Here is a 142,280-nt window from a genome sequence, read left to right as displayed (position 1 = left end):
TAACTTAAATCTCATGGGGAAGCCATGTGCTTATGTTTCCAACTGGCGCTAATGGGCCAATTGAGTAGATCACATTAAGGTCATCTCAAATGTAACCTTTCTGTCTCCATTCGATCCATCTCTCCAGCAACACAATGTGGAGTGTTTCCCGCAAATTTTCTTTTTCTTTCCCTACATTCCACACCTGTATTTTGCAGCACTTTCTAGCCATAAAATTTGGGTAGTTTGTGAAGGGATTATCTATCTCATTCACAATCTTAATGCACAAACATGCATAATCACATAAAACCCAACCAAAATCCTAAAAAATCAGGGATGTTATTGTTTGGCTGCTAGGATGGTTTGCAAACTTGGGGGTTTAATTAGATTATGGGCAACTCAAGGGTAGCTCTACTCGTGGAAAGAAAATGCAGGCAGAAGATCGAGGGAGAGACTACATGCATGCGTGCTCACATTGAGAAAGACTTTGCTAGCTGTCACAATGTTCATGTAACCCTGATCACATAAGTTATCAGAGCAACTCCACCCATGGAGCCCTTCCCCCTGGCAATCCACTATTCAATCCACCCTATTGAACGGTAACTGCGATTAATGAACAGTAAATTGCCATTTGCATCTCCATCTTTGGAGCCCTCCCCCCTGGCAATAGGCAATAAAATATTAGTTTTTTTTTTGTTTGTTTAAATAATACAAAATAAAATTATTTGTAATTTCGGATAAGAATTTTTAAATTGTTCTCGTTGCGCCACGTGTCATTGTGGTGTAAGGTAGATGAAGAATAAGTGGTATTTATAGAAAAGTAAAAAGAATTTTTTACAAAATTTTTCAGATTTTTTACAATTTTTTTCGGATTTTTTACAATTTTTTAAAATTTTTATTCAAATAATTAATCTCTACCGTTGGATTTAAAAAAATTTGAATTCCAATACTCCAGATTGTGCCACGTGTCACAACGGTAACTTTTCTTAATTTTAAAACTATTTTTTCTTTTTATTACCCTTGCATCGGACGGCTGGTATTTAAACCTTTTGGGATCGAACGGACCGTGGGAAGCCACGTGGCTTCCCATCGGTCACTGGGCATCTCTGCGCGGGCCCTGGCACCTGATTTCCGGTCGGGCGACGCGCTCCCACTCGCGAGTGAGGGGCACGCGCCTGACACAAAAAAAATTAAATAAGGCTTGGCCCTCGGGCTGCAGGCCCGTCGATTCCCCACCCCCCACCCCCCCCCCCCCCCCCCCGGCCCTCGGGCTCCCACCCTCACTCGGGCTCTCTAAGGCTGGAGCATTGTCCACCGGGCCTCGGGCCCTTTCCTCTCCCCTGTCCCCCGAGCAATGTCCATGGGTGGACTTGCTCTCAGGTCACCCGATGAGTGCTATAGGTCACATGATGTGTGCTATAGGAACACAAGGACATATTTCGATTGTTCGTGAATCTCCCCTCTCATATTTGAGTGATTTTAATATATAACCAGTTGTATCGAGTGATGAGATGAATTTTTCCTGCTTTTTGTCTTAATTTCAGTGGATTGAAATAACTGTTTGCAATTTAAAGGAATTTTAGTTAGCAAAAGAAGTGTCATTTCTTTGATTTTGGAGTAATAGTTATTTTTCTTTTCAATTAGTTGTCTCTTTTTTTGAATTAGCTTATGAAAAGATGGCTTTAAGGATAATGCAAATGAGGCATCTTTCAAGGGGCATATGGAGTGTGTCTCCCTCTATTTCAATGACTTTTTTTAATTACTATGACCTTCTACAACTCTCCTTTCGCTTCATGAATTTCATTTACAAATTTCTCATCAACTAAGGCCTTTAGCATCGTGCCTTTTCCTTAGTAATTAGATGTTGTAATTTTACACTTGCTTAAATGATGAGTTTTTTTTAAAAGTAGTACTAATAGTTATCTGAACCTGCCGCTTGATGACTCACACTTTGCCTAAAATCTGATAAGACTGCCTTGTTTCCACAGAATACGTAAACCTGAGTGGAAGATTTCTGTAAAGTGAACTCACACATTTATCTTTTGTAGATGAAGGAATGAACCGAAGAAGATAACCAAGTTCTGCATGCAATGCATGTATGATTTGTTCATGTGACTGGTCATGGGTAGTTTGGCTAGATCACAATATTCGATCCATCGGAGTGCTACCAGATTAGGGTTTATCCTCCTCTTACACCTTCTGTCACAAGCCGGACGCTTACTGATACTTATCTCCGACGCAGTTGTAACCCTAGCTAAGATCAGACCCATTAATTCTTATCTGCTGCAAAACATGCTGTGTGACACGATATGCTGATGTATAATAAACTCTTCATTGATCTTTTTACTTGGTCGACATTTTGACTGGAATGCTAATGACTTCAAATCAATAGCGAAACCATGACACAGTTAAAGAGGCAGTTTAATTATATAGAAGCAGAAACATGCAAAAAGAAGAAAAAGGAAAAGGAAAAATGCACGGCCTTGATTTTAAGGGAAAGCCCCCAGCACAATGATGGTGTTGTGATGACTGTTTGAATTGAAAATTTCAGTCTCCCCTTAAAGAAAAATTTACACTATTTTACATGAGAAGTAATTTTCACACAGTTTTTTTTAGTTTCTCACATACTTTCTTTATTTTTAATTGTTGGATTGAATAAATCAAACGTTAAGATTAAACATGGTTGTGTAAGAAGCTAAAAAAAGTGTTTATCATTTCCCTTTTACATATCTGAGACTCGACTACAAAAGAAACAAGTAATTCAAAGTAGTAGAAAGGTACTTATCTGGCATGGGTTCAAATTACCGTGTTGTCTCGTAGACTCTCTCTATATGACCTTTTATTGGTGACCAAGGACACTATGGTGACGGTAAACTCTTCCAATAAAAGTTTCTCTCCCATATTTTTTTTTTGAACAAACGATATTACTTACATTAAAGGATAGTGGGTCGACTTAGCCTCACAATGGGCTAGCAATAATGTAGTTCAAATTCACATTGGCGAGAATTGAACCTAAGATCTCTCACTTACAAGTGAAAAAATATACCACTAGACCATAGTATTAAGTGGCAATTTCTCTCTCATATTTGGTCTTCTTCTAGAGAGATATTCGGATGTCACCAATTTAATACATCTATATGTCGATATTTTTCATTCCAAAATTATTATGTTATCATAGGATAGATATATGATTGTATACAATTGGTGGTACAAATATTAAATGTTATCCTCCTCCTATTCAAACGGTTATAATCTCTCCATTATGGCAACGAGCATTGTGGACCATTATAATAAGCTAAGTTAATAATTAAGGCAATATATGGGCCTAAATATTTTGCTAATTGGTGATTAACAAAACCCCACTAACCCTTTTTGTATGCAATTTCAATTCGAAGTGTTCTTCCTTGAAGCTGATAACTTGGGGGACCAATATTTTTGCCTTCATATATTGTATGTTCTCGAGTATGGAATTGGATCCTCTCCGAGGTAAAGCCTTGGGATCCTCCTAATCCACTAACAAGAGCCGTTGGATTTTGATCAAACGGTTAAAATTATTATAAATTTAGAGGGACCCCTCTATTTGTAGCCGTTGGATCAAAATCCAACGGCTCGTGTTATTAGGTGAGGAGGATCCTGAGGATTTGCCTAGGAGAGGATCCAATTCCCGTTGATCCAACGGCTCGTGTTATTAGGTGAGGAGGATCCTGAGGATTTGCCTAGGAGAGGATCCAATTCCCTCAAGTATATATTCATTCATTCAATTCAACCTTTTTCTGTAGCTAAAGTCCAGCTCAGCAATTCGTACTATACAAATACACATTAATTTCAAGAAGTGATTATGGATTAGATCTGTCCCAAGCTTTGTCTGGCCATGATTACTCAAGTGTTTAAGAGCTACGACCTTTTGCACTTGTCCTTGTGACGGTTGTACAGTAATCTAAACATTATCTTCACTAATATCAACATTAACAACCTGTTTATGTGTTTCTTGAGGCTTAATTTAGACTAAATGCATGCACCAAGAATCTGCAGGTAATTGCAGTTACTAATTTACCATGCCTAAGGGAAATGAACATTGAGTGAAGAATACTAGCTACCTTCTCTTATCTCGTTTTCATCTGCCAATAGTTTAATGATCAAAATGGTCTACCTTCAAGGCCACCCTTCAAAGATCTTCTAAGCAAAATCCAACCAAATTGTAAAACGTTTAATCATCTAACTGTTGTGATAATAAATATAAGAACCCCATGTTTTGTTTAAGCATTGAATATCACACTAGTATTAATCAAACATTTAATGGATTTATAATGGATTTTCCATTGTTGATTAAGCAATGAATATCAAACTATTAGTCAAACAACTAACAAATTTCAATTTAATTAATTTGATTGATTTTTTTCATGAATTATGTGGATGTAATAGTCTTGAGAATGAACGATTTCAATCTTTATGAAACATTAGACAACATACATTACAGATGAATGGAGAAGATAAAAGAGAAGACAGATAGTATTTCCTCGAAAATAGGAGTAATGCTAGGTAGATTACATTTTCATATCAAATTTTTACAAATCATGTGGTGTGTCATAAAAAATGAATAAGCACGTTAATCAACACTTAAATAATAATCCAATCATTAATCACCACATCACATAGTTTATAAATTTTAGTCTAAATAATTGATTTCCTTAACATTATCCTAAAATAATTGAAATTACATGTGATGGACTACGAATTTTTTTAAACATTTCAATCATTTGATGGCAGAAGACAGAGATTCATTCCCCCGAATGGCGGGTCAAAAAGATAAAACAAACCGACCAAAATATTATATTATATAAACACAGAAGTAAACATAGTTAAAAACGGATTTGAATTCCATCCGGATCCAAATTGTGAGAATTTTAAGGATTTTCATATCTTAGTAATTCATGCATCGTGCAGTTGAAAATTATTTGACTTTTTTTAGTTAAAATTAGACAAAAATAGTACCTGATGAAAACTGACTGTACAATATACGATGAACGGTTAGAATGTTGGGATCCTTAGGATCCCACAAAGTGAACCCGGAGAAAATCATCTTCCGTTAAAAACCTGTTTCAATACGCAGAAATATTGATTAAACGAAAGTGAAAATACAAAAATGACAGCAAAGCCGACAGATTATTATTATTAAACATATGATTTTATCAAGCAAAAAAGAACAAGAGAAAAAGCATGCAACAATAGTTGACTTCATAAGAACAGCTCATCTGGTTCGTATATATGATTGAGGCAGGGAGATTTCAAGCATCTTCTCCAAGGGTTTTAATATTCAATTTCCCAGCAGGATGTTCTGAATTCAGACATTGGTAAGGTCAAGGGAAGCTTTCATAATACAAGAACAAGTTGACAGGGTATCACAGAAAAAAAAAATCATAATTATAAATTTTAAAATGTGATTAATTAAGGAAATTATTTATTTATTTGTTTGTAAACTATAAACATTCTCCAGTTTTGGATGTGCATGGACTCTGCAATATAGAATAACAGAAAAATCTCCCATCCAGAACTATAAAGGAGATGATATATTGTGTTTGAAACTGTTTTTCAAATGACTGCAAGCCTTTTAAGGAAAATGATTTTGGAATCAATTCATAGTAAAAATATAAGTAAATCTTGGAAAAGTAATCCAAATGCTTTCTGCAAGAAGCACATAAAAAAAAAAACACTTCAAGTGTTTTTGAAACCTAAAACTATTTTCACCAAAAGCGTTTAAGTCATTTTAAAGGCACTTTCCTAATTTTTATTAGCTTATCAAATTACTATTATAAATAAGAACATTAATTTATTCATACCATATATTGTCACATCCTGGCCTGGGACAGACCAGTTTCCGGGCCCGTTCCACCATCGTAGCACGATATTGTCCATATCACGATATTATCCGCTTTGAGCCCTGACCACGCCCTCACGGTTTTATTTTTGGGAACTCACAATCAACTTTCTAGTGGGTCACCCATCCTGAGAGTGCTCTGGCCTCATTCTCGCTTAACTTCGGAGTTCCTACGGAACCCGAAACTAGTGAGCTCTCAAAATGCCTCGTGCTAGGTAGGGATGAGAATATACATTTAAGGATCACTCCACTGGGCGATGTGGGATGTCACAATCCACCCCCCTTAGGGGCCCGACGTTCTCGTCGGCACACTTCCGACCAGGGATTGGCTCTGATACCATTTCGTCGCATCTTGACCTGGGGTGGACCACTTCCCGAGCCCGTTCCACCATCGTAGCACGATATTGTCTGCTTTGGGCCTCGACCACGCCCTCAAGGTTTTATTTTTGGGAACTCACAAGCAACTTCCCATTGGGTCACCCATCCTGGGAGTGCTCTGGCCTCCTTCTCGCTTAACTTCAGAGTTTCTACGGAACCCGAAGCTAGTGAGCTCCCAAAAGGTCTCATGCTAGGTAGAGATGAGAATATATATATAAGAATCACTCCCTTGGACGATGTGGGATGTCACATATATTAAGAGTAATACTAGAAAGACTAAATTTGTAGACTAAATTAGCAAAGGAAATGAGGTGTTACCAATGGAAAATGAGCACGTTTATCAACGATTAAGTAATAATCTAATCACCAACTTTCATGTCATTTAGTTTATAAAATTTAGTCTCCCTAGCATTATTCATATATCAAGTCCTTTGCTTGTAACATTTGCCACTGCATATTTTGATAAACAGCCATTAGGACTCCATTAATGATAAAATAACGAGTTAGATAAGTTAGAGTATAATTGGCCTCTTTAAAATCTTGGTCAGAAGAATAAAATTACCACCCGAACATTACATATTACCAAGAAGAGTACCATGATTAAATCCGATCGTTCCTAAAGCAAGTAACCGGCCCTCTATACCAATATCCAATAAAAATTGCGCAAAGTGTTGATCAGCACAGTTAGCTTGACAACAGAGATGGGTTCGCAACCACTAATTACCTCTTTGCGTCCTCAATCACTAATAACCCTTTTGGAGAGGTGTGTCTAAGACTTGGACGAAGAATAACTGAAACGATCTGGAGGGATTCACTCTCAAACCTCCATAACCTCAACCTGTAGAGCTGTGATGGCCCCTTTAAAACCGTTAACCATGGCAACCAAATGCCCTTGTATATGAACTCGTTTGGAACTGCTTTTAAAATGACTGAAAGCAACAAATATGTGCTTCTCGCAATAAGCACTTCAAGTACTTTTCCAATATCGACTTGGATTTTTACTAAGGATCATTTCCAAACTAGCCATATTTTGCTTCAATTCAATAATTAAACTTTATCATGATATCAACACTGTCCAATTAGTAGACGCTTCTGCCAACAAAAGTTTAGGGTCTTTTTCTTAATTATGTTTTTTCCATATAGACAAACTAATACAGAATGGTGAAAACACATTGTCCTTATTGAACTCATCTTGCAATTAATTTCAATAATTCATTCCATTTGTCCTTATTAAGCTTTCAACATACATAATCAACTAAGAAAAGGATAGCTATGCGAATTGTCAAATTTATATTAAAGAAATTTGCCTTTAATTAGTGATTACTTCTTTCATTTTTCATACCTTTAATTAGCATTTCATACAGTAATACAACTTGCTGCATGCAGCAAGAAGATCAAATGAAATGGAAAAATATTAAGGCAGACCTTAGCCATGAGCAGTGTGCTATGCCATCTGCACCCGAGTTTGAATCTTCCTCCTCATAGGTTAGATAAATTTTCAAAGTGGAATATCGCTTATATTGAAGAAAAAATGGGGAAAAAGGAGGCATGACAGAGGAGTTGGCAGTATTTGAGTTATTTTTCTTTGAAATTTCTCAGCTATCTTGGAAATATTTCATTCTTTTGCAATCAATTATGAAACTTTTCAAAGTAAACATGATTTGGGAAAAGAGAAATTGTCACATCCCGGCCCGGTCCTCCACCACATCCAGGGCTTGACTCCACCGTAGCATGATATTGTCCGTTTTGGACCCTGACCACGCCCTTATGGTTTTGGTTCTGGGAACTTGTGGCTTGACTCCACCGTAGTACGATATTGTTTGCTTTGGGCCCCGACCACGCCCTCACAGTTTTGTTTCTGGGAACTCACACGAGAACTTCTCAATGGGTCACCCATCATGGGATTGCTCTCGTGCGAACTCGCTTAACTTCAGAATTCTGATGGAACCCAAAGCCAGTGAGCTCCCAAAAAGCCTCATGCTAGGTAGAGATGAGAATATACATATAAGGCTTAGATGATCCATTCCCCTGGACGATGTGGGATGTTACAATCCACCCCCCTTAAGGGCCTGACGTCTTCGTCGGCACACTTTCGGCCAGGGATTGGTTCTGATACCAAGTTGTCACATCCCGGTCCGGGCCCCCACCACATCTCGGGCTTGACTTTATCGTAGCACGATATTGTCCGCTTTGGGCCTCGACCACGCCCTCACGGTTTTGTTTCTGGGAACTCACACGAGAACTTCCTAGATGGAACCCGAAGTCAGTGAGCTCCCAAAGGTCTCGTGTTAGGTAAAGATGAGAATATATATATATAAGGCTTAAATGATCCATTTCCCTGGGCGATGTGGGATGTTACAGAAATGTTAAGGATATTTTTTCAAAGTGAGACTCTTTATGGACTCTCTGTCATCACATACTTTAACGCTAATTTTTGTGCCAACATTATAAAATATTATGCAAAAAATATGAAATGATAGAGAGTTCTAATTTTGAGAGAGTCTTCTTGACATTTCTCAGAAAGAAAGATTTCCCAAAAAGCAAATAGAAAATAAAGGGGTGTGATATTCACACACATTTTTTTACTTCTTTCACACATTTTTAGTTTTCGGCCGTCAGATCGGATAAATTGAAGAAGATTAACGGACATAAATTAATAAGGGGTGTGTGAGAAATAAAAATGTGAAATGATAGAGAGTTCTATTTTTGAGAGAGTCTCCTTGGCATTTCTTAGAAAGAAAGATTACCCAAAAAGCAAATAGAAAATAAAGGGGTGTGATATCCACACACCCATTTTTACTTCTCTCACACATTTTTAGTTTTCGGCCGTCAGATCGGATAAATTGAAGAAGATTAACGAACAGAAATTAATAAGGGGTATGTGAGAAGTAAAAAAAAGTGTGTGGATAACACATCTCAAAATAAAAGGGGTCCCCCAATATAATACCAGAAGTATGTGGCAGAAAAGTTAGTCAATAAAGGAGTGTATCAAAGGAGTATTCATTATTTAAACATTTATATAATTAGAAAAAATTTAATCAACATAATTATTTCGATAAATACTAATTTAGTAGTTAGCTCGCAATTTAAACAATATATTTTATCTAGAATTTGATTAATTTTTTTGATAAACGGTGTGATTACATAATATATCAGACTGCGAAAACTAGAACAATTTGAACTAACGAATACGTAAAGCTTATTTATCAATAATTTATTACAAAATCCTATATGAGCAAGCATTACTAGTCCTAGGGATTTATTTTCATCAGAAATTTTCCCTTTTCCAATACACGTGGCTGCCTCAGAGTTTAGAATCTTAGGATAAGAGTTTGATGAAATAGGGTATTACTTAAAACTCAATACAAACTTCAAAGTTGTCATTTTTCATTTTCACAAATGTGTTTATGGGCTGATATGCATTTACATCACCAAAATCCTTAATTAGCACGCGTTTCTCTTTTCTTATTGAAAACGATAGTGGTCAAATACATCTGAACTTGAATGTAGAGTCCATTTTCATTACACCCAAATTTTACAAGTAACACGCGCTTGCTTTCTGAAACTGAATTTTCTCCGAAAAATGGTTATATTTCTCGAGAAATGCTGAACAAGTAGTGCTGCCAAATTCTGATATACTCTCAACATTGACGAGACATATCAAAGTCAAGTAATTGGAGCTCCGTCTCCCTGAGTTAGTAGTACTCCTCCTGCTATGATCCTATCCATCGACCAGGGTTTATCCGAACGTATCTGGACCGTCGGATAGCGTCGGACCCCCGTATGAAGGGTCAAGAGGCTGAGTTGAACCCTGCAGTGGAAAGTAGAGGAACCAAACTCAGGAAAATGAAATAGTAATTCAAAAGAACAATCTCCAATCACCCTCAAGAATGTGACTTTTCTCTTTGAACCTCCTATTAATTTGATTCCCTACCAGGCTGCCATTTCATTTTCTTAACCCCCTTATCTCTCTCTCTCTCTCTCTCTCTCTCTCTCTCTCTCTCTCTCCTCAAATTCCACCACTTCCTCACTTCCTAGAAAGAATACATATCAGAGGCTTCCTCTCTTCCTGTTGCTGACAATTCACATCAAAACAGCCACTTTTTTTTTGGTGAAGTTTTGTGCCAGCATTGCAGGTGTAGTGTTGGACTCAACATGGGGAGGCACTCTTGTTGCTACAAGCAGAAGCTAAGGAAAGGCCTCTGGTCTCCTGAAGAGGATGAGAAGCTTCTCAATTACATCACCAAGCATGGCCATGGCTGCTGGAGCTCAGTCCCTAAATTAGCAGGTATTTCCCTAATTCTCCAATCAAATTGTTCATCACTTTCCAAAAGAGGGAGAAAAAACCAGAGGACTAAAGTACTGACGGTCGGCCATCTTTGAGAGTAGTTTAGAATATCGTCTTGTTCAGAAAGAGTCGTGTCCTTCTTCATGTGACATATAGTGTGATGTATTGGCAGGTTTGCAGAGGTGTGGGAAGAGCTGCAGGTTAAGGTGGATAAATTACCTGAGGCCTGATTTGAAGAGAGGACCATTCTCACAGCAAGAAGAGAATTTGATAGTAGAACTCCATGCAGTTCTTGGCAACAGGTAATATATATTTATAGTTTTTATAACTTGGGTTTTTATTTCCTTAAAAATTAAGATTATAATTTCTTATGGGCATTAATTAATAAAAATGATATCTTTTTGCTGCTGCAATACCAGATGGTCTCAGATTGCAGCCCAGTTACCAGGAAGAACAGACAATGAGATTAAAAATCTATGGAATTCCTGCATTAAGAAGAAGCTGAGGCAAAGAGGCATTGACCCCAACACTCACAAACTACTCTCAGAAGTGCTTAATCAAAATATTGACACAGAAACTAACAACAATAATAATATTAATCTCTCCCCAACTTACAAGAGTAATGAGAAGGCCTCTGAGGGATCCAATGAGCTGAGCTTGGTTGAGGCAGTGAGTTCAAAGCACCCGCCTTCAGCGTCCGAAAACCGATTCAACCCTGTTGAAGTTTCCTCCACCTCCAAACTCATCAGCAGCAAAAGTTTGACACATGAAGGCTCCATCAGTAGTTGCAGGCCTTGTGATTTTGTGGGGTACTTTTCTTTTCCTCATCACAATAACCAGAACAATTATGGGTCGTCGTCAGATATGGGGCTGCAGGCGGTAAATCAAAACACCACTTTCAGCTTCCTCAATCAAAATCCAGAGTTCCTGCAACCGTCCATGTCATCAAGCTCCGCCATTTTCACCGCCCCTCCTCCTCCCACACGTGTGAAGCCTTCCATCAGCCTCCCATCTAATAACTCCTCCACCTGGGACTCCAATGCCAACAACAGCAACAGCAGCGGCGGCGGCTATTTCGACAACTCTGCAACCTTTTCTTGGTGGCCTCCGGAGGCGGTAAAATCCGACGACCCAGAAGAGATCAAATGGTCTGAACATCTCCACAACACCTCATTTCTGATGGGAACCCACCAAGCCTCTCAGCCTGCTAATTACTCAGAAATGAAACCAGAATCCCATTCACACATTTTATCAAACAGTTTGAGTGCAACGTATTGGCACCACCAAAACCACCACCACCACCACCACCACCAGCAGCACCAGCAAGCTTTACAAGCTTCAGAGATGTACACAAAGGATCTTCAGAGACTTGCCGTAGCTTTTGGACAAACCCTTTAGAACCAAAAACAAAAATACAAAAAAATCAGGTGCAGGACAACCCACTCTAAGCTAACTTTTCAGAAAAGCATTTCAAACTTTTATCAGAAGAGTTGTTAGTTTGTGAGAGAGAAGGGTTTGCAAGTTGAAAGAGTTCTTCTGCGTTTTACAATTTACCGGTGTGTGAGGGTTTTTTCTCCTTCTGATTTTTCATTTTTATTTTTATTTTTTGTAAATTTCCAATACCAAATTTTAATTTTTCAGCCTTTATTTTTTAATTATTGTTGTTAGTAATATATTTGTGCATGAATTAATACGGTTTAAGAATTACAGAAATAAGGGCTTTTGTTACATTTTAATTCTCTAGCTTATGTATCATGTTGTTGTTCTTGATTCAATTATTGTAGATTTAATTGCAAAATATCAAAATACATTAGTGATTCGCCCATGTACACGAGTTGTGTGGCCGGTTCGTGTGGTTGTATTCGCTTCTTTCCCCTCTTGTGTATATTATCCTCGGAATTTCTCGAGAGCAAAGTAACAGGGGATGATTTATTCTCGATATTAAAATAACAAAAAATTATGGTGTTTTTATAAATTTTTAGAAAAATGTTCTAGTGACGTGGAATCACACGTGACTCTTGCCGCACCAAGATACGTCAGATGGTAAAAAAACTATACACATATACATGTATATATATTTGTGTGTGTCTAAATATGATCAAGTTTCCATAAATATGAACTATTTGTAACTGATTTTAAAATGACTGTAAACGTTTTCAGAGAAAATGTTTCGAGTAAACACTTAAACTTGCATTTTTACTAATAATTGATTCTAAAAACATTTTTATGAAAAGTGTTTTTAACCATTTTAAAAATACATCCAAACGAGCAACAAGATCATCACTTTGTTTTGCCTTTACCTTTTTCAAATCTGGAGTCGAGAGTGATTGTGTGACTCCATCTGCAAGATATCCAAAAATATATTTGATTTCATGGGATCCATTTTTATTTTTATATTTGATATACATCACTTTCTGTCTTGATCCTTTTCACATTGAAAAAAAAAAAGAAAAACAGAAAATTATATTTTTTCTAAAGTTCAAAAATTCAAGAGGCCATTTTTCCCAAATGAGTGTCTGTCACTGTCTCCTGGAGATGGAGATGTTTTCACCTTTAAGTTTTTAACAGTCTCTATGTCCCTTCCTCTCCTTTCCAAACTCATAACAAAACTTAGGTAGGGATGGATGTCCAACAATTCGTCTCTTTAACACTTCTCACAAAAGTTAATAATTTTTGTATTGCAAATTTCAATGCGTTTTTATGTGGGTCATATTCAATGTGAGAGTTGACTTAATCAGATAGTCCTATCAAAATTTTCTTGCCAAGGGTCTTATTTTTATTTTTTTTGTCGAAAGACTCAATGGTTAAAGACATGAAATGAAATTACGGTCTTTCTTTTATGCTAGTCATACTCATAGCGAGAGTTGCTGTAATCAAACAGCCGTAATGAAGTTTCCCTCCTCTTCTAAGAGTCGATGTTTGAAAACATGAATTTCCGGCCTTTCTTTTACTACATCAATATCATATAGAAAACAACAAAAAGATAAGAAATAATTAGACGAATTAAAATGAAAAATAGATAAGAAGGGAGGCAGGATTCCAACACTATATTGATGAGAATCCAGCTGCTAGCTAGAACAAGTCAGAAAATAAGAAATGACTTGTAATACAATTAAAGCTTTAAGTTCTTGTTTTCTTGGTGGCAATAGGCAAAAGACTACGTAGCGTAGAGAGGAGGGTGACATTATGAGAAATCTATCTAATTTCGTATTATATATATTATAAGCTTTTTAGTCACAATAATTTGTAAGATTGACATAATTTATTATTTTGGTCATTCATAATGAAAATCGATAGAAGTAGTTCATGAGTTTGTCTACCGTAAATTATTTTGGTCATTCTAGAAAAAATCAGTTAATATTCTTGTTAAGTAGAGGGGTTAAATTGACAAAAATACCCTTAAAATGTGGTCACGTGGTTGTTCACGTAACAATTTAACGAAGATATTGACATATTTTCACGAAAAAATCAAAATGATTTAAGCGAACAAACTCAGTGGCCACTTATATTAATTTTTCTTATCAAAATCAAAATAAAAAGTTATATCAAATTCAAAAATTATTTTAAATAAAAACCCGATATTATCTTCCAAAAACTAACACACCGTGTCCCATGGGTGGGCCTAAACGTTTTACTACTTCTGTGAGGAATCGAGAATTGGGTCCCTGCAAGATGCTGAAACTTCATGAAAAAAGGGATAGACTTTACATGAAACATTTTAACGTGATATCTTGTGTCAATAAAATAAAAATATATAAATAAAACTTACGCGTTTTATTTTATTGACATGTGTAGAAGAGTACAATTGACTTTGCAGAGTCATAGAGAAAAATTCTATGAGAGTATAATTTTCTTCCCTTCAAATCTTCTGCCTTCCTATCCCTACCTTCATTTTAGGCCGTTGAAAACACTTTGCATACTCAAGATTATGCCACGGAAGCATGAGATGAATTGCTTGCAAGCATCTTTACCTTACGCTGCAAGACATAGGGTAAATCTTTGCTATAGGAAATGAAAAGCAATAAAGTAAATATAGTACAATTATATGTGCATCAATATTACCTTTTTACATGGCTAAAACTAGCAGTAGGATTCTATGTGGGATAACCTCATTTATGTTGTTGCTGACGTGGCATAATTGTGAGAGTGCAAAATGTTTTCAACGACTTAAAATAAAGTAGGGTGTAGGAGGGCAGAGAGATTTAGAAGGAAGAGAATCATACTTCTTAAATCTAGCATGAAACCGGGATACACTTAGTCTATGATTTGTCTCTCTCCTCACGTGATGTACTTGGTAAGGAGAGAGACAGATACATAAGAATATACACAACTAAAAGGAGTAACGCATAAAAGAAAAAAAAAAGATGTCGATTGTTATTGATATATTATTAGGACTCTTTATCGCACATTACGTGACATTTAATTATATACAATCTATGACATAAAAAAATCTCTCATGTAGAAAATAAAAGAACTGACTCTGCCAGTCTGCCCTATGCAAACTCATAAAACGAAAATTCACAAGAGGCATGGGTATATTTCAAGGAAAACCTTATTCAAGGGCAAAGGGCCACGTCTTTCCTCCTCTCAAATACACGAAAGACTCCATTTTGTTTGTCCATGCACACAGACATCGTTGTATGGTTTCCCTCGTCGAATCTGCCCAAGAACCAGTTAATGAATCGGGTTGTTATCAGGTCATCCGTTAAAAATCCAATAAGATATGTCAGATCTAGACATTAGGTATGATAATTTGTTGCATGATCCGTTAACCCGACACGAAATGACACGACCCGTTAACAAATCAGGTCGTTATCGAGTCACTTGTTAAGAACCCATTAAGATAATATGTTTCACACGACACGACCCATTAAAATAAAAAGTATGACATGAAAACGACACAGGCACGCCAAACACAACTCGTTTGCCAGACTTATTTGTTTATATAATATATGGAGATGCATGTGAACCAAATTATTGGGTCTTACCTGTTGGGGACCTACAATTTAAAGGGTGCTGGTGAAGAACAAAAAACATTGCAATATTGGCCAGACTGAGGGAGGAGAAGATGGGATTACAGTAATGCAGTTGCCAAATTTGATTTCTTTGGTATTTTATAATCTTGTGCTTTAGAGAAACTCAAATGTTGTAATTTAATTAGTTGGAATCTTTACTTCTTTTTTTCTTCTAATACATTATATTAATACTTCTATCAACCGCCGAGATGAATGGAATCTGATTAAATGATTAACCTAATCATGATCGTATAAGTACAATATTATAATAGAAGATTTTTTGTGGTGCAAATATACATGAAATATCAAGACGATCAAGAATTTAGATAGAATGAGAAGTTTTTAGTGTGTTTGGAAAAAATTCTGGTACACTAAATATTATAATACAATTAGTTATAAATTTATTTTTAAAATTTTAATTAATTATATTATTACACTATTTGTATCCGATCGTATCTCCAACACACTAAAAAATCCGCGAGATAAAAGTAGGAAATTAATTGTTCAATTTCCAGGTTGACAAAAACAGTTACCTTTCTAGATAGCCACGTTTAAACAGAGTATAATTAAAATAATGTTAATGTTTCTTGTATTAGAATCAATATTCGTAGAACGTTCTTTTTCACCTAAACACTTTGAGGTTTAGAGGAGATTTAAAAAAAATGGAGACTTTGGATGCGGTCTCTAACTATTCATATCGAAGTCCCTGATATTAATATAATAATGTATTTTACGTAGGTTATCATATTTTTTTAAAATTAAAAAATGAAATTGTAGTTGTTTATATTAATGAGATTTAAAATAAAACCCATAATTGTTGGAATAACAAATATTAAATGATAAATTATATTCTCCAATATATTGTATGAATATGTAAACTTGGGTACATTCATCAAAATTAACCAAAAAAATTATTGTACATTTTCCAAAACCACAAAAAAAAAAGCTTGATAACATTATTAAATTTCTTCAATTAAACTTGACATGGTACATTCTCAAATCAATGAAATAGAATGTACCTATATAAGTTTAAAAATAGATTTAAAAATTGAATGGATTTAAATAAAAAAAGGGTTACATTTTTATTAAAAATGATACATTTTACATATAACAAATTGATATATTTACGAATGGGTATATTTAAAATTTAAAAAATTATATGAATGGGTACATTTTGTTATCAAAATATGAACATTTAATATTTAAAAATTAAAAGTTCTTTTATAAAAAAAAATTAATGGGTACAAACTTATTATATTTATTTTTTTATTATAGAAATATTTTGAATTGAAAATTAATTAGGAGTTTAATAAGGGTGTGAGTATTAAAATGCTAAATCAACTACTAATTTTTATTTTGAAATTTTGTAACTTACATATAAATTCATTAACACATTAATACTAGGGAATTTGATCAAAATCTAAAAATTTAATAAGATATCAGTTAATAAACATTAGTAACTAAGAACCGGATACTAATTTTTTCTTAAAAAAAAGATTGGAGTATTATTTATCCTTTGTTGGCAGAGATTCCATCAATGAATCTGCAGCACAGAAAAACCAGCAGTCTCTCATTTGTGATAATATATAAGTGCATGGCCGCCATGCACAATTAGAATTACCCGATGACGTCATTTATAGGGCATCACTTATGAAAATATTTAGTCTCTCTTTCATCTTGTCATACCATCCTTACACGATACCATCAAAATGTGAGAAACTGTCATAATCAAGTAACACGAGTCTTTCCAAATAATTCGGGAGTAAGTCTCATATCTTGCCAGTCATTGAAAGATTGGTAATTTCAACTCTCCCCAAAATGTTAACTGAGGGGAGAGAGAGAGACAGGAAAGTTGATTCCCGCAGACAAACACAAGACCTTTCTGTAGCAAGTATTAAAATATGTTGCAAATTATGAAGAGTAACATGGGGTAGGATCATTAATGGAACATAATACACAAATTAAACTCAACTCTCTTTGTCTGGTTTCGAACTTTGGAGCATATTTTAATCGGAACAGAGACGCAAGTAAAGCAACTAGCAATTAATTAATTAACTAACAAAGCAGAAAAGGGTTTATATATAAAAAAAGATTTAGAGATAGAGGAGAATAAAAAGATACATACAAAGAGAAGTCTCGAAGAACTTGGCTGTCCAGGGAAGACGCCAATCTATCCCTACTTTGTCAACGGATGGAATTAAGATTAAAACTATCATATCGTGATAGTTTACTTCATAGGAATGGATAGCTTTTGCAGGGTTCTACGTGCGATGCTAATGGCAGTAAATTTTGTGTGTGCTTCATTTCTGATGGCGAAAAGGGAAGAATGTTTTTAACACACTCCAACCCGGAATGTCCACTAGGATCCCGAATTGAGCCGTGCTGGCCGACATTTGGAAGGTGATGAAGCCATAAGTGTGTATAAAATGTGAATAAATTAAAATCTAAAAGTGGTTAAGTACACGAGTGTGCGGTGTGCGGGTCTGGACCCATTTCACGCGTGATACATAGCATAAGTATAGTACAGTAAGATAAGATAATTATTATACCATCATAAGAAGACATCTGTACTGAAAAGTGTCACGAATCCTCGTCGATACGGAACTCTGTTGCTAGAACCTGGAGGGGTACAAAAATAGAAAAATGTGAGTGAGTGAAACAAAACTTTTCAAACCAATTTCAATTACCAAAGGCAGTAGCCCCTCGCCGCAACACCTGTATAATTTCCCAGAAAATAGAATACATATCTATCTCAATTCCATACACGACATAACAAAGTCCACATGAATATCATGCCATAGATCTCAATAAACATATATATCTCATCAACATGTTAGCCGGAGTCACCTCACGTGACCTGTACGGCTGAATCAAAATCTCATCAACATGTCTCATCAATCGTTGCTACCATATAAATCGGAGTCACCCGTTGTGACCTGTACGACATATCCATATCTCATCAATCAATGCTAGCTCATAAGTCGGAGTCACCTGTAGTGATATGTACAACATATTCATATCTCATCAATCAATGCTAGCTCATAAGTCAAAATCACCTTTAGTGATCTGTAGGACATATTCATATCTCATCAATTAATGCTAGCTCATAAGTCGGAATCACCTCTATTGATCTGTACGATTGTATTCATATTTCATCACATATGCAAATAATATGTCAGCCGGATCCACCTCTTGTGGCCTGTATGGCGAAGTCTGTAGCTCATATCTCAATCTAGCCGGAGTCACCTCTAGTGACCTGTACGACACTACGCCTGCACACGAGTCGGAACCACTGTAGTGGTTTGTACGACAAGAATGGGTGTAAATGAATACGCTCAAGTGCTACGATCACGTGAAGAGTCACCTACGAGTTAGAACCACTTATAGTGGTCTGTACGACAGACCTGTGCACCTACCTTGAATTCAAGGTGAGCATATGGTGCGGGAGGTGAACATTACGTGATTGATTGTGCCCTGACCACCGGCGGGAGCACTAACATCGGGATGCAGGTTTATGAGCTTTAAATGCATCTAATACCACATGTACAACTCATAAGCAACCTGTACGACAATGCCGGAGTTGCCTACTATTCCAACCTGTACGATCGTGTCGGAGTTACTTAAAACATAAATTTAGTCATACCATAACCCCATCAGTTCAACTAATACTGTATACTTACCTGTGTGTCCTGCGTTCATTCTTACTCTCCAAAGCGTTCACAATAATTATGTACAAGGAATATACATATGGATATACTAGGATGTAAATCTAAATTTCAACCATATCATAATATTTCCAGATATATAAACATATAAACAAATGGCCTAAAATGCAATAACTGTAACGCCCCACTCTCGAACCATTTACTTTTGGGAATAATTATCAGTGACAAGCCCAGCAAAACACTAGTTTAAATTAATTATCACTACTTACGATTCTTTACTTCAATGACTAAATTTCTTACATATCGATTTATGATCAACATTTAACCATCAAATTCATAAGGTTAAACTTCGCTTTTTCCACCAACCTTCTTCACATTGTTCAATTCCCCAAACAAGGTTGTTGTCTCAATTATTTAGTCTCATTTATTGTATAGCTGCATGTAACGTCTCGTTAGACTGCCTATGTACCCTAAACAGGGATCAAGCCATTCGTAGTTCACTATAATTATTTGTAGGTACATACATAAATCACTTTAGAAATGTTTGTGGAACTATCAATTATACACCTATGATAAGGGAAAAAGATCCACTCACCTGGAGCCCACGCTATGATTAACTAGCACGTACATCGAGGCGTCCTGAACAATTGGCGCATATAACAATTATCGAATTACATCTCATAACTCTTATAAATATAATACATAATTCACAAAAAGCACATCCTCAAGGACATTCTAAAATGATTTGAGATCCATTGACCAAAGGTCAACCGTCGATCAAAGATCGACGGTGGGGTCCACAACCCTACATAACTCAATCCAGGAGATCCGCAACTCAGATTTCCGATCCATAACTTCCAAAGATCCACATTGTGCTTCTAAAATAACATACTAAAATTTCATTACGATCCAATGGTCGGATCTCTGCCAATTGCCCAAAACCAAGTGGCGGTTAACATTTATTTTATAAACTTACAAATCCAATTCGGGAAGATCCGTACGTCGGATTCCTGATCCGTAAGTTTCTATGGTTCTCAAATATTACTTACTATAATGTATTAAATTTTGGTGACGATCCGACGGTCGGATTATCGATTACTATTCTAATCAAGTGGTGGACCTCAATGGAACTTCGTCGGATTCTGCAGATTTTCTGGGCAATCTTTGGAACTCCATATCTCACTTGTTTCTCAACCAAATTCAACCCATAATATACCAAATCGAAGCTAGAGAAATGTAGAACAAAATTATACCAGCTTGGAGTCCAAATGGTGGCCGGAGGTGGCCGGAAAATGGTCTGAAAGACAGCTGTCCACGGGAAAACTAGTAACTCACCGGATTGGAAGAATTTCCGTTGAGAATTCCCCACGACGCCGTGTGTCGTTCTCACGTTTTAGGAGCCAAGATGCTCGATTTTGGAAGGGAAAAGAGTTGCATAGAGGTTGGATATTGATATCAAATGAAGGCTGAGCAAAAATCGCCTGAAAAAATGGTGGACATGGTCGGAATTGGAACTGGGTTGGGTGTGATGTGTGTGTCAGGCCAACGGGAATGGGAAGGCAGGTCCTTCCTCTTCTTTTTCTGATTGGTCCACTTAATTTTGCCTAAAATCTAATTGGTTACAATTCCCACATGGTGGGAGTTTATTTTCCTTTAAATATATAATTTAGTGAAACAACTTCAAATGTCCGTAACTATACTGTTATAATCCGGACTCACGAACGGCTTTCGCCTATGCGTTCGTACTAACGAGTATTACACAATTACGCCAAAAAAAGTCATACGTTCCTCTAGACGATGGTCAACAAAAGTCAAAACCCTTGCCTTTAAGGGCATTTTCTTAAAAGCACACTTTTAAAATTTATAAAATTGTAAAATTAGGGACGGGTTGTCACAGTTTTAATCTGTGATTGATTATCCCAAAAAAAAAAAACAAAGTTTTGATTGTTGAAGTGAGTCTTATTCATGCCAATTAAGCAAATTTAACATATATGTAATAGAATAGACGGAATTGGACAAATGGAGTAAATATTAAGTTTTAGGATGTTAAGTGATGGTATTTTTATTTGAAGGAAAAACAATTGAGATTAAGTGTGAGTTCTAGAGGTATAGGTAGGGATGGTCATTTTGATCTTGTTTAATTTTGTATGTTGTTTTCGTTGATTTATTCAATCTAATGGTAAAAAATAAAAATAAGTGTGGGAGAAACTAAAAAAGAGATGTGTTGAAATCATTTTCGTTTCGCATATAATATCAGGCTTTAGCATTTTGACAAATGTCTTGTAAATGGCCACACTGATTTTCCCAATTCCGTTTCGGTATTGTAAGCATCTCCAACAAATTTCACAAAACTTATTTTCAATTGGTTTAATTTTAATTCAAATGACACAAAAAGTTACTTGTAAGTTGTAACTAGCTATTTAAATTATGATACTCCAGCATTGTTCTCTAGCTTTGATTAACATTGAATATTTATTTATCTTTTAATGAGATTAAATCATTTAAGGGAAAAAAAGAAACTAAAAATTTGACTCATGGCTTTTAGGCCTCGGAGAATTTGAGTCAAAGACGTCAGGCTATGTTTGGGTAAGGGATTTGCAATAATGCTCGCGCGGTCTTAACACAGCCACCCTTCTCAGTAGCCATATATTTTACTATCTTACAATCCTTTCTTTTGTATTATGGTGTTTGATGGTAGAATTCTGTTGATTTCAACTGCATCGCAAAGTTATTTCATTAAGCTCAATGGATATTAGTCGTAGTATTATGGTGCAGAACTCAATAGGATGAGCATGTTAATGAGCCAATTGATCAAACAGTAATGCTCATTTGAGAGCCAGACGGCGGCAAGATTCATCGACAACCTTAACTTCCGCTCGATCGAAATACCAATCTCCAACCGCTTCTGCGATTGTCTGCGATAGTCCACACGAGAAACATTAAACATGATCTTGAAACTCTTTCTCTATATGTTAAATGTTTGTGTGTTTCTGTGTTGGAACATGCTCTCACCTTGTTTCCAACAGCTGGAGAATTACGAGCAAACCATGTGCCTTGCAACGTTAGCAAGTGCGTGAAACACGAATTTATGAACATCCCGTTTTGTTTAGACACCGAGAATTGTTTTACTGCATTCAGAAATTGATTCCTAAACCCTGTTTAAAAATAAGATAATGTCATAATATTTTCATGTTAATTTAGTTGCTTTGTTTCCGAAGCAGCTACAAGATTTAACAATTCATCTGATATGTGGGATTTCACCTTGCAGAATTTCCATCTGTGATGCAGAACAACTTGAAAGGTTTAATCTGCAAGTCTTCCATTCACCATGGGGATCTGCTGATGGTGGAGCTAAACTGTATGGGATCTGATTTTAAGTGGGAAAATACAGCTCAATGCATTCTTTCATTTAACTCCATTTAGTAATTGTGAAATTAGACATTAAAAATAATGAACAATTACCTGCCATGAATCATATGCTGAATTGAGTATAAATAGCGGGGTTCTAATGTTCGCAATGAAGTTTTCAGGGAAGAAGCACTGTAAAGCAACAAGTAGTGCGCAACTTAGTTTATGCTATCACTATTTTTAGATCAATTACTACAACAACAACAACAACAACAAAGCCTTTTCCCACTAAGTGGGGTCGGCTATATGAATCCTAGAATGTCATTGCGCTCGGTTTTGTGTCATGTCCTCCGTTAGATCCAAGTACTCTAAGTCTTTTCTTAGGGTCTCTTCCAAAGTTTTCCTAGGTCTTCCTCTACCCCTTCGGCCCTGAATCTCTATCCCGTAGTCACATCTTCGAACCAGAGCGTCAGTAGGCCTTTTTTGCACATGTCCAAACCCATTTTGTGTACGTGTTGATGCTTCACCGCCCAACATTCTGTGCCATACAGCATCGCCGGCCTTATTGCCGTCCTATAAAATTTTCCCTTGACCTTTAGTAGCCTACGACGGTCACACAACACGCCGGATGCACTCTTCCACTTCATCCATCCAGCTTGTATTCTATGGTTGAGATCTCCATCTAATTCTCCGTTCTTTTGCAAGATAGATCCTAGGTAGCGAAAACGGTCGCTCTTTGGTATTTCCTGATCTCCGATCCTCACCCCTTACTCATTTTGGCCTCTATTTGCACTGAACTTGCACTCCATATATTCTGTCTTTGATTGGCTTAGGCGAAGGCCTTTAGATTCCAACACTTCTCTCCAAAGGTTAAGCTTCGCATTTACCCCTCCTGAGTTTCATCTATCAACACTATATCGTTTGCGAAAAGCATACACCAAGGAATATCATCTTGAATATGTCCTGTTAACTTATCCATTACCAATGCAAAAAGGTAAGGACTTAAGGATTGTTGATGCACAAAATCAGTGAGAACTTTGGTACAACAGAAAGTATTAAGTTTGTGATCTTCGCTAGATTGCTCTGGTCATTAGTGTAGATAAGTATGTAAATGGATAGAGACAGGAAAACAAACACAAGATGTACGTGGTTCACCCAGATTGGCTACGTCCACGGAGTAGAGGAGTTCTCATTAATTGTGAAGGGTTTACACAAGTACATAGGTTCAAGCTCTCCTTTAGTGAGTACAAGTGAATGATTTAGTACAAATGACATTAGCAAATATTGTGGGAGAATGATCTCGTAATCACGAAACTTCTAAGTACCAAAGTGTGGTATCGTCTTCACTTGCCTTATCTGTCTCATAGGTAGATGTGGCATCTTCTCTGGAAGTACTCTTCCTCCATCCAGGGGTGGTATCTTTAACTGGTGGAGATGCATAAGGTAATGTATCAATTTCACTTGAAGCTTACTTGTAGTTTCAGGCTTGGTCAAGCGCGATACAAACCATGTAGTAGAAGTCCCCCAAGTCGCCGAGCTAGGGGATCTGCTGAAAAATGTAACAGACAAGGTAAGCAATTAGAGCTCCAAACAATCAGTCCCAGATCAGAAATTTGATTTCGAGTTCCGGCTGATTGTTCTCATTCTCCCTATCTTGCAGGCAACATGAAGGATAAAGAGAAGAAAAGGAGAATAGATTATATGAGATACTTTTGCTTTTGAAGAAGTAACTTTCCACAGGCTTATTCTTGAACTGGGATGGAGGGTTTTCTGGTTTCCTCCAGAGTATAAGGCCGACTGAAGAATTTGAGGGTCAAAACAAGTCCATCAAATCTAGAGTACGTTCGACCCTATTGATATGAGATATTTTTGCTGTTGACAAAGTAGTGGATGTATCGGCACGTGTTTTGTTACGCTTGTCTCTACATGCTTCCTTGTATCATTCTCACTTTCCCTAGCTGTTCCTCAAGCAGATGTGGTATCTTCTCTGGAAGCATAAGATGTTGAAGATGAGTACTCGAGAGCAATGCCAGGTAAGTAATCAGGTAAGGGGTCCCAAGCAGTCAGTTTCTGACTGGAAGCTTGATTCAAAGTGCTGACTGATTGCTTTCTTTCTCATTGTCTTGCAGGTAAGAACAAGGCCAAAGGAAAAGACAGGGAAAAAGCATGATATGGGATACTCTTGCTTTTAACCCTAATGATATGAGATATTCTTGCACTGGTGTAGCTTGTTTGCAGAGGTATTATCGGGGGAAAGAAAGCTGAGTATTTCGAGAGGCTTCGTTGGGAGTGCCCTCTTAGATATGAGGAAGGGTTGAGCATTTTTGCAGGTCTGCTTGTCCGTTGAGGATGAAGGTCGACATATATAGGAGTTTCCCTAACAACAAGTAGTAATGCTATTCCTTTAACCTGCTTGGTCATAGCACGGTAGTGGGAGCTGCCAGCTTCACGTGTGTCAGAGCACTTTGAAAAAGTGGTATGTGGTATCTGGAAAGCTGATGTTGCGTGTGAAGATTACAGACAAGCTTTATCCAAGGAGATCTGGCTCTCGAAGTTGAGAAAGCGGTGCCTCTTCGATTTTCGAACAAGCAATCCTGTCGGGGATCTGGCTCTCGAGATTCGGAGAACGGTGCCTCTTCGATTTTTGAGAGAGCAATCCTGCTGGGAGTCTGGCTATTGAGATTCGGAGAGCAGTGTCTCTTCGATTTTTGAGAAAGTAATCATGTTGGGAGTTTGGCTTTCGAGATTCGGATGACGGTGCCTCTTCGATTTTGGAGCAAGCAATCTTGTTGGAAGTGTTTTCTCGAATGTGAGTAAAGGTTGGGCATGTTTGCTAGTCTACCTTGCCACGAAGCACAGAGGTTGACACACAGAGACTTTCCAATTATCCAGCAGTGGTGCTGTTCCTTTACCCTTGTGGGTAATAATATGGTAGCTAGACATTCAAAATTTATGTGTCTAAACTTTGTTAGTGATGTTTCTTTGCTATTCTTTTACCCTTCTTGGTCATAGCGATGTAGTGGGAGCTGCAAGCTTCACGTGTCCAAACTTTGTCAGAGATCTTTGGCAAAGTTATCTGTGGTACCCATGAGTTGATGGAGCGTGTGGAAAGTGGATGATTGAACAGTAAGATTCACGTGCTTTCTACTTCACCAGAAATCTTCAACAGAATGCCCGTAATTTCAGCAAAGCTGAGTGTGCATGTGACAAGTGCTGACAAGGCTGAAAAAAGTAGGTGCCTCTTCGATTTCTGAGATCGGCCCTCGTGGTTTCTGAGCGGCCCAGCTTTTGAGAAAGCAAGCGCCTCTTCGATTTCTGAGATCGGCCTTCGTGGTCTTTGAGCAGCCCATCTTTTGAGAAAGCAAACGCCTCTTCGATTTCTGAGATCGGCCCTCGTGGTCTCTGAGCAGCCCATCTTTTGAGAAAGCAAACGCCTCTTCGATTTCTGGGCAAACGCCTCTTCGATTTCTGAAGCTCCTTCGAGTGCAGATTTTTATAAAGGCTGACATTAAGTTCCAAAGCACACTTGAATCTTCACCAGTAGAAGTTCCCTTCTTGCACTTCTAAGATCTTTATTTGTCTGACCTCTTCTCTTTTCAACACCTTTGAAAATGTCTGGCCCCTCCGACCGTCGTTTTGACTTGAACCTTGTTGAAGAGGCAGCCACGCCTTCTCCAGACAACATATGGCGCCCATCCTTCTTATCCTCTACTGGTCCTCTTACCGTTAGGGATTCCGTGATGAAGAATGATATGATCGCTGCGGTGGTGGCCATGAACCTTCTCACTCCCAAAGATAACAAACTACTTTCCAAACGGTCTGATGAGTTGGCTGTTAAGGATTATCTGGCTCTAAGTGTTCAGTGTGCAGGTTCTGTGTCTAATATGGCCCAACGCCTATTTGCTCAAACCCGCCAAGTTGAATCATTGGCGGCTGAAGTGATGAGTCTCAAACAGAAGATTAAAGGGCTCAAGCATGAGAATAAACAGTTGCACCGGCTCGCACATAACTATGCTACAAACATGAAGAAGAAGCTTGACCAGATGAAAGAATCTGATGGTCAGGTTTTACTTGATCATCAGCGGTTTGTGAGTTTGTTCCAAAGACATTTATTGCATTCGTCTTCTGGGGCTGTACCGCATAATGAAGCTCCAAATAATCAACCTCTGATGCCTCCTCCTTCTAGGGTTCTGTCCAGTACTGAGGTTCTGAATGATCCCCCTCCGGTGCCTTCTCTTTCTGGGCTCTACGGACTGCTGAGACTTCTCCTAAGCAACCTTTGTGAAGGCTCCCTCTTGTTTGTTTATTTTGACTCATGTATATGTACATATTTGTAACTTATCGGAGATATCAATAAATAAGATTTGCTTCATTTCAACGTATTGTGTTAAATACACCAAAGCCTTCTTCACTGAGTGAGGTCGACTATATGAATCTTAGAACGCCATTGTGCTCGGTCCTGTGTCATGTCCTCCGTTAGATCCAAATACTCTAAGTTTTTTCTTAGAGTCTCTTCCAAAGTTTTCCTAGGTCTTCCTCTACCCCTTCGGCCCTGAACCTCTGTCCCGTAGTCACATCTTCTAACCGGAGCGTTAGTAGGCATTCTTTGCACATGTCCAAACCACCGTAACCGATTTTCTCTTAGCTTTCCTACAATTTCGACTACTCCTACTTTACCTCGGATATCCTCATTCCTAATCTTATCCTTTCTCGTGTGCCCACACATCCAACGAAGCATTCTTATCTCTGCTACACCCATTTTGTGTACGTGTTGATGCTTCACTGCCCAACATTCTGTGCCATACAGCATCGCCGGCCTTATTGCCGTCCTATAAAATTTTCCCTTGAGCTTCAGTGGCATACGACGGTCACACAACACGCCAGATGCGCTCTTCTACTTCATCCATCCAGCTTGTATTCTATGGTTGAGATCTCCATCTAATTCTCCGTTCTTTTGCAAGATAGATCCTAAGTAGCGAAAACGATCTCTCTTTGGTATTTCCTGATCTCCGATCCTAACCCCTAACTCATTTTGGCCTCCATTTGCACTGAACTTGCACTCCATATATTCTGTCTTTGATTGGCTTAGGCGAATACCTTTAGATTCCAACACTTCTCTCCACAGGTTAAGCTTCGCATTTACCCCTTCTTGAGTTTCATCTATCAACACTATATCGTCTGCGAAAAGCATACACCAAGGAATATCATCTTGAATATGTCCTGTTAACTCATCCATTACCAACACAAAAAGGTAAGGACTTAAGGATGAGCCTTGATGTAATCCTACAGTTATGGGGAAGCTTTCGGTTTGTCCTTCATGAGTTCTTACGGCAGTCTTTACTCTTTCATACATATCCTTTATAGCTTGGATATATGCTACTCGTACTCCTTTCTTCTCTAAAATCCTCTAAAGAATATCTATTGGGACCTTATCATACGCTTTTTCCAAATCTATAAAGACCATGTGTAAATCCTTTTTCCCATCTCTATATCTTTCCATCAATCTTCGTAAGAGATAGATTGCCTCCATGGTTGAGCGCCCTGGCATGAACCCGAATTGGTTGTCCGAAACCCGTGTCTCTTGCTTCAATCTATGCTCAATGACTATCTCCCAGAGCTTCATTGTATGACTCATTAGCTTAATACCCCTATAGTTCATACAATTTTGTACGTCGCCCTTATTCTTGTAGATAGGCACCAAAGTGCTCTTTCGCCACTCATTTGATATCTTCTTCGTTTTCAAAATCCTATTGAAAAGGTCAGTGAGCCATGCTATACCTGTCTCTCCCAAGACTTTCCACACTTCGATTGGTATATCGTCTGGGCCCACTGCTTTTCTATGCTTCATCTTCTTCAAAGCTACAATCACTTCTTCCTTCCTGATTCGACGATAAAAGGAGTAGTTTCTACACTCTTCTGAGTTACTCAACTCCCCTAAAGAAGTACTCCTTTCATGTCTTTCATTGAAAAGATTATGAAAATAACCTCTCCATCTGTCTTTGACCGCGTTCTCTGTAGCAAGAACCTTTCCATCCTCATCCTTGATGCACCTCACTTGGTTTAGGTCCCTTGTCTTCTTTTCCCTTGCTCTAGCTAGTTTATAGATATCCAACTCTCATTCTTTGGTATCTAGTCGCTTATACATGTCGTCATAAGCCGCTAACTTAGCTTCTCTCACAGCTTTCTTAGCCTCTTACCTCACTCTTCTATACCTTTCACCATTTTCATCGGTCTTGTCCTTGTATAAGGCTTTACAACATTCCTTCTCAGCCTTCACCTTTATTTGTACCTCCTTATTCCATCACCAAGATTCCTTTTGGTGTGGAGCAAAGCCCTTGGACTTTCCTAATACCTCTTTTGCTACTTTTCGGATACAACTAGCCATGGAATCCCACCTTTGGCTATCTTCCCCCTCTCTATCCCACCCACACTGGGTGATTACTTTATCTTTGAAAATGACCTGTTTTTCTCCTTTTAGAATCCACCATCTAGTCCTTGGGCACTTCCAAGTCTTGTTCTTTTTTCTCACTCTTTTGATATGTACATCCATCACCAACAAGCGATGTTGATTAGCCAAGTTCTCTCCCGGTATAACTTTGCAATCCTTACAAGTTATACGATCCCCTTTCCTCATTAGAAGAAAATCTATTTGTGTTTTTGACGACCCACTCTTGTAGGTGATCGTATGTTCTTCTCTCTTATTAAAGAAGGTGTTGGCTAAGAAGAGATCATATGCCATTGCAAAATCCAAGATAGCTCCCCCATCCTCGTTTCTCTCCCCAAAACCATGGCCACCATGAAAACCTCCATAGTTGTCTGTCTCCCTGCCCACGTGTCCATTTAAATCTCATCCTATAAATAACTTCTCCGTCTGGGCAATTCCTTGCACCAAGTTTCCAAGGTCTTCCCAAAATTTCTCCTTCGAACTCGTATCCAACCCTACTTGAGGTGCGTACGCACTAATCACATTGATGAGTTCTTGTCCTATTACAATCTTGATTGCCATGATTCTATCTCTTACCCTCTTGACATCTACAACATCTTGTGTCAAGGTCTTGTCCACGATGATGCCAACACCGTTTCTCGTTCTATTTGTGCCCGAATACCAAAGTTTAAACCCTGAGTTTTCTAGATCATTTGCCTTAAGACCAACCCACTTAGTTGCTTGTAGGCACATAATATTTATCCTTCTCCTCACCATAACTTCCACTACTTCCATAAATTTTCCCGTTAAGGTTCCTATATTCCACGTTCCTAAACGCATTCTACTCTCTTGAACTCTACCCTTCTATCCTAGCTTCTTCACCCTTCTCCGTCCAATAGGATCAAAGTACTTCTTTTGTGTGTCCTGTGTAAAGTTGATAGGAGCATATGCTCCCAAACAACTTTGAGTGGAGTCGTTCGAAAAGAAGTTTCTATGGCCCCCTTGCTCATTTAACACTGCATCCGGGTGCCGATGGAGATACAGCGACCCTTGCTCACTTATCACTGTGCTCGGGCCACACAGCGCGCCACTTACGGATGACGCCCTAGCTTTAGCGCGATTTCGTTCTGGATTCATTTTCATAAGGATTCGACGTAACTGAGGAGTGCCGGCTGTCGACTACCTGATGCCTTCCCCCTCCTTCTTTACCCAGGCTTGGGACCGGCAATGTAAGATAAACTTACACATGCGGAGTTTTAGATCAATTACTGCAAGAGAAAAAAAAATTTGCAAGCCTACAACACCACTATAGTGATCCCTAAGTGCGCGTTCACCGGAAACATCAAACCTAAAATTTCAAACAGGATATCTTCAATAAGTTTTGAAGTGTTATTAATTATCTAGGAACATTGACAGGAAAAGGAAAAAAACAAGAAGCTAGGAACATGCCTGCATATTGACAATGCTGCTAAAAGAAAGGGCATAACGGAGAGTAGTACTCACTCGTCGAGAAAAAATCCACCATCACTCAGGCACTTCACTTTTGTAGCTGTGAGAAATAAGCCCCGAAACTCATCACAGTGCAAAATGGATAACAGACCGCCGGCAGAGACACCAGAAAGAAGAGCCTAATGTATGATGAAGGAAGATGTTGCAAGAACTGTCATAACATGGGAACAAGAAATGATCTACGATCAAGAAGAAATTTTATACCTCATTTGCATCGCGCATGCCCTTGGACATCAAATCTTCCATTGCAGACAACCATATTCGCTGTCCTCTAAATTGCAGTTTTCTTTCCTACGAGCAGAATCATTATATTTTAGCTTCACATTTACGCATATAAACAGAAAGGTAAGGTACCTTCCTATACAAGTAAGCCAATTAGATTCCGGTAGCTGGATGTGAGATCCTAAGCTTTTATCTTTATTGCTCACCTTTTGTCTTGCAGCAGAACTATAATCACTACCACTATATTATGAAGAAATGTAAATTGCAAGAATCGAATACCCACCTGGTTTTCGCTGTCCCCAAGAAAAGAAGCGCCGTCACAATAGCGAAGCAATACTCTATTCCAGTTGAAAAAATCTGCAATCCCATTCCTAAGCATGATAAGGATCAAGACAGAAAAAAGGAGATGCACGCATCGGTTTAACAACTGAGTATTATGTTTGAGGAGAAAACCTGGGTTCTTTTCTGCTGCGTTGCTTAGTATTCCCGTAAATGATATCTCTGTTTCCATGCGTGTTGATGATCCATACGCTGAATACTTACGGTTAGTGCAACTTCTGATGTCATTACACCGCGCTCCTCCCTGCCACAAAAAGAACTTGAGATGCTTGTTTGGTGATCAATCAACTAAAAGGACTATGCAGTAGAGAGAGAGAGAGAGAGTATAACTAAAAGGAAAGATGAACTTGTTATCTGATCATTTCAGTCACAACATGCTCTGAAGTGTAAGTTTCTTCTCACAAACCTGAAGGTGAATGAGCCAACTATTCGCCCCCAATCCATATCCACGATGCAAATGATAAGCAGGTACTGTTCCATCCAAGCAGACTAAAAGAGCAAAATTCACCAACATAACAATGAGACATTACTCAAAATAACAAGAATTAACTATCATTAAGGAGCAATGACTAAGAACTGTGAAAATTCGATATATATCATTGTATAAGAAAACTCAAAAAAAAAAAAAAAAAAAAAACTGCGAATTTTCTTGAGTGCATCAGTGCATGGCATACCTCCTTTGGCAGCAGCTCCTTCGATGAGGGTTAGCCCTACCATCAGTATGCCATTTGCAGCCTTGGAGGTTCCTCCATAGGTCTTCAACAAAGGCGGTACCACCTCATTGAGACTCTTCTCCGCACACCCTTTGGCCCAAATTATGAAAACAAGTACTGTCACAATGCCTACACACAAGAACTTCACCATGGCTCTCCTCTGCCTCAATCTCTCCGCCACTCAAACCTTCGTAATCATAGCTATAAAAACGAAACTCAAATCCTAAACCGGAAAGGATTAGAATGTACATTAATCCTTGATTGAATCTTACACATCTTTTAATAGGATTCAGTTTTTTTCACTCAGCACCGGACGCCCCAACAACAAAATTATACTAAATCAGAGTTTTTTCAATTTGTTACTCCATTCTACTTAACTTATCATAACATGGAAATAAACTTTAAAAGAGGAAATGAATTGTTGTGGGAGTAAATCAACTAAAGCTGGCCATAAATGGGAAAAGTAAGATGAAATGGCAGCATGGATTGATTTCTTAAATCTAACAAAAGCTTGAAGTTTTCGGAACGAACAATTCAAGGCCTTTCCAATCCACACAACTAAGGGTGTTAGTAGTTTATAAGGGACACAGTGTTTTCCAAGTCGTGTATGTAACAATCACACTGATTTTGATAAACAAGACAATCAAATTCCTATCGATCTTCAGATATTTTTCGGAGTTAATTTTCTCAATGATGGGATCCCGCTGCATTGTAGCTGGATTGGTATCAACATGGACAACATATCGTCAACGATATGCATAGTAATACAGTAGTTGTGGAGATGTTATCGACATGGATCCAGCTTAATTATGAAGAGACACTTAATTGGGACAATGAAGATTTGATTGTGCCTACTTCACTGGGGTACGTCTCTTCTTAATGTTGTGAGAGCAGATCCTGCTCCAACTACAGATGAACGGATTCTGCTTACTAATTGGCCCAATTTTCTCTATACATTTGGTATACAAATTACCCCTGAAACATGTACATCAACTAGATGACAAAGGCCATGTATACGTATCCAACAATAAATATCATCATACTTCCAAGTACACTGCTTGAATTTGTGTCCGGAGGAGTAGGGGGAAATCGTGTCCAGAGTCCAGACCATGACCAGAGATTGACTGTGTAGGAGACAAGGACCCAATTCATCGTCCAGACAAGGAATCCGGTATCACCACACTACTCACCATTGTCACCAATGAAGAAAGAGAATATTCTTCAGTCATCTGCAGGCATATTCTTCAATCGTCTGCAGGCACTCGTTGTACAATGAGTTGGCATTCTCATTAGCCATATGCTTTACCGTTTTCTCCCCAATTCTTTCATTTGTTTTTTTGTTCTTTGAACTTTGATAATAGAATCCTATCGACTCCAATTATTACAAAGTTATTTCATTAACCAGAAGGGATAGCATTATAGTACCGACAACTCAATACAATGACCATGTAAATAATCGATCAAACAATGCTCACTCGAGAGCCAGATGGTGGCAGGTTTCATCAACAACCTTAACCTCTGCTCTATCAAAATACCAATCTCCAACAGCTTCTGCAATTGTCTGCAATAATCCGTCACATTAATAACTTTAGATATCTTCAAACTCTTATCCCTACATATAATGCATGTGTTTCTGATTCTGTTTTTGTGTGTTGGTAGTTAAAACAGGCTCACCTTGTTTCCAACAGCTGGAGAATCATGAGCAGACCATGCACTTTGCCCCGTTTGACAGTGCGCGAAACACGAATTTATGAACATCCCAGTTTGATTAGACACCGAGAATTGTTTTACTGCATTCAGCATTTGATTCCTGAATCCTGTTCCATTCCAGAAAAATAACGTCACAATAGTGACACAATTTGTTTCTGAAATTCTGATGCTTCTGCAAGATTTAGGAGTCGAAAAAATTCCTTGTTTGTGGGATTTCACCTTGCAGAATTTGCATCTGTGATGCCGAACAACTTGCAAGGTTTAATCTGCAACTGTTCCACTCGCCTCGGGGATCTGCTGATGGTGGAGCTAAACTGTTATACAATGCAATGAATTTTTTTTTCAGTAAAAGTCCTTTCGGTAACTCTCAATTAAGACATTAAAATGAATAATGAAAAATTACCTGCCATGAATCATATGCTGCATTGAGTATAAAGAGCGGGGTTGTAATGTTCGCGATTAAGTTCTCAGGAAAGAAGCACTGCAAAGCAAGAAGTAGTGTAAAACTTATTATGCTATCACCTATTTTCAAATTTAAAAGTGCACAAAAATTGATTACCGAAGTAGGGTCGAGGTGACTAGTACAGAATCGCGGCAGATTTTCTTCCACCCCCTGCAAGCTTACAACACCACTATAATAATCCCTGAGTGTGCGTCCACCAGAAATATCAACCCTACAATTCCATACAGGATCACCAATAAAATTTCAAGTGTTGATAATTAGATAGGAATATTGATAAAGGGAAAGGACGTTACGGATATAGTACTCACGTGTCGAGAAAAAATCCAGCATCACTCAGGCACTTCACTTTTGTAGTTGTGGGAAACAAGCTCTGAAACTCATCACAGTGCAAAATGGATGACAGACCACCGGCAGAGCAACCAGAAAGAAGAGCCTAATGTACGATGGATTAATATGCTTTGAGAAGTGGCTTAACACTGGAACAGGATTATAACTTTAGCATGAATAAATGTTGTACATGATTCGCGTTGCGCATTCCCTTTGACATCAAATCGTCCATTGCAGATAACCATATACGCTGTCCTCTAAATTGCAGTTGTGCTTCCTAACAGAAGAATCACTATATTTTAGCTTCTGATTTGCACTTACGGATAGAAATACATAAGGTACCTTCCGATACAAGGAAGTCAACTTTTTATTCCAATAGCTGCAGCACTACTACTATAATCACTATCATAATTTTGTGGAAAAAGGTAAATGGCAAGAACATTCCACCAACCTGATTTTCACTGTCCCCAGAAAATGAAGCGCCATCACAATAGCGAAGTTCTACTCTATTCCAGTTGAAAAACTCTGCAGTCCCTTACATGATAATGGTTAAGACGGCTAAACCAAAAAACAGAAAAAGAAAAAAGCAGATGCAGGTATCTGCCTTAAACACTGGAGCGTTAAGTATGAGGAGAAAACCGGGATTTTCTTCAGATTTATTGCTTAGTATTCCAGAAAATGCTCTCTCTTTTTCCATGTGTGCTGATGATCCATACGCTGAAAATTTGCGGTTAGAACAACTTTTGGTGTCATTACACCATGCTCCTCCCTGCATCAGAAAGGACTTGAGAGGGTTGCTTGGCAATCAAGCAAGTAAAAGGCATCAAGCAGTCCCTAAGACAATAACTAAATGGCAACATGAACTTTTTGATTTTCCTCAAACTATCTTACCAACCTGAAGGTCAATGAGCCAACTGTTCACCCCTGATCCATATCCACGATGCAAATGATAAGCAGGTACTGTTCCATCCAGGCAGACTGCAAAGTAGATTAATTAAAACAAATAAAGGAATAATTAAGAACCGTGAATTTTAGAGTACGTCAATATATGTCATACCTGCTCCTTGGGCAGCAGCTCCTTCGACGAGTGTTATCTCTACCATGAGTATGTCATTTGCAGACTTGGAGCTCCCATAGGTCTCCAACAAAGAAGGCACCGTCGCATCAAGACTCTTCTCTTCCACAAACCTATCAACCCAAGTTCTGAAAACAAGTGCTGGTACAAAGCCAACCCAAAAGAAGTTCACCATGGCTCTCTCCAATCTATCCGCCACCCAAGACCTCAAAAACTTAGCTATACAAAAACGAAACTTGAATCCTAATGAAACGGATAGGATTCAAATGTATGTACGTTACTCCTTAGTTAAATCTGAAACATATTTTCCTGGGAATCAATTTTTCACAGCTCCAGACGTGCATGAGCATTAGTTTACCAAAATGAGATTTTTTAAATTCTTACTCCATTCTACCCAACTTATCATATCATAAAAAGGAAATATATTGAAAAAAGAGGAAGTAAATTCTTGTGGGAATAACTCAACTAAATATGACTTCATATTTTCCTAAATTTAACAAAAGTATGGAGTGTTTGATTTCGAAAGGAAAAATCTAATTCCTTTCTCCAGCACCACGGTAAACAAGCAGACTCCTGGACTGGAGATTTCGTTCTTCTTCTTCTTATTGCTGCCAAAAACAACACTGTTAGGGGATGTGAATAATGCTTCAAAGCAAAGATTACTTCCAAAAAACGTCCCCTCTTTCTTTGGCCTCAAAGTTTACGCAACTTACTCCACAAGTCCAATATATAGATCAGTGCTTCCCAAGTCAGTGGGCGGTCTTTCTAACACAAAAACCATCAGAACAATCAAATTATTTTGAAAAATATCAATCAAAAGTTCAACATTGAAGATTGTTTGTAATTTGATTGTGGTTGGAAATCCGACATCGGGAATTTGACAAAACAATTTACAACTTAATATTACAAACATGGTTCTATTCCTAATTATACTGATACGTACCTTTTAGAATAAAATCTTATTCCTACTGGGCTAGCAGTTAAGCTGGGGACAACATATATCAGTGTTGGACGATTGACCTTATCTCTGAAACTTTGACAATCAGTAAACTCTGATGCCAAATCACTACAAGAAAAACCGGCAACAACCACGGTCTGCTTGTTCAGTAAAGTCTCTGAATTGTATATCATCGATCTTCATCCTTAGTGGCAATCTAAGAGCGCTCTGAGCCATCTTTATGAAATGTTTTTTTTCCATGGGAATTTGACATTTCAATTTTAGCTTTGTGAAACTGGCAAGAAAATCCTCTGCAGCTTTGCACCCTTGTAGTTTAAAATTTTGCTTTAAAAATTTGATTTAAAAATTTGCAAAAACTGTTACACTATTTTTTCTCTCCGGCGGTCAAACTATCAAGTTTATTAATTCATGTTTTTTTTAATAGGGCACTCATTGAGCCTATTTTTTTTGTTTACATGGATGCCAAATCGATACCACTTAGTCCATTTTTTTATATATAAACACGAGAGTTTCATTCCTTCATGAACACGAGAGTTGTGTTCTTAATATAAGCACGAGAATTTCATTCATAACATGAACACAAGAGTTGCGTTCCTAAAATAAGCACGAGAATTTCATTACTAACATAAATACGAGAGTCTTGTTCTTCAAACCAAACAAAACCTATCATTTACTTGTCCTATAAATACAATTTATTCAAGTGTGATTTTATATTAAATATCTTGTCCTATAAATACAATTTATTCAAGTGTTAGATACATGATGTTATATTAAATATATTGTGGAAAAAAAATGTAGGGGGGGGGGGGGACTTAGTTAACCTACGCAATGAAGCTAATTTTAACTTGTTCAATTGTAGAGGGGTCACATTAATAATGGTGGCTAGCTAGTAGCAGTCATCACAAAAATAGTACCAAATTATGTGCAATAATTAGTAACAATTGAATCAATATAATTAAGTAGAAAGATGACTCCAATATTTGCACATGCTAACTTGCCACCCTTTGTTGTTCTGTGTTGTTTTTCTTTCTGTCATTTGCATGTCTTTATTTTACCTTAAAACAAAGTATAAATGTTAGATCCCACATCGTCCAGGGGAGTAGATCCTCTATGCCTTATATATACATGTCCACCTCCATATAACACGAGGCCTTTTTCGAGCTCAATGGCTTCGGGTTCCATCGGAACTCGGAAGTTAAGCGAGTTCGAACGAGAGCAATCTTATGATGGGTGACCCACTGGGAAGTTCTATTCGTGTGAGTTTCCAAAAACAAAACTGTGAAGGCGTGGTCGGGTCCTAAAGCGGACAATATTGTGCTACAGTAGAATCGAGCCCGAGACGTGGTGGAGGCCATTAATTAAAAAAAGAATAGCAGTGACTTGAAGTAGGGGAAGTGACAAAAAGTGAGGTGAAGGAACAAGACAATTTGAAAACCCATTCGCTTAATTGCAAAGAATAAGAATATAGACGGTGGGAATGTAGAGTTTTGAATTAATTAAAAATAAATAAAATAAAATAAAATAAAATAAATAACCCTATGTATCTGTATGACGGTTATAAAAAATGTTGCAGGTACGTTGAAGAGTTTGAACAATAAAAATGTTATACATTGTATAATGCCATTTGTAGCATATTTATTGACGATCTCTCTAGACCATACTTATCTAAGTGAGATTTACATGAATTATGGATCATCATTAATGCATGTATTTAACACAATTATCATCTCGACTGTTAGATGGTGATTTAAGGCATGTTTGAATTTGCTTAAAATTTTGCAAAAATTGTTACACTATTTTTTCTCTCCTGCCGTCCATTTTTCATCTATGAGTTAACATTTTCTTTGCACGAAATTATTGTCCATTGCATATATGAATCCACATTTCGTGTATGTAAGCAAAAAAATAGAAAAAGAAAAGCCCATTGAGTGCTAGGTTTGAAAAATATATGTATACCTAGCATCAGACTGGCCGGACGGACCAACAGTTAAAGAATACGTAACTTTAAGATTTCTTTTTGGTAATTTTCAAACGACATGGATCAACATGTTTTTTTCTGTTATACAAGCGATATGTGTGATGGGTACTCAAACATGGAATCTCATGCAAAAGTGAATGTTCTTAGCCATCTGAGTTAAAAACTTTTTGAGCATAGATCAACATTTTAGGTGCCCTAAACTACACATCGTGTAATTAACCATTTTTCAACGAATAAATTTTAGGAAAACTAATGAAAAGAGGTTGAAAACTTTGAGTATTAACGATAAGGACAAAATAAAGGGTAAAGTGAATAGTACCATGATTGACTTTTTAGTGTAAAAATATGATTTTTCGTTAAAGTAAACAGTACCAGAAGCTTTTCGTTAAAGTTCTCATAAATTTTTATTGTTAATTAAGCAAATATTTTTCTTGCATATTGTGTTAAATGGATTTAACATAACACCAAATCTTCCCTTCTCATTAGCCATATGTTTTACTGTCTTCTATCCAATTTTGTTCTTTGTAGTTCTATTGAGATATCAATTGCACTACAAATTATTTCATTAAGAAGTAGTTAGGTTAGTACTGTAGTGTAGACTATGTTCATCCGAGGGCCAGATGGCGGCAAGTTTCATCGACAACGCTAACATCTGCTCGGTCGAAAAACCATTCTCCAACAGCTTCTGCTATTGTCTGCAATAATCCAGAGCACATAATAACATTAGATTCATCCTATGTGTGTGTCTTTCTTCTGTGCTGGAACAGTTCATCTGATATGTGGGATTTCACCTTTCAGAATTTCCATCAACGATGCAGAACGACTAGAAGGGTTTAATCTGCAACTCTTCCATTCGCCACGGGGATCTGCTGATGGTGGAGCTAAACTGTATGGCATCTGATTTTAAGTGGGAAAATACAGCTCAATGCATTATTTCATTAAACTTCATCTAGTAATTGTGAAGTTAGACCTTATTAAAGACAATGAACAATTACGTGCCATGAATCATATGCTGAATTGAGTATAAATAGCGTGGTTGTAATGTTCGCGATAAAATTTTCAGGGAAAAGCACTGTCAAGCAAGAAGTAGTGCACAACTTATTTTATGCTACCACTATTTTCAAATCAATTACTGCAAGAGGAAAAAAAAACTTGATTACCGAAGTAGGATCGAGGTGACTAGCTACAGAATCACGGCAGATTTTCTTGCACCCCCTGCAAGCCTACAACATCACTATAGTGATCCCTGAGTTCGCGTCCACCGGAAACATCAACCCTAAAATTTCAAACAGGATATCTTCAATAAATTTGAAGTGTTAATAATTATCTAGGAACATTGACAGGAAAAGGAAAAAAAACCTTGCTAGGACTGTGCCGGCATAACGGATAGTAGTACTCACGCGTCGAGAAAAAATCCACCATAACTCAGGCACTTCACTTTTGTAGCTGTGGGAAATAAGCCCCGAAACTCATCACAGTGTAAAATGGATGACAGACCGCCGGCAGAGACACCAGAAAGAAGAGCCTAATGTATGATGAAGGAAGATGTTGCAAGAAGTGTCATAACATGGAAACAAGAATTCATCTTTGAGCAAGAAGAAATGTTATACCTCATTTGCATCGCGCATGCCATTGGACATCTAATCTTCCATTGCAGACAACCCTATTCACTGTCCTCTAAATTGCAGTTTTTTTTTTTCCTACAAGCAGAATCGTTATATTTTAGCTTCACATTTACGTATATAAACAGATACTTAAGGTACCTTCCTATACAAGTAATTCAATTTTGATTCCGGTAGCTGGATGAGAGATCCTAAGCTTTTATCTTTATTGCTCACCTTTTGTCTTGCAGCACAGCTGTAATCACTACCACTATATTCCGGAGAAGTGTAAAATGGCAAGAATGGAATACCCACCTGATTTTCGCTGTCCCCAAGAAAGAAGCGCCGTCACAATAGCGAAGCAATACTCTATTCCAGTTGAAAAAAAATATGCAATCCCATTCCTAAACATGATAAGGATCAAGACAGAAAAAAATGAAATGCAGGTATCGGTTTAGCAATTGAGTATTATGTTTGATGAGAAAACCTGGATTCTTTTCAGCTGCGTTGCTTAGTATTCCCGTAAATGCTGTTGAGAATGAGTTGCACATTGATGGAAGGAGCAACCTTGCATGGGCTTATAAGAGGTTGGGCTACTCCCTATATTACAAATTAGTTTTATGGTGGAACTCCAACTTTCTTCATGGTATCAGGTTGTCCCACGTGTGAAGCCAAGAGGCCACACGCACTCCACGTCACCCTTTAGTTTTATGGTGGAATCCCAACTTTCTTCAAATACTATCTCTGTTTCCATGCGTGCTGATGACCCATACGCTGAATAATTTCGGTTAGAACAACTTCTGATGTCGTTTCACCACGCTCCTCCCTGCCACAAAAAGAACTTGAGATGCTTGCTTGGTGATCAATCAACTAAAACGACTCTGCTCTGTGTGTGTGTGTATTGAGAGAGAGAGAGAGAAAGAGAGAGAGAGAGAGAGAGATAGAGAGAGAGTATAACTAAAAGGAAAGATGAACTTGTTATCCGATCATTTCAGTCACAATAAGCTTTGAAGTGAGTTTCTTCTCACAAACCTGAAGGTGTGACGCAGAAAAGACCAAGGGTCTCGAAAAGACAAGGGGTAGTAACTTGGGAATCACTCAACCAGGAGCAACATAATCACTCATGTTGCTAATCATGGATTCGCTCAACAAGACCAAGCCTCACACTTGATTTAAGGAAGGAGAAACTCACTCTCTTCTTGGATTAATTTTAATTCACTAATTGACTACTTTAAGGATACATATGATATGGAACCCTTTATCTAGGAAAATTACAAAGCACTAGTATACTAAATATTTAAGAGTATGATAGTTACTAGGCAATCCAATTAAAAGAGAAGGTAATTAACAAAGGTTTTGAGAGATGAGAAGTCACTAAAGCCTTAAATATATTTGTCCCTCATGCACTGATATCATTCTCCTCTTCTCAAAAAAAAAAACTCGCCCTCGAGTGTACGTTGGTCTTTCCTCAATCTTTCGGATGTCCGCCTAGTATGTTCCACAATAGCCAATTTAGCATCAAAAATTTCCAATTTCATGAGCAAATCCAAATAATAGAATATTCCAAGTATTTTGCTTTCCAAAACTTTCTCAAGTTCTGTGCACCCTTTAACCGTTTCTTGATAGCAACAATGTCTTTTGAAAAATGCTCATCAATCTTCTAGATTTCCATTTGATATTGATGACTTGGAAAAATGCTTTGCTCCAAGTATATTTTTCTACTGTGGAAAGCAATAAAGGATTCCCAAATGTAGTCACATATATAATGGGTATCAAGGTCAAATATTACTTCTTTAATTATGATGATGCACACATTGTTCTTTCACATATGAACTCATTCCTTTGTCACTGTAGCAGTATTCATAAAAAATTGGAGCAGGATTGGCACCGACTTCAAGTTGTAAACAACACTGATGGATAACCATCGTAAACATAACCTTGTAATCTTCATCTTGCTCGCCATAAATTAGTAGAGAACACCCATCAAAAAAGTTCTTTTTGAGGTCGTCATCATCATCAACATACTCATCATAAATTGGTGGGGAATTCCAATTGACAAAACTGATTTCTTCGACAGTGTGCTCTTCCAACAAATTGTAATCACAACCATAGTCTTCAACTGCAGCGAAAAACCTGCTCTGATACCACTTGATGCAAAAAAGACCAAGGGTCTCGAAAAGACAAGGGGTAGTAACCTGGGAATCACTCAACCAGGGCAACAGAACTCGCTCGACGTTGCTACGAGGATATAACCTGGGAATCACTTGATCAGGGGCAACGGAATTACTCACGTCGCTAATTGTGGATTCGCTCAACACGATGAAGCCAAATGCTTGTAGGAAGGAGAAACTCACTTTCTTCTTGGATTAAATATAATTCACTCAATTTCCTACTTTAAGAATACATATGGAGCCCTTTAAATAGGGAAATTACAAAGCATTGGTATACTAAATATTTAAGAGTAGGATAGTTACTAGGCAATCCAATTAAAAGAGAAGGTTTTGAGAGATGAAGTCACTAAAGCCTTAAATATATTTGTTCCTCATGCACTGCATCAAGGCGAATGAGCCAACTATTCGCCCCTGATCCATATCCACGATGCAAATGATAAGCAGGTACTGTTCCATCCAAGCAGACTAAAAGAGCGAAATTCACCAAAATAACAATGAGACATTACTCAAAATAACAAGAATTAACTATCATTAAGGAGCAAGGGCTAAGAACTGTGAAAATTCTTTATATATAGTTGTATAAGAAAACTTTAAGAAAAAGAACTGCAAATTTTCTTGAATGCATCAGTGCATGCATACCTGCTCCTTTGGCAGCAGCTCCTTCGATGAGGGTTGGCCCTACCATCAGTATGCCATTTACAGCCTTGGAGGTTCCTCCATAGGTCTTCAACAAAGGCGGTGCCCCCTCATGAAGACAAGTGCAGTCACAATGCCTACACACAAGAACTTCTACATGGCTCTTCTCTGTCTCAATCTCTCCCCCACTCAAACCTTTGAAATCATGGCTAGGAAAACGAAGCTCAAATCCTAAATCGGAAAGGTTGGTAATGTACGTTAATCCTTGATTAAATCTTACTCATCTTTTAATAGGATTCAGCTTTTTCACTCAGCTCCAGACGTCCCAACAACAAAATTATACTAAATCAGACTGTTTTTGATAAACAAGACAATCAAACTCCTATCAATCTTCAGATATTTTTCAGGGTTAATTTTCTCTATGGCGGGATCCCGCTGAATTGTAGCTGGATTGGCATCAACATGGACTACATATCGTCAACGATATGCATACTAATACAGTAGTTGCGGAGAAGTTGTCGACATGGATCCCACTTAATTAGGAAGAGATACTTAACTGGGATAATGGAGATTTGATTGTGCCTACTTTACTGAGATACGTCTCTTCTTAATTTTGCAATATCGGATCCTGCTCCAGCTACAGACGAACGGATTCTGTTTAAGAATTGGCCCCATTTTCTCTATACATTTGGTATACAAAATACATATATGGATTATGGTTATGTAAAAATACAAATCACCCCTGAAACAAGTACATGAACTACATGACAACGGCCATGTATACGCATCCAACGATAAATATCATCATACTTCCAGGTACACTGCTTGAATTTTGTGCCCCGTAGAGTAGGGGGAAATTGTGTCCAGACCATGATCGGAGATTGACTGTGTTGGAGACAAGGAATCAGGTATCACCACACTAATCATTATTCTCACCATGGAAGAATGAGAATATTCTTCAATCATCTGCAGGCGCTCGTTGAACAATGCGTTGGCATTCTCCTTAGTCATATGTTTTACCGTTTTCTATTCAATTCATTCATTTGTTTTTTGAACTTTGATAATAGAATTCTATTGATTTCGGTTATTAGTTATTTCATTAAGCAGAAGGGATAGTATTATAGTGCAGACAACACGATACAATTACCATGTAAATAATCGATCAAACAATGCTCATTCGAAAGCCAGATGGCGGCAAGTTTCATCAACAACCTTAACCTCCGCTCGATCAAAATACCAATCTCCGACAGCTTCTGCAATTGTCTGCAATAATCCGTCACATTAGTAACTTTAGATATCTTCAAACTCTGAGCCCTACATATAATGCATGTGTTTCTGTTTCTGTTTGTGTGTGTTGGTAGTTATTACAGGCTCACCTTGTTTCCAACAGCTGGAGAATCATGTGAAAACCATTCACTTTGCCCCGTTTGACAGTGCGCAAAACACGAATTTATGAACATCCCAGTTTGATTAGACACCGAAAATTGTTTTACTGCATTCAGCATTTGATTCCTGAATCCTGTTCCATTCCAGAAATATAATGTCACAATAGTTACACAGTTTGTTTCTGAAATTCTTAAGCTTCTGCAAGATTTAACCGTAAAAAAAGATTCCTTGTTTGTGGGATTTCACCTTGCAGAATTTGCATCTGTGATGCTGAACAACTTGCAAGGTTTAATCTGCAACTGTTCCACTCACCATGGGGATCTGCTGATGGTGGAGCTAAACTGTTATAGATCTGATTTCAAGTGGGAAAATACAATGAAATGAATTTTTTTCAGTAAAAATCCTTAAGTAAATCTCAATTAAGACATTAAAATGAATAATGAACAATTACCTGCCATGAATCATATGCTGAATTGAGTATAAAGAGTGGGGTTGTAATGTTCGCGATTAAGTTCTCAGGAAAGAAGCACTGCAAGGCAAGAAGTAGTGCACAACTTATTATGCTACCACCTATCTTCAAATTGAAAACTGCAAGAGGAAAAAAATTGATTACCGAAGTAGGGTCAAGGTGACTAGTACAGAATCGCGGCAGATTTTCTCGCACCCCCTGTGATAATCAAGGGAATTTACATAAGCGCACGTTAGAATTCCTTAAAATGTTGCCAGGATTTTAGAACAACAAATTTCAAGTTAATAACATATTTACCTGCAAGCTTACAACACCGGTATAAATATTCCTGAGTGTGTGTCCACCGGAGATGTCAACTCTACAATTCCATACAATGTCACCGATCAAAATCAAAGTGATTATAACTAGCTAGTAAGTACATGTCTACATGTAAATAATGCAGAAAAAGAGTAAAGGCATTATAGATAGTACTACTCACGCGTCAATAAAAAATCCACCATCACTCAAGCACTTCACTTTTGTAGTTGTGGGAAATAAGCCCCGAAATTCATCACAGTGCAGAATAGATGACAGACCGCCGGAAGAGCAACCAAAAAGAAGAGCCTAATGTATGATTGATTAATACGTTGCAAGAAGAGCCATAACATGGGAACAAGAATAGATCTTGAGGATGATAAAATATGTTGTACCTGATTGGCGTCGCACATGCCCTTTGACATCAAATCTTCCATTGCAGACAACCATATCCGCTGTCCCCTATATTGCAGATGTTCTTTCTAAAATGCAGAATCACTATATGTTAGCATCTGATGTACATGAAATGTATAGAAATATTTAGGGTCCCTTCCATATTATGGTCACAATCACTATTTTGTGCAAAAAATGCAAATGGCAAGAACTTCTGCCAGACCTTATTTTCGCTGTCCCCAGAAAATGAAGCGCCGTCACAATAGCGAAGCAGTACTCTATTCCAGTTGAAAAACTCTGCAATCCCAGATATGATAAGGATCAAAACAGCTAAACTAGCAGCAACAACAACAACAACAACAACAACAACAAAGCCTTTTCCCACTAAGTGCGGTCGACTAAAACAGCTAAACTAGAAAGAAAAAAAGAAAAAAAAATCAGATCCTTTAAGTTTGTGATCGAAAACCAGGATTTTGTTCAGATTGATTGCTTAGTATTCCAGAAAATGGCATCTTTGTTTCCATGCGCGTTGATGATCCAAATGGTGTAAGTTTGCGGTCAGAGCAGCTTCTGGTATCATTACACCATGCTCCTCCCTGCATCAATAAGGAATCAAGCAGGCTACTTGGTGACCAATCAACTAAGAGAAAACGTGAACTTGTCATCTGATAACTTCAGCCTCACAACATGCTCTGAAGTGTGAGTTTCCTGGAACCATCTATATGATGTAATTATCCCTATAGCGTTAATTTTCTGATTAGTCTCACAAACCTGAAACTTAATGAGCCAACTATTCACCCCCGATCCATATCCGCGGTGCAAATGATACGCTGGAACTGTTCCATCCAAGCATACTGCAAGAGCCAAATTCACAAGGATGTAATGTAGCCCAAAAAAAGGAGACAGAACTTAGATAACAAGCATTAGAATGAATAAGAATTTATGAACTGTGAAAGTTTTAGAGTACATCAATGTATGACATACCTGCTCCTTTAGCAGCAGCTCCTTCGACGAGGGTTAGCCCTACCATCAATATGTCATTTGCAGCCTTGGAGCTTCCATAGGTCTCCTCCCACAAAGGCGGCACCGCCTCATTGATACTGTTCTCCACAAACCCATCAGCCCGAACTCTGGAAACAAGTGCTGCCACAATGCCAACCCACAAGAACTTCACCATGGCTCTCCTCTGCCTCAATCCCTCTGCCACCCAAACCTTCGAAATACGGCTATAAAAACGGAACTCAAATTCTAACCTGATAAAAGATTCGAATGCACGTTGGTCCTTGGTTAAATCAGAAAACTTATTGAATTATTACTTCACTGTGGCCAGCTAATCACAACACAAAAGGAAATAAAATTTAAAAGAGGAAATGAATTCTTGTGGGAGTTATTCAACTAAAGGTGCCCAGAAATGGGAAAAACGTAGGGATCTAACAAAAGATCGGAGTTTTCGAAACGAACCATTTAAGTCCTCTTCCAATCCACCATGGTAAAAACTATTAGAGGATGAGATTGTTGATTGTCCCACATCGCTGAGGGGAAGTAAAAAGAGAGAGTTAGCAGAAGACATAGATTCATTCCCTCGAATGGAGGGTAAAAAAGATAACAAAATCCGACCAAAATATTATATTATATAAACACGGAAATAAACATAGTTAAAAACCAGTTTCAATATGCAGAAATATTGATTAAACAAAAGTGAAAATACAAAAATGACAGCATAGCCGACAGAGAGAATAAGCATGCAACAATAGTTGAATTCATAACAGCTCATATGGTTTACATGTTGGATTTATTCTAATATAAATCAACCTTAAATGGTCTACAACATATAATAGGAATGTAATATTGGATATTAATGTAGATATTGTGATTTGATCTCTTAAGATATCAATTTTATATTAGATGTCTTGTAATACAAATAAGATTGATAGAGTCCTTGATTATACCTGCAAACCCTAGACACACAACAAACGCTTCTCATAAATTAATTGTATCCAGCTAGGTGTTTTGTAGAAGATTTTGGTGTTGCCGCAACCTACATACTATTCGCTTGGTCTCCAATGGCTATCGCTTCATGATCAGGCTAGCCAACTCTTTATTTTGTGTTTTAATTATATAACCACACAAGGTTTATATATGGTATCAGAGTCATTTGTCATATGATTAAAACCCATTAAGAAGTATCAAAGCCATTTGACATATGATTAAAACCTATTAAGAAAAGTTAATTTTAGAGACTCAAAGCAGACAGCTTAATCAGTAATTGATATTTCGACATGGGGGCGTAAAAAATGGGATCCTATCAACTTGTTCCGACCTAGGATAATAAGCTCATGAGCTTAGTCTTACTTCACCATCGAGAAACGAAAGAAGACTTCCATCTCCAAATTTAACTCAGATGTAGCTCACTCATTTTTAGGTGTGAAGCAGTGTCAAACCAAAATCGCTGATGTTCTTAAATTTTTGTGAGCATGTTATATTTTTTCTGACCTTACATTGGAAAACCAAACAGGGTCATCTACCAAAGCAATATGGTTTGTCCCATTGAATTCGATCTTTGTGTCTATGATATTGTATTTTGATTGGTATATCTATTTAGTTGAATCCCTCGAAGCTTAAATTAATTATATAATATACATGCATAGTGATGTATACTGCAGGGCATATACATACATTGCACATCATGCTTGCCATGAATATGAATCCTAATTTTATATGTTTTGGCAACATGCATCAAAACAGGCAATGATTTATGTGTTCGACTAGAAGTGAGATTATCACTTTTTAATGTTGTATATGTTAATATACTTCAATTCGATCAGGATGAGCAATGATAAATTTAGGGTTTTGTAATTTATCTAAATTATTGACTCCAGTCAAGATGCCGTTTGGGGATACAAAAAGATTTCACAACTGCTCATGTTAGCACATATGTTTGTGATGTTACCATTGATGATCTAAGCAAGCAGATTTCTTCATCGTCCATGAATATTGTAACCATGGTATATGATTGAACATTTTGAAGCATCGAATCTATATATAATTTTTATAGAATTGAAGCATGAATTTTAAAAAATCATATAGGAATTGGGATCCTATAATCACATAGGAATGCTGAGAAGCGTATATATAAAACATGGTATCATATAAGTGTTTTACAGATTCTTTCAACTAGCAGCAAATTGTTAAGTAACCTAATTGATGGCCCCATCCCCATCAACTCCAGCCACAGCTTCAGGAGGGCTCTTTACTGCCACGGGCGAGAACACCTGTGTGAGGTATGTTCATGGTGGACGTGCGACAAGGGAACACTAATCACCTCTCAAATGCCCCACGGATTGCCGCAGGTTTTCTGATTTCCATTTGATTGGGTAAAATAATGTATACGAAATTATATATAACCATGTCATTAGTTGCTGTGGGAAATAATTTTGCAAATATGTAGGACAAATGACGTGTCGTTTTTTTAAAGGGTTGGGTTGTCCTGTATTGCTTGAAATGATTTCTACGCAAAGACACAAATATATGTATAAATCTGGTGGATGAGCATTAATAATGCCGTAGGATTATTGGTTATGTTTGAATTATTATGCCCTGGATATATGCACTATGTACCAGTACTCAAGTATGACTTGGGATTAACTCAAGTAATGTTTATAATGATTTTAACTCCATAAGGAATCTGCGTGACTAATCAATTAGTTTTGTCTGTAGTCAACTGTGAAAATTGATTCATGACTTATGGATTGATTGAGAATGACAGAAAGCATCTTATGGCAAGAACAAGGACATTATACAAATGAACGAGGTTTGTAGTAAGTGACAATTTTCATTTGTATTCTATCTATTCTATGTAAGAATTACGATTGGTCATGTGATTACATATATGTATATAAAGAAGTGGTGAACATATGAAGGCATGAGGTATGTATTTCATTCAAAGCATGTGACTTAGTTGATAAGCATAAGTTTTCAAACTTGTATATAGTTTGTTAGTTTTTCCTATGCCTAAAGAATTTAAAAAATATTTTGATTAGTTAATTTTTATGTGCCATAAGAGGAGAAGAAAAGAAATTATTCAAGGCTAATGTATGACATGCACTGGAGATGTTTATTTTAGAAGAAAAGAATTTTGTTTGTTCCTTTGTTTAATGGGAGTTTTAACATAACACTCCCTGTACTGTTCACTTTTAACGAAAAACCACATATTTACCTTCACTGGCACTATTTACTATATCTTTAAAAAGGGCTTTTAGTTAAAAGATAAGTTTTTTTGGACTTTTCGTTAGTTTTTCTTTGTTTAATTTGGTAATTACAAGGCTAATATATGATTTTGATGCTAATGTTTTAGTAGTCTTGTACTACGGAAAGAAAGGTACAAAAGACAAGGAAACCGTTTGACTTTGTTGGAAATTTGAATAGTTTGAGTAGAAATTTCTTTGTCCCACATTGGTCATTCCCAAAATTTTTTATCACTTTATAAGGCTTTGTCCTTTATAGAATTTCAGCCATTGTAGATACCAATCTTCCCATCCAAAAAAAAAAAATTCCAATATTTCTTTGCCTCTCACATGAGTTTCAATCACAGAAGAGCCTTTTATAAAATTGTAACACACCCTCACGCCGGTTATAACAATGTCTTGTGGGGATTACCCTTCGTGGGATTTACCGTCAACAACTTCATTTAACATTGGCTTTGGCCTTAAAAAACAGAAAAATAACAAACTATAGTGTGGCATCGGCCTTCACTATAGCACCACGGGATCGCCCTTTGTGAATTTTACCAAAAAACAACTTTTTTGACAAATGGCATTGGCCTTCACAATTTCAACAACTGAAAATCAACATCTATGTAGGATTACCCTTCGTGGGATTTACCTACTCAAAACACGGGATTACCCTTCATGGGATTTACTGTTAACAACTTCTTCTACCCTTCATGGGATTTACCTATTCAATCACGGAGTTACCCTTCGTGGGATTTACCGTTTACAACTTCTTCAAACTTCATCGTATAATTGGACTTACTGTAGATTCATGCTAACAATTGAGTTGGTTAGACTCGACATTATAGGCTGAGATAAGGGAAAATTACTGCACAAACTCCTCAACAGAATTGCATAAAAACAGTGAAGCAGAGAGACAGGAATTGGATACTGTAAAACTTCCTGAGTAATTCTACAATGAACACCCTAAAGATATTAGTAGTAATCAAACCCAAGAATCCATACCCATTTCACCAACCATATCAAGATTTGCAGAAAGCCATCCATTCCCAATTTAACTCCACGCTAAGCCGAATAGTGAAGTTGTTCCTGAAAATGCGTAGGATAATCCCCTACAAAGAATACCAGCCTCCGGTCGTGAACTTGCTCGTTTTTCTGTGAAGCCTAATTCCAGTTAACCTAATATGTGTTCACTACGACCTTTTGACATGAGTCGGCATGAGAATGCTAGAAAAGGAAAAGAAAATTTGAAGGGTGGTGCTGCGTTGGATGCAGATCAGCAAGCCATCCATATCCGACTCAATTCCATGGCCTCACAACATAGTCCAAGTAAACTTAAAGATCAAGTGGAAAACATTGCAAGTGTTACTTCAGAAAATTGTGGAGCTTGGTAATCGACAGGCATATGTGGTGAAAGTAGCATCCCCTGGAATAAGGATCATTGAGCAGAGCAACAAAGAGTACAAATATGAACAATCAATCAAGTCGCTCACATGCCATCTTCACAGTACAAATCACCTTGTTGAATACCCAAAGAAAACTCAAATCGATAGTGCCATTTTCCATAATCCAACAATATTCTTGAAATTGAGAGCACACAGAAACACACATACCCAAATCTTGAACAAATATACGTCCAAAAGACAACACAAGCCCAACCAAGTAGTAGAACTGTAATTCTTAACCAGCAACAAAAAACTTGAAAAACCCAGAAAACATCCATTCTAATTGTTCAAGAATTCAAAGAAAAGGGACTGAAAACTTAACCTTCATATAAAACTGTTGAGTTTGGCATTTCAACAAACACTTGGAGTGCACACATGTCTGGTCTTTCTTCCATACCAGAGAACAGAGTAGAGATCAAAGAATTCACTGACCCATTTCTTCAAACAGTTGGAGTGCACAGAATTAGAACGTGAAGAGCTCCCAAGACCAGAATCCACCTTCAGCCACCAGAAAATCGTCAACTCAAGGAAATGAAATTAAAGAAACTCGATCTTTCTTGTCCCGCCAACCTTCCACCTTTGACCACACAAGATTTGAAGAAGAAAACTTCAGTGCAGGTTAATCTAGGCTTTTCTGCAAATGGCAGAGGCAAACTCCAAAAGCTAGCGCGAAGAGCCTCTCTGTCTACGATTAACAATCCGGTGTCGAAACGAGAGAGGATTCATTGAGATCAGTGGTGAAATCTCAATTCATATCCCAGAAAAATAAACCAAGAACAATCACGGAAGCACCGAAAATCTAATGAAAATTCAAAGATAAACTAAACTAGGAAAAAAAAATGTAAACTATTAAGAAGTGAAACCACCAGAATCCATGGCGTGAGCTTAGTGGCTCTGATACCATGTTAACTACATTGTAATGTTTGGTAATTGAAGAGAAAATCAAGAAGAAAGATGAAGAGAAGAAATATGCTTTTGTATTGACTAATTGAATGAAGGTTACACAACTGTTTTTATAAGAGAAAGCCTAACTACTCTAACCAACTTACTAACTGTATTGCTGACTTGTATGCTTAATAATGTTTACCTTCACTGGTACTATTTACTATATCTTTAAAAAGGGCTTTTAGTTAAAAGATAAGTTTTTTTGGACTTTTCGTTAGTTTTTCTTTGTGTAATTTGGTAATTACAAGGCTAATATATGATTTTGATGCTAATGTTTTAGTAGTCTTGTACTACGGAAAGAAAGGTACAAAAGACAAGGAAACCGTTTGACTTTGTTGGAAATTTGAATAGTTTGAGTAGAAATTTCTTTGTCCCACATTGGTCATTCCCAAAAGATTTTATCACTTTATAAGGCTTTGTCCTTTATAGAAAGTAATTGGAGTAATAGGCGTGGAGAATAAAATTGGGCTCACCCTTGGGGTTGGGCTTTGGGGTGCACTAATTAATTGGTAATTAATTATAATTAATATATATATATATATATATATATAATTAATATATAATTAATTATCAAAAAATGGGTCTTGGGGCTCTTGGGCTCGGGCTCGGGCTCTAATAATTAAATTATTTAATTAATTATTTTCGGATTTAATTAATTATTTTTAATTCATTTTGAATTTAATTAATTAATTAATTTTTACTGACAGACTCATCCTTTCAGATGAAGTCTGAAGAGTTCAGAAAGAACACAGAGCAAAGCACCCCTCTGGAGAAGATGTCTCCCAACAGACACATCTCATTCTCTTACCTGTTGCGAATAGACATCCTTCTATTATATATACATCCATCTGCATGGCATTTAGAATACAGAAAATCAATATTCTTCTTCTACAATCTCAAACATGATCGTTGAAGTTCGCCAGAAGTTAAGTTTTCCGGTGCTGGAATTCTAACTTGATCGTTGAATCCTAGTGAAGCAGACGTTCGTAGAACTACAAGCACTGAGTAGGGACGAATTTGTGTTTCAAGGACATTGCGGTACGCAAGCCTCGATCTTCAATCTTTCTGTTTTAAATTATTTCGTTGTTCATGCTCTGTTCAAATTTCATTCGTATTTATTATTTATTAGCATATATAAAATTATCACACATTGTTGACATATATCCAACAGACTTAAGAAAGCATTTTGGTGATATCACAATTTGACTTTTGAATTAAAGCGACTGTATTGTTGATATAAAGTGTTTCTATTTTGAATCAATTAGCTCCATCATGTTCTCTCATACGTATTGACATCCTTGTGGTGGAAGATTGATATTACAACTTATACAACTTGTTCTATATGTGATTAATCTCTTTCAAGTATGATGTCAGGTTTCTTGAGATTAATTGAATATCGAAAGAAAGTCAGGAATGAGATTATTAAATTAATGTGAAATTAATACCAGGTGGAATAAACTATTTATAAAAATTATAATCTGCTGAACTGACTAGTCAAGCCCGCTAGTCAACTAAGATAGATTTGTTAGTCAATAAATCTAAGATTCAAATACCAATTTCAGTTTCCAAAAACTATCCTAGTCAGCAAAGGTGTAGTTCGTTGCACATTATCAATGTGTCAAGTGAGCAAAATAGTAAACACATACCATTTAGATGTTCAACAGATATATGTACCACGTATATGAGTGAGATGTGTGACACAATAAGCATAACTTGAACTCAATAAACGTAAATTGAACACAAGATATTTTTGGCCGAAAAAATCCACCACTAGGTTAAAAAATTGGGAACTCTCCACTGAGTCCAATCCACTAGTGTAAACAAAAGTTCATAAAAAGATCACACAAGCCCAATTCCTAGATCCCTATCTAAGGATCAGCTTTACCTTTATGCAACCTTGCCTTACACGAGATGAACTCTTTTGATCTTCACGAAGTGGCAACTCTTCATGAGCTCATCACCTTGTGGCAACGAGATTAACACGATCAATGATGTGATATGATTTTATGATATGCACAACAAATTTGGATTCAACTGACCAGTTAGGTTCTTCAGTCAAACTGTTGAAGGAAGAATCTAACTTAAATCCAAAAACTTAGTCTAAAAACGAATTTAAAGCTTAAAATCAGACTAAGACATAAATGCAAAACCTTAAAACAATGCAACCCTAATAGACAATGTTTGAGTGTTTAATGCATGAGAAAGGTTTGGGAGTAATGGTTCATAAATGGAGAAGATGCAAGCTTCAAGCCTTTAAAGCAACTCTCACTTTAAAACTAAGTTCTAAACCCCGAAGAACAAATTTGAAACCCTAGGGAAGAAATACACCCAAGGAAATCAGAATTTTCATCAGCCAACTTGTCCCAATGACACTTGTCGGCTGCAAAAGAGATCTAGCCAGATCAATGGCCATAAATTGACTACCATCAGAAAAGTGTCAGAAAGCCCATGTGAGTTGTCTTAATTTGTGTGGCTAGACAGCTGGGAAGTCAGCGCCCTAAACTAGCTAGACAATCAAACTAGTCATAATGCAACACAAATAAAGATATTAAATGCCTATGCATGAACAAACCTTTGAGTTGAAATGTGCCACTTCTTGAACATTTACTCCAGTAGCAACAACCCATAATCAGAGTATATTCTAAAGCTAGATTGAGCATGTGTGATGATTCAATAACAATATTTGACAAGGAAAGCCAAACACTTAAAACTAGACTTTATATAATGGCATTTGTTGGCAATACTTGAAGCTTGAATCATGTTGTCATAATTTTGTCACTTACAGCTAACTAATCCATGTGACATTCGTATTGTTTCAGGTTGTAGTTGATCAATGTATTGTTAACTAAGCAAGCCATAACGGCTTAGTTGATGTTGGGACTATGGTTTTAAGTTAATTCGATCAACATTGCATCTTAATTAGAATACAAGGGATAATCTTCTTGCTCGTAGATGTGGATTGTTTCTTTTGTTTGATTTATTTCATAGGAGTTTGTGGAAGCTTCATCTTGCCCGTAGGTGTTGAAGTTTTTTCATGAAGTTAACTCTTGTGACATATAATCCAATACTAGAATAATTTACTTGCCCGTAGGTGTAAATTAACCTAGTTTCATGAAGTTTTATTGGTGATTAAGTTTCATGTCTTCAGTTACAAATATTTCCACTACGAGCTCCATTATAGGTTGTGGTTTAAGGCATGAAATTAGTTGCATCATGATGTATTTTTGTCTCTCCATGAGACTTGTTGATGCAAAGTTATTGAGCCCATGAAGGTTAATAAAAAATTGCTAAGGTACGCATTGTTTAAGTATTATGCTTGTAAATCTTTTCAATTTGAACTATGATATCGATTTAGATGATAAAATTTGACTACTACAACTTCCTTTGAACATCAAAATTGAAATGATATGAAATTGAATTTGTGTTTTTTTTTTTTTTTGGAAGAACCTTTCCGAAGAAAGGAGACATTTTTATTCCAAACTCTAGATTGCAAACAGAGGCCCACATACAAACCAGATACATGCACACAGATAGGCCTCCCAACAAACCCACCAAAGCTTAAAAAAGAGCCCAGCCTTACAAACAAAACAAAGGAAGTTTCAAGACCCCAGCAAAAGTTTTCTGGATTAACCCATAAGAAATCCTTCAGCTGACGCCAAATCCAATCAAGCAACTCCGCAGAACCCAACCACGGAAGCTGTACCGATCGCCCCAATCTCAGCCAGAAAGTGGAAGAAGTCTGTGGGAACACCCCGAATGACACTACCAACGAAGGCAGACAAAGAGAAGGAGAAGAAGGTGGTGTGTTAAACACCCGAGCCGATGAGTCCACCGGAGCTCTACGCACCCTCTCAAAATATCGCAACCATGTGCTTTGAAATCTGACTGCTTATCGAGTTGAAAGTATATGGGGAAGACAGGCATTGGGTACAGACATTTTGGGTAAATCAGGAAGAACTGGAGAGAAAATTATCCAAAAATTTGAGAAACAAAAGCAAAACAAAAACCTTACCTCCGACCCCCACCACAACGAGGGCCTTCAGCAACGATTTTAATCGATGAGGGAATCACTCACACACAAATGGTGGAAAAGACTCTCAAGAAGAGAGAAGGAACCTCTCACATAGAGAGAAAAGTCTGTAAATATTGTGAAATTGAATTTGTTATGGATGCATAGATTCATGATAGATGCACATAACTATTTCTGGCAGATTGCAAGTCTTGACTAAAATTGGATGAATGACAAGTCTAATGGTCACCAAATGACCTGAATTTTTTATATGTTCTACATATGCATGTCTACTAACACTATGTTTGGATGAGGGAAATAAACTTGGAATTTGGATAAAAGTTAGAATTTTTAAATTGACATGCACCAATTCTCTTGTTTGGATTCATAAATATAGAAATTTAGAATTTCCGCATGAAAAAAAAACTTGGAATTTGGAACCTCCAATTCCCAAGTTTAAATTCCATGTAAATAGGTGTCATTTCCCAATTTCTATCATTGAGAACTTAAAAATAACAAATTCCATTTTCAATTCCATTGTTCTTTTAGGCTATAACCAAATAAAAAAATTCACAAATTCTAAAAAATAAAATTCTGCCAATTCAATTTCCGTCATTTTAAAATTCCTTAGTAATTTTAATTTTCTTCGTCCAAACATAGTGTAAGTTTTTGAAAATTTTCGTAATTTTTTGCCAGGTATTGTTATTATGGTGACATGCTCGTATTGACAGTTTTGCTGACAGATTGTGTTGGTCTTTTGAGAAGTTACTCTAGACTACTATTTTGATCTAAAACGACTCTATATTTTTATTTTAGGAATAGTTTGATTTGTATAATTTTGGTAGTGACCAAGCTTATGAATTAATTATGGTAAATTCTAAAGTAATTGTAACTTATTGCTGAAATTCTGTTTGACAACTTTGTGTTGGTTTTGGTATCTATTCTATTATGTCTAAAATATGAAGTAATTTTATTTTGGTATATCTTTGAAAGAATGAATTAATGAGTGTTTGCCTAAATGGGAAAATTAGTGAAAGAAAATTGGGCTTCACTCATTAACTTATTTGTCATAAGTGTATAAACTCTAAAAGCGTAGTGGGAGTTGTTCTAAAGTTTTGAGCATTAAGTGGACTTTCATAAATCTATTAAAGTGTTATTCTATCTTCTATGAACATTTGGTTGCATGAATGAGTACTTGGTGTATGTGTATATTTTTCATATTACTTGCAATCATTTAGATGCCTTGATTGATTATGTGTTAATCTTTATAAAGAATTTTGAGGCTCATGGGGACTTAGCATAAATATAATTACTAATACAAACAAGATGGTTGTTGGATGATTGATTTTGCATAAACAACGGTGAATGTCTTAGTTTTTACTTTTCATTGAGATTATGCTATTTAATGTGTTAAAGAAAGGTTAAAGAAAGACAATTTTGTAGTGAAATGCATTAATTGCCTAAGTAAGGGTGTTCCCACAAGCATATTTTAAAAGTATGATTAAGTATTAATTTGCAAATTAAGTGACGATGTTGCAAACCAGTGGGACCTTGAGTTTCATTTTAGCCTTACATTTGCAGATGACCTATAAGGTATGTATGATTTTTGAATCCATGTATTCAACCTAATCTCTGATTGGATTCGTTGAGTCACATTTTTATGTGTTGGTCAATTATCAAATGACTATATATCTGATATCAAGTTAATCAAATTGTATTTTAAATCATAATGGAAGGGTTAATCTTCTTGCTTGTATGTGTGGACTAATTCTTTTGGTTTGACTTAAAATGGCATGACATGATTTATATGTTGTATTAGTTGTGAGGGTTTTTTCGTCTTGCTCATAAGTGTTGAAAATTTTCTCACGAAAGTAACTTATATGGTATATGAACCAGTGTGAAAAACATGTTAATTCATCTTACTCGTAGGTGTGGAATAATTAAGTTTTATGAAGTTTTGTTTGCAACTGCAATAAAAGTTTACATTAAGGATGACATGAGATGATAAAAGTTGAGACACATTCAGGTAATTAAAGTTTATCTATGTAATCATAATTTGACGGTGTTTCATGTGATGAGGATTTTAGCATGTGTGATTATGAAGGTTCTGGGTTGTGTCAACCTTACAACCTTATTAGTTCCATGTTGAAAGACTTATTTGACAGAAACTTGTATCAAGGATAGGATATTATCACAACTACATGGTCATTAAAGTGACATTAATTTCCAATCTCAAGTATAAACATAAATATTATATTTGTAGACCAGTGGGAGAATGTTGGATTTATTCCAATATAAATCAACCTTAAATGGTCTACAAGATACAATAAGAATGTAATATTTGATATTAATGCAGATATTGTGATTTGATCTCCTAAGACATCAATCTTATATTAGGTTAATACAAGTAAGATTGATGGAGTCTTTGATTAATTATATGTGATTATGATACCTAACTGATAAGCTGAAAATGGGATTTGGGATTCCTTTATGAACATAACCTTAATGCCTTAGTCAGTATAAATACTAAGATCTCTGCAAACCCTAGACACACAACAAACGCTTCCCTTAAAGTAATTGTATTCGGCTAGGTATTTTGTAGAAGATTATGATGTTGCCTCAACCTACATCCTCTTCGTTTGGTCTCTAATGGCTACCGCTTCATGATCAGGTCAGCCAACTCCTTATTTTATATTTTAATTATATAACCATATAAGTTTACATCATATGTATGGTTGAGGCATTGAGATTACAAGACTCTTCTCGTAGGGTTTTGATATTCAATTTCCCAGCAGGATATTCTGAATTCAGACGTTGCTAAGGTCAAGGGAAGCTTAATAATACAAGGAACAAGTCACAGAAAGGGAAAAGAAAAATCAGTATCATATTTTTAAAATGTGATTAATTAAGGAGATTATTTATTTATTTATTTGTTTGGGAAGCTATTACATTTACCAGTTTTGGATGTTTGTATGCCATATTGCCACGCAGAGACTCAGCAATATAGATAATAGAATATTCTCCTGTCCGGGACTATAAAGCAGATGATACATTAATTTGGCTTGTTGTGACCAATTTATCTGACAAAGTAAAGAGAAGTGTGTAATTATGTGGTTGTGTTATTCTTCTTACGTAATGTTTTTATTGGCTTTTTAGCCATAATAGTCCATAAGATTTGCATAACTCATCATTTTGGTCTATGTAATTTGAAATCAATAGAAGTAGTCTATGAGTTTGTCCATCATCAATTATTTTCGTCTTCTTATGGAAAATCACCATTAAATAAGGCTAAAATAATAAAAAATACTTTCAATTTTTGTCAAATCATTTGATCCATTGTTTATTAATTAGAGGATATTTTTTTCATTTTGGTCCTTATTTAATATAATTTTCTATGGAAAGACCAACATGATTGATGGTGGACAAACATAGGGACCATTTCTATTGATTTCAAATCTCAGTGACCAAAGTAATGAATTATACAAATCTTAAGGACCATTTTGGCTAAAAAACCGCTTTTATTTATAGTAATAAGGAGGAAAAGAATCCTAGTTCTCCAAGGAAATACAATCCTAGTACAATGGTGTTGATAAACACAAAAATCATCAAGACGATCAAATTATTTACAATCTTCTATTTTTTACAATGCGATATTCTAAACTACTTTTTGGAGGGTGATTGAATGCAAGAGAGGAGGCTAACCTAAAATGATCTAGTAACATCTAAAAATTACTAACTCTTCTCTTTTTTTAAGACGGTATTGTAAACTATTCTAATTTACAAAGACGGTGATTGAGTGCAAGAGGGCATGTTGATCTAACCCACGTCTGCCAAGTACTAACAATCTTTAGTTTTGATCGACATTTTCTACTCGGGGATAGTTTCTTTATACCCATCATGTGAAAGATTTGGTAATGAACTCGAAGATTTGATTTTAACTAGCTTTTAGTCTAGCGATACATTTATAATCTTTCTATTTTGTGTTTCTGTTGAATTTCATGAATCATAACAGAAATCGAATGGCTGCAATAAAGAATTGCTAACCCCTTACATAAAATCCAGAATCAAAATTTACACAAAATCTATCACAAACTCCTTACAGAAGTGACCTCTCCCTACCTTCTTCAACTACGAATTTGCTAATGAACCGAGTTTATTCGAGACACAATCAAAGATACGAAGAACTTACACGAAAAACATTACATCAATTGCGAATGCTTGCTGATGGCAATTGCACTTCTCAGCAGATTTCTGCTTTATGGTCTTCTATACCAATTTTCAATCGAACTGTCGAACTATAAAGCTATTTCGTTTATCGAAAGGCAAAACTAAGCTTTTTCGAAATTCAGATTGTGGCAAGAATTGTCACATGGGTACGGACAATCTATGATCTTCACGCTTGTTCGGTCGAAATACCAATCTCCAACTGCTATAGCGATTGCCTGCACGTCATCGGTCACACATAAACATTAGAGTTTGAAATTTAAGATCTCTTGATTTTTATGATTGGGAGAGAACTTGATATACTATGTTGTATCAGAGGCTCACCTTCTTTCCAATAACTGGAGAATCATCAGCAAACCATGTATCCTGCCTCTCGGATTGGCAGTGCGCAAAACACGAATTTATAAACAATCCGTTTTGTTCAGACATAGAGAACTGTTTTACTGCATTCAGCATTTGATTCCTGAATCCTGTTTGAAAGAAAATTAAAAATCATAACAAGCAGTACAAATTTGGTTAATGTGTTTCTGAAATGCTATGAAATCTTAAGATTCAAAGTAATTCCTCAAATGTGGGATCACCTTGAAGAAAATTGATCTGTGATGGAGTACATTTTTCATGGTTTAATCTGCAATCGCGCCAGTAGCCGGCAGGATCTGCTGCCGGTGGAGCTAAACTGGTCTGGATCTGTTTTCAAGCAGAATCATTCCATCACTTACCAAACACTGTGCGGCATGGAACATCAGGAAAAACCAAATTTTAGAACCCTGTAAAAGCGAAACTTTACCTGCCACGAATCATATGCTGCATTGAGTATAAACAGTGGGGTTTTGATGCTGGAGATCAAGTTCTGAGGGAAGAAGCACTGCAAGGAAGGATGGTAATTTAAGAGTAAATAGCAGTGCACATAACTTTTCGATTTTTCCACCTATCTTCAAGTTAAGGACTGGAAAAAAAGAAATATATAGGAAGGGAAAAGGAAATGATTACCGAAGTTGGGTCAAGGTGATTAGTGCAATATTGTGGCAGATTTGGTTTCACCCCCTGTGATAATCATAAGAAAACCATAAGCGTGCATCGAAAACATGGAATAAATTAAAAGAAAAGAAGAAGAAGATAAAACATGAATTGGGGGTGGGTTACAAATCTTTGAGATCGAGTCAATACCTGCAAGCCGACAATGCCACTATATAAATTCCTGAGTGTGCGTCCACCAGAAACGTCATTCCTACAAGTTGATACAGAATCACCATTAATATCTGTGTGAAATTAATAAGCTAGAGCAGGTATTCACATTGGACACAGAGAGAGAGAGAGAGAGAGAGAGCATTCCGGATGGTACTTACGCATCAAGAAACAATCCAGCATCACTCAGGCACTTCACTTTCGTAGTTCCAGGCATTAAACCCCGGAACTTATCACAGTGCAAAATAGCTGCCACACCACCGGCAGAGCAACCCGAAAGAAGAGCCTGAAATACAATCTGTCAATATACTGAAAGATGTGGCATAGCATGAGAATAGACCTTAAACAAGAAGAACCTGCTTGGCGTAGCTCATGCCCTTTGATTTCAAGTCTTCCATTGCAGCCAACCATATACGCTCTCCTCTAAATTGCAGTTCTTTGGCCTAAAAGCAGAATCTATTGAATATTATTGAATATTCTTTAAACCCTAATAGCTGTAAAGCTGTGTTTAGCTAGGGTTTAGTGAGCTGTGTTATTCCCTCTTCTGTGTAAAGCTTGTTAATAAGCTGTAAAGCATGTGTTAGAGAATGTGGAGGTCATCATACTCTCATGCTTGCTTAGCTGACTTGCTTAGCTGCCATTGTCCCCCTCTCCTCTCTCTTTCCCGATTATTCTTCTATTTATGCTTAATCTTGTAAACTGTTTTGATAATGAAATATACATTAAGGTTTTCTATATGGTATCAGAGCAGTGATCCCTCAAGGACCTGCATCTGTGTTCTTCCGAAATCCTACCAAATTCAAACCAGTTAAAGCCATTATGGCAACATCATCAGAGAAAGTTTCAAAAAACGAAACTATGGATACCAACCCAATTCAACGTTTGAGCTCAGTGCTCCTAAACGAATTCAACTATCTGCCTTGGTCACGAGCTATTTCTCTCGCTCTTGGAGGACGTGGAAAGCTCCAGTTCATTCAAAAGGATGATATCATGCCCGAAACAACTTCACAAGATTATGCAGCATGGGTGTCCCAAGATCAACTTATCATGTCTTGGCTGTTGAATTCTATGGAACCAAAGATGGCTGAGATTTTCAGTTATTCAGTATCATCTCACCACCTTTGGATTTCTGTACGAGACATGTATGGAGATCTAAACAATGCTGCGCGAGTCTTCCAGCTGAAGAAAGATCTTACAGAATTACAACAGGGAAATCTCTCTTTTGTTCAACATCTTGGCAACTTGAAGGCCAAATGGAATGAATTGGATCTCTACCGACCTCATACCACGGACACAACCATTCTTTTAAAGCGTGCTGAAGAAGACAAAGTGTTCCAGTTGCTTGCCAGCATCGGACCAGAATATGAGGACCTTAAAAGTCATCTCCTGATGACACCTGAACTTCCCACCTTCCAGATGGTCTGCAACGTTATTCAACGCGAAGAAATAAGGAAGAAGGTCATGAATGCAGTCGTTGTCGTTGGAGAATCAGATCTTAGGCCATCAGAAGCAAGAGCCTTCACCTCTTTCAGACCATACAAGGGAAAACGACCAGACTTAAAGTGTTCTCACTGTGTGAAAATAGGTCGTCCAGGCATTGGACACATAAAAGAAAAGTGCTGGATTCTTCATCCAGAACTTAAACCCAAGTTCAATGATGATGGAAGAGCACCAAGAAACCAAATGAAGCCTGCCTACACTCCTCAAGGAAACCTTGTTTGCGACAATGTCTCCAAAAATGTGATGAACTCTTCTTCTAGTCCCATTACTCTCATAAATGAATTTGCTAACTTCCTGCAACAGAAACAAGGGACAACAAATCATGAAAATCCTGCAGCCATGCTCGGCAAGTTTGCTGGTTTCCTCGAACAATCAAGCTCAGTGTCACAAAATGATGTGCCAGGTATTGTTGCAACTATTTCCACTGCATTGGATCTTAGTAGTAGCCGTGGTTTTTGGATAGTCGACTCAGGAGCTTCTGATCACATGACTAACGATGCATCTTTACTAAATGATTTTCAAAACTTCTCCACTCCTTCTTTTGTCTCCGTAGCTAATGGCACCAAAGTTAGTATAGTAGGCATAGGAAAACTCAAAATCTTCTCAAGTAAAAAGGAATCCCTTGTCATGCATGTCCCTTCCTTTCCTTTCAAGTTGCTGTCAGTAGGAAGAATAACACAATTGCTAAATTGTCTTGCAATTTTTTCCACTCACTGTGTGATTTTCCAGGACCGAGTTTCGAAGGAAACGATTGGTAAAGGTTTCTTCCTCAATGGACTGTACTATGTCAATCTCTCTTCAAGTTTTCCAAAAGGTTTCTACGTAAACTCAAACACAGTAAACAAGGAGCAGCTGTGGCACATGAGATTAGCTCATCCTTCTTCCCATGTTATGTCTTTTATTTTTCCTAGTTTCTGTAAAGAGATTTCAGATTGTGAAGTTTGTCAAAAATCTAAGTCCACCAGGTTACCCTTTCCCCATTCTCTCTCTAGAGCTACCAAAGTGTTTGAAATTGTTCATTCCGACATTTGGGGACCTGCAACCTTAGAGTCTTTTGATGGCTACAGATTCTTCATCTCTTTCATTGATGATTTCTCTAGAACTACCTTTGTGTATTTTCTTAAATTCAAGCACGAAGCTTTCCAGTGTTTCAAAAATTTTCATAACTTAGTTCAAAATCATTTTAACTCTAATATTGGCATCTTAAGGTCTGATAATGGCTCTGAATATACTTCCAAAATCATGACAACTTACTTAAGTGAGCATGGAATCTTGCAACAAACTAGTTGTGTAGGAACACCACAACAAAATGGCATTTCAGAAAGGAAGAACCGAGATTTGCTTGAGAAAACACGATCACTAATGTTACAAGCAAACCTTCCAAAGAAGTTCTAGTCCCAAGCTATACAAACCGCTGCATACATCATAAATCGACTTCCTAGCAGAATCTTGAAGTTTAAATCTCCTTGTCAAATTCTCAAGGGGAGAGATATTGACATAAGTCATCTCCGTGTGTTTGGATGTGTGTGCTATGTGCATATTCAAACTATTCACCGAGATAAACTTGATCCAAGGGCTATCAAGTGTGCATTCGTAGGCTACTCAACTTCCCAAAAGGGATACAAATGCTATGATTCTAAAACCAGAAAGGTGTTTGTATCCAGGGATGTACGGTTTGATGAGACACACTTCTTCTTTCAGAAGCATGATGATGAACCTCAGGGGGAGCTCTCATATGAAGTGTTTCCCACTCCTCTCGTCCTTGATGATCCAAGACTGTCAACACCGCACAATGAAGCAATTGAGATAGAGCCAGCTCATGAAAATATGGAAGCAAATAATGAAGAAGTCCTCCACGAAAGGAGAGAGCCCCTTGAACAACCTACTCCTCCACGAAGGAATCCTTCTCGAAACAGACAACCTCCAGCCAGGCTTGATGATTTTGAAATCTACATGCCTAGATATCCTATTGGACAAATGGTTTACCATAGCAAGACCTCTCCATCTCATGCAGCATTTGTCACTAAGTTATCTCAACACTCGGAGCCTCGATCCTTCGAAGAGGCAAACCAATCTCCTAAATGGAGATGTGCTATGCTTGAGGAACTGAAGGCACTCGAAGAAACTAAAACTTGGAGCATTGTTTCTCTGCCAAAAGATCAACGTGTGGTTGGGGCAAGATGGATTTACAAGACAAAATTTAACTCAGATGGAACCATCCAGCGGCACAAGGCAAGGTTAGTTGCAAGGGGCTTCACGCAAACCTACGGGGTAGATTACAAAGAAACCTTTGCCCCGGTGGCAAAGATGAACACAGTTAGAGTTCTTCTTTCGGTGGCTATCAATTCACAATGGTCTCTACATCAAATGGATGTAAAAAACGCTTTTCTTCATGGAGAGTTGGAAGAAGAAGTGTACATGCGCCTACCACCTGGTCATGAACGAGAGAAGGAACAAGGAGTAGTATGCAAGCTTCACAAGGCCATTTACGGTCTCAAGCAATCTCCAAGGGCTTGGTACTCAAAACTAAGCTCTGTCCTTATGTCATCCGGTTTTAAACGAAGCAATGCAGATTCTTCAATGTTCACTAGGCTTGGCACACATGGAAGATTGGTGGTACTTGTTTATGTTGATGATCTCATTGTCACAGGAGATAATCCAGAAGAAATCAATGCTCTCAAAGCCACCTTACATTCAACATTCTCAATCAAAGATCTCGGCAGACTTAGATACTTTCTCGGAATCGAAATGGATCAATCTCCAACGGGGTTGTTTCTAAATCAACAAAAGTACGTTCTCGATCTTTTAGAAGAAGCCAATATGATGCATTGCAAACCTGCTAAAACACCTCTACCAACAAATTTCAAGCATGAAACCTCAGGCATCCAGCTTGAAAATGTATCGGAGTATCAAAGGTTGGTAGGAAAACTTATCTATTTGACTATAACTCGACCTGACATTGCTTATGCTGTTAGCTTTGTCAGCCAATTCATGCATTCTCCCACATCTCATCATCTGCAACTAGTTAAAAGGATCCTTCGATACTTAAAAAGCTCAATGTCTACCGGGATTTTCATGCAAAACAACGGACACTTCACCATTGAAGGATACACAGACTCTGATTGGGCAGGCAACGTCCTTGATCGCAAGTCCACAACTGGTTACTGCACTCTTGTAGGTGGTAACCTCGTCACGTGGAAGAGCAAAAAGCAATCTGTTGTAGCTCGGTCCAGCGCAGAAGCTGAGTACCGTGCAATGGCATCTACTGCATGCGAACTAATTTGGCTAAAGAGTTTGCTACATGATCTTGACATCATCTCTTCCAAGCCAATTCTCCTCCACTGTGACAATCAAGCAGCGATGCATATTGCTGCCAACCCCGTCTTTCATGAACGAACAAAGCATATCGAGGTTGACTGTCATTTCATCCGCAACCAAGTCCAGTCCAAGCTGTTACAAACTGCATTTGTTCGCTCCAGTGATCAACTAGCCGATGTGTTCACCAAGCCCCTTCCTTCTTCTCAACTTGATCGTATTCTCTTCAAGCTTGGATCCAGAAAATCTCTCGATCCAGCTTGAGGGGGAGTATTGAATATTATTGAATATTCTTTAAACCCTAATAGCTGTAAAGCTGTGTTTAGCTAGGGTTTAGTGAGCTGTGTTATTCCCTCTTCTGTGTAAAGCTTGTTAATAAGCTGTAAAGCATGTGTTAGAGAATGTGGAGGTCATCATACTCTCATGCTTGCTTAGCTGACTTGCTTAGCTGCCATTGTCCCCCTCTCCTCTCTCTTTCCCGATTATTCTTCTATTTATGCTTAATCTTGTAAACTGTTTTGATAATGAAATATACATTAAGGTTTTCTATAGAATCACAATATTTTAGCATCTGGTGAGCAAATATGAGTGAAAACAGTTGAGGTTTATGTTGAATTTATCAGTTTTAAGCCAATTTTTTAGCCGCCAAATGATATCAAGGCCGCCAATTGGTAGAAATATGTAAACCGTGAGAACATTCCACTAACCTTATCTTCACTATCCCCAGAAAAAGAAGCACCATCGCAATAACGAACCTTGACTCTGTTCCAGTTGAAAAAATCTGCAATCCCATAAATGATAAAGATGAGGGTCAAGACAGTTAAACGAGGAAAAAGCAGATGCGCAAGCATAGCATTAAGTTTGAGGGGCAAACCAGGATTTTCTTCAGCTTTATTGCTTAGTATTCCACTGAATACTAACTGTTTTTCCATGTATTTTGATGATCCCCGCCTTGTTGTTTTTCGATAAACACAAGTTCTAATGTTGTTACACCATCCTCCCCCCTGCCACAAGATGTTAATTCACGTCAAGTCCTAAACTACGCCAATTGTCAGCAAATCAAGGAATTTGAGAGGCTTGAAGAAAGAAAAAGAGAGGCTTGTTTGGAAATCAATCAACCAAAGGTAACATGATAAAAACATGGTTTTCGTATTTAAAAAAACATTACACTACTGCAGATGATTGTAAAACTTGTCATCTGATAACTTTCATTCAAAACACGCTCTTAAGTCCGCAGTTTCAGAAACAATCTTCAAGATTTTGGTACATAAAGGTATGAAAGTTAAGGTTACGCGATAAGATGATACTGCGTAACCACATGAATCACAAACCTCCAATTGAATGAGCCAACTATTTGCTCCTGACCCGTATCCGCGATGCAAATGATACCCCGGTAAGGTTCCATCCAAGCAGACTGCAAAATCCGAAAGCACGATTTGGTAAATTAAGCCAAAATAAAAATAAGACAGATCCCAAATAAATAATGAAATTCAAATCACTATCATTCAGGAATAACGAATAAGAAATTATTCACAAAATGAATTGGAAAACAAAAGAAAAGTAACAAATTTAACACCAATCACATCAGCTTCATGATAAACAGTATGCTAATAATTCAAGCAGGAATCTGACTCGGAATCTTAGACCACTGAAGGGAAAAAAGAACTGAGAAAACAGAATTTCAAGTAGTAAATAAGATGTTTCCAGGAGAATTGCAATACAAGCTAAAATAAATACATAAATGGAGGGACAAAACAAAGCAATCAACATACAGCATACAATCTGTTATCTCACCTCTCCAAAAAAGTACAGAGAACAACAGAAAAAGGTACTAAATTTATCAAAATCAAGCAATATGCAAAATATTTCGAATTGAAAAAAGACAAATGAAGATGTGGGTTAGGCCAGTTCGTCACAGCCCGTGCCCTTGCACAGAGTTCGATTCCAATCCTCGTAAACCAGAGTAGTTTAGAATATTGTCTTGTAAACGAAAAAAATAACAATATGCAAAATGTATATCATAAGAGCGGAGATTTCACCTGCTCCTTTGGCCCCAGCTCCTCCAATGATGGTCAGTCCAACCATCAGCAAGTCAGCTCCAACCTTTGATTCTCCATAGCCCTCCAACAAAGCCATCTCTGTTTCATTGAAGCCGTACTCCATAAACCCAGCAGCCCATTTGCTGAAAGCAAGTGAAATCACAATGCTAACCCAGAAAAGCTTCATCTTTGCCCTCCCTTCCCTCTCTCTCCTCTCTGCTTCTTCTGTGGTTCAAATCTCTCTGCCACCACCCAAGTGCTGTAAAAATATAAACTTTTATTTATGAATAATAAAAAATAAATGGAAAAGAATTGAAGAAATAAGGAAAACTTTGATTTGCCTTGGTATTTGCCGAAATGGGTAGTGACTGGTTGCTATAACATTTCTTGGAAGGAAAAGTTATTCAGCTTGGGAGTTTATATGGAAGGAAATCAAGCTCCGTAAATCGAGAGAGAGAGAGAGAGAGAGAGAGAGAGAGAGAACAGTGTGCAGGGCTTTTAAGGTTTACTGCACCATAAGCACGTACGCTTCGAATATTAATTACGTAATTTAGGAGGGTAATGGTAAAGGTACGGGCACAACAGGACAAGCTAGGTCACAGGACAATGACTACCGTTGATTTAAGCGAGAACAATCATCACCCCTTTGATCGGTTGGTCCATAGGAGCGGACCTACCATGGTCATTGTTGTAGTAGGTGACCTTTGGTCGTAAATATCGTGGTATTTGGAGTTCAGATCTTGTGCAGTGTTTTTTGACTTGTGTCCACTGATTAAATGGAAAGTAGAACTAAACACAACATATAATTAATCAATAATTTTGGCGGCAATTCTTTTCCTTGTAAGCATAACCAAATGAATATTTTATTTTTATTAATATTTAGTGTGCATCGTTACACGCTTAGATTAACAATATTTTTTTGTCATTTTGATTAAAATTTAAAATTTTCAAGTTATTTTTATTAGTTTTTCTTTAAGATGGAGTTTTAACGAAACACTTTCGGTACTGTTCACTTTTAACAAAAAATACATTTTAACTCTAAAAAGTCACTTCTGGTATTATTCACTTACAACACATTTTTGTCATTTTGATTAAAACTCAAAGTTTTCAAACCATTTTTATTAATTTTCCTTTAATATAATTTAAATAATTTAAGATACAAATCTCGAAATTAAACTAATTTAATAACAAGCAACAATGCACTAACTTGCAGTTTTTTTATTACGCTACCATAGATAGAAATAAATAAAACCCTTACATGCAAATTTGGGAAGATAGATGGGTGTCTCTACCATCATCTTTTCTTCTCGCCAAAACCTTTACACTGCCAACTTCAAATGGTGAAGGAACTCATCGATCCTGAAACTAAGCAATGGAAGATTAAAGAGTGAAATAGAAGCGCCTCAATGTGATAAAAGATTTTTGTTTTTGTATTTTGTTGTTTTTTATGTCTCCCAATATTTCAGATCTTGATTCCGCCTCCATGCGTATATATATTATATCTACAATGTACTACACAGTCCATACGTCATACCAACATTTGTGGCTGTTAGATCATGAATTGCCCATTTAACGTTTTATTCATTCGGTGCATATCATATACCAGAGTATAATATAACTTTTTAAAAATTAATATGCCACGGGGTCCAATATTATATAATTATTTTATGGTTAGTATAATAGATACAAAACATATATATATATCTCCAGTTGTATGGTAAATTATCTGAAACAAGTGGGAAGGAACTCTAAACTCTTTTTAGGTAGTTAACTCAAAGTAAGGCTGCCGACAACTATGGGAAAAATAGGAGGGAAAGATTGATGTAGTGTGAATGGGGATTGCAATATGAGGCCAGCTAACTCCAATCTAAATCTAATCTAACAGAAAGCTTGGAATGTTCGAAATGAACAAGTTGATTAAAGCCATTTGAGCTTAAGCCTTATTCCCATCCATTAATATACTATTATTTTGTATAGAGACTGCTCAATTATTAGGTGGACGGGACGTCAACATTCTTCTCAATGTTTCCAAGCGAAGAAAAGAAATAAATAATGCACAATTCAATGACTTTTTAGTTAAAATGGGTTTTAAGATTGATATAATTCGTCACTTTTGTCTTGAGATTTAAAATCGTTTGAACTGATCATTGAATTTGTCTACCATCAATCACTTTGGTCATTTCAAAAATCTCCGTTAAATAAGGGGGGAAAATGACAAACACACTCATTTTTTTGTCAAATCATTTTGATTCATTGTTTATTAGATTGAGAGTATTTTTGTTATTTAGTCCTTATTTAAATAACATTTTTCACGGAATGACCAAAATGAGAAGTTATGCCAATCTTAAGAATCATTTTGATTAAAAAGCCCAATTTAATTAGTGCATAGTGGGTGAAAAGAAATTGGCGTTTTCTTGTACGTAATTCCCTATCTAATAAGATTAGGTCAACAAAGTACCATATTATTCCTTGGCGTTCACGCAACTACTTGGCCATTAATGTACACCGCGTACAACTACATACATCTACACATTGCGTAAACTAGGTTGTGTGGACTAGTGTTTTCTTCTAAGGATGTTTTAGTTCCTTTGCTTAATTAGGATGAATTTTCATGGGCGGGAGGACATCGTCTTTATGTGGTATGAGCTCTTCATAAAGGTGAGATTTTTTTAGTCTGATTGTCATATCGTCGTGTATATTACATATATACAATTAGAAAATTAGTTTCTTCATTTTTATTGGTTTTTTTTTCCCAAGGTTATGATTCATTGCCCGTTAAATTTAAGATGTTTTGCTTGCTAAGTTTAGGATTTGCTTTCGTTTTCTCTATTTATAAAAGTGTTTGTATTTGTTATTTTAACAAGTACGTGAAGATATAACCTCTTCGAATACTTGCTCTTAAAATACTCCTTGGAAAAATACTTCCTCTTAAAAAAAGCAACTTACTTCTCTAAAAAAGTCTCCCGTCCATGAGTCAAACACTTATATGTTTTCTAGCAGAAAACAACCCCAGATATACCTTAAATTTTGGATGTTACATGTCTTGATATAGTCAATGAATTCAAGATTGTAATCAAAAGAATTGTTGGACCTCAATGCATTGTGTTGGGCTCTAGAAATAATGATATGCACTAATATAGTGGAACTTTTCTATAAACCCATTTTATGACCGACACACCCATGATCCTTTATTCCTTTAGCAAATTTTCTTAGTGCAAGAGGTTTCTTAAGGATTTAACTTGGCTCCTCAATGATTAAGGAGGAGTTTCTCCTCAATTCATTATGTGTGAATCTACAGAAATTTATATTTTTGATCAGAATTGTTCATATTTTAAATTACTCTGTAAAATAATTTGTAAAAGAATTAAATATGAGATCATTTAGTCATCAAACTGTATAATAATAAATGGACAGATTCGCTAAAAAAATTACTAACCATCGATTTATTTGCTACAATTGACTGACCAAACAACCTTAGCTTTAAATAATTTTTTGTACATGTGATATTTATAGAACAATTTATGATATGAACGATTCCGATTATAAACACGTAGTTCTGTGAATCAAAGCCAAGTCCTTCTTTCTTTCTTTTCTTTTTTTGTTAATCAGGTGTATTTATATGAATTTCCCACCTCTAATACCGTTTGTATGTATCTATATACATAAAAATTAGAAAGGATCTAAAGGAGGTATTTTTTGGGCAAAATTTAAACCATATAAGTGCAACCATTACGTAGTGGTTTAGTAGTTGGGGACGAATTCTAGGCTTGTCTTTTATATGGCAAGTCTTATGTTCAATTTCTAGTGCTGGTGTATGACACGGTGGTAGTCAGAGAATGTCTAAAATGTCTCCGCATGTATTTTCAGTCCCAAAAGAGTGAACTTTCGTAACAAAACTACCCACTGATTATTAAAAAAAAAAAACGGTATAAGTGTGTTGCAGTCACGTGTAAGAGACACAGTAATTAAACGAAGAATTCGGTTTATTTGGAAAACCATCATATTAATGAAAAGAGGTGGTGGCCTGTGAGCTAGCTGAGCTCTTTGTCTCGGTCCCATAATCACATGCATCTTTTGAAGCTTGAAAGGCACAAACCCACCAAGTTCTGTCACGCACTATTCCTATCCGCATATTGTATTCCACCAACAAATCTGGGTTTGGTCTGCACACTTGGTTTTACAACTCCAAATCCCTCATTAATTCGCCTACTTTTGCTAATTAACCACAGAATTAGCATGATAATATCATTGTGGAGGTCACTACTCAAGTTGTCAACGAGGGTTGTTTGAGTTGGTAAGGATCGTTCCCTTCGCTAAATCAAATCTTAGGTTCGAGTTCTGCTATCGGCAATCCCTCTTGGTGGGAGATTTTTAAACACCAAAACATGGGCTAAGACCCCTCTGTAAGTCTTTAAAGAGATTTGTGGTGTACCCTGCCCTTGAAATGGGGTAGTCTCCCCTCTCCTAAACTTTTTGTAATCGAAAAAAGAAGTCATCAGCCAAGTCCTAAACAAACAAGAACAAAAAAAAAATGTTTGAAGGGACTGATTCATTTATTGCATAGTTCAGAATTCTTAGTCGTTGGATCTTAAGTTATTTTGTCATTGATTAAGGACTCTTTGGCATCCTGAGCGGGAGAAGGGGGTAGGTTGATTTGGTAGCCGCAGTCTAGATCTTGATGTGTAGTCTTACTTGCCTAATCTTCTATACATTGACTAGCTTTCTCCCACTTGGATGTAATTCTTTTTATTCATTACCTATATTATCAACTATCATTTAAAATTGATTAAACATTCAACAACTAAGGACTTGAACCGAAATATATATATGATGTGTACTTAAACTAACCTAAATGATAGATTGATTTTAGCCAAATTAAACTTGCAAGCGCACGAATCAATTGTAGTAATATATATATATATATATATATATATATATATGCAAATACGAGGTCGATCCCATAGGGATTGCTTTAACACCAATTTAACCGATTAATCACGCTAGACTTAATTAAACAAATAAAGGTTAGATTGAATCGAATAATTGATTAAGACTATAATTAACAAAAAAAAGAAAAGACAATTAATTAAAATAAACACATGACACAAGAAAACCTAAGGTTATCAATTCACCAATAACAATCTTGTTTACTTTTCCTAGAGCCAACTACTATCCAATTACCATGTCAATGTTAAAGGTTGTTCTTTCTAAGGTATGAATTAAGCCTGGTTTGGTACTGAGGTAATTCTGAAAAAAGTGGGTATCAAAAAAAGCTGGGAGCTTTTTTGTGTTTGGTAAACATTCGGCTTCAGCTTTTTTTTCACAGTTTTGGGTGAAAAAAGCCAAAAACACAAAGCTGCAAAACCCAGCTTTGAAAAACCGGCTTTTTTCACATCTGTTTTACATAAAAGTTTACCAAACACTATAATACTGCTTTTTTTTTTCAAAAGCACTTTTACAAAAACGTTTACCAAACATTCTGCTGCTTTATTTCACAGCTGCTTATTCTCACAGCACAACAGAAGTAACTTTTTTTCAAAGTACAACAATACCAAACCAGCCCTTAATCTATGGTCAGGTATCAACTCTTGTATCTCTACATTATAACTATATCTTATTGGTTAGGCATACAATTAAACACATAAACACCCATTAAGTGTAGAAGAATCACGTCAACCAATCTAAATATCTAGATGCAAAATTCCTAAAGGTAATCAGTGATTAGAAATCCGAATCCAGAATAAAATACCCACAAAGATTAAGAATATAACATGGCATATAATCAGATAATAATGAACAAAGTACTTTGCAAATATTCATGTCATGGCTTCATCATAAACCTTAGAAAATAACTTAGTTACACATAGAAATAAAAATAAAAGAAAGATAGAACCCGGAATCCATGGCAAAGCACGTCCCTAAGCTCTTCTTCACAAATTGCGGAGATGGTAAATGGTGTAGTGGTGTAGGTGATATGGGTTATGCAGGGGTCTTTTCAAAGAGATCTTAGGGCACCTTATTTATACTAGAAAAACCCTAAAAGGTATGGGAGAAACTCTCCTAAATAAAACAAACTCTTAAACAATTAATGACACAAACTAGGAAAGAATCCTTGTTGGCTTGGGAAACATGTCATCTATCTTGCACGCTGGGGTCGATTTGTCTTCTGGAAAATTCTGTAAAAATATAGGAAACGTAGCTTTATCTCTTATCTTTCCAAGCATAACACCACTAGGAAAAATCAGGAAAGCCTTCAAATCTTCATTCTCCTACAACTGTGCAGTTCTGACGGGAAAACAACTTCTGCGGGATTGATTTGTAAAACTGGAATGAATGGCTCCATGGAAAATTATGAAATTTGAACATAACAATCTTCAGCCTCTTAGCTTCCTTCTCCAATTGGCCTTGCATCAAAACTCCTCCGGAAAGTCGAAAACATTCTAAGTGCGCATAATGGCTGAAATTAAGGAAAGGAAAATAATAAGGCTCATTTATAATCAATTCTTTAACAAAACTTAGGGATAATTAATATGAAAATATGATAAATAATGCACCTATCAATATATATATATATATATATATATATATATATATATATATATATATAAGCGAACAAAAACTAAGAAAATTGAACCGAACCAAAACTTATTGGTTCAGTCTTGGTTTTGGTGGTTTGGAAACCAAACCAAACTGAACCAAAGAAAATATAAATTAATATTTTATTTATTTATTTATGTTGAGTATTTATTTTACAAGTTTAATTCCAAGTCCATCGTTCGCCTAATTTCAACATAAGCCTAATTTCAATCTAGGGCTAGGTAAACCTAATTTAAGGCCCAAATATGTTGGAAGTCTTATTCACTATATTTTTTGCTTCACTTTCTCTTCAATTTGGGACCTGATATGTTATTGCTTAATTACTTCATTTGCCTTTTCATGCTAACTTTGGTTTGACCTAATAACTTAATAACGCAAAGAGATGGAATGGTGAATTTAGTTAAGACAATTTGCATGTCGGTTTCATAGGAGTTCTAATCTCTCTCCTTATAGGTTAGACTAGAGAATTCGTCATATGGAAAAGCGAAAAACAAAATGTCTGGTTTATTGAGGGTAAAAATGTAATACAGCTAGTAATATAGTTAGGTAGTTAGTATTTGGTTAAAGTAGTTAGTATTTCTATATAAACAGTATGTGTAATCTTCAATTGTTTAGTCAATACAAATCCTATTTCTCTCTCTAAACTCTCTCACTAAAACTCTGTGTGTTCATCTTTCTTCTTGATTTTCTCTTCAATTCTCAACCATTGCAATGTAGTTAACATGGTATCAGAGCCACCAGGCTTACGCCTTTGATTCTGGTGGTTCTATTTCTCATTATTTTTCATCTGTTTCTAGCTTAGTTTCTTTCCAAATTTTCATTAGATGTTCGGTGCTTCTGTGATTGTTTTTGTGTTGATTTTTCTACGATTGTTGGGATCTTGATGACTTTTCTCTCGTTCCGACACCAAATGTTCGTCTGGGTTTTGATCTCTTCCCGTCTCCGCTCTCTCCCACCTCTATTTCCACCGATCGCCGTCGAAGATTACAGACGATAGGGATTTTTAGACAGAGAGGCCATTCACGCTGGTTATTTGTGATATTCTCCACCGACGCCTCCGCCGCCTCCAAGAACTGAAGCTCTCTGCTCCCGTCCATCTTCTGGGTTGATTTGTTTCTGGGTTTGATTTTCTGTGAGTCTTGGAATTTTGGGTTTGATTTTCTGATTTGGGTTTTTGAGCCAAAAGGTGTCTCAGGTTCTCAGTGCATTTCAGTGCGGTTAGGATTTGAGATATGGAGACTGGTGGAAAGTTAAAGAATGGTTCCGAAGGAATATGTCGATTGGCGCTCGGGAGAGTTGAAGTTCTGGGAAATTCATTGCCAGGTTTTGAAGTTGGGGTTCGATCGTGATTTGTATGTGCAGAATTCGTTGCTTTTTGTGTACTGTCATTGTGGATTTGTGAGACTTGCCTGGTGCGTGTTCGACGAAATGACTGAGAGAAGTGTTGCTTCTTGGAATATTATGATATCGGCTTATGACCGGATTAACGATTTCGAAACCGCGGATTCTTTGTTTAGATTGATGCCTGAGAAGAATGTGGTTTCGTGGAATACTTTGTTGGCAAGGCATGTTAGGTTGAGCAACATTGAGGCTGCGGAAATGGTATTCTGAGAGATGACAGGGAGGGATTCAGTTTCTTGGAAGTCTATGATTGTTGGGTATTTTACACTCAAGAAGGCCGATTGCCAAGAGTGTACTATCATTACCTGATCGATCAGCAAATGAAGGCCAATTGCCATTGCTGAAAGATTGGTTTTTTTTTTTTTTGATTGATTGTTGGGTATTCTTTAATTGTTTGTTGGGATAGAGAGGCCAATAGCCATTTCCCTTTTGTGTTTCATCCACAAGGCCAATAGCCGGAGTGAAACGTTATGTTTCAAGTATTGTGTGTTACTCCTTAAAGGCCGATAGCCGGAGTAACAATCTTGAAAAGTTTTGTTTGTTGTTATTGTGTGCAACTCCATTAAGGCCGATTGCCGGAGTGCAGTTCTTGTTCCCTTTCTTCATTGAAGGCCGATTGCCGAAAAGGGGTTGTGTTTCTTGATTTATGTGATTGTAAAACTTGTTTACTGTGAAATATTGGAAACCATATCGCAAAGAAAATAGTAGCTACAGCGGTGTAGAAATCAGTTTGAAGGGCTGAAATTCTTTGGGAAGTTGATTGATGAGTATGAAATTGCACTGTCCTCTGTTTCTACAAGTTGCTACTACTCATTGGAAGTATTTTGAACTTTATGTCCTCTGTGTTCTGTTTTCCAATCTCAAACTGGGTTATCCCAGTTGAGATTGAGGGGGAGTATTGAGGGTAAAAATGTAATACAGCTAGTAATATAGTTAGGTAGTTAGTATTTGGTTAAAGTAGTTAGTATTTCTATATAAACAGTATGTGTAATCTTCATTTGTTTAGTCAATACAAATCCTATTTCTCTCTCTAAACTCTCTCTCACTAAAACTCTGTGTGTTCATCTTTCTTCTCTTCATCTTTCTTCTTGATTTTCTCTTCAATTCTCAACCTTTGCAATGTAGTTAACATGGTTGAGGCCATCATGTTTGGGCATCTTGATAAGCTAATTTTATTTATATATTTATTTGCACAATAATACCACCTCAAAGAGGAGGGTTCGGCCCATACTAATTATATTGTTGATATAATCACCAGCTCACTAGAAACCGATCCATGAAACGAATACAGAGCAATTACATCATGCAATACCAGTGCCACAAGAGAACCCAGCTTATGACAAGTCTGCTCCGACTTCGTAACAGGACAACAACAATTGGAGAAAGAGTCAATATAATCACTAACTGGTTTCATTTAGGTCAAATCTTAGAAGGTGAGACTGCTTAATACTACAATCTAGTGATAGTTCTTTTCACTTGTAAGAGCATTCCCAATGAGAGGCTTTATTAGTGCATTCCCACTGGAGGCTTTATCCTCCTTAATCTACCACATTTGTAGCTATAATGAAAAATTTCATCCCCAATAGGCCGGAAAATGGGATTATATCCACCACATGGGCTAGCAACCTCAATCATTGGAAATTAGGCTACATCTAGCTGCAAAAAGTGGAAGATCCACACCAAATTGAGTGCCCAATCTTTTATTTTTTGTTTTGTTTTTTAGTTTAGAAATGGGTGAGCCCCATTTTTAATTCCAAAACATGATTTTAAGGGTTTATTTTCAACCGTTTCTTTGATTAAGAAAACATATACAAACAACGACTATTTTTTGTGTGATTGATTAGAAAAAAAAATGTAGTGCTTTGTGTTTAATTTTCTAGATTGAAAAATTCATAAAAAGGTGATGAAATTTAACATTGGTAGTTTAGAGGCCTAAACCGAAAATATAAACAAATAACATAACTAAATTGTGATAAGATAATCATATCCAATGGTTGTTATGAAGTAAAAATCTTGTTTGATTTCGGAGAATGTGTCAATCAGAGAAATAAACCAAGGGATGAGATTGAGATAAGATAATCAAATCCAATGGTTGTTATGAAGTGAAATTTTATCTTGTCTGACTTCATAGAAACAAACCAACGGATGACATTGAAATAAGAGAGCCTACAACAGTGCATAAGTGATAAAATCTGACTTTGTTAGAATTTGAATTTTTTAGGTTAAAAAGTTCATAAATTAAAATTTAAGATAACACATCCAAAAATCAAGTTAAGAAAAGTTAGGCAAAAATAAATTTACGGCGTAGTCAAATTACTACATAAATAAAATATATTGCCCCATATAGAGCCCGAAAGATATACAGCCCCTTATTGGGAGAGATTTTTTTTTAAAGCCCTAAAGATTCCTCAAAGCTCTAAATTGGGCTATATCCACCACTTTTCTAGCCCTATTCAATTATGGAATCAGACCGGCCATTAATGTGGGTATTTCAGTTTCTAGGGTAGGATCCGCAGCTCAAATTAAAGCCATGAAACAGGTACCTAGCAAATCAAAATTGGAATTGGCACAATTTGTAGAATTAGATGCCTTTGCACAATTTGTTTCTAGTATTGATAAAGCTACTGAGAATCAATTGGCAAGAGGTCAACGATTACGTGAGTTGCTTAAACAATCTCAAACATCCTCGCTTTTAGTGGAAGAATAGATAGTGACCTAGAAAAGTGGTGGATATAGCCCAATTTAGAGCTCCGAGGAATATTTGGGGCTTTAAAAAAGATTCTATCCCAATAAGGGGCTATATATATATATATATATATATATATATATATATATATATATATATATATTTCGAGCTCTATATGGGGCTATATATTTTATTTATGTAGCAATTTGATTACGCCGTAATTTTATTTTTGTCTTAACTTTTCTTAACTTGATTTTTGGACATGTTATCCTAAATTTTAATTTAACCCTTAAAAAATTCAAATTCTGACAAAGTTAGATTTTATCACTTATGTATTGTTGTAGACTCTCTTATCTCAATCTCATTCATTGATTTGTTTCTATGAAATCAGAAAAAATAAGATTTCATTTCAAAACAACCATTGGATTTTTATCTTATCTCAATCTCATCCGTTGGTTTATTTTTATGATTGACACATTCTTTGAAATCAAACAAGATTTTCATTTCATAACAACCATTGGATGGAATTATCTTATCCAATTTAGCTATGTTATTTGTTTATAGTTTTGGTTTAGGTCTCTAAACAACCAATGTTAAATTTCATCATCATTTTGTTTATAAAATTCAATCTAGAAAATTAAACACAAAGCACTACATTTTTTTTTAATCATTCACACAAAACATAGTTGTTTGTATATGTTTTCTTAACCAAACAGAAGGTTGAAAATAAACCCTTATAATTCTATAACGGTTGAAAAATAAACCCTTAAAATGGGGCTCACCCATTTCTAAACTAAAAATAAATATATAAAATACAAAACCAAGATTGGACCCTCAATTTGGTGTGGGTCCCCCTACTTTTTGGAGATAGATGTAGCCTAACTTTTTGCTACCTAAAAATTGAAGTTGCTAGCCCATGTGATGGATGTAATCCATTTTTTAGCCCATTAAGGATGAAATTTTTCATTATAGCTACAAATGTAGTAGCCTCAAGGAGAATAAAGCTCTCATTGAGGATGCTCTAAATAAGAGAAAGGTTCAAATATCGTGATCGAATGACAAGTTCAATACAATTTATTCTCTTCACCCCTTTAGAGTAAATATATGGTTATATAAAAAAATAAAACATGAAAAATAAAAAATTTAGAAGGTGAGGCCATCATATTTGGGTCTTATCAAGTTTACAGGTTGGGCTGAGCTAAGTTGAGGCATAGTAATCCGGTAAAATATTTTACCAAAGGCACGTAGACGACATGGATGAGGGATGAGAGATTTTGCATGAGACGAATGGACATAGGAAAACTTAGTTAGAAGTGAAATGAATGAGCAACAAAATATTAGACGAAGGAATTTCAAATTATCAGATACAATACATTGTAGAATTTCAAATCCCTTTATCTCCCTTGTACTACATTTTTAATTGATTTAGCCTAAATTCTAAACATAACCTATAACAAATGCAAATACGAATATGCAACTCGTACTAAACTCAGAAATTATCTCTTCAAAGCGCTTTTTCTAACGTGAAAGTACTTTTAACCTTTTCAATTAAAGGCTAGTTTGATATTGTTGTACTTTTTAATAGAACTACTTCTACAGTGTTGTGAGAATAAATAGCTGTAAAATAAAATTATTGAGTGTTTGGTAAACTTTTTTTTTTTTTGTAAAAGTGCTTTTAACAAAATAAAAGACAGTGTTTGAGTATTTGGTAAACTTTTATATAAATTGTTGTGAATGTGTTAAATGACTATAAATGATATGATACTTAATATGATATAATAATTGTCAAAGAAAAAAAATAATGTAGGGGCAATGATTGTATTTTTATAAAATATGTGAGGTTATACTTTGCTATTTAAAAATTTCATTAAATGAGAATTGATTATGCTTAAAAAAAACACTTTTTTTAAGCACTGTAGACTATGATTTTGCTTTTCTACTGTTCCATATTTTTTAATAAGTTGTTTTTTTTAAAGCACCACAATCTTAAACTAGTCCTAAACATTGTCATTTAAAGTGTTTTTAACTATTTTACAAGCGTTTTACGGTAGTGACAGAAAGCAATGATACCTCTGCATTCTGGTGTGAGTTCAATTTCCACTGATTCTCCTCCCTCCTAACAACTGACAATATCGTTTGTTACAAAATTTATTTTAAAGGGTTTTTATCACCAATGGTCCCTGAGATTGCCCAAACTCATCATTTTGGTCCCTTATTTTCAAAATCAATCAATGTCGTCCCTGACATTCACCACCGCTCATCAATTTGGTCCTTCCGTTTAGATTCCATCAACTATTTCTGTTAGTTTGCATGTGGGACCCACAAATACAATAAAATGGTGACACATGGATTACACAAAAGAAAGGCTTTTATCACAAATGGTCCCTGACATTGATCAAACTCCTCATTTTGGTCCCTGAGTTTCAAAAATCAATAAATTTGGTCCCTGACTTTCACTACTGCACATCAATTTAGTCATTCCGTTAAAATTTTTGTCAATATTTTTTCTTAGTGTGATAATATAGTCCTACTGGTCCAATCATATGGATTAACCATAAAAAAATGTTTTTTTTTAAGATTTAAAACTAAAAGTACTATAAGAAATTAAAAACTAAAACTAAAATTAAAAAAAATCATTGTCTTCATATAGGTATGCTCAAAAAGAAAAGGAAGGCACCATGACATCACTAAAGCTCTTGTCCTCCGTGAACTCACTTCTCATTCTTTCTAGTTGGTTATAATCCTATCAAATTTGAATTGAATTTGGATTCAATTTTATTGAATTTGGATTCAATTTTATTGAATTTGGATTCAATTTTATTGAATTTGGATTCAATTTTATTGAATTTAGATTGAATCTTATTTTCCAATCGGGATTGTGGGATGCGAGAGAAATGTCAGCGAGGAATACTCACCAGTTGGTTCACTCTAAAAAAAATTAGTTTCTTATAGTTGATGGCGCCATATGATTGGACTAGTGAGACCACATCAGCACTCTAACAAAAAATATTGACGAAGTTTTAATGGAAGGACTCTATTGATGTGCGATAGTGAAAATCAGGGACCAAATTTATTGATTTTTGAAACTTAAGGACAATAATGATGAGTTTGATCAATGTCAGGGATCAATTGCGATAAAACCCCTTCGTTTGTATAATCCACGAGTCACCATTTTATTGGATTTGTGGATCCCACATACAAACTAACAGAATAATTGATGGAATCTAAATGGAAGGACCAAGTTGATGTGTGGTAGTAAATGTTAGGGACGACATTGATTGATTTTGAAAGTGAGGGACCAAAATGATGAGTTTGGTCAATCTCAAGGACCATTTATGATAAAAACCCTATCTTAAAAGCATTTTCGAACAAGTCTTAACCGCTTTTATTGTTTAGACCAGCATAATAACATAAAATGAAAGCAAAATGCCAATGTTGTTTTGCAAGGAAAATTTTATTAAATGGAGAAAATCAATACATTTGTTTTATCATATGAAGAGGGTAAATTTTACATTTTGTCAGTCCCAAACCCAAAAACTATATCTTACAATTCCAAACACACAACAACATGACAAAAAATAGAGACTGAAAAATAAAATCCATTAATTATGGTCCTTGGTTTGTTTAGTTATGCTTTCTCTTTTTTCCTTTTCCTTTGTGTTTCACAAAGTTGCCAGCTTTTCTTCTTTCTTTTTCCTCAGTGGATCGAGGCAGCAGCTTCATTAGCCCTGCTTCTACTTTCTTGTAAAACACTTGAGTCATTGTGACAGAGAGGGGTTTGATTCAAAGCCCTAAGCTGCAGCTTAGAATCTGCCTCATCTGCTTTGTACTTGTACCATGAAGCCCAATAGACATAGTTCACAAAGTTGAAGCAGCTAAGGATTGCCAAAAAATAGTAAAAAAGATGCAAATTGTTTTTGTTTAGGTCTTTTCCATGCAGCCATCCTAGTTTGCTCGGTGCAATTCTTCGCGTCACGCTATTGATCACTGCGACGAAAATCGAGCTCAAAAAGTACCCGAAAGAAAACGAAATCCACGTGAATGAAGTGGAAAGCGACTTCATGCCCGCCGGAGCTTCCCTGTAGAAGAATTCAAGTAACCCTACTACGGTAAACATGTCAGCAATGCCGAAAATACCATATTGGAAAGAAAGCCAAAAGAGGGATATCGGCTTTGTGACGTCCTTGTTGGCTTGGTTCTTTCTCTTCACTTCTACTATGCCGGCTATTGTCATTGAGATTGCGCAGAGGACTAGTCCAACGCCGACGCGCTGAAGCTGCGTGATACCTGATGGGTGCTTTGTGATTTTTCGCGCGAAGGGGACGAAGAAGAACTCGTAGAGCGGGATGAGGATGGACATGAACAGGAGAGGGATGATGGGGATTGATGGGGCCGGAACCTCAATGCGGCCTAAGTGGCGGTCCATGGTGTTTCCTTGTTGGACTGAAAATGTTTGGAGCTGAGCCAAACAAGTGTTCATGATGATGGTGCTGAAGAGAATTGGCAACATTCTTGTTAGGACCTTCACTTCTTCCACTTGTGTTACTGTGCAAACTTTCCATGGTTGGGGCTTGGAGTCTTTGCCAAGTATGGCAGCTTTGTCTAGACAACTGATTCAATATCATCAGCAGTAATTAGTACACTACTGTGTCATAACCAAAGAGTCAAGCTTTTTCCAGAAAAAAAAAAAAAAAAAAAAAAAAAAAAAAACTGATCTACATAATTGTAAATTGCTATCTAATGAAGTCAACAAAAAATGATTAAAAGCTTCCAAAAGCTTCACATCCTATTCACCCTCAAATTACCAAACAGAGCATATGGTCCAACAAGTTCACAACAAAAAGCAAACCACTAGCACGTGCACAGAAACTTTGGTGTAAACTATTCGTTATATTATCAATTTCCTTCTTAATCATATGTTTCTCTTATGTTTTCTTGTAAATTTTGAAGAATCTTGGCATGCCAAGCCGGGGACATACGATTTGGTGACCCTTGTTTGAACTATTGCAAATTATTAATGAACTTTTAAGCAAAACAGTAATGTAATGTTACCTGAATTGATCTGTATGTGCAATTTTTTCTTCATTATAATTTGATTCCTTTTCACTGATCTCATACAGCTGATGAGAGCTCCCAGGCTGCGGTAAATTTCTGTTTTTTATTGCTACAACGATAACCTATCACATAATTTCGACACATACATTATCCACTTGTTAACTAGTAATTAAACGAGTTTGTGTGCTAATTGAGCTTGGTTAGAGAGAAAGGCAGACCTGAATGACTCTAATGATGGGGCTGTCGCCGGGAATTTGGAGGCGGTAGAAAGGCTTGCCCATAGCAAGAACAGCGAACCCGATAAAGGGTGCAACCGTGCATATTAAAAATCCCCAGTACCAAGCTACTTCGGTGCTCACAGTCACAATGGCTGTGACACCAATAGTTGATCCAACTATAGTACTAAGCATAAACCAGTTGAAATATGTTGCGAGTGACTTTGCTTCCTCTTTCCTGTTAAACTGATCAGCACCAAGTGCGGGAAGCGCTCCCCTCACACCGCCTGTTCCCAGTGCTAACAAGCACAGAGAAGCATAGAGCATGGCAGCGATATGGCCTTCGACACACTTTGTCAGGCAAGTTTCTTTTGGGTGCAAATGCTTTGAGTAAGCTTGAACTGTCGTCATCGCCAAAGCCTAAAGGTGTGTAACAAAAGTATACTCAATCTTGTGACATAAGTAGAACTAGAACAAGAATAACAAAATATATGTGAACTTTTTTTTTTTGTTACCAGTATTTCAACCGCGCCGAAAATCAGGCAGGTTGTGAATCTGCTCAAGTATGTGTCCGAAATGAAGCCTCCAACAAGGGAGAGGAGGTAAGTTGATCCCATGAAGTTTGTGAGAAGGTTGGCGGAGTGCGCCAGATCCAAATGCATCATGTAGAGAAAGTACAGCACCAAGCTGCACATGTTTGCGACGAATGCCATGGTGTCCAATGCCAGCAACACTACAAAAACATGGATAAAATTCAATGTAAACCATAATATACGAAAGCAAGGATATAAGTAGCGTACTAGGAAGTGATTTCTGCAGACTCCTTTTCTGAGACTGGGAATGGCTAATTACCGAAAATGAAGCTGGAGGCGGTGAATCCTCCTTTTCTCTTGTCCGTCGGCTCGAGGGAGCTGTAGGTTGGCTCGGCATTCTCTTCTGCCTGGTGTGCAGAACATTGTGAAACATATTAACCAAAGTAACACAAAAACAACAGACAAAAACAGAGAGAAGATTTAGGTTTCCTTTTTTACTTACCATATTTGAAAATGGAGAATAAATTAAGTTGAGAATATTTGTTTTCGCACAAGAGGCCTTGAGCATATAGCATGCAAAGATGCCTAGAATTTAACCTTTAAGGTATCAGATTGATTGCCGCCTAGAATTTAACCTTTAAGGTATCAGATTGATTGCCGTAGTGTTGTCAACTTTGTTTCCCCCCCCCCCCCCCTTCTCTCTCTCTCTCTCTCTCTCTCTCTAAGTTCATAGGAACTTAAACATCTTCTAATCGCTCTGCGCGTAGTTGATGGTTAAATTTTGGGGTCATGCTTTTTCAGACCGTCTTGTGTGGGTTTAAAAAGTAAAACTATTATGATATATAGACCAATGACCAAATTTTATGTAAATGAAAAAAAATTATGTACAGTAAGTGTGAAGTTGTATTTTTGTTTGTCAAGAATCCGATGTGAGTCTTAATGATTCACCCAAATACAGATCTTATTGAGGCAAATGCCTAAGTAGCAAATGAGAACTTAAAAAATATATCTCGTAGAAAATCCTAATAAAGCAGTTGCATAGTACATTTCATTATAATACGTTGGTGGTGGTTTGGCATGATCATAATTGGTAATTGGCCAATTTGATTGTTATTGAATTTGTCACTGCCTCAGTGCATGCACCATTGTATTAAAATATATTTTCGATCTAACACCTTATCAAACTTTATAACTTATATTATTATTTGCCTTTTCTGGTATTTGAAATTGTCTACATCATCTTTTTCCCATCCTCATTATGAAAGGAGAAATGTTGGGATTCTCTTCTTCGTCATTTTATATTTTTGGCATAATTTTCGTGTCAATATTATAAAATATTGTGCCAAAAATATAAGATGACATAAAGTCTATAAAGAGTTCCATTTTTGAAAGAGTATCCTTACCATTTCTAGAATGAAAGAAAGTTTTGAATGTGACCGTTCACGTCAACAAATGATTTTATTGATTCATGCATAATTATAAAATAAATTGATATAATACATATTTGAAAATTAATAAGTATATTATAAATATTATTTGTTTGTTATCTATACTACTTATTAATAGAACATTTTTTGTCAACAAAAAACCAAGAAAAATACTATGTTTGAAGAAAATATCACAAGTAATTTCGTCCAAAATTTTTTCTTCTTCCCTCACTCACATGTCATTAACTCATGTCTATTTTTTTTTATAAATATTATCCCACTCCCACATTCCCTCTCTCTTTCACATTTTCCTGCAACTTCTTTTTGTTCCATATATTTTTATTTTTATTTTTATTTTTAATTTTTATATTTACACACATATAGTGTGTAGGCATCATCTAGTACCAAAAAAATAATTGTTAACACTTTGGGCTCGTTTGGAAAGTGCTTTTAAATGACGGAAAACGCTTTTAGGTAAAAAGTTTTAGGTTCCAAAAGCAATAGTTGCTTCTTGCAAGATGCACTTCAAATGTTTTTCCAAAATTAACTTGCATTTTAACTAAGGATTGATTTCAAAATATTTTCTCTAAAATCATTTTTAATCAGTCAAAAACATTTCCCAAACGAACCATATACGTTGACACGACAATCAGATCGTGTAAAACGTTTCTTCTCTTTGGTCAACCCTATAAGAGCAGTTCCACCACTGCTCTTTGGTCGGCACCCAGGCCAAAAAATGGACCAGTTTTCCTTCAATTTGCTCCACCCCAGCCCAAGCCAGGCCACAGGCCGGCCTAGAATCGACAGACCCAAGAGTCGGGCCATCTGATGTCAGGCTTGCGTCAGCCTAATATCAAAGCCCATTAAGTCGCTATTGCTTCCGCTGCTACTGTTGATCTTCAACATTGAGGACGATCGACCTTCTCTGCTTCTCTATTGATCTCGCCGACCGATTTTCAATTGGGTTGTGGTATTTGGGCTTTCTCCGAACAGCGAAAAACTCGAGACGAGCTTAGTGGGATGGGTGAAGCAAGGAAGATGAAGCAAATGGGAGGGGCAACGCGAGGAAGATGTGGAGATGTAGAGACGTTGAGATTTCGTCCCACTACGACTGCGGTTGCAGAGTATAGCTGTGAAATGAGATGTAGGAAGATGTGGGTGTGGATTGGATTGTGGGAATCGGGTGAGTCAGAGAGGGATTGAGATGAGGTTGAAGATTGTGAGGGAGAGAGGGATTAATTTTTATTATTTTATAATAAAAATTAATAAAATTGTAATAAAATTGACTAGGCTATTTAGTTTTAGGGGTGGAGATGTATTTGTTCTATTACTGTTCATTGAAGTCTATCACTGCTCACTAAGTGGATTAAATAGGATGGGTTTTTAGGGGTGGACTTGCTCTAAGGAAACCTTGGGACCAAAGAAAGAAAGCATCTACCCCGTTGCAAATTTGAAGGGGAAGCACATGAAGTCAACCATCGTCTCATTGATCCAAATACCTTTTTAGAAGTAGTAGTTGACCATACAGCTGAAAGGGAATTTTATTTCATCATGTTTTCTGGGACCAAAGCTTCAACAGATTTCATTTTCTCAAGTATTTGTGGTTTAAAAACAGCCTGATAATAACTTAGTACATATGAAGCCAAAAGCATAAATCGTTTTCCGAAAAACAGTGTGAACTCTGGCTACGTATATACTTTGATAGTTACACTTCTTGCTAGTTACTGCATGAGCTGTTTCCTTAATTACAAGGTTAAGAAAGATATCAAAACTCTCAAGAAATATTCCTTAAATATCACAAGTCGATGTTATAAAATACTCTAACATACGGGAGATTCAATTTAAAATACTCTTACTTTTGGAATTTTTTCGGTTTGAGTTCGGTTGGTTGCGCTATTTTTAGTATTTTTTTCCACCCCTAGACTTAACACACAGGTAGAACTCAACTTCATCAACAGCTCCGTCAGATCATGGGCACATTCATATTATACTAATAATCCAAATATTTTTCTTTTCACCCTTTTCATCCAATAATATACTTCAGAAGTTGCTTGCATTAGGTGGCAATAGAAGGATATTCCCCTTTATATATTGAGGTATTCATCAATTCTCCACCCCCCCCGGAACTTGTGACCATTAGCCAATTTCCTCCCTCAACTTCAATTTTGGCCAATTTCCCTCCTCAACTTTCATAATTAGTCAATTTCCCCCCTCAACTCTCATATTTAGTCAATTTGCACCCTACTGTTAATTTTTTATTTTGATCATAATTAAACAAATGTGTGTAAGAAACTAAATAAGATGTATATATGTTAATCATGTTCGTATATCTTTATCCTATTACAAATAGATTAAAATTTAGAATTTTACAATTTATCATAGATAGTATTATTAGTCATAATAAATCAGTATGGAGTAATTTTATTTGATTTTTGACTTATACAAAATTGATAACGAAAATGATTGATGTGTAAATTTTTGTATGTGAATACAATTTTCTTTATAAAAGTGAAAGCTAAGTTCAAGTAAATTGTGGAGAATCGAGCTTTAGTGCAAAAATGGCTAGTCAATTCATAATTTTCGACTCCTTATTAAGAATAACTCATTTTATTGAAATAGGTCCTGATCCATGAGTTTAGGATTATTATTTCATTTTGTTATTATTTCTTCTTCTACTTGCTTTAAACCCGATTCATAACTTTTTCTTATAATCAACCCATATCACATACTAATTGTATTATGTTTTTGTACATTTTACCCTATATTATGCAGGTGAGTTTATGTTAATTTTAGTACTTTATTGGAAGTTATTAGAAAGATCGAAAATTAAAAAAAGAATAGATGGAAAGTTAAAAAAAAAAAATTAACAGTAGGGTGCAAATTGACTAATTATAAGAGTTGAGGGGGGAAATTGGCCAAAATAAAAGTTGAGGGGGGAAATTGGCCAATGATCACAAGTTCAAGGGGGAAATTGATGAATACCTCTTATATATTTGTCTTTATCTTTCTTATCTTGTGACTTAATATAATTAGTGATCTAACAGAATTTCTTTAGACAAATATATATACAACCAGTGATAGTATTTTTTGTCTATCAATTTTTATTATAAGAAAAAAAAAATTACAAAAAGGGGAGTGAAAGGATTCGAACCTGTTACATTAATTCAGAGGAAAAAAAATCTCGAACCAATGACGTATTCAACAGCCTATCAATTGTGATATTGGACCTGATGCTATCTTATAAAATGGCATGATAAACTTGGATTGATTGGAACTGGAGACGATACTTTTTTGACAACCAGTGATATAAGAATATTTCTAAGAATCTGAGACAACCAATTATAGTTAGGAATTCTCCACCAACAGTCAGCACGGGTGAGGTGAAGTTCTATCAAATAATTTGATATCACCTTCAACTTTAATGGGTGCACCTCGATCATAAAGAGTTGGACCTTACCTCAAAAATGGTTTGTTTGATGCAACAAAAGTTGGTCACAGAGATTGCTGCCCCACCTCCCATTTATATTTTCATCATTTAATTTATACAGGCTTTTTCCAAAGTTGTTGCATACGTGCATGCTCCACCTTCTCCGCGCTCTCTGACTTCTCTTGCTTTTACCTCAAGATTTTACCTTCTCCTTTCAATTAGCCTTTTTCCTGTAGAAAGAGATTCTCTTCGGATCTAATCCACCAAGTTCTCTCCATTAAATAATCTGGATCCTTGAAAATTTGATCCAACAACTAAAATTATTATAACTTTTAAAGTGGGCCTCTGTTTGTAGCTGTTGGATTAAATTTCAAGGATTCGGATTAGTTAATGAGAAAGATTTGATGGAAGGGATTCGGAGATGATCCCTTTCATTTTCCTGCAGCTTTGTATCAGCACAAATTCTTCATATCAAGTACATGTTTTCAGGCAGTGACATAAAAAGGATTCATCTGTTCACTTTCAATTGTGTGATTCTGCATGGTTGTTGCGTGTTGAAAACCCCAATGGCATCTAGTAAGAGGGATAAGGATTCTCTTGCCTTTTTTTTCTCTCCTTTTGTTTGAACGCTCAAGATTTCATTTTGTAGAGAGAGAGGAAACAAAACTATGAGATGAGGAGAGAGAAGGGAGGGAGGGGAGGGAAAAAATGAGGGGAGAGAATTCCTATCCGGCAAGAGTTGCTAGCTGCTACACAGTGTTAGAAGAGAATTGGCCCTATAATCACTTATAAATTATTTATACAATAAAAGCGTCTCAAGAATCTTAACTAATATGGATTTTTTTTGTTTTTTACATTGGAGTATTATAACCTTGTACCTAGCCTACTTCTACCTACCATCATCACTAGCTAACCCCAACTCCGAAGACTAAAAAAAGATATATTTGTTTTATGTAAGCCTTATTCTTCTTAAAACTAAGGTATGGTTTGGGGTTGTGATTTTAAAAAAAACTGGTATGAAAAAAAAATGGAAGAGTTTTTGGTGTTTGGTAAACATCCCAAACCAGTTTTTTTTCAAAGTTTCAGATGAAAAAAAACTAAAAGGTGGAAGCTTCAAAAAGTGGAGTATTTTCAAAGTTTCTTCTGATTCCTCACACTTTCAAGAGGAAGAACAACGTCACCACGTCCTGGCGACCCAGCTCCAATCCGTTGATCAAGAATTGCAAATCGATGGCCCGATTGTCCATTTCTTCATCGTCGCCTTTCTCCTCCCCTTCATTGCTTTCTCTGTCGCCATCCCTGCCTCTAGCTCTGTCATCAGAAATGGTGAATTTCTCAGCCTTGAACGTGAGGCTGGAGCGCACAATTTCAGAAACCCTAGACCCATAAGTTCCATTATGACACGCCCCGACCTTGATATTCCCTGAATACCAGGATAAACACGTGCTGGCCGACACCTACGGGTGATGAAAGTCATTAATTGATTACAAGAGTAATGATTAGGAGAAAATATTCATGAATAAACATTAGAATCTAGAAGTAATAAACAAAGTTTAAGGAAGTGTCTAGAGTGCACAGAATACAATCTAAATCAAGATTCACAAAAATGAAAGATCATCACAAGATATCACACAAGTGAGTGGTAGATTGCTACTAGTAGGGGAATGCCTTGTACGTCGTGTCGTAGTCCTCGTTTCTAAGACCTGAATGGGGGCGCAAAACAAAGGTGAGTGGACCAAGTTCATATATACAATAATAATAAAACAGTTATCAATGTACTAACCCCCACAGTTTATATAATAATGAAAACTACTAGCATTAAAAGTGAAGGATTTAATAGAAATCCTAGCATACCAAAAATATCTCAAAAGTCATATCACGGAATAACATCGTGGAAATCAAAACAGTAAACGTCTCATAGATCGTCTCGTAAGCGCGGTGTACTGCTAGAAATATCACTGAATAAATATAACTCTCGGCCCTATGCCAGCATCGTGGTCTCTGCGCCCGTAGCCAGAGATTACCAACTCCCGGCCCAATGCCTGCTCCGTGTCCCTCAGCCAGTAGCTAAGGATTATTTCTCCCGGCCTATCTGCCAACACCAGATCCTCGCCCCATGCGGCATAGTGTCCACTAGGTACGTACAAATAGTTACGCATCTCATCAATAACCACTTCATAGTATAAAGTCATCCATCGTCTATATTATAAAGAGGGGTTTCTAAAACATGTTCTAGCATAGTCTACCAATTCATGGTTTTTATAGGAAATAATATATTTTAAAATATAGCTCAATATAGGCTAACAAATAAATTCCTCACCAAAAACGAGACGATAAACCACATATTTCATAAACATGCTTAACATAAAATCAAATCATAAACTCGTAAGGCATGCATTTCATTTATGAAATTAAACTAGGAAATTATGCAAATTTTAAAAAGGGTCCACTCACAGATACTCCTTAGCAGTAGAGTTGTGCGGACAAGGATTAAGAATTTCTCCACTAGCAACTTTACCTAAGCACAAAAAGGTAATAAATAAATAAAAGGATTTTCTAAAGGATTTGGGCTTGAACTAAATAAAAATAAAGGATTTGGGTTGAATGGGTTAAAGTCTAATGGGTTTTAGAATCCTAAGGTTTTTGGGTTAAAAGGGTTTAGGGTGAAGAAGGGTGGTTTGGGCTTAACCCAACCCACACTCACACACACATGCATTGAACACACACACACACGGCCCATATACATAGTATACAAACACACACCTGCACATACAACATACACACACACCCACACGTGCACAACACATGCACACACACCACACAAACATACACACATGCACAGCATGCACGGCATGCACACACACTCACGGTATACACACACACACACACATACACACACACACACACAACACACACACAACACACACACGCACGCACGGCCCAACTTACACCCACATGTGCACACACTCATGGCCCACATGCCAAATAATTAAAAGGAAACTGGGCTAAGGCCTGAGGTTGATTGAGAAGGCCGAATGGCTTGGTGGCTTTGGGTGTAGATCGAGGAAGAACACCGGAGTTGCTACAGTTCCTGTCGACAGCAAACAAGGGTTTTAGACCTCGATCTAACTACCAAAATGAAGATCAAGATGAAGGGAAGAGATTGCTACCCTCGAATAGTCATGACACGGCCGGAGGTGACCAGAAATTCCCTCGAAACTCACGGGTTCGCCGAAAAAATGGGTGAGTTTCCCCCGCGCCGTTCCCGTCTTCAAAACCTTGGAAAACAATGTAAATCTCATCACACAACGTCCAACATCATCCATGTCCCGCATCGACGAAAGAGAGGGAGAGACGATAGGGTAATGATGGTGAAGGTGTTATAGGTACAGGGTTGGTAATGGGTGAGGCTCACAGGAGGATGAGAGGGAGAGAGATGAGAGAGATGAAGAAGAAAGGTTTTGGGGTTGGAGGGGATAGAAAGAAAGAAAATGGAGGTGAGTTAGGATGTTGCCACGTGGCATTTTGGGGTAAAACCACATATAATATAAATAATTGGGGGGTGGTTGTAACACATTAAACCCTAATTTGGAGGTGGAGTGCGGGGAGGATGAGAAAATGAGGATTGGGGAGATCTGATTGGGGCCAAAGAGGGAGCGAGCGTCATCGTCATCGCTGGAGAAGAAATCGTCGTCTAAGGTTTCAACGCGAGTGAGGTGAAGAAATGGGCGATGTCGGCAGCGGAGAGAGATCGGAGAAGATGACTCGGTTGGAGATCTGGAAGAACGGTGGTTGGTATTGTCGGCGCCAGAGAGGTCAAGGCAAGAGATGAGGGATTTGAGAGAAGGGTCACGATCGACGAAATAGGTGAGGAGGTGGGTCCCATTTTCGACAACCGTGCGTAAGGAGAAGATGAGGAGGGAGAAGGTTGCCAATGAACAACGTCGTGGCTTGTCATAGCACATATAGTATTATACATTTTTTGTTATTTCACACAGTCACAGCTGTTTTACAAAAAAGTTTACCAAACACTATTATACTGCTTTTTTTTCAAAAGTACTTTTACAAAAAAGTTTACCAAACACTTTGCTGCTTTATTTCACAGCTGCTTATTCTCACAACATAGCAAAAGCAGCTTTTTTCCAAAGCACAACAATACCAAACCAGCCCTAATTTAAATTACATAAATAAAGATTTAAACACTAAGGCATACAGAGAGAGCACATTTGTTCTTACATTGTTACCTACCAAGAAGGGATTCGCAAGGTATGCAAATAGTTCCAACTAGAATTTGTACCCGCACGTTGTTGCGGGATTGAAAACTATAAGAAAGATTATGCAATTTCAATCTTCATAAACAATGTTTGAGTCAAAAACTGAGTTACCAATGCCAATGCAAATTATACACAACCTCATCATGAATGAAACAAATTTAAATATCAAAAGAGAAACCTATTTCGTTTATTAAAAATATTACAAAGTTCTTTGGATACAAAAAAAACACAAATTGCTTCCTGTCCAAAAACATTAATGGGAAATGTTGTTTACTGCAACACTAAAAGTTGTCCTCAGGCAAGGGAAAAAAAATTGAAATAAATTTATAGACAGTAGAATTATATCATGAACAAAATAAGGATAAAACGTGTTTACCTAGTGTTTTTGTGTGAAGAAAGAAGTATGATTTCCCAATTTTACTCTCTGAAACCCTTTAACCTAACATTGACTTTGTTTTTACAGCTCTTTCATTTAAAAGCTTATTTTCTCTACAAAACCATAATAGTTTCTGTCTTGCATCACATTTTAAACTCTTGATAATACTAATTTCCATCTCAAAATCAAAATGAACCTCCAACGTTAGAAATATGAGTAAAAAAATGTTTAGTAAAAGAATTTGCCAATTCTAATTAAGAACTGTTAATCAAACTGTAAAAGCAACATGAGTTTTTCCAACTTCAAACATAGAACTAACAGCGAGAATCCAATTGGAAATGGAATAGACCAAACAGACCATGGAGATTACACAATCAGAAGATGATATATTTGAAGGAGAAGAGTTCATTACATAGTGTGATGACAGCCGATCAGCAGCAGAAACTGAAAAGAGCGAAGAACTTGGCCTCAGATTTTCTCCAGAATAATTGAAAAAATAAATAAACTTAACATGTAGGAATGATGCTGTTATTTTCTCCAGACATAAAACTTCATCTCTTAAAATATTAAAAATAATGTATGTGCATTTCATTCATATTTCTATTCACATCATAAACGTAAACCTCAAAACACAACTCATGGAACAACTTTTCTTACTAAACCCTATAACACATTTTAAAATTTTTTAAATAGTTATCATTTTTTGTTTTCTTTGCTAAATTCATTCATGGGTTTCTTAAATTTAAATTCAGTTTATAAATTTGCACATCAATCTTTAGAAAGTAATTTTTTATGTAATTATTTAAAATATGTTGTATAAAACATACTTATTGCTTCCACTTAAGAAAACTGATAACACAAAATGAATTAAGCTGGGAGGTTAAAGTAAGTTCTCTTACCAAATAACTGAAGCCAAATTGACACAGAAGCATATCAATGTTGCATCGTCACAGGTACACCATTAGCAACGTTTCTTTACTGATTCAAACATAAACATGAATCAATTAAAAGCGTTAAAAAATGAAATAACACTTCAATTTTTTACTAAATTCATTCATGCGTTTCTTAAATTTAAATTCAGTTTATAAATTTTCACATCAATCTTTAGAAAGTAATTTTTTATGTAATTATTTAAAATATGCTGTATAAAACATACTTATTGCTTCCACTTAAGAAAATTGATACACAAAATGAATTAAACTGGGGGGGGGGTGTTAAAGTAAGTTTTCTTACCAAATAACTGAAGCCAAATCGACACAGAAGCATATCAACGTTGCATCATCATAGGTACACCATTAGCAACGTTTTTTTCCTGATTCAAACATAAACATGAATCAATTAAAAGCGTTAAAATATGAAATAACACTTCAATCAAATGCATAAACAAAAGCAAACGTTAAGCATTGGAAAATGACATTGAGAAAAAAGCTATGTTAAATATTGTAGGTATTATACTTACAATTAATCTCTATTTTTAAATAGGTGAAAATATATTTAATTTATAATAATATGCATAAATATTTTATTTCCTTGCCACTAATACAACAATATATAAAACAAACTACATTCAATTTGGAATGTGAAAACAAATAATTCTATTCATGCAAAATTCTAATTCCTTTCTACCACATGAAAAATCTAATTACTCTAACTCGAAACAAAATAACTCGGAAAGCATTATACTTAATCATATTTCATCCAAAAATTGTCCACAAAATAAATTTTTCACCGACTCAAAAAGAACTTTGAAATATTATATGAAAAGGTAATGCATCTTAAATTTCTAATGGTATTCAATGTCTTCTAGTTTCTAGTTTCTTGATAGACAATAAATTAAATGCCATTAAATGTGTTCTAGTATCTTGCTAGGTAATAATATATGCATGCATTCATAATATATCTTATCGTTTAGGAATTTCTATCTTTAATTGAAGAGGAAATACTATATGCATGCGTTCATGTCAGCATATATATCCTTTCTATAAAACCATGAGCTCCAAATAATGTCAAATGGTAGTGTAAGCAAGTGTTAGAATAAGGGACTAAAAGCATTGTGCATAAATATGTAAAACTAAAAACTATAAACCTAAAACATGTACAAAGTATTTACATAAAATATATAGTAGTTGTTCACTAACTCCAATATACATATAAAGAGTTGTTGATCCTATTTTACCAATGTACTTCAAAAATGTAGTGCTTTGACTACTGAACAGTGGTTGGCATCTCAATCCTTCCAACCCATCTCATTAGGAAGAAATATGTGAACAATGCTGCATCATTTTGTTTGTGTAATGATAATCTGAGTTGATAAGAGCAAAATCCTTTCACCAGCCTAACGTAAAAATAAGTCCAACTAAATTCCCCAAATTCTAATTATTGAAAAAAATGAGATCCATTAGGAGTTAAATAATAGCGACATGTTGTGCAAAGATAAGATGCTATACAACATATGTCATTTGATCCAAAAGCGAAAGTGGCAATTCTAAATGAGGCATCACAAACAGATCAGACTAAAACATTATCTCATTTTGTATATATGCCAAAATCATTTTGTGTTCATGAACCATTTTTTGATTCTTATTCAATGCACAAATAATAAATATACAAATCTGTTAACCTTTAGTTGACTCTCGACATGTGCTCGTAAGAGGGCTCTTCCAACATCCTGAAATCATGTCAAGAGTTAAAAAGGAGCAAGAAAATACTAATAAAAGCTCTGTAAAATTGAGGCAGAGCATATTACCTTATAAGGCCTCTTTAAAATCAGGTGGACCAAGTTCTATTACCATGGTTTCATCATCCAATTTGCCAACCATCTGAAAAATGAAGAGAGAGTATCTACTTAAGTAAAATCTGAAAAGTAATAGCAAAAAATTAGTCGATTCGGAGCATACGCCATTGAGATTGCGGAGAGGACTCAAGCAACCCTACTAGGGTAAACATGTCAGCTATACCAAAAATAGCATATTGGAACGAAAGCCAGAAGAGAGATATGGGCTTTGTTATGTCCTTGTTGGCTTGATTCTTTCTTTTCTGTTCCACCATGCCCGCTACTGCCATTGAGATTGCGGAGAGGACTAGTCCAACGCCAACGCGCTGAAGCTACGTTATGCCCGATGGGTGCTTTGTGATATTTCGCGCAAAAGGCACGAAGAAGAACTCGTACAGCAGGATGAGGATGGACATGAAGAGGAGAGGGATGACGGGAATAAATGGAGCCGGAACCTCGAAGGAGCCTAAGTGGAGGTCCATGATGCTTCCTTGTTGGACTGAGAATGTTTGGAGTTGTGCCAAACAACTGTTCATTATGATGGTGCTGAAGAGAATTGGCAACATTCTTGTTAGGACCTTCACTTCTTCTACTTGTGTTACTGTGCAAACTTTCCATGGTTGGGGCTTGGAGTCTTTGCCGAGTTGGCAGCTTTGTCTAGACAACTGATTCAATACCATTAGGCAGTAATTAGTACATTATTGTGTCATAGCGAAAGGTACTAATTTCTTTTAGCAAATCGTCACGTGTGCAGCACATAAAAGGTAAGGGTAGTTGACAGATGTCCTCAGAGATAAAATTCCATGCAATTGAAAATACAGTAACAAAAGTTTCAATTTTGCGAACTGCTGCGTCGAAACTTTGTGAACTGTGTCGAAACCTAAGGCACTTATTTCCTATAAACGGCCAAAACATGTTTTTAGTTCTTGTAGTTTTCACAAAGTTCTACTTCGTTTTCATATTTTCAAAGGAAATTCGAGTGTGAGGGACGTGATCAGGGTAATTTTGACGAATTTTGTATCAACAATCAACATAAGTTGACGGATGTCCTCGAGTAGATTGAACAATCTGCAACTACACATTTTCTAAGAAAGAAAAAGTGAAGTGATCTACTTAATTGCTATTTAAATCAAGTAAAAAAAAATTATTATAAGCTTCCAGAAGAAGAATTAATGCCAGGGAGACCATTTTTTAATACCATTTTTGTAAACCACCTAATGTGGTGGTTGATGATTGAATTTCATTTTGATTCAAAGAAGAAATCTAACCATCAACCACCACACCATATGATATATAAACTAAAAAGATGGTTTGTCTAATATCACTCATTTTAAAAACTTCACACATCCTTGTCACCCCTCAAATCAACAAACAGGTATCCTGGTCCAACAAATTGTCCACCTTCAAAGGCAAAGCCCTACTACATGCACAAAAACTTTGAGGTAAACTTTTGATTGTATTATCAATTTTGTCCTTAATTGTGTGTTTTCTCTCTTTGTCAAATATGAAGAAAGTTTTTAGAGCTAATTTATTGGTGAACTTTAATTATGAATTATGTAATATCACCTGAATTGATTTGTATGAATAATTTTTTTCTTCAGCATAATTTGTTTCCTTTTCGCTAATTTCGTACAGTTCATCAGAACTCCCTGGTTGTGTTAAATGTCTGTTTTTTATTGCGACAACAATAACCTATCACAACATTTAGACACATTAGTTATAGGCGTGTGAAAATGTAAGTTTTTGTGCTAGTGAGTTTGATTAGATAGAAAGACAGATCTTTGACCAGAGAGAGAGAGAGAGAGAGAGAGAGAGAGAGAGAGAGGCAGACCTGAACGATCCTTATAATGGGGCTGTCGCCGGGGACTTGGAGACGATAGAACGGATTACCCATCGCGAGAACAGTGAACCCGATAAAGGATGCAACAGTTGCTATCAAGAAACCCCAGTACCAAGCTACATATTCATGCTAACATACACAATCGCTGTCACATCAATAGTTGCTCCAACTGTAGACTGAGCATAAGCCAATTGAAAAATGTCGCGAGCGACTTCCCTTCCTCTTTCCGGTTAATCTGGTCAACACCAAGTGCGGGCAGCGCTCCCCTCACACCGCCTGATCCCAGTGCCAACAAGCACAGGGATCCAAAGAGAATGGCAGCGATCCGGCCTTCGACAGAATTTGCTGTGCAAGTTTATTTTGGTTGCAAATACTTTGAATAAGTTTGCGTTGTCATCATCACCAAAGCCTAAAATTTTAACAAATTTTATAGAATTTTGTGAGATAAGTAAAACTGGAGAACTTGAAGAAAATAACCAAATGATGTGAATTTTTTACGTTACCAGTATATCAATTTTGCCAAAAATCAGGCATGTTGTGAATCTGCCCAAGTATATGTCCGAAATGAAGCTTCCAACTAGGGCGAGGAGGTAAGTTGATCCCATGAAGTTTGTGAGAAGGTTGGCGGAGTGCGCCAGATCTAAGTGTTAAGAGTATAATCTCACACAGCAGCAATGCTTCCCAACCTTCACCAGATTAGATTCTTTCACTAGGTTGTTATGCTTGGAATGTTTGTGATTAGTTATATACTTTATGCTGAGCTGGCACATATATTGGGATAGGATATTTATGTATAAATACCATGTGTATTATTCAATTGAGTAATAAGAATTACAATTACATTTTTCACTCTCTCTCTACATCTCTCTTTCTCTCTCTAGATGAATTTCCCTCTCTGAGTTCTTAACTTCAACATGGTATCATCACCATCGTCTAACCGACTCCGATCCGGCGCTTCCCACCTCTAGCAATTTTCTCACTGTTCTTGCTTTTTTCTGATCTTCCAAACAGATCTCTACTTCTCTGATCTCTTCTTTTTCTCTCTCAATTTCGCCTCTCTTGCCATGTCGGCGGCAGCATCCTCTTCGGATTCTCCTTCTCCACCTCTTGCAAACCCTAATTCTCCAACCAATCTTCCTCCGAGTGCCCTCTCCAACCCTTCGATCATGACGCTTGGCACGATTTCCATTGCCAATGTCGCTGGAATGGTTCCGACGAAACTCAATCGTCAGAACTACATTACTTGGCGTAGTCTCTTCATTCCTGTGCTGAAGCGCTTCAAGCTTCTTGGACTCGTTAATGGCGAAGATCTGTGTCCTCCTCCATTTGTTCGCGATCTCTCTGGTACTTGTGTTCCTAATGCATCTTTTGAGATCTGGTGTGAGCGCGATCAAATCTTGATGATCTGGATCAACTCTACTCTCTCTGAAGATCTTCTTCCCTTGACGATTGGCATGGAAGATTCTCGCTCTCTGTGGCAATCTCTTGAGCGGCGATTCTCAGGCGCTTCCCGAACAAATGTTCACAGTCTTCGTTCGAAGATTCAAACGATTCAGAAAGGTGACTCTTCAATGACCGATTTTCTTAACTCGATCAAAGACATCTCTGATAAACTTGCTGCTGCTGGTGAACCATTGTCTGAATCTGATCTTGTTGCATATATTTTATCTGGTCTTCCTGATGAGTATGAGTCCTTTGTTGACTCTATTGAGACTCGAAATGAATCTGTGACTGCTGATGAGCTGCATGGCCTCCTCTTGAGCAAAGAAATCTCCCTCCAGAAACGCAAAACCAGAGCTTCTTCCTCCTCGAATGCACCCTTTCATGCCTATGCTGCTCAATCTTCTACTCCTGTTGGTCATTTCAACAAAGGCAACTCTCGTGGTCGCTTTCATAATCGCAATCGGTATACTCAGAATCGAAATTTTGGGGGAAACAAACCTCACAACTGGCATGCCAATAACTCCGGTGGCATTCTTGGTGCTGGTCCTTCTCGCCAGCCTGCTGGTTCATCTTCTTCCTCTGGTCGCTCAGTCCAATGTCAATTATGTCTTCAATATGGTCATTGGGCTCCTATGTGTAATCGTCTCTCTCAGTTTGCTCAATCTCAATCTCCTACTGCAATGTCGGCCATGACTTCTTCTGCTTCTCCTAGCTATTGGCTCACTGATAGTGGCGCCTCTCATCATGTCACCCCTGATCCCTCTGCACTCAACTCTGCCATTCCATACTCTGGCACTGATCAGCTGTTTGTTGGTGATGGCAAAGGTCTGTGTATTTCTCATACTGGTTCTGCTATTATTCGCACCCAACATGCTACTTTTCGTTTGAATGATGTTCTGTTAGTTCCTCAGGCTTCTCATAACCTGTTATCTGTTTACAAGTTTGTATATGATAACTGGTGTTCTCTGACCTTTGATCCGTTCGGGTTCTATGTCAAGGATCTAAGCACTGGGAAGATGCTTTTCCAGGGCCCAAGTGAAGGAGGTTTGTACCCTTTCTACTGGAATGCTTCAAATGGTGTCTCTGGAATTGCAATCTCACCAACTGCTTTGATGATTGCTAAAGCTGATATCCATACTTGGCATCGTCGGCTTGGCCATCCATCTGGTGGAACTTTACATTCTGTTGTGCATAAGAATCATCTCCCTGTAATTGGTTCTGTTAATAATCTGTCAGTATGTACTGCTTGTCAACTAGGGAAGTCCTCTAGGCTTTCATTTTCCACTTTACCGTGTACTTCCTCTCGACCACTTCAATTGTTACACACAGATGTATGGGGTCCCTTTCCCACATCTTCTTGTACTGGCTACAGGTTCTATCTAATAATAGTGGATGATTTTACCAAATATAGTTGGCTCTATCCTTTACATTTCAAGTCTGATGTATTCTCCACTCTTAAGACCTTTATTTTAAAACTTCAGACTCTTCTTGATCTCAAAGTGCAAAGTATCAGGTCTGATTCAGGGGGTGAGTTCTTGAGTAAGTCACTCCAAAGTTTTTTCAATGAGCAAGGTATCACACATCAGTTTAGTTGTCCCCACACTCCTGAGCAAAATGGGTGTGCCGAGAGAAAACATCGTCATGTTGTTGAAATGGGCAGAACATTGTTATCTCAAAGTGATTTACCTGCACAGTTTTGGGTTGAAGCTTTTCAGACTGCTGTCTACCTCATTAATCGGTTACCTCCTCAGTCTTCTGTGCTCAGTTCTTGGGAACTCTTATTCCATGCTTCTCCCAAGTATCATACACTGAAAGCTTTTGGTTGTGCGTGTTATCCATGGTTGCAGCCATATTCCAGAGACAAGCTGGATTTCAAGAGTAAGCAATGTGTGTTTTTGGGTTATAGCCTCAATCACAGTGGATATAGGTGTTGGGATCCTATCTCTAATCGGCTCTACATTTCCAGACATGTGGTGTTTGATGAAGCCTTATTTCCTTACAAGTCTCTGTCTTCTCAGGCCTCACATCACAGTTCTTGTGTGCCTTCTCCCCCTCACCCTCCTATGTCTCTCCATCTGCCTTTGCCAGTGTCTCATCTTGAGCAACAGTCTTCACCTGCAGCTGCTCCGGAAGGCTGCGATGCACATTCCACTGTACCATCTTCTGATCAGGAGTTCATCCATTCTCCTCCAGTATCTTCCAGCCATGCCGAGCCTCCACTTCATTCTCCTCCAGTATCTTCCAGCCATGCAGAGCCTCCACCCTTGCCCCCTCCGATTCCTGTCAACACTCATACTATGATTACAAGGGCGAAGGCAGGTATTCATAAACCCAAGGTGTTCACTGCAACTAAACACCAACTTCCTTCCACTGTTGTTTCTCTTACAGCTTTACCTCCTACTCCTTCCACCTATCTCCAAGCTTTTAAAGTCTTCTCACTGGATGGAGGCTATGCAATCTGAATTTCAAGCATTACAGTCTACTGGCACTTGGGAATTAGTTCCTAATCATTCCTCCTACAACATTGTTGGCTGCAAATGGGTCTTCAAAGTAAAGCACAAACCTGATGGTACTATTGAAAGGTACAAAGCACGCCTTGTAGCTAAAGGTTTTCATCAACAGGAAGGTTTGGATTTCTCCGAAACCTTTAGTCCTGTCGCTAAACCTACTACCATCCGGATTCTTCTTTCCATTGCGGTCTCCTATGATTGGTTTATCCATCAGTTAGATGTCAGTAATGCTTTCCTTCATGGTCACTTAAAGGAAGATGTTTATATGGTCCAACCTCCAGGGTTTGTGGATCCTTCCAAACCTCATCATGTGTGCAAACTTCGGAAATCCCTTTATGGTCTTAAACAGGCCCCTAGAGCTTGGTATGAGGCTTTCTACACTGCTATTCTCTCGCTGGGATTTTGTTCCTCTCACTCTGATACCAGTCTCTTTATTAAGCAAGATACTTCCATTACTTTTCTATTGTTTATGTTGATGATATTATCATCACTGGCAGTTCAGTCACTGTGTGTCAATCTATCATCTCCCAACTTCAAACCATGTTTCCTGTCAAGGACCTGGGAGATATTCATTATTTTTTAGGTATTGAAGTCCACAAATCTGACAAGGGCCTGTTACTGCATCAGTCTAAGTATGCTTTAGACTTGCTTAAAAAGACGGACATGCTTGGTGCTAAACCTTGTGCCACACCTGTGTCCACTTCCAAACTGGACCATTCCGGCACTCTTCTATCTGATCCCACTTCTTATAGGTCCACAGTTGGTGCCTTACAGTATCTTACTTGGACAAGGCCTGATTTAGCTTTTGCTGTAAATCAGGTTTGTCAGTATATGCACTCTCCCCGAACCATCCATTTGCAGGCTGTCAAACGCATTCTGCGATACTTGAAGGGCACTGTGGATTTAGGACTTTGGTTTACTAAGGGTTCTCAGTGTCTCACTGCTTGGTCTGATGCGGATTGGGCAGGTTGCCCTGTGGATCGACGGTCCACTAGTGGGTATTGTGTGTTTCTCGGCTCCAACCTCATCTCCTGGAGTGCTAAGAAACAAGCCACAGTGGCTCGATCTTCAACAGAGGCTGAGTACCGATCTCTTGCTAATACTGCTGCTGAACTTACGTGGGTGTGCAAGATTCTCCATGACATCTCCTTCCCTTTGTTACAGACTCCTGTTATCTACTGTGATAACAAAAGTGCCATTGCTCTTGCTTTCAATCCAGTTTTTCATGCTCGAACTAAGCATGTTGAAATTGACTATCACTATATTCGGGAGAAGGTTTTACTTGGTCACATTGGTGTTCAACATGTTGCTTCTCTTCTCCAAATCGCAGACATTTTTACCAAGCCTCTGGCTGCTGATCGATTTGCTGCCCTTACTTCCAAGCTTTCAGTTCGATCACCTTCCTTCAGCTTGAGGGGGTGTGTTAAGAGTATAATCTCACACAGCAGCAATGCTTCCCAACCTTCACCAGATTAGATTCTTTCACTAGGTTGTTATGCTTGGAATGTTTGTGATTAGTTATATACTTTATGCTGAGCTGGCACATATATTGGGATAGGATATTTATGTATAAATACCATGTGTATTATTCAATTGAGTAATAAGAATTACAATTACATTTTTCACTCTCTCTCTACATCTCTCTTTCTCTCTCTAGATGAATTTCCCTCTCTGAGTTCTTAACTTCAACACTAAGTGCATCACGTATATAAAGTACAGCACCATGCTGACCATGATCGCCATGAATCCCATGTGGTCCAACACCAGCAACACTACACAGGCAAGAAGAAAATGCATTGTAAACCAAAGCATGCAAAAGCAAGCATATAACTAGATAGAATTCTGGACGGAAGTGATTTCGAACACCCTTTTACTGAGACTGGCTGCTTACCGAAAATGAAGCTGGAGGCAGTGAATCCTCCCCTCTTCTTCTCCATCGGCTCGAGGGAGCTGTAGGTTGGGTTGGCATTCTCTTCTGCCTGGTGTGCAGAACATTGTGAAATACATTAACAAAGTAACTCCAAAACACAGAAGACATACAAGATTTAGGGTTTTTTTTTACTCACCATGGCTAAAAAATTGAGAATAAATTAAGTTGAGAATATTAGCTTTATGGCACAAGAGGCCTTGAACATATAGCATTCAAAGAGGCCTAGTATTTAACCTTTAAGCATCAGATTGATCGCCTTTTTTTTCTCAACTTTGTACTCTCTTTTTCTCTAAGTTTATGTTTCTGTCTCTCTTTGTCTCTTTACCTCTCTGTCTCTTTGTATCTCTTTTTATCATGGCGCGTCCCTCAAATGTAGGAATGCAACTTGGAATTTTTACCTTTTTTGGTGTTTTGTTTTTGTCCATTTTGCATTTGACCATGTCATGTTTCATTAGGTTCAATTAAATGTCTGGAGATCAGGATAATTTTTAACTTATAGATGGCGTTAATTGTATGCTCTCGGCAAACTCTACGTTCATTTTTTTGGTTGATTCCTCCATGAAGTTTTTCAATGATTAGGATAGATGTCAATGAGAGTGGATTGATATACTTTGTGAGGTTAAAATTAGTAAGTAAATATCACACAGATTTCCCATCTATATTCAATTCCAACAAAAATAGAAGCGAGTCGGAGGTTACAACAATCAAACCAAAAAGTTGCTCATGTAACACGTCTATTCTCTTGGGGTAACCCTAAAAGGAGACCCTGTGGGACCATAAGTATCTGCCTGTATTGCATATTGCATATTCATCAAATCATTTTATGTATGAGGCCATAAACAGAAATCATTTCCACAAAACGGTGAGAACTCTCGCATACATTCTTTGGTGATTCCACACTTCTTGTGCGGCTGTGCCGGAAGCAAGATTCGTATTGGTACCATCGATATTGCTAGGAGATGCTTGCACGATCAAGAAAGATATCCAATGCTCTCGAGAGACGTATTCCTTCATTTTCACAAGGAGAAATTCTAAAATATTCTAACTTAAACGGATGAGGAATTTAAACTTGAATATAAAAAGCGCAGTGTTAACCATGCACCTCTTGTTAGTTTTTATAATTTAAACTTGAATTATAACTTCAAATGAGATGGAGTTGAGCTAGGGACGGAGCTAGAAATTTCTTCTAATGGGGGCAACCGAAAATAACTAAGAAAACTTTATTATAGTATGGTTATACATAATATGATATTAAGGATGGTTTCAAATGATGATGTATCACAATTCCAATGTTACAAAATTTTCAATATAGTAGTGGAAAGTGGCGAAGTGATGAGAAAAATATAAGTACATGATAGGCAGGAGAGGGTTTTATCGGTTTGAATGACAGAACAAGGGTACTATTGCTCATATAATATTTGATGTGGAGTATAAGTAGAATGAATATATGTTGAATATTAGATACATATATTTTCTTTAAAGATAACCCATGTATATTATATAATTGTAGTCTGCAACTAAACAAATGAATTACTTGAGTGGGAGCATCTGCCCCCAATGAATCTTCATTGGCTCCGTCCATGAGTTGAGCAGACTCCTACGGTTGGCGCACTTTCGTTTTATGTTAGGTTTGCAAGATTAATTTATGCCTCAGCCCATCTCTATCAAATTTGAAGATATTATGCAGTGTTTTAACGCCATCTTAATTGGAGGTTAAGGAGATCAGACCTGGTGTGCAAGTCTCCTTTGTGGCAATCTCTCAAAACCATAATTGTCCAACCACTGAAATGTCGAATCCCAGGCTCATCAGAACCGTCTCGTGCTGTGGTTGCTGCTCGTTCCCGGTCCAGTAACGGCTGCAAAGCTACTAATGTAGGCTGCATTTCTTCGTGTTTTCAGTTAAATTGCTTACCTGAAAAAGTAGGTCTTATATTAAGTACAGTCATCTCATACTTGAACAACTAGGTATCATAGATCACTTTCTCAAACCGACTTTCTCCTATTGTAAATGACTATTATGTTCAATTCTCCCGTCCCAATACCGCTTGTATAAAAATTTTAAAATGTTTACCTAACAAAACGGCCGTACGTACGTTCTACTAAAACATTAAACACTTCCATCCCAAACCCACAATTACTCAAATGTGCCAAACTTCAAAAACCAAAGCCATCCTATCCTTATTGCAAGGATGCAACAGCCTCCAACGGTTCAAAAAAATCCACGCCCACGTCATCACCAACGGTCTCCAACCCCACCCCGCCATTTCAAACAAGCTGCTCAACTTCTGCGCCGTCTCCGTCTCCGGCAGCTTGCCCTACGCTCAGCTGCTCTTCCACCACCACCTCCAAAACCCACAAACCCAAGACTGGAATTCCCTCATCAGAGGCTTTTCCAACAGCCCTTCTCCTCTCCAAGCCATTTTTTACTACAATCGCATGCTTTCATCTGGTTCCGATTCTTCCCCTGATACATACACTTTCTCCTTCGTGCTCAAGGCCTGTGAGAAACTGAAGGCCCGGAAGAAGTGTGAAGAGATTCATGGAGCTGTGGTAAGATTTGGGTACGAGAGTGACGTCGTTGTTTGCACCAATCTTATAAGGTCGTATGCGGGAGATGGGTTGATTGAGAGTGCAGAGAAGGTGTTTGATAATATGCCTGAGAGAGACTTGGTGTCTTGGAATTCTATGATTTCGTGTTACTCTCAACAGGGCCTTCACCATGAGGCGTTGAAGATGTATAATGTGATGAGGAATGAGAATTTGGGTCTTGATGGGTTTACGATTGTTGGATTGCTTTCGTCTTGTGCTCACTTGGGAGCATTGAATACTGGAGTTCAGATGCATAGAATCACTAGTGAAAAGGGGCTTCTGGGGAATGTTTATGTTGGGAATGCGCTTATTGATATGTATGCTAAATGTGGTAATTTGGATAGTGCTCGTAGTGTGTTTGAGAGGATGCGGAAGCGGGATGTTTTTACTTGGAACTCCATGATTGTTGGGTATGGAGTACACGGTTGTGGGGACGAAGCAATCTCATTTTTTGAGCGTATGTTGGTGGAAGGAGTCCAGCCGAACTCCATCACATTTCTTGGTTTGTTATGTGGATGCAGTCACCAAGGCTTGGTAGAGAAGGGTGTTGAGTACTGCAATGTGATGATCTCTAAGTTCAATGTTAAGCCTGGAATTAAGCATTACGGGTGCCTGGTGGATCTGTTTGGCAGAGCTGGGATGCTCGAAAGGGCACTTCAAGTTATTAGGACTTCTCGCGCCCAGGACGATCCAGTCCTTTGGCGGACCCTGCTTGGCTCTTGCAAGATTCATAAGAATGTAGAAATAGGGGAAATTGCCATGAGGAATCTAATCCAGCTAGGGTCATCGAATGCAGGGGACTATGTACTTCTTGCTACAATCTATTCAAAAGAGAAAAATGCAGATGGTGTTGCAAAGATGAGAAAGTTGATTAAAACCGAGGGAGTAAAGACAACTCCTGGTTGGAGCTGGATTGAAATTGGTGATCAGGTTCACAAATTTGTTGTGGACGACAAGTCACATCCTGACACTAATGAAATTTATCGGAAACTGAGAGCAGTTGTTAATCGAGCTGCTCTGCACGGTTATGTCCAGGAGAAATGTCTTATCACAACTTCTGAGTTTCCCTTCATAGACACAGATTGTTTAGGAACTTCTGCTTCATGTCACAGCGAGAAGCTGGCAATCACTTTTGGCCTGGCAAGAACTCCAGAAGGAACGCCTTTACGAATAGTTAAGAACCTGAGAGTTTGTAGAGATTGCCATTCGTTTACAAAGTTTGTTTCGCAAGCTTTCGATCGAGAAATAATTGTTAGGGATCGTGTTCGGTTTCATCACTTCAAGGGTGGATTATGTTCATGTAAAGATTATTGGTAACTTATCCAAGTGATTTGAATAAAATGAGAATTTTTTTTTCCATCCATTAAAATTTCCCTTGTGCCATCGAGATTTCTCGAAGAAAACGAATAAAATGAACACAGTGAGGCAGAACACTGGAAGTTCATAATCTAATCTGCAAGTTGTAGATTTGAAGCACGTAGTATTATAAATAAATACTTGGAAAATATGCCCTTTGTTCCCCTTGAAGAAGGGTTCCAAATTATCTTCATCCTTATCCGTTCAAAGTCAATTCTTTCAGATTTATAGAAGAACTGGGAAAACAAGTATATTTTTTCAGAGCAGGAATGGCAATTAACCATAGATTTGCATATTAAACTCATATTTTAAGGCTTTTTTAGCTAAAATGATCCAGGATACTGACATAACTCCTCATTTTGATCATTAAGATTGAAAATTAATAGAAATATTCTCTACTTTGTCCAACGTCAATTATTTTGGTCATTCTGTGAAAAATTTCTGTTGATTTAAGTGTTTTTGTCCAACCAACCCTTTCACTTGCTATTCCATTTAACAGAACATTTTCACCGAATGACCAAAATGATTGCCGGTTGACAAACTCAGCGACCTCTTCTATCGATTTTCAATATTAGGAATCAAAGTGAGGTGTTATGCGAATTGCTTCATTACTTCCAATTGATAAGCCGCACTCAGAAGCAAGTCTGTCCCATCGCTGCATCAAAAGCCGTTTAGAAAAACAATAATGCATGCTCGGGTCATCAAATTTATGCACCAAATTTATTCACCAAACGATGTCTCAATATAAGCGTCAGTATTTTATTTATCACAAATAAATCAGGTTTACATTGAATTAAAATTTAATCAATCAAACACTATCATGTCATTTGATGAACAAATTTGGTGTCAGTACTATGTAATTTTAGGATATATTCTCCAAAACAAGCATATGCTCTTGGAAGTTTCTTTCTAATTTTCTATATGTAACCTGGAAGGAGCTTAATGATGCCGACGTGGTCGTCTTAAAGCTGCTCGAAGGATAGTTAGTACTTAATAAAGTGTTTGTGATGGGATTAATAAAATGATTGATGAAGTTGGAGATGAAGACCCTCCAACCAAAGATGCAAAAAAAAGATGAAGGTAACAGATAACAGAAAAAACATTTGCCGGAAGCAACCTCCAAAACATGACAATTCTGAGAAGTAAAAAATAGAGATTGTCTAAAACAATGGAGTCTAAACAAAGGAGTTTGTGAGACCCCACTGGAGGATAGAGGCAGTCTTAGCTTTGCATACATTCTAACAACTCAACCAAGGGAAACAACAATTGCATTGGCAACCTTCCACATGCAAACAATACTTTTATTCATTTATTTGAGTTAATATTGTCTAAGTTACAGAGAGAGATTCGAATTTAAATGCTAAAAGATGACACGTTGCATTAACCAACTTAGTTACACTTGTCGGGTGGGTGTAGCCCAAGTAGTTCTTGGGGTGCCCCATATAATACTTTCAAGTAACCTATTAGTTTAAGGCTCCTAATGCGGTCTCGTGGTTTCTTATGATGGATTGGAAGAATTGTTTTGGCGACTTCGTCAAATGCGATTTAGGTGTGCACATATTCATAGAGAAGGAAATCAAGTTGCAGAAGCTTTAACTTCTTTTGAGGCAGAAACTTATGCTTATTATTGGTGGTCTACAATTCCAGATTTTGTAGCCTCTGCTCATAATTTCGTTTTGTTCTTATTATTGTTTTCGTTGATTGTTTTTGTCATTGCGGGTCTTGTCATAGTCCCCGTGCTTGGATCATTTTTGTTTACTTTCATTTATTATCAATATATTTGGTGGAAGATGGACATGCAGGGGGGTGTAATGGCCCTCTCCTCTTCTGAAGAGAGTAGTTGTCGCACACGTGACCATTACCGAATAGCTAATCTCACATATTCTTTGCCTAAATGTTTATATTTCATTTTTCATATTGCAATTGCATTATATTGATGATAATATTAAAATCTCAATTTAGATCTTATGGATTTTCCTATTTGCTTGGTGAAATATATATCCATATTCTCGATTCCCCTATCCATTTTTTTCTTTCTATTTTTAATTGTACCAACTTTTGTTGGTAATAAAAAAACAAATGGACAACTAATTTGTATCAACATTAAGAACAACTAATGACAAAATTAATGATTTTTCAACTTCATCTAATTTTTGTTTCACAATTTGTTGTCTAAAAAAATGAAAATAGATGGAATTTATCGAAATGTCGGTGGCTAATCTAACAAATCTATTATTTGACAAAAAAAAAAAAAGATGGAATGTATCGACTCATCACATTGAAGTTAAAAGGTCAATTTATATGAAAAGTAATGTTATGTAGACTAAATTTGGAAAATAATTGACGTGTCACGTATAAGAAATAAACACTTAAGTGATAATCCAATTATTTCTTATGATTTTAGTTTACAAATTTAATCTCTGTAACATTACCCTTTAGTGAATAGAATGAGGTGGCTCATAGCCTTTTACTTGGTATTTACTAAAATGATCAAATGCATGTGGTCCAATATTTTCGTAAATAAGATGTTGAGTTTTCACACATGCATCATGAGTTAGAAACTCTCTCATTTTCTAAATTCTTTTAATAATTTTGAATTCTTCATTCTTTTAATAATAATAAAATTGAAAAATAAAAAAGCTCAAATGATCAAATCCCGCCCCTTCCATGAGTTGAATTATTCAAACAAAAGTACAACCTAGCCAATCACACAAAAAAAAGTGCAAACTGAAAAAGTACAAAGGCTTACCAATGGGAAGCAACTAAAATTTGGGAACTTTAACGAAAAACTCACGGTACTGTTCACTTTAACGAAAAATCACATTTTTACATTAAAAAGTCAATTATGATATTATTCACTTTATCCTTTATTTTGTCCTTATATTTAAAACTCAAAGTTTCCAAACCCTTTTCATTAATTTTCCTATAAAAAATTTCTTCTCAATTGTTGGTTGAAATTTAAAAAATGTATTACAAAAACTAAAATGTCAAATTAAAGGCAATCAAATCATAATACATGTAGCACTCGAAAAAAAAAAAAATCATAATACATGTAGCACTATACATGCCATTATTTTTATATCAGAAACAAATATGATTTAGAGTTAGCTCATATTATTATTTAACGAATAAAAAGCTTTGAGATGACAATACAGTATGAGCCTTAATATTCCAAAAACGCTCTCATAAGTGATTTCTCTCACTTATATTTAGGTTGCAAACATTGTAACAGAATATCTACCGCATAACAGTTAATTATCATTGCAAAATTTGGCACACCTGTTCAATTATATATAAAAATATAAATAAAAAAATATGCACATGTATTAAACTGTGTAATACATCTCACAGGGTCAAATTACAAACTGAAAGAAAAGAAAGATGCATAAAGAACCATAGAATTAGACAATATTGTTGAGAAGAATCGTTCATACGATTTATCATCAAATTATAATTAAGCACAAAGAACAAATAAAAATAAACAAAAATCTTCAAAAACAAAAAATAAAGAAAAACATAAATCTTATGTGGGTCAGATCTGCTGTAGTCGCGAAGGGCCGGTCAACGCTTTGCTCAAAAAACAGAGGGATGGTCAAGGACTCAAATGTGACTCATGACTTAGCTTTGGGTTCAAATCTCTCATAAGGCAAAGGCATGCCCCATGCTTTGCCTTTACCTTCACTCACAACATCGACATCAAATAATCAAATATTACCAGCTTAGCTAAATCAAGCAAAAACCAGACGGTCTCAATTACGAGAAGTGAATTCTGCACACGTCTTTTTTTTCTTCTTCTGCACGTTCTTATGTACTTTTAGTGTTTGGATTTTGAAAAATGATTTATGCACATTTTGTTTTACTTCATGCAAACTTCTGTTTAGTTTTGATATATGTATTGGATAAATCAAAATAAGAATCAAGAAACAAAAAATAAACAAACATGTGCATAAAAATACTTACATTCCCCCTATGGGGTTCTTTGAGATGTGCTCATCTTTCCACTTGCAGTTAACGTATTTTCATTATACGAATTTCATAATCAAAACAATTTAATCTCTTAATCTTCATTTGAAGATCATCGGTACAAAAAATCATTCGAATAGGATATCGTTTAGCCATCAAAATATGTAGACAAATGGACGGCTTATCATTAATATGTTACTTTGTATTTGATTTATTTGAAACATTTAGATAACTAAACGATGTCCGATTCAAATGATTTTTTTTGTATGGATAATCTTCAAATGATATTAAGAAATTAAACGGTCCTGATTATGAAATTTCTACTGTAAATATACGTTATTTGTAAGTGAGAATGCAATAATTATTTACCAATACGTACCAAAAGCTTCGACATTCAACGACTCCTCTGCTATAAGTACTCGGCCCACCCATCATTTCCTATTCATTCACACATCCACTTTTCTCTTCCCTTTTGGTCTTCTTGTAATAGTCTGCATTTTCTTCCCAATTACAACCACCAACAATGGCGGCTGTCTTTGCTCTCTTTCTTGTGGCTCTTGCCACCGTCTTCGGCAGCTCTGCCGCTGATCCTGACATGCTTCAGGACATTTGCGTTGCCGACTACGCCGCCGGTAACTCCCTTTTCTTCTTCGTCATCAATTCTTTATCTATATTCCCAGTGTTTCAGTATTCTACTGCTAAAAGTGAGCACAGAAGTTCATGTCAAAAGAAAAAAGACTACAAAGTTGCCACTTTTCCTTGTCCCCTCCATTATAAAGTTGACTCTGTTCATTAGTTGCTTTTCATGTTGTAAATGATTTCTGGAAAGTTTTGTGTCGAATATTCCAGCTTTTCTTTAATTTATAATTTTTTTTGTTTTGTTATTTTATTGTGTTTAAGCCCAGTAATCATGGATCAATCACATTGAGCAGTTCTTGATTTCTGGAAAAATTTAGAACAAAAACCATGATTAATTACCCTTTCTTTGATTACTTTTTGTTGGTTAGCTTTACTTTCTCTCACTTTTTTGCTATTAAGCCAACTAATCATGACCTTAGATTTAATTAGCCCCAAGAATTAAGCACATGAACCAACTAACACACAAGAACCTGATTAAGAAAACCCAATTGAAAATTAAGTACAAGTTTTGCTTAATCCAACTCAACTGCGGTAACAGGCGTGAAAGTGAATGGGTTCGTCTGCAAGGACGCAGCAAATGCAACCGCAGAGGACTTTTTCAGCGCCGGACTAGCCAAACCAGGCCTCACCAACAACACATTCGGCTCCCTGGTGACAGCAGCCAATGTCCAAAAAATCCCCGGCCTCAACACCCTCGGCGTCTCGCTCGCCAGAATCGACTACGCCCCCGGTGGAATTAACCCGCCTCACACCCACCCCAGAGCCACGGAAATTGTTTACGTTCTTGAAGGAGTATTGGACGTCGGATTCATCACCACGGCAAACAAGCTCATCAGCAAAACCATCCAGAAAGGCGAAGTCTTTGTGTTCCCCAAAGGGTTGGTTCACTTCCAGAACAACAACGGGAAGGGTCCGGCTTCCGTGATTGCCGGGTTCAACTCTCAGCTGCAGGGCACGGTGAACATTGCACTCACATTGTTCGCTGCCACGCCGGAGGTGCCGGATCATGTGCTGACTAAGACATTCATGGTGGGAACTAAGATGGTCGACAAAATCAAGTCTAGGCTTGCACCCAAGGCCTAGAGAAGGGTAGAGAGGCTTTGAATTTGTATGTGTTTGTGTTTGTTTTACAGTTTGATGGGATGTGCCACTTGTTATCGTGATCATTGTATGCAGCCTCTCTCTTTGATTAATCAAAAGTTGTTTACATTTTTGCTTCTGTGGTTGTTCCTTCAAGATTTTTTACATGTAATTTTTCACTTGAGTTAAATTTGTTGGCTTCTATTCATAACAATGGACTTCAGAACCAGAAGTACTTATAAGCAACGGGGACTCCATTATGGCTATATCATTATTGAGCGAGAAAGTTCAAACGCATGGCAGATGTTACTGACTTGACATACTGGGGAGGTGGGGAATGAACCCACGCCAGAGTGCATAGGGATTATTCTTTTCCGCCACTGCGGTAAAGCGTCATCTGCAAAAATAATGTTACATTTTTTTTTTACAAACAATATTTACTACACTAAGGGAGTGGATGAGTGAGCTAAGCCTCAGAGGTGGATGAGTGAGCTAAACCTCATAATGGACTAGCAATAATGTGGTTCAAATTCACATCTTGCGATAATCGAACCTAAAACCTCTCACTTGCATGTGAAGAGGAACACCACCACTACTAGGCCGTAGTATTAAGTGACAATTGTTAGATTTATTTGTTCCAAACTATATAAGAATTGAAAGGCAATATTTTTGTTCACCACCCTATTCATCGCCGTCAAATGAGTTTAAATTTTGAGATCTGTGTAAAGAGACACAAATATCGAAATTTAAATTCATTCAACGATAATAAATAAAGTGATCAGCATTACCACCACTTGAGGGTGGTGAGCAAAAATGCACCTGAATTGAAAAGCACATCCAGCTCACATGTTTTGTATGGTAATGGCAAAGAAACAATAATGTAGAATAAACAATTAGCATGAGTTGGGAGGGATTAGGTGCATTATATGACTAAACATGTTAAAAGCTTAATTTGGATATGATAAATAAACCCTATTAGGTTAAAAACATGATTAGCTGTTGCTAATGACACTATTGTTTAACTATCATCGCAACGTTTCGGTCAAATGAAAGTCGAAAGAAAAGAAAACGCGTTTGCTCTCTTCGTATTTACTCGACTTTTCTCTTCCAACTCAATCAACCACAAAGCTTGCAGTGAAATTATGGACCTATTTGTTTTGGATTAACGTTCAAACTACGGCGATGCATTAACATTCAAACTACGGTTACGTATACAATATTCGGATGGAAAATGATTTCCACGCACTTTTTTTTTCTCCATCTGTACTCCTCCCCTTGTGTTTGCCCGTCGTTTCGCCTTTGATTTATTCAACACAAAAGCCAGAAAGGAGCATGCAGGCACACGTGAAGTGCAGAAATCAGGTCCCTGTTCGAATACAAGCAGAACATGAACGGCAATTCATCTATAACTTCAAGTTTTAGATAAAACATTTCAATCTGTTCCAACTAAAAAACTGTTAAATCAAAACGAAATCAACAATGCAGTTGAACATAAAGCACCTGAAAATTGTAAAGGTTTTACTTCGATCCAGTCTGCTGCCTGCCGTCGGGGATAGCAAATAGAACAACGGGTTTTGAAGGCCTGAGGTAGGGAACATCGCATCGGAAATATCCTTTCCTCTCCAGCTGCAATATATCCCCACACTTAAGGTTTCGCATGTTGGAATCCCCAAGCGCTGCGGTCTCCTTTTCGGTACATGGGTTAACAACATCGACGAAATCCTCATCTTCCTCGAGCTGAGGTCACAAGTTACAAAAAACAGAAAAGATAACTCAGCCTGTACGTAATATACACCACTTTAAAGAAAAGAATCAGCTTACTACAGATAAGCCATAGACCCCCAAGTTCCGTTTTTGTCCTTGAGGAAAGAAAATCCGAGGTGTTTGCAATCCACAGATTAATTCATAAGTAACATGCTAAGACGTAATAACTTAATACTCGTTGATTGCGACATACCTTCTTCTTTGTTATCAGATGATCAAACTCCATCAATGAGAGCTTAACTAGCTCATCTGATTCAGGGAGCCAGGTGAGCTTCAATTTTGTGGTCTTGACAGAACCCTCAGGATGCAAGACCCCTGTGAGTTTGAGATTTCCGTCAGTGTCTTTCTCAATTCCCTTAACAATGGCGTTCCCCCAATCCATTAGGGTTACTTCCTCGTCTACTTTGATGGACTCCGCATCAGCATAATCTAGCCATATCCTCCTTGTGTATGTTGTTGCCTTCTCCCCAGCACCTTCGTACTTCTTATGCCTAGGAATGATGCGGACAAATGGTTTCTCAGGACCATTAGTCAGGGTCAACAACACGCGCCGCTCTTCGATGACGGCAGTATGTCTTGGGCATACAGGATCAATTATCTTCTTATTAATAGTCCAGAGTTTGTCCCATTCCATGAGATTCAGATTTTTTGAAGCCCCCTAAAACATAATAGTATAAAATCAGTTACAAAATTAATCATTCAGAAGACTATAAATTGAATTCTCGCCTTTTGTATACAAAATAGTACCAAGTAAGGAAAAACAATTGTGAAATTAAGGACATAAAAGAAGCATTGGTCAGGCATTATATATTTATATGTTATAGGCATAGCTCATAACTTCTTTGATGCATAATACTACGACAGACTAGTGTCCTACCTGCTCAAGAATGAATTGTATTAATGCTTCAACTTTGAGACCTCTGCGCACAATTCCTTGGACAGTTGGAAAACGAGGATCGTCCCATCCACTAACCTTCTCATTCTGAACGAACCACAAAAGCTTGCGCTTACTGAGAAGTGTATAAACCATGTTCAACCTACTGAATTCATAGATATGCACTTTTCGCAGTCCCATATCCTCTTGAACTCGATAGTACTGAGCATTGCGGTCGTGATACTCACTAGATCGAAGTGCATGTGTAATACCTTCTATAGAATCAACAAATGGACAAGCAAAATCATAAGTTGGGTATAAGTTGTACTTGGACCCAATCCGATGATGTGGTGTTGGATTGCAGCGATAATAAACAGGATCTCGAAGAGATTTGTTTGGATCCTGCATATCCAGCTTCCCACGGACACAGCACTCCTTACCCCTCTTAGACCCAGCAATCATTTCATTCCATAATTTTAGATTCTCCTCTACACTGTTGTTTCTACATTTTGATTCAATGCCATCCATCCTTTCTTTCTTCATCTCCTCACGTGGCGTATCATCAACATATGCTTTACCCTGGCGAATCAGATTCTCAGCCATTTCCATCAACTGTGGGAAGTAATCTGAAGTATAGGTAACCGTTTCATACTTGATACCCAAAGTCTCAATATCCTTGAGAAGATTGTCCACAAACTCATTGCTTTCTTTATCAGGATTTGTATCGTCAAACCGCACAATAAGCTGACCCTTATACCGCTGAGCAAAATACTGATTCAATAATGCTGCTTTTGAGTGCCCAATGTGAAGATAACCACTGGGCTCTGGTGCAAATCTCAGTCGAACCTTTCCAACCTCCGCTTCTGGAAGATCTACTTCAGATGTTGGTTTGCTTCCTGCTTTACCTTTCTCAGATACATCTCCATTTACACTCTTCAACTGCTGATCGGCCTGAGTGCCTTTTGTTTTAGTTGCGGTTGGCTTTCCTGAGCCCTTCTTGCCAATGAAGGTAGCTGTGACTTCATTCAGGGCATCACCATATTCGGCTAATAGTGAATTGAACCACCGAGAAAGGTTTGGATACTTCTTTGAATTCCTCAAACCCTCCCATCTTTTCCCAGTTCCTGCTAAGAAAAACGTATTAGGGCCAGTTCGGGATTTGCCTTTTTGACAGCCAAAGCGCTTCTAACTAGTATGGTAGATTAAGTTACAAAGCATTTCCGGGTCACAGAGGCGCTTTCTGGAAAAACACCTGCTAGGTGCTCCTTCAGAAAGTACCTCTTTTAATAAAAATTGACAATGGTTACAATAAAAGCACGTCTAGCAGAATTGCTCTCGAGCAGAAGTGCTTCTTACAGAAGCAGACCCAAACCTCCAAAAAGCACTACTTTTAATGTTACTTGTCCTTAAATTTCTACTTATTCGTAACCATGCCATATAAAGATCAAAATTAACGACTAACAAACCGTGAGAGAAGCAAAGCTATACCTGCAAGACCTGACCAGATTGCGATATCGGCGATGGACAAAGATTGATTAGCAAAAAAGGTACTGCTTCCCAGATAGTCATCCAAATGTTTACAAGCACTCTCAAACGCAGAACCCTGTGAAAGCACAGGCGCGTACTCAAGCCACTCATCAATCTTCCCGGCTTCGAATGGATTGTCACCATACAATTTCGCAATTCGGCCGATGTATCGGAGAAGTACATTTTTTCCATGCAATTTCAACCTAAATCCAAAGATTTATGAGATGCTTTGAACATGTAGTTTAACCTTTTGCAAAAAAAAAATAAAGAAAAGAAAAAAAAAAGGTACAAACAAATTTCATGGGGCAAATAGTAAAAGGGTTTAGGGTTTACCCATTGGAGAATTGCAAAGAATAAAGGGAATCGGGAGGGAGAGAGGCGTCGGTGGGGAGAGAGATTCCAGCGAGCTTGGCGGCGAGGAGCTCCGCGAGCGGAGGGTTCTCGGCGGCGAACGAAACAGCCTTAATGTCCATCATCAGAATCCAAGGTGTAGATTTTGCTCCTGGACTTGTTGCTTGATTGGCTGCTGCAAATGTATTGATTTAAATAAGAAGATGAGATGAAGAGAGAAACGCAAACGACGGCGACGATGTGCGAAACCAGACACAGCTGATTCAGTGGGCGCACTAAAAGCGAGTCAAAACTAACGGACCGATGGGCCGTCACAATTTTCTTTCCGCAATCAGGCCTAGAGTTCAAAAAAATTGTTTTGATATTTAGGAATATCAGCTTTAAAATAAAGCAGTTGAACGTTTGATAATTGTATTTTTAAAAGTGTTGGGTATGAAAAACAATGTAAATGTGTTTATAAATTTTTAAAAGTGTTGGGTATGAAAAGCAATGTAAATGCATTTATAAATTTTTTGATGTGAAAGTGATATAATTATGTATAATAACAATGGTGGTGAAGGTGATGGTTGTGATGGTGATGGTGGTGGTGGTACCAATAAGGGGGTGTGGTGGTTGGGCTGCTGAGGTAATAATGGTGGTAAGGGCAGGGACAACAGTGATAGCGGCAACTGTGGTTGTGTTGGCAATGATGGCAATTGTGGTTGTGTTGGCAATGATGGCGGTTGTGTTTCTTGTGGAGCCAAAAAATAATCAAGAGGCGACAGGTGGATTTTTTGGCAAAAATGACAAAATTGTCCTTGAGGAGCACCGGAATTCCTACACGCGATCAATTGGCAAACATCCCACAATCAAGTCAAAAGTGCCCAAAATATGTATTTATTCAAAACCTATTTCATCCATCTTCTCCACAAGTAACCCCCAAAACATTCCTTTTAAATTATGTTAATTGGCTTATTAATGGATTTATTACCTAATTAATCCATTAATTGCCAATTAAACTATCAATCACAACAAAAAAATACACAAAAGGCCAGTCACCTTCTCTCCCAAAGGGACCGGCGATGCATTATATATTTGACCTCATCTTCTCTATAAAAAAAACTAAGTTTTCACTCTTGCTAAACACTCAAAAATTCTCCAAACACTTCTCTCTCAAAATGTTAACTTTGGCATCAGAGGTTCTTCAGCCAAAGCACCCCCCTTTCATCGTAGGCACATGAGGTTCTTAGCCTTGACCAAATGTGTTATTTGTTTTGTAGGTGCAATTTTATCCAAGATCAATTAGGAAGAATTTTGCATCCACATTTACGGTGAGGGTGGTGATGGTGGCGGCGACAACAATTGGCAGTTGTGGTTGTGGTGGTAGAGGTGGCGAGTATGGTTGTGGTGGTGGCTTTAATGGTGGTGGCGTGATCGTGGTGTGGTGGTGGTGGCAACAATGGTGGTGATAATGGCACTAGTGGTGTAAGAGGTTAGGGTCTGGAATGAAAGGTGTTGGTCACTTTGCTTTCCAATGATAAAATAAGTCTAGAAGGATAAATAATGTTATTTGTTTGCAATTAATGAACGTATTACAAGAATTGAAAATATTCATTGAAGGCTCAACTTTGTTTTTTATTAACACAACTTTCAAAAGCAACCTACAGGCCTGAAAGTCATTTCCTTTAAAATAAGCAGATTATTTTATTTTTATCAAATATTTTTTTTCTGCTTAACTTTAAAGTGAAGTAGCTTTTAGTAAAAAATAACAATAAACCACTACTCCTATCTTTATAAAGAAAACTAATGAAAAAAAATTTAAAAATTTAGATTTTTAACGATAATGACAAAATAAAGGATGAAGTGAATAGTAACAAGATTGATTTTTTAGTGTAAAAGTATGATTTTTCGTTAAAGTGAATAGTACCGTAATTTTTCGGTAAAGTTCCCATCTTTATATGGATAAATCTATTAGTTTCCTACGACTTTCGGATGAGAAAACAGACCGAAATAAAATTTAATTAGGTTGACAAATTATAAGAAGACATAATTAAGCCAAAAAACATGAAATGGCGGACAATTACAAACTTCATCCTCAGCAGGAAGTGCAACATCTCTTACCGTTTCTCTTTATATTGTTCTTCTTCACACATTGCTCTAAAGTTCTGTAAATCCACCACAAACCAAGACCATTTAAAGAACGCGAGACAGACGTGCTGATTTGCAGGTTAAAACCAACACGAATGATTCAACGGAAAAAGTTGTATGTACACTTGACGATCTGTGTCATCTGCCATTGAAAATTGTCTTAGGACTTACATCTTGTGTGCCGCAGCGAGTTCTACGGATATCATGAAGGTTGACCTACCTTCTTCCCTAAGATACCGTACGTCTCCATTCATGAGCTTCACTAGTTTACTGCTGATGAGCAGGCTAATGCCCTCCTCAGATATGTCTCCGTTGTTTCCAAACATCTGGTTCAGCAATCCTTCTGGAATCCCACCACCGGCGTGTGTGATCCTGTTTCAATATATCAAATCAGCATCTCGTGATAATTGCTTAACTTGTAATACAAGCAACCAAATTACACATGAAATCAGTAGTAGGTTATGAATTCAATTGTGAAGCTGTACCTGAGCTCCAAATGCACGAGCTGAACGGATTGTCCTAACCGATCTTTGGTCAAATTAGCTTCGATAGTAAGCTGGCCTCCAGTTGGCATAAAACTAACTGATACGGCTAAGAAATCAGCTATGACTTGTTGAAGCCTAAGACTATCCCCATATAACGTCTCAGTCATGATATCTTCCGCCGCATTGTGGACAATGCGGACGCTCTTGGCATTGCTCTTAATCATGACTTGACTGACAGCGGCATTCAGTACTTCATGCAATGTAAACTCGACCATCTCCAGGTCCAGGTAGCTGTCAAGGGATCAGAAAAACAAAGAAACATTGTCCAGTCAGAATAAACAAAGTCAATAGCTTCTCCAGAAAAGAACATGTTTCGGATTAATCTGCCATTCTATGAACCTAAAGCGGGTTGTTGTAAGGATATCAAGGTGCCAGCATGTAAGTTGTTTCAGACAAACAGATCTACAATAAACCAATTATCCAATCTGTGTAGCTTAATGTGAATTAAAAAAAAAAAAATCCAAGGTAAAATAAATCAGTCTTCAACGACTAAATCATACCCATCAATGATGGTATCAAGATCTGAATCATCCAGTATTTTGTTGAGCTGGTGCTGGCACTGGGCGCTCGTATGCAGAAGCCGTTGTTGTTCTGCTCCCAACTCAGTATCCTCCATCATTTTCCGAGAAAATATTATACCGGCTAAAGGATTCCGGATCTGCCTTCTAATATAAGACAATTCCTTCAATCTCTTCACAGCAGTTTGTTCTGATAAGCGTTGGACATGAAGTGCTTGTTGCAGCTCTGGGCTAGCAAGCTGCAAGAAGCAAAAGACCCCAGTGACTGAGCCCTCACTGTTCAATTTCTTACTCACGCACAGCAGGCATTCTATGTGTTTTCCACTACGAGCACAGAAACCAAAGGGAAGCTTTTCGGACACCTGACCTGTCATGGCATGGTTAAGTACAACACCAAGATTTACGAAAGATTCTTGGCTCTTGAGAGGACAACATGCCATGTTGATCCCAAAAACCTCTCCCAGAAGCATTTTATCCATTACCTCCTCTCGTTTCCACCCTGTTAACTTTGTCATTGCTGAATTCCACTCAGAACACCAGCCAAATTCATCTGTACCAAATATTGGGGGAATCAAGGGGCTAGGGTTTTGTACAATCGCTTTGTAATCACCCTCGATCCGGGTGAATTTGTCCATCACATTCTTCTGACCAGTGATATCCTGTGCCACAAAACACACACCCACAACATTTTCCCGAATGTCTCTACTTGCACAAGCATTCACAACTAAGCTGATGGGACCAAGATCAGCCCTAGAACCATGTGTTTTAATCTCGAATTGGATGTTTTGTTCCTCTTTGCCTGACCAGGAAAAAAAAGGATGAGTTTAATACAAACAGAGGACTATAATTGAAAACCTAATACATATCCATACAAGCATATAGCTATTTCCAGTAATAATTGAAAATCTAAAATGCCTACACTGTCAAATAGGGTAAATGAGTGACATACCATGCAATGCTGAGTCCAACATTTTCTTCACCACGCTAGTCGAAGAATCCTCCACGAGTGTGAGCAAATGCTTTCCGATTGCTTCATCAACAGGAAGACCAGTTAACTCATCAATTTTTGTATTCCACCCATTAACCAGCCCATCAACATCAACAGCCAAAATTGGAACCGTGGCTGTTTCAATTAAACGGACCATCTCACTTGTCACAGCTTCCAGTTCTTCCATCCCTTCAAGTTTGAGGTCACTAAGCCTTACATTGATTGCTTTGGTGTTTGCTTCCAAGGTAGTTTCAACATCTTTGAAAGCATTCCTCAGAATAAGCTGCAAAGAATGAATTGCATCCATTTCATAGTCCTTCCAAGGCAAGCTCCTCGTCTTGACAACTTCAAGGAAAGCCTTGAATGATGATCTAGGGTGCATTTTAGAACCATCATCTTTCTCACCGGTTTCATGTTTTGCACCACCCCATCGAATTTCTGCAGCAGTGTGGGATCGAAGCCAAAAGAGCACGTCCTTGGAAGTTATCCACACAGCTGCCATTCCACATACTACATCACCAAGAGCAAGAGCCCCAGGGAATCCTGCATCATACAAGCTATCTGTACTCAAACCTGTAGAATCCATATGGTACTCGGAGAGCCATGAAGCTATGTCATGAAGCTGAAAGTCACTCGGAGTCATTCCAAGTCTCCATACCTTGTTCTTGTACAATAGGGCAGCTCCATCACATTTCACTAGATCCATAACATTAGGACTCTGTGACATAATACCTAGGGGTGCATCTCGTAACAACATATCACACAACAGCGTTTGGGTGCGCAGGATGTTCTTCTCAACCATCTGATCTTCCATCTCTATCTCCTTATTGACATGTATTGCAAACACTTGAGTTAAAAACTCACAGGCATACCTGAGAGGGAAAGCAACAAATCTTGGACTAGTATTATGGCATACTACCAAACCCCAAAGTCTCTTTCTTTTTTGAGGCGGAACAGAATCAGGATCTCTCACCTCGTCATCCCCCTCATTAACAACTACTGCCATAACAAGAGATGCGATGGAATTCATATTCTTCATATATTCTAAATGGCAACTGTGTGGGGCTCTCAGGGTTGAACCGCACAATGTGAGATCCAGCGGAAGCTTCTCATCTTGAAACACCTTCACAAGTTTCGCACCACAATCGACAATCATGCGGACCTTATTCTTCATAAATAGGAACCGTGCAGCCTGAGGTATGTCAGTGGATGGATAATGCAACCCTAGATATGGCTCCAGGCCAGGCTTCGTAAGCTCAGAGACCACTTCTCCGTGATCATCATCATGAAATTTATAAGTCATCACCCTGTCATAACCGGTGAGTTCAAAAACCTCTTGGACCATTGTATCACAAAGCCTCTCCATGCTCCCGCTAGGCAAAGACTGCAATCTGGCAATTGCTTTGGCAGCAAGCTTGTAAGATTGCAGCGCCCCAGCAGCAGTCATAGGCACTTCATATGGCTTCACCGGCTCAAAGTCAATGATCAAACTGCCCGTTACTCGATGAGTTATTGCATAGAATGGCTTGCCAGAGGTCTTGCAATGAACTAAGATGGGATTTAAGAGAGAAACCTCTCCAAATCCAAGGGCCTTATGCAGTGCAGAGGCACTAGGGGCGGTAAAAATTGTTCTTATATCTGTTCCTATGCCAAGAACAGGGGATTCCCCGACGCTTGGGACTGCATGACTGACCGTCGTCAGCATTTCAGGGGCATTCGCACTGTATGCAATGACCTTGAAAGTCTTCTCATCCAAGGCTAGCAAGCATCCAAACGGTTGGATCGTCTTGCCTTTCTGTATGTTATGGAGATAAGCAGTGGTCACTTTGTCGGACCTAGGTTGTTGATCTCCACCAACTGAACTGCCAACACGGACTGAGTTCGAGTAGTCAAAGGAACCACCCGATTCCTCAAAATCGGCATGAATCTTTGCATCAACAGTTGTCTGAGCAATGATTCTAGAGCTGTGTCTAGACCGCCCTGGATTGCTTGATGAGTTACTAGGTCTAGAAGAAGACATTCTCGCACAAACTGCGAACAGAAAACAAACTAATCAGAAAGATATAAGAAGCATGGTAACACGAAAAGTTGGAAACCCTTCTGAAGATATTGCTAGCATTGATCCATAAAACAGTATAGGCTGATTCTAGTAATCATTGAGTTTATTTTCATCATATCAATCGCCGTTCGGATCATTGGAATACTGGACGTAAAAAATCAGTAGCAGAGCTCAGGATTTTTTACTAATAAGCTTTAATGATGCTGAAAATACCAAAACTTTTACACGACTGCATCAACAGAACTCTTTCTTCTCAAAACAGTATAAACACAAAGATCCTTAGCGTTTACAAAAACTGACAGAAACAAGTGAAACTAATTACTACAGAAACTTTAGTGAATGTAGAGCAATTACTCAACTTCAAGTTGATCTGATATCTTGAACAATTATCTAAGAACCAATTACTTCATTAAAGCAAACACAGGTAAGAAAAACGTAGAAACAACTAGTAATTCAAGCAGCCAAAGTAACTAAATCAAGACTATGAGTTTAAATTCCCTATGAGCCCGAGTTCAAATTCCCTTCAAGTTGGATTAGTTTAAAGTAGAACATCGTTTATTCATTCGCTTGTATCAGAAAAATCAAAAACTAGGAGTCAACAACAATTCTAGCATCAAAAAGAAAAACAGCCATCTTCCTAAAAGTGATCAGAACCAGATATTTGCTACTAAACAAAAAATTAAAAAATAAATAAATTAGGCAAGAAAATAATTGCGTACAGCCTAACCTTTCTTCAGCTGCAGTACAAGCAAGCAGAGCTCAACTAAGTCTCTCAGGTGCAAACCCAACTTATAGAAAAACCAAATTGGCAAACAAAAACTTGGGATTACTACAAAATTGTTATTAAATTAAAAAATTGTCCACTGAGGTCTAGAACTTTCAATCCCATGCCCATCTGTCCCTGGACTGGACACCAATCCCAGCAGCAGGACTGGACTGTTAGTAAACAAAGGAACCGCCTTTAATAAAATAACAATAAAATAAAAAAAAAGAGTATAAATTTAAGAAAAGCAACAACTATGAGATGGGTCCACTCCAAAAACACAGAACAATGGAGATGGGTTTTTGCAGCAGGAAAAAGCTACCAAATTTGGTGGGGAGGGATTGGATGAGGGTTTTAGGTACCCTTTCCAAATGGGTAAATGAAGTTAGTTGATGACAGCCATAATTACCAAAGACCATCATCTCTCACTTCCCCTTCCAATCAATCCATGGAAATCTGGCGGTTCCCAACTGAAAATTGGAAAGAGAAAGCAACCCATTGGGCAGAATATACAGGTTAGAGTATTGTCATCAATTGCGCAGTTAAGCTGCTTCATGATTACTTCACGAACTAATGGGAAAGTTAGGTTTCCAGAGAGTGGGGAAGTAAGAGGGGGAGAGTTGGGATTTTCTAGGATCTGGGATAAAGGAAGAATAATGGTAAAGGCGTGGGCTTTGGCATTTGGAACTTTTAGTTTTTCAATGGGATGAAAGCAAAAGACGAGCAGGGGGGCTTATGAGGATCACGTGCAGTAACCCAATCCGATTGGCTGTATAACATCGGATTTTGGATGGTATTATAATATTATTGGTGATGGAGGATACGCATGCTATGTTGCTCTCACACTCAACGTTGTACTATTGAGTCGTAAGTAAGTTTTTTTACTTAAATTTTGTAACTTTGCTCATATGATATTGCACATATTGATTGTGGAGTAAAAAATAATCACAAGGGGACATGTAAATTTTTTGACAAAAGATAACAAAAATACTTTTGAGGTACAACGGGATTCCTATGCGCGAGCAGTGGGCAATCATCCTTCAACCAAATCAAAAGTGTCTAAAATAGGTAACAAATTCAAAGTTATTTCATCCATCCCCATCCTATATTTTCCACACGGTAATTATTTCATAACCTTCAAAACATCCCATATAAATTACATAACCCCCAAAATATTTATTCCAAAAATGTGTTGATTAACCAATTAATGAATTAATTGCCTAATTAATCCATTAAATCACACATTAAACCATAAGTTACACCCTATCCCTGTAAATAGGCTCCCATTTTCATCAAAATATCATTCCAACACACTTGCAAAATTCTCAATACTCTCCAAACATTTTTCTCTCTAAATTCTAACTTTGGCATCGAAGGTTCTTCGGCCAAAGCCCCCCCATTCATCGTGGACTCGTGAGACTATTTGCCTTGACCCTAAGGTGTTAATTGTTTTGTAGGTGCAATTTTATCCAAGATCAAGGGGAAAGAAATTTGCATCCACATTGATCTATTGTGGTGTTCTGGACATGTGCTTGTATCTCTTATTGCGTAATGGTCAAATCCTCCATTCGAAGGCCAATACAAATTACCATATATTTTTTTTGTAGTATTATTCACACACCTCTCTTTACCTTCTATACACTTTTGTTCGTTTTTCTCCGTTGATCTTCTTCAATTCATTTGATCCGTCGGACAAAAATTGAAAGGGATGTGTCAGAAGTAAAAACGGATATGTGAATAACCATATAAATTTTGTCGCATGGTCCCTTCTCTCACAAATGTGATACCACTGGTAAGGCTCACATGTCTACCGAATACAGGAGCCCAATGATTATGTGTGTTGCTGCACAATTATCTGGTTCGCCACTCAAATATTAGTTTTAGCACGACTCTAAGTTGTGCACTGAAAAATATATTCTCTTCACTATTTATAGTAGATACAAAACTTAGAGACTAAGCAATAACTACCAAACTTACTAGATCATGACACATGTAATACATCGACCAATGTCATATGTCATCATATTTGTCTTCACTGGCATCTTACACCAATAACATAATAACATGTCTACATAACGTCTGCTGTTATTTTTTCAATTTGCTAATTAGGTTGCTACCTTTGTTGGAGATGCACATTTTTCACGTGGCATAACAAATCTAACTTTCCTACTTAATCACTACATCCTTTAAGATACTCTTCTATATACTTCTTATAATAGTAATAGCGTTTCGAATCAATAATATAATAAGATGGGTCTTAACTTTTTCATAATATGAATATGACTGCCAAGCCAAGCGTAGTATCCCAGCAAGTGCATGTTAGTCTCTTTGGGTGTTGGCCCGTCCTTCTGCTCGAGGTTGGATCTCCTAGTAACTGGCACTATAGGGGGAACCATTAGATTTGGCCCATCCTTGTGCGTGGTCCAGACTCCATCGGCAGTCTTCCTTTTCCTTTGTCATCATCTGCAATATGCAGTAAATAAAGTTTAGGGCTGTTTTTGCAGATTCTGTGAAATGGCAATGGGTCGGGCACAAAATCGGATTTTGGATTTTGATCACATTTCATCTCCGTTCAAGTCTCCAAGATATTGTTGAGTGCAAACCTTTTCACCTGAATTGAGATCCGCTCCGGATCTCTGTGTCTAAACCGACGGACCAAGAAATCCGGACTACTTAATTTAAATCTTACGAACTCTATTAGCCTATCACATTAACTTGCTTCACCAACCTAAAAAAGGAAAAACAGTGTAAAACTTTTTTCTCTTTTTCTACTGTTTAGCGCTTACATGTAAACGCTATCAACCACCGGGTTCCTTGCGACGTAAATAAGTTATTGTTGTTGAGATGGGAGTGCAAGTAAACCCCTGTTTGAAAGTTTCACAAAAGTAATAACTTTCAAACTGAAATGTACTAATTTCTTTGTTCGGGTTTATAAACATAAAATTTAAAATCCAATGTGAGTAAAAAATCCATGCAATCCGGAGGTCATGAATCCTGAATTTTAAGCTTCATCTAAGTAGTGTCATTCCTAAAAATCCCAAGACAGTAGGAGGCTTAGGGAAAAAAATCACAACAATATACATTCTCACAACCACCCTCGCCACCTTGCCGCGGTCACCAATTCACCATGCCCCCACCATTACCGCCATTGCCGCTGGCATCACCCCTGCCCGTAACTTCTTGATGCTGCCATCGCTTCCACCGCCTCCGACAGAAAGAGTATTGGAATTTATTACCTAGGTAGTTTCTTGATGCTGGCCAACAAAAGCAATTGGTATTGTTCATCCATCATAACCAACCCCAGAAAACACAACTTAATCCTGCTCTCTTGAGCTTAAGGACTGAAAATCTAGTGATGCATCAAACAAATTGTATCCGTAAGCTGCTCCTGCCAGAGACACACGCAAAGATTATAGGAATCAAGTTTCTTTATGGTGAGTCTTTGTCGAAGCAAATTTCCGATTCTGTCCATTAACAAGGAGATGGGTAGGAGTAGGCTACGTCCAGAGTTTCGAACCCTGATAGTGCCCAAAATTCAGGCCTCGTTTGGTGCCTAGGATTGAACTAGATAACTCACTATATTGAAGTTGAAGGAACAAATAATGAAATTTTATCGGACTTTGATGGAAGAAAATGTATTACTCATGAAGGGAAATTATCCCTTCTAATCTAATACCCTCAAAAAGAAAAATCATCTACGTCCACCTTCATATATACATTTAATCATAATGATTTATCCAAAACGAATCCAATCTTAGACACCAAACGAGGCATTAGTTAACTGTGTATCTATTTTGATGATGTTCAACATAAAATGCATGATCTATAAGATAATTAAGAGGCAAAATTAAGAGGCAAAAGCAGGATTATACTGGTTTCCTTTCCAGACAATTATCTACTACAAATTGGCAGCTGCTAGCCTAATTTGTATGTAAAAACATCTAGGTATTCTGAAAAGATTATAGCAAAATAATGCATGAACTTGTAAAACATCTGGCTCAACACCTCATCGTTACACCGGAAAAAAAAAAAAAAAGAGATTCAAAACAGAATACAAGAAGTCCACTCAGATGACCAAAGTCAAGTGAAAACGGAATAAAGGTAGAAAAGGGTATACCGTAGATGCTCAACAGCATGACCGCAATATCTCATCCAAGACGCCTGTAAATGAGGCACCCCCGGACTCAGTCATTGGGTTGACAAAGTTTTAAACTTTACATTCTACAATCTACACAATAACAGAAAGAGAAAAAAAAAAGTACTATATAAAAACACAATGTATGAACGAAAAACTACAAATTCAAAGAATTCAACCTCTTCCACTCCTACAGTTGATCAAAATACACTCCTCGTCTTTCAAATGTACACCCCATTTCTTCAGGAAGCAATGCAAGACGAATGCGGTTTCCCATATGTACTATAGGCTTAGATTTGTAATCACACGACAAAAAGACAAGAATATGTTCTTGAAATCAAATCAAAGCTTGGTTTCTCCATCTGCTGCATAGAAGCTGTCCTAAAAGCATATATTCTTAAAACCAATGTGCACCATCAAAACCGCCAAAAAGCACGGAAACTATCATGACACCGAGATCAAAAGGCTTTTAATTTCAAAAAAAATTCAAACACCCTTGCCATCGGTATCAAAATTCGGAATCCTCCCCAGTTCAGTTCGAGAAAATTCTTAATGGTCATCACTTCCACACAGCAAAAACACCAAAAAAGTGCAAAAATTGATAATAATATCCTTCAAATTCAATCCATTTTATATGAGGAAACATCAATATCTAAGTGGGGATTGCAATCTTTGGAATAAAATCCATTGCTCTCAACAAAAGCTCTCAACATCCCAAAAGTAAAATTTGGGTGCTCAGGGTCACTGGTCTGAGACCCCCTTGGGGAATCCAGAGTTGGGGATTGCGTGAAACAAAAGTAACAACCTTTATTACCACCACCATCACCGCCACCTCCTCCAAACCTCTTACCTGAAGAAAAAGCACGAGACGGCGCAAAATAGGAAGATCCAGAAGCAGAACCAGAAGCGGAAGCCCTTGGCTTGGCTTTTCTGGGAAGCTGCTTTTTGGATCTTCCAAACGGATGCAGGACCACCTGCTTCGCCTTTCGGAAATTTCTCGACAACCCACCACCACTAAACCCTCTCTGCTTCTTTGCCTTCTCCTCACTGCATCTGCATCTTCCGTGCGACCCACCACTACCACTACCACTGCCGCCGCATTCCTCGTCATCGTCGTCGCCATCATCGCCCACCACACAGCCACCACCACCACTGCCGCCAACAACGCTTGATATCTCCTTTTCAACCAAAGACATCAAATTTATGTATCAATTTCGATGCTTTTCACCAAAAACAAACTCCAAAAAGACCAATAATTTCATCAAAGCTTTGAAATCGATCAAAAGGGTTGAACCAAAAGAGGAAATGGCGACGACAGATGAGAATTCGAATTGAATTTCCAGATCTTCTTGAAGAACGGACAGAAACTAGAGATTTCTCCGCCAATGTTCCAGGAAAAATCCAAACTTCGTGTTGGGTTATAAATTTTCGGTTCTCAAGTCCCCAGTCCCAACCTCACAAGAACTGTAAAAAGCGGGAAGAGGACGCGTGGTGGTTTTCTGGTGGGTTTAATGGCATTTGGTGGCGTTACGTGCTCGTACGACTTTGATTAGTTTAGTTTTTAAGCCCAAAAGCCCTTATCCTTCTTAAGTCTTCTCTAAATGCTTCTTTCACATTCACTTTGGACCTATTTTTATATTCCTTAATACTCTTTTTCTATTTTCCTTTCAAATGTTTACTTCACAGAATACGTACTAAGGTTGAGTACCGTGTTCATTTCGAATATGTCTTACATTTATTAGTATGTAAGAAATTAAAAAAATGGGTGGATTCATAAAAATAAAGTATCTGATCAACCAAGTATTGTTTTTTTAAGAGAGGTTTCTCAATGTGTTCGGAATGCAAGATGAAACATGTGGATGCAAATTTCTTCCTCCTTGATCTTTGACAATTTTGCACCTACGAAACAATTAACACCATAGGTTAAGGTTAAGAGCCTCACGCGCCCACGATGAATGGGGGGGGCTTTGGCCGAAGAACCTCCGATGCCAAAGTTAGAATTTAGAGAGAAAGAGTGTTTAGAGAATTTTGGGATTTTTGCCCTAGTGTTGGAATTTTTCTCCTCTTTTTGGTGAGAATGGGAGTATATTTATAGGGATAGGAGGTGGCTAGGGTTTTTTTGGGTTTAATTAGGAGTTACAAAATAATTAGCCAATAACTCCCTAATTAACTTGGCTAATTATTTGTCATATAAAGGAAAAAAGGTAGAAGGATGAAAGGTGGCCGGCCTTTTTGTGGGAGTTAGGGTAAAGTGAATGGTCTAAATGCTAATTAAGGGAATAATTAGCTAATTATCATTATTTTAGAAGGAATGTTTTAGGAATTATGGAATAGGTATAATATTTAGCTTACTGATTAGCTAAATAATGAAATAGGAAATATATGAATAAATTAGGTTTTAAGTTGATACCTATTTTGGGCACTTTTGACTTGGTTGAGGGATAATTACCTGCTGTTTGCACGTGGGAATCCCGGTATGCCCCAAGGGTAGTTTTGTCTTCTTTTGTCAAAAATCCACGTGTTGCCTTGTGAATATTTTTGGCTCCACAAATGCCCTCACACCTGTTAGGCTGCTCGCAGAAAAAGGCAGCAGGTGTAGAGATCTTCTTGCTTTAGGAAACTTAGGACTGCTTCCTATTTTGATGTAGATTCTCTCTTTAATATGAAATTAGATCCTTCTAGGAAAGGGAAATAAATTTCTCTCAAAGCCTATTTAAGTCCACTTTAAGTAGTTATTAAATCAACTTTGGAGAGCGATTTATTCTACCCTACAAGAGAGAGATAGCTTAGAGGATATTTGTTCCCCCTCCTCTAGCAATCTTCTACATCTTGCCCGTGTAAAGGACCGTCTTTCGTTGCTTTCTTCGTCTTCTTCGTGCCGCACTGATGTAAGAAAAAATTAATTTTCCTTGTCTTCTTCTTGAATGGTGCTACCGTGGGGCAGCCGTCGGGGTGGTGCGGCACGTTGGCTGGCATAGGCCGATGAGGTATTGTGGCAGGGACTACTGTTTTAAGCTGCTTGACTTGGCTAGAACCAAGGGCAGCTTGTGTGGCTGGGGCCGCAGATTGTGGTGCTAGGGCGCAGTACTAGGTGAGTCACATGGTTCATGTCCTTTTAGGCTTTTGGACACGATGCGAGCTAGGCGGTTGATTGAGAGAAATGAAGAGGTTGCGGGCCTCATGAGCTGCTGGAATGTTGGGTTGAACTCCCTTGCTAGGTACCACGAATGGCGTTGGTTACTTTAACTCTATTCATCAGGAGAAACGTGGGCTGCTCCCAAAAGATGAGGTGAATAGGATCAAGGTGGATGCATTGGCTCGTCTAATCACTGTTGTGGATTCTGCTGCAAGTGAAAGTGGGAAAATGGATCTTCCCTGCCTGCTCAAGAGATGCCGGCTGAGAAAAAACCAAAGATTTCTTTCGCTCGCGTGGGTTCGTTGACTGCCTCCAGGCTTGTGATTGACTTGACTTTTTCCAAGGGGACAAAAAATGAGGCTGCTAGATCTGAGCATGTGGCGCCTGCCATGTCAAGAATGGCTAGTACGATTGCTGATAGGATTGTTCGGCATAAAGGTCCTGTCATGTCCCTAGTGCCGAATTTTGCACCAAGACGTCTATTGGGAGCTAAGTCCGGTTCACCTTTGGAGAGGCTTGCTATTATGAAGAGCGATAAGGTGGACTCTGCTGCTAAAGTGGCACCAAGGCCCATTCCTTATGCTGCTGAGACTGATTCGCCTACTGGGAATGAGGAAACTGCTCGCGTAGGCAGCTGTGAGAAATCTACTGAGATTGCTTCTAGGGAGGCTGTTGAGATCTATGTGCTTTTGAAACCAGATCTCTTGAAAACATGGACGCTTGTGCCACGTTTGTTAATGACGTCAGAAAGGTGTTTACCCAAGCTCGTTTGTGAAGCATACGACCCAATATAAAAGGACTGCTCTGCTTGCTATGATGCAGATATAGCAAGGCTGCTAAGGAGATGGCAAATACTATGGCAGATTCTGAGCTCGTTGCTTTGAAATGGTCTAATATTTCTGCCCTCACTTCTCTACAGCTTGAGACCGCTCGCCACGAGATCGTTGACTTGAAGACTAGGCTTGATGCGATCCAAGTTAAGTATGAAAATACAAAGAAGGAGATTGAATGTTACAATACCTCAGATTCAAGATCTTGAGTTTACAATTTCTAAGCTTCATTTCGCTGCTTATGCAAATGATGAAAAGTTACTTGCTGTTTATGCTAAGAAGGGAGTGGAGGAGCTGTAACGTGTCCGTGTTAGTCTGCTTAAGAAAAATGAGCAGCTGAAGAGTGAGAATGATGGGCTTGAGGTTTCAAGACCTTCTCTATTTCTCTGGAAAACTTGCTTGCTTTTATTTTTTAGGCTTCCATTGGTGAAGTAGTTCGAGAAGTTAGTGCCCAGGCTGGGGTAGCTTGGGGTGAGTCGCCGGATGATGCCGCTGCTAAGAGCGTTAAGGCTGCTGAAGGTGTGGCGACCGAGTAGTCGTGGGATGTCCAAGCTACTGTAGTGTAGTATTCTAGGTAGCCTTTTGTTTTTCCTTGTAGCTCTTGTTTTGCTTGAACTCATTCGGCCTTTGCTAGTTGTTTATAAACATGTTTTCCTTCGCTTTTCTTCATCTTCGCTTCTTTTATTCATGCCCTAACCTTTAGACTTGATAGACCAGTGGCAGACATGTTACTTTTTTATAAGCAGACAAGCTTGCGTAGCCTATACAGCCGTAGGTGTTGGTGTAGAACTTTGCAAAGTTGTTAGCCATAGGGTTGTCAGCCGGATGCCTTACTTATAGAAGCAGACAAGTCCGCGTAACCACTAGGCTGTTAACCTTGACTTTCTTCAATTCCGTAGGTTGCGTAGCAAGTATCACAACACTTTAGGACTTGGTGTAGGTTGTTCCGCGCTTGGCAGAGGTGAAGCTTATCGACTACGTAGCATGTCGGCAGTGGATAAAACTTCGTATATGCGCACTAGCTTGTTTAACCTTTCACAAGAATGTGCGGTTGTATAAGTCTAGCACGGCTTTACTGCTCGAAGGGCAAGCTGTAGGCAGTCTTCCAGAATCTGTAGGCTACCTTAGTGCACTCGGTAGCAGCTTTAGGGTTCCAGGGCAGCCGTCTATAGGGCGTACTGCGTAATGTGCCCCCTCCGTCTTTAGGGCCCGATTCTCTGCGGATTAGGCCAAGAGACCCAAAATCCTTCAGTTAGCTAAGCCTTGAAAAAGACTATTATGGCTAATTCTGGGAATCCCGGCGTAAGCCATCATGCATCTAATTGTACTAGGGCAGCCAGGCTCATCCACGTCTGGATATTCGGAGTGTAAAGTTTATCCTCTCGTCTTGGAGAGCTGACCTATATGGGTGTCGGGGAATTGGTTTACCCTCTCCCACTGAAGAGCAATTAGTTTACCCTCTCACACTGGAGAGCATGGTTGGTCCCTCGAGGGGCGTAATTCTTGCGATGGGTCCCTAAGAAGGGCGCAGTCTTCTTTTGAAGTGCCAGAGTGATCAGTTGTTGTAAGCATGCAGCCGAGCCAAGTTGTGATTACTTCTGAATTCCTCATTGAAAAATGAGTGAAACGAACGAGAACTTAGTTGTAAGGTAAGAACTGCATAACAATTGGATAGTCCTCGACTTGTGAGGGGTTGCCCGCCGAGCTTCTTGAGTCTTCGGGCTTTGATGTAGTGGGAGGTCACACATGGTACTTCTTCAGATTGTAGGAGCTCCACTACTTTTTGATCTTTTTATCGTTTCATGGTGGCGAGGGTGTAATTACTCTTGCCGCTTATTCTGCTGATCTTGTACGGACCTTCCCAGATGAGATCCATCTTTTTGGAGCCTTCTTTGTGGGCAATGATGAAGGCTTTTCTTAGGACTAGATCTTTAGGCTGGAACTGCCAGATCTTGGCCCTTTTGTTGTAGCTGGAAAGGAATTACTGCTGGTAAGTTGCGATGAGGGTGATAGTCTGCTCGCACTTCTCCTCTGCCAGATTTAAGCTTGTGGCCATCTCTTTTTGGTTGCTCGTCTTTTGGTGGTGCGATATGCCCATAGACATCCAGGGAGTTCGTCTGGCCATTTTCTTTTCTTACTGGTGGGGGATTTCTTGTGGCAGTCGAGGATCATCTTGGTGGATACTTTGGCCTGCTTATTGCCTTGAGAATATCTTGGTGTAGACATGTGCTGCTTGATGCCATATTTTTGGAAAAACTTCGCCAAATCTTTGCCCACGAATTGCGGGCCGTTGTTGGTGACGATGGATTAAGGGATGCCAAATCGGTAAATGATGTTCCTCCATATGAAGCGCTCTATGTCCGTCTGAATCATGGTCGTCATGGGCTCTGCTTCTACCTATTTGGTGAAGTAGTCGGCTGCCACGATCATCATGCATTTGCCCCTAGTAGTCTGGCTGGTGATTAGCTGAGAATCGAAATGAATTGAAAGTTTTTCACCACCAAGTCTTTTGTAATTCAAATGCCTGCTAGTGGGGCTTCGTACTCTGCTTCGTTGTTAGATGCTTTGAAACCTAGAATGATCGCCTGCTCGGGCATCGAACTGCCTGGGGTGACAAAGACCACGTCTGCTCTGAACCTTTGTAGTTGGATGCACTGTTGACATGCAAATGCCAGAAGTCTTAATCGGGTGGAGCAAGCACAGCTGAAGTGTGCTCAGCTACCTTCGGGGCGTCATTGGGCCGCTCTGTTATGTTGTCAAGGCTAGGCGTGAATGCACGGTAGGGAGCCATGGAACTAGAGCCATGTTACATGTGGCAGTAGATGCTCAATTACCGGTATTGGGCCACTCTAGAGCTGAATAATTGAGCAAGGGTCGGCTAAGGCCGTGTGACACGCAGCAGGAGGTAGTGTTCAATTGCCGGTACATGTTGCTCTTATGTTGAATCTTCTGGGGCGACAATGATAAAACTTGCTTATGAGTGTTCCTTCTAGTGTTCGTCTGCCCTTGGCGTGTCTTTTGGGTCGAGTTGTTGTGTTCGTCAGAAAACTTTGCATCCGCCAAGGTCTACGCCTTTATTGTCGTGTGTCTGGATTCGGCGGAATAATGCGTCATGATGATGACTGCGTGTGTTTGAAGGTAAAACTTGAGCTTTCAGGTTACAACAAATATTGCCAAAGTTAACTTTTGAATTTCTAATAGCATGAAAGAAAGCTTTTAAACTGTAGAATACAGGTAGTTGGGCCCCCAGCTATTCTCGCATGATGATAGAGCTTATTGCTGGTCTAGATACCATCAAACACGTGAATAAATCCTCCGCTACTTCCGGTTTAGATAGTAGGGATGTGACATCGGGTACTTCTTCAAGTCTTTGAATGTGCATTGGCGAGCCTCGTCCCAAAGTGCATGTTTATCTGCCAGAGTGAAAAAGTCTGCCAGAGTTAGATCTTCTTTCATGTTCAATTTTCTGAATAGCCGGTGGTCTACTAGAAGTCATTTTTAGAAGGCTGCTCTAGCTATCGAGTCGTTGCATCCGACTATCTTTGCCATCTCTACTTTGAACCTCATCACATAGTCGCGAAGCGACTCTTTTGGGTTCTTCTTGACGTCGAACAAATGGTCAGACTTTTTTTTTTTTGATCTAGCGATAGGATGAATATTCTTTGGTGAAAACCAAAGAAAGTTTGTAGAAATTCCGGATGGATTCCAGATCGATCTCGTCCGTGAAAGGTGACCTGCTTATGTTGGTCATGTTCCGTCATAGTGCCTCGTCGGTGACCTCATTACATTGGAAATCGTGCAATCGCTTGGTCAAGAGTCTCTCTACTTCTTCCTGAATTTACCTTTGTTGGGGTAGCGGAGCTCTCGGCTGCCCCCAGCCATGACTTGCTGGTCTAGGCTGCTCTTCCATGTGTTTGGCTCATCTATACCGCAGATGCAGTGCATGTGGTGCGTTCTTAGCAGGCAAGCGAGTTTTTCGCAGGCTGCTGGTTGAACATGAGCTGGATTGAGTGACTGCTTCTCTCCGTCCGTCGTGCTGCCTACTCTGATGTGAGGTGGATGATGCTCCTTGCGGGCTTAGCCACGAATGAACACTTTGCCCAGAAGGTTGCTCATGTTGACTATCGGAGTGTAACCCCAACCGTGAATGTATGCTCATCCATGGACCTAGTCGAGAGTGCACGCTCATCCGCGTGCTAAGACGAGAGTATACGTTATCTCAAGGGCCCAATCAGGAATGTACACTGCCCGAACGCTCGGCTCGTGGCTGGTCGGGATGCTGCTGGAAAGGTTCGTCTGCCATTGTCCTACTTCGGGATACCTCGTCCGGGGCACGTTGGATCCCGATGCGTTGCAAAAGTTGATTCACCAAGGTTGTCTGTTGTGCAAGGGCGCTCGTCAACTCTATGACTTGTTGAGACAAGTGTTGTTCGCCATTTGGATTGGAAGAGCTTGGAATGAATGCGCCTCCTTGGGCAGTGGAATGGTGGTAGACTCCGGGCGAGAGATTTGAGTTGGGAAATGTCAAATCCGTGAAAAAATGTGGTAAGAATGCCCCCGGCTCAATGGTAGGTCCGGATAGTTGAGATAGTCTTGGGCCAACTTGGGCTGCTTGGAAATCCACAGGAGCAGACTGGGCCGCGGGAGCAGGCTGGGCCATGAGAGCAGGCTAGGCTACGAGAATGGGCTGCTCGGTGAGAGCAGACTGGACCACGGGAGTGGGCTGCCTGTCGAAAACAGGCTGGGCCACGAGAGCAGGTTGGGCTATGAGAGCAGGCTGGGCTGCGAGAGTGGGTTGTTCGTCGGGAGCAGGCTGGACCACCGAAGTGGGCTGCTCGTCGGGAACAGGCTGGGTCATGAGAGTAGGCTGTTTGGCGGGAGCAGTCTGGGCTGTGAGAGCAGGTTGGGCTATGAGAGCAGGCTGCTCAGCGCGTGATGCATGCAAATGCGAGGCTTGGGCTTAGACACGTGCAAGCTTGGATGGCACGGCTTGGGCTCGGACACGTGCAAGCTTGGATGGCATGGCTTGGGCCGTGGCCTTGGTGCCGTGAGCCTTGGATGGCACGGCTCGGGCCGTGGTGAAGGCACCATGGACCTCGCCACGGGTGGCTACCGACGTAGCCACCGTGGTGGTTCCCATGGTGGAAACTCGTGGTAGTGGTGCTGCTCCACTTATTGTCGCATTTAGCCTCACGGATCTCCGCAATCCCATTTCTTGAACATTAGAATTTTCACTTGTGGAATTTTCTAAATTTCTAGCCATTATATTTTGCTTATACGCTTTATCAAAGAACCTTTGCAAGTAAAAAATTCTAATAATAAGAACGTATGAAAAATATTCAAATGGACTAGAAAATAAAGAAAAAACTTTTTTGTGCGAGAGTCTTTTACGAGTATGGATTTCAACTCTCAATGAAAGCACCAATTTGTGGATGCAAATTTCTTCCTCCTTGATCTTGGATAATTTTGCACCTACAAAACAATTAACACCATAGATTAAGGCCAAGAGCCTTATGCGCTCACGATGAATGGGGAGGCTTTGGCCGAAGAACCTCCGATGCCAAAGTTAGAATTTAGAGAGAAAGAGTGTTTAGAGAATTTTGGGATTTTTGCCCAAGTGTTGGAATTTTTCTCCTCTTTTTGGTGAGAATGAGAGTATATTTATAGGGATAGGAGGTGGCTAGGGTTTTTTGGGTTTAATTAGGAGTTACAAAATAATTAGCCAATAACTCCCTAATTAACTTGGCTAATTATTTGTCATATAAAGGAAAAAAGGTAGAAGGATGAAAGGTGGCCGGCCTTTTTGTGGGAGTTAGGGTAAAGTGAATGGTCTAAATGCTAATTAAGGGAATAATTAGCTAATTATCATTATTTTAGAAGGAATGTTTTAGGAATTATGGAATAGGTATAATATTTAGCTAATTGATTAGCTAAATAATGAAATAGGAAATATATGAATAAATTAGGTTTTAAGTTGATACCTATTTTGGGCACTTTTGACTTGGTTGCGGGATAATTGCATGCTGCTTGCGCGTGAGAATCCCCGTATGCCCCAAGGGTAGTTTTGTCTTCTTCTGTCAAAAATTCACGTGTCGCCTTGTGAATATTTTTGGCTCCACAAAGCACAACATGTCATTAAACAATTAGATGAAAGTTTTTTTTTTTCAAGTACACCTCTAATTGTCTAATAACATATAGTATTTTGCCTCGTGTTTCGAGCACACTGAAAATTTTCTTCTTTTTTCACGATTTGCCTCATTTTAATATAAATAAGAATGTCATAAAAGTTATGTGAACAACGAATTTATATCTTAAGATAAAATACTAATATAAAATTGGATAATGCTTGCATTCTCCTTTTGGGAGATAAACTCATTCATCTATTTGCAAATAACGTATCTTCATCGTAAACGTTTCATAATTAGAACCATTCAAAAAAATAATTTGAATCGGGTTCGTTTAGTCATCCAAGTTTTTCAAATAAATCAACGGTGTAGGCACTATGGGATAGTGATTTTTTTTTTTTGTTCCAAAAGGCACCAAGTATCATATTCATGATGAAGTATCTATTTATTTGATACATTTAGATGACCAAATGAACTCCGAGTCGAATGATTTTTTTGGGAATGAACTTCAAATGAAGACTAAGATATTGAACAATTTTGATTATAATATTTTTTGGGGTGTGCTACCCACACACCCTTTTTTACTTCTCACACACCCCTTGTTAATTTCTGTCCGTTGACATTCTTCAATTCATCTGATCCGACGGCCGAAAACCAAAAATGTGTGGGAGAAGTAAAATGGGATGTGTGGATATCACACCCCTATTTTTTACGATGAAGATACCTCATGAGCAACTGAAAAACACAAGTAATATCCTTTAAAATTCATGTGTTATAACATAGGTAAATCTTATCGTCCTAATCTGTTACAACCACCCCCCAATTATTCATATTATATGTGGTTTTACCCCAAACTGCCACGTGGCAGCATCCTAACTCACCTCCCTTTTCTCTCTTTTGGTTCCCCCACCCCATGACCCCTATTTCCTTCTCTATCTCTCCCTCTCCTTCTTCCCTATCCTGTATATCTCTCTTTCTTCGAAACTATCTGCAACTCTCTCCTATTTTCCCTTAGAAACACACACACACACACACACCCAACTGCGTACCTGCACAAGGAAATCAACCATCATCATCATCAAACCTCATTCTTGTCTCTTTCTCCCATCGTAACGAGATCTGCAAACCCAGGAAAAAGGACCTCTGACGAGTTTTTCCTAAATTTTCTGGTTGGGTAAGTTTTAGATCTCATTTTAATCGTTGTTGACGATGCATGCATGTAGTTTGATGGGTTTCATCTTCTTTTTAACAAGGTTTTGGAACGAAATCAATTTGGGTGTGATAAACCTATCTTTCCGGCGAACTCGTGAGTGTTAGAGGATTTTTCGGTCACCTTCGACTGTTCTACGGCGAACCAAGGGTACTAACCTTTTTCTCTCTCTCTGTACTTCATTTTGGTGTGTAGATTAGAGCTTTGGACCTTTGGTTGCAGTCGGCCGGAGCTAGGAAAGCTTCGGCGTGTATCTTCGTCGAACCCAGGCCTTTCAGGCCGATCTAAACCCTCGGGCCTTAGGCCCGTTGCAGCCCAAACCCAATTCTTTTATTTATTTATTTTATTTATTTTTGTTATGGGTTTAAAGTAAGGCCTTTGGGCCTTATTTGTTAAGGCCTAAGCCTTTTTAACCTAAAGGCCCTTTTGAGCCATTACATTTAAGGGCTTCAGCCTGTGCCCTTTTGTTGAACCCAAAAACCCTTAGGGCCCTCGGGCCATTTCTGATAAGGGCTTTAAGCCCAAAACCTAAAAACCCAGCATCCTAAACCTATTTCCTTAAACCCTTCAAACCCAAAGACCTAAGCCCTAAATTCGACCCAACCCAAATCCAAGCCTAGTTGACCTTTGACCATTGACTCTGACCGTTGACTTTGACTTTGAGCGGTCAACGGTTAACGTTGACTTTGAGAGTTGATTTTTCGGGGTTTCGTCCGGGACCTCTCCTAGGCTCATTTCGAAGTCTTGGACCCGTTTTTGAAGTCAGTTTTCCCAAATTCAACCGTTTAAATAGAATTTGACTAAAGGTATTCCTTTATGTGAATAGGTGCAAATATGAACGGTGATTCCGTTATTCCTGTTGGTATAGCTTTGCACCATCGGTGTACGGTGAGTGGACCTCTTCTAAAATTACATGATTTTTATAGTTCAATTGCATAAATGAATAGCATGCCTTACGAGTTTATGATTTGATTTTAAATTAAGCATGTTTATTGAATATGTTGATTTTCGTCTCGTGTTTTTAGTGAGGAATTAATTGTTGGTCTATTTTGAGCTATATTTTAATATATTGTATTTTTTTCTATAAAAACCATGAACTGGTAGACT

At 37.7% G+C, this 142,280-nt stretch overlaps 11 protein-coding genes, 2 long non-coding RNA genes and 1 pseudogene across 17 annotated transcripts; 4 read left to right on the top strand and 10 right to left on the bottom strand.

The window, feature by feature from the left end:
- Positions 1-9,668: 9,668 nt before the first annotated feature.
- LOC139190047 (uncharacterized) lies at positions 9,669-11,274 on the bottom strand. The gene is made up of 2 exons (XR_011574034.1): positions 11,136-11,274; positions 9,669-10,043 (listed from the first exon to the last, which is right to left on the bottom strand). It is a non-coding gene; the product is annotated as an uncharacterized lncRNA (long non-coding RNA).
- Positions 10,043-12,256, top strand: LOC103450804 (transcription factor MYB61-like). The gene is made up of 3 exons (XM_008390196.4): positions 10,043-10,520; positions 10,693-10,822; positions 10,940-12,256. The coding sequence occupies exons 1-3, from the start codon at positions 10,388-10,390 to the stop codon at positions 11,916-11,918; spliced, it is 1,242 nt and encodes a 413-aa protein (XP_008388418.2). The 5' UTR covers positions 10,043-10,387; the 3' UTR covers positions 11,919-12,256.
- Positions 12,257-21,900: 9,644 nt separating this feature from the next.
- LOC103451265 (pectin acetylesterase 10-like) lies at positions 21,901-31,906 on the bottom strand. Its single transcript, XM_070809181.1, has 10 exons — positions 31,717-31,906; positions 31,449-31,531; positions 31,157-31,286; positions 30,987-31,074; positions 30,910-30,943; positions 30,686-30,772; positions 22,663-22,740; positions 22,462-22,567; positions 22,213-22,355; positions 21,901-22,115 (listed from the first exon to the last, which is right to left on the bottom strand). The coding sequence occupies exons 1-10, from the start codon at positions 31,904-31,906 to the stop codon at positions 22,026-22,028; spliced, it is 1,029 nt and encodes a 342-aa protein (XP_070665282.1). The 3' UTR covers positions 21,901-22,025.
- A 457-nt stretch (positions 31,907-32,363) lies between these two features.
- Positions 32,364-35,905, bottom strand: LOC103450802 (pectin acetylesterase 12-like). 3 transcript variants are annotated; one of them, XM_070810140.1, is made up of 11 exons: positions 35,313-35,905; positions 35,151-35,233; positions 34,895-35,024; positions 34,707-34,780; positions 34,446-34,532; positions 34,237-34,361; positions 34,025-34,139; positions 33,869-33,946; positions 33,685-33,779; positions 33,430-33,572; positions 32,364-33,316 (listed from the first exon to the last, which is right to left on the bottom strand). In XM_070810140.1, exons 1-10 carry the CDS (start codon positions 35,503-35,505, stop codon positions 33,524-33,526), a joined length of 1,029 nt encoding a protein of 342 aa, XP_070666241.1. In that variant the 5' UTR covers positions 35,506-35,905; the 3' UTR covers positions 32,364-33,316; positions 33,430-33,523. The 3 variants fall into 3 exon arrangements, with proteins under 3 accessions (XP_070666241.1, XP_070666242.1, XP_070666243.1); XM_070810141.1 differs by having other exon boundaries at positions 33,685-33,759; XM_070810142.1 differs by lacking the exon at positions 33,685-33,779 and having other exon boundaries at positions 32,581-33,316.
- A 2,966-nt stretch (positions 35,906-38,871) lies between these two features.
- On the bottom strand, positions 38,872-40,418 carry LOC103451266 (pectin acetylesterase 12-like; annotated as a pseudogene).
- A 3,334-nt stretch (positions 40,419-43,752) lies between these two features.
- On the bottom strand, positions 43,753-46,824 carry LOC103450803 (pectin acetylesterase 12). Of its 3 annotated transcripts, none has more exons than XM_070810138.1 (13): positions 46,678-46,824; positions 46,201-46,469; positions 45,988-46,070; positions 45,683-45,812; positions 45,440-45,513; positions 45,219-45,305; positions 45,008-45,132; positions 44,827-44,887; positions 44,674-44,727; positions 44,512-44,589; positions 44,307-44,412; positions 44,051-44,193; positions 43,753-43,937 (listed from the first exon to the last, which is right to left on the bottom strand). In XM_070810138.1, the coding sequence occupies exons 2-13, from the start codon at positions 46,391-46,393 to the stop codon at positions 43,848-43,850; spliced, it is 1,224 nt and encodes a 407-aa protein (XP_070666239.1). In that variant the 5' UTR covers positions 46,394-46,469; positions 46,678-46,824; the 3' UTR covers positions 43,753-43,847. The 3 variants fall into 3 exon arrangements, with proteins under 3 accessions (XP_070666239.1, XP_070666240.1, XP_008388417.2); XM_070810139.1 differs by having other exon boundaries at positions 46,201-46,546; positions 46,678-46,785; XM_008390195.4 differs by lacking the exon at positions 46,678-46,824 and having other exon boundaries at positions 46,201-46,646.
- A 13,026-nt stretch (positions 46,825-59,850) lies between these two features.
- Positions 59,851-68,619, bottom strand: LOC103427665 (pectin acetylesterase 12-like). Its single transcript, XM_029089774.2, has 13 exons — positions 68,449-68,619; positions 68,108-68,366; positions 67,400-67,482; positions 66,943-67,072; positions 66,776-66,849; positions 61,610-61,696; positions 61,415-61,539; positions 61,236-61,296; positions 61,059-61,112; positions 60,856-60,933; positions 60,650-60,755; positions 60,393-60,538; positions 59,851-60,286 (listed from the first exon to the last, which is right to left on the bottom strand). Exons 2-13 carry the CDS (start codon positions 68,292-68,294, stop codon positions 60,173-60,175), a joined length of 1,245 nt encoding a protein of 414 aa, XP_028945607.1. The 5' UTR covers positions 68,295-68,366; positions 68,449-68,619; the 3' UTR covers positions 59,851-60,172.
- A 7,342-nt stretch (positions 68,620-75,961) lies between these two features.
- Positions 75,962-76,315, top strand: LOC139189913 (pentatricopeptide repeat-containing protein At1g74630-like). The gene has a single exon (XM_070809180.1). It carries the CDS (start codon positions 75,962-75,964, stop codon positions 76,313-76,315), a length of 354 nt encoding a protein of 117 aa, XP_070665281.1.
- A 5,911-nt stretch (positions 76,316-82,226) lies between these two features.
- Positions 82,227-85,385, bottom strand: LOC139190245 (protein NRT1/ PTR FAMILY 4.5-like). Its single transcript, XM_070810204.1, has 7 exons — positions 85,218-85,385; positions 85,097-85,179; positions 84,914-85,001; positions 84,577-84,794; positions 84,065-84,481; positions 83,844-83,968; positions 82,227-83,401 (listed from the first exon to the last, which is right to left on the bottom strand). Exons 2-7 carry the CDS (start codon positions 85,160-85,162, stop codon positions 82,489-82,491), a joined length of 1,827 nt encoding a protein of 608 aa, XP_070666305.1. The 5' UTR covers positions 85,163-85,179; positions 85,218-85,385; the 3' UTR covers positions 82,227-82,488.
- Positions 85,386-106,343: 20,958 nt separating this feature from the next.
- LOC103423539 (pentatricopeptide repeat-containing protein At3g56550) lies at positions 106,344-108,546 on the top strand. Its single transcript, XM_008361625.4, has one exon. The coding sequence runs from the start codon at positions 106,737-106,739 to the stop codon at positions 108,498-108,500; it is 1,764 nt and encodes a 587-aa protein (XP_008359847.2). The 5' UTR covers positions 106,344-106,736; the 3' UTR covers positions 108,501-108,546.
- A 4,350-nt stretch (positions 108,547-112,896) lies between these two features.
- Positions 112,897-114,360, top strand: LOC114819972 (rhicadhesin receptor-like). Its single transcript, XM_029089772.2, has 2 exons — positions 112,897-113,134; positions 113,680-114,360. The coding sequence occupies exons 1-2, from the start codon at positions 113,026-113,028 to the stop codon at positions 114,222-114,224; spliced, it is 654 nt and encodes a 217-aa protein (XP_028945605.1). The 5' UTR covers positions 112,897-113,025; the 3' UTR covers positions 114,225-114,360.
- A 920-nt stretch (positions 114,361-115,280) lies between these two features.
- Positions 115,281-119,187, bottom strand: LOC114819971 (glutamate--tRNA ligase, cytoplasmic-like). The gene is made up of 6 exons (XM_029089771.2): positions 118,720-119,187; positions 118,348-118,589; positions 116,863-117,983; positions 116,179-116,643; positions 115,722-115,958; positions 115,281-115,587 (listed from the first exon to the last, which is right to left on the bottom strand). Exons 1-5 carry the CDS (start codon positions 118,860-118,862, stop codon positions 115,740-115,742), a joined length of 2,190 nt encoding a protein of 729 aa, XP_028945604.1. The 5' UTR covers positions 118,863-119,187; the 3' UTR covers positions 115,281-115,587; positions 115,722-115,739.
- Positions 119,188-120,709: 1,522 nt separating this feature from the next.
- On the bottom strand, positions 120,710-126,508 carry LOC114819970 (phytochrome A-2-like). The gene is made up of 5 exons (XM_029089770.2): positions 125,702-126,508; positions 122,877-124,946; positions 121,910-122,726; positions 121,350-121,640; positions 120,710-121,236 (listed from the first exon to the last, which is right to left on the bottom strand). Exons 2-5 carry the CDS (start codon positions 124,933-124,935, stop codon positions 121,032-121,034), a joined length of 3,372 nt encoding a protein of 1,123 aa, XP_028945603.2. The 5' UTR covers positions 124,936-124,946; positions 125,702-126,508; the 3' UTR covers positions 120,710-121,031.
- Positions 126,509-128,588: 2,080 nt separating this feature from the next.
- LOC114819969 (uncharacterized) lies at positions 128,589-130,981 on the bottom strand. The gene is made up of 3 exons (XR_003767323.2): positions 130,052-130,981; positions 129,855-129,898; positions 128,589-129,125 (listed from the first exon to the last, which is right to left on the bottom strand). It is a non-coding gene; the product is annotated as an uncharacterized lncRNA (long non-coding RNA).
- Between the last annotated feature and the right edge of the window lie 11,299 nt (positions 130,982-142,280).

Source organism: Malus domestica, chromosome 12 (genome assembly GCF_042453785.1).
Source record: "Malus domestica chromosome 12, GDT2T_hap1".
Taxonomy (NCBI): Eukaryota; Viridiplantae; Streptophyta; class Magnoliopsida; order Rosales; family Rosaceae; genus Malus; species Malus domestica.
This window is presented reverse-complemented; position numbering and strand designations above follow the sequence as displayed.

What these genes read in the sequence shown, in the direction of transcription:
- LOC103423539 (XM_008361625.4), top strand. Translation starts at nt 106,737, where the DNA reads ATGTGCCAAACTTCAAAAACCAAAGCCATCCTATCCTTATTGCAAGGA.
- LOC103450802 (XM_070810140.1), bottom strand. Translation starts at nt 35,505, where the DNA reads ATGGTGAACTTCTTTTGGGTTGGCTTTGTACCAGCACTTGTTTTCAGA. An exon ending in GCTGGATTTTTTCTCGACAC is followed by an intron (nt 34,140 to 34,236) that starts GTGAGTACTATA and finishes ATGGAATTGTAG; the next exon opens with GGTTGATATTTCTGGTGGAC. An exon ending in GTCACCTCGACCCTACTTCG is followed by an intron (nt 33,947 to 34,024) that starts GTAATCAATTTT and finishes CTTGCTTTGCAG; the next exon opens with TGCTTCTTTCCTGAGAACTT.
- LOC114819971 (XM_029089771.2), bottom strand. Translation starts at nt 118,862, where the DNA reads ATGATGGACATTAAGGCTGTTTCGTTCGCCGCCGAGAACCCTCCGCTC. An exon ending in TCTTTGCAATTCTCCAATGG is followed by an intron (nt 118,590 to 118,719) that starts GTAAACCCTAAA and finishes CTTTGGATTTAG; the next exon opens with GTTGAAATTGCATGGAAAAA. An exon ending in ATCTGATAACAAAGAAGAAG is followed by an intron (nt 115,959 to 116,178) that starts GTATGTCGCAAT and finishes TTGTGACCTCAG; the next exon opens with CTCGAGGAAGATGAGGATTT.
- LOC114819972 (XM_029089772.2), top strand. Translation starts at nt 113,026, where the DNA reads ATGGCGGCTGTCTTTGCTCTCTTTCTTGTGGCTCTTGCCACCGTCTTC. An exon ending in CGTTGCCGACTACGCCGCCG is followed by an intron (nt 113,135 to 113,679) that starts GTAACTCCCTTT and finishes CTGCGGTAACAG; the next exon opens with GCGTGAAAGTGAATGGGTTC.
- LOC103427665 (XM_029089774.2), bottom strand. Translation starts at nt 68,294, where the DNA reads ATGAAGCTTTTCTGGGTTAGCATTGTGATTTCACTTGCTTTCAGCAAA. An exon ending in GCTGGATTGTTTCTTGATGC is followed by an intron (nt 61,297 to 61,414) that starts GTAAGTACCATC and finishes ATCAACTTGTAG; the next exon opens with GAATGACGTTTCTGGTGGAC. An exon ending in ACAGATCAATTTTCTTCAAG is followed by an intron (nt 60,539 to 60,649) that starts GTGATCCCACAT and finishes TCTTTCAAACAG; the next exon opens with GATTCAGGAATCAAATGCTG.
- LOC139190245 (XM_070810204.1), bottom strand. Translation starts at nt 85,162, where the DNA reads ATGCTCAAGGCCTCTTGTGCGAAAACAAATATTCTCAACTTAATTTAT. An exon ending in ATTCTCCATTTTCAAATATG is followed by an intron (nt 85,002 to 85,096) that starts GTAAGTAAAAAA and finishes TCTGCACACCAG; the next exon opens with GCAGAAGAGAATGCCGAGCC. An exon ending in TCGGCGCGGTTGAAATACTG is followed by an intron (nt 84,482 to 84,576) that starts GTAACAAAAAAA and finishes ACACACCTTTAG; the next exon opens with GCTTTGGCGATGACGACAGT.
- LOC139189913 (XM_070809180.1), top strand. Translation starts at nt 75,962, where the DNA reads ATGGTTCCGAAGGAATATGTCGATTGGCGCTCGGGAGAGTTGAAGTTC.
- LOC103451265 (XM_070809181.1), bottom strand. Translation starts at nt 31,906, where the DNA reads ATGGTGAAGTTCTTGTGTGTAGGCATTGTGACAGTACTTGTTTTCATA. An exon ending in AGGAGCTGCTGCCAAAGGAG is followed by an intron (nt 31,532 to 31,716) that starts GTATGCCATGCA and finishes TTGCTCTTTTAG; the next exon opens with TCTGCTTGGATGGAACAGTA. An exon ending in GCATGCGCGATGCAAATGAG is followed by an intron (nt 22,741 to 30,685) that starts GTATAAAATTTC and finishes GTTGCTTTACAG; the next exon opens with TGCTTCTTCCCTGAAAACTT.
- LOC103450803 (XM_070810138.1), bottom strand. Translation starts at nt 46,393, where the DNA reads ATGGTGAAGTTCTTGTGGGTTGGCATTGTGGCAGCACTTGTTTCCAGA. An exon ending in GTTGGCTCATTAAGTTTCAG is followed by an intron (nt 45,813 to 45,987) that starts GTTTGTGAGACT and finishes TTATTGATGCAG; the next exon opens with GGAGGAGCATGGTGTAATGA. An exon ending in GGTGGATTTTTTATTGACGC is followed by an intron (nt 44,888 to 45,007) that starts GTGAGTAGTACT and finishes ATGGAATTGTAG; the next exon opens with AGTTGACATCTCCGGTGGAC.
- LOC114819970 (XM_029089770.2), bottom strand. Translation starts at nt 124,935, where the DNA reads ATGTCTTCTTCTAGACCTAGTAACTCATCAAGCAATCCAGGGCGGTCT. An exon ending in GTTGGACTCAGCATTGCATG is followed by an intron (nt 122,727 to 122,876) that starts GTATGTCACTCA and finishes TTTCCTGGTCAG; the next exon opens with GCAAAGAGGAACAAAACATC. An exon ending in CTTGATACCATCATTGATGG is followed by an intron (nt 121,641 to 121,909) that starts GTATGATTTAGT and finishes ATCCCTTGACAG; the next exon opens with CTACCTGGACCTGGAGATGG.
- LOC103450804 (XM_008390196.4), top strand. Translation starts at nt 10,388, where the DNA reads ATGGGGAGGCACTCTTGTTGCTACAAGCAGAAGCTAAGGAAAGGCCTC. An exon ending in CTCAGTCCCTAAATTAGCAG is followed by an intron (nt 10,521 to 10,692) that starts GTATTTCCCTAA and finishes ATGTATTGGCAG; the next exon opens with GTTTGCAGAGGTGTGGGAAG. An exon ending in CATGCAGTTCTTGGCAACAG is followed by an intron (nt 10,823 to 10,939) that starts GTAATATATATT and finishes CTGCAATACCAG; the next exon opens with ATGGTCTCAGATTGCAGCCC.